We start from the raw sequence: 144,179 nt of genomic DNA, 5'->3' as shown, positions 1-144,179 counted from the left end.
TTTTAGGCTCGAGTCAGTCTCCCTATTAGTTTGTTATTTCCCGGTCTCTGGTTAGGAGAAAGTTTCTCCCCTGTTAAGGGGAACTACGTTGCCCTGATCCTCATACCAGATGAGGTACGTAGGCAGGAGATCGTGCGACATCTCTCCGGGCACCCTTTTCTTTTTTTGGTGTGTGTTTGTTTGTGTGGAGTCTGACGTAAGTCCAACGATGGGCAGTCGGTTTCCTGTGGGTGTTTGTGTGCTTGGAGTCTGATGTAAGTCCAACGATTGGCATTCGGCTTCCTCGTTTGTGTTTGCTATTTGGAGTCAGACATAAGACCAGCCATTGGCAGTCTGTTTCCATTTGTGTGTTTGCTTTGATGTCTCAGCGTCTTTGTGTTGTGTTTTGTTTCGGCGTGCGTTAGCCGAACTACGGTAGCTCTGATTCTCATTCCAGATGAGATACGTAGGCATAGGATGCGATGTCCTAGCGAGCCCATTCCCCTCTTCTTCCATCTGTGTTTTATTCCAGTGTGTGTGCATTCTTTGAGCAGTTAGTCAGCAACCTTTTTCTATTCTTCTGAGCGTGGATCCCGTCGAGTACGACGGACGTGAGGGGTGCTAATACCTTCCCCTTGCGTAACCGACTCCCGATCCTTGCAATCTCCGGTCGTAAGACCATTCCCTTTCCAGGTTTACTTCGAGCGTTTCCTTTCCCTCCTTTGGGATAAATAACGCACGGTGGCGACTTTGTTTGTTTTGTTTTCCCGCCGGTTGTTTTTCGCGGATGCGACAAATACCTCTAAGAGAGTCTACCACTAAGTGAGGTTCTCGCACGATCCTACACAAGGAAAGCTCCCCGGGGACCCATACTACTCAACCTCTCCTATCTCAAGTAATCTCTCAGACTCGGGTGAAGAGTCTTTCGCACAAGGTTTTTATTACAATCATCATTGTAACCCTTATTTTCTTTCTTCGTCACAGAGCTAAGGTTTCAGACCAACAAAGAAATATATACATAAGTTAGTAACAAAAGGAAATATATACACGAAAAAAATAAATAAATGGACAAATCCCCACATACGCAAAAAGGAGAAAACAACCCAAACTAGGTTGACTTGCTTATGGAAAACCATAGATTCTGGGTTCAATCCCCAGCGGAGTCGCCAGCTGTCACAACCAGAGGTTTAACAGGAGCGAGTGAACCGAGACTTGAACTAAAGAATGCCCATACCCTAAAAAAGGGAGAGAGGAAAGGGAAAAGCAAAAGAGTCGCCATCGAATTTTATTTGAATTGCCTCTATGGTAGAGGAGAGGGGAAATAGTCAATAAAACCCTCAGAGAGAAAAGGTGCACATAGGAAGTGCAAATACGGATAAAGAATCGACCTCACAAACGAGACTTGAGTTTGGAAGTCGGTTACGTAAGGGGAAGGTATTATAACCTCTCACATCCATGGTACTCCATGGGAACCATTTGGATTGTTTACGTATGTGGGTATCTATCTTGTTTATTATTTTATTTTCTAAAGAGTGTAAAAAATGATTGGACTCTGGGAGTTTTTGTTTATTGTGCTCGCCAAGGTTTGTGGCCCTTGTGCCTACATATCACTCATCGGGTGATGAGGAGTCAAATTTTTGTAGTTCAGAGTAAAAAAATGTTTGTGTGTTGGTTGATTTTACCTTTGAGAAAAGGGTTTTCGGATGGGTGCCCTACGGAAAAAAAAATAAGGTTTGATGGATTGAATTTTTTTCACCTTGAATAAGGGTTTTATGAAAAGAATGTTTGTAATTAGATTGCTAAAGTCTATGGGCGGAGGTGAATATTCTAGAACGCAAGTCAAGCGTCTTGCATCCAAAATAATTAGAGTAAGGGTAGGAAAACTTCATCCGTACTCATTCTCCACCATTTAAGGCTCGTAGCGCACAATACTAATCGTAGTTTTTATGTATTTTGAGTTTGATTATGAAAATGTCGTTTGATGTTGGATCAACGGTTTGTTTATTTGATTATGATATCACCTTCAACTCCGGCTCGACCCCATAGATGGTCGCATGAGCCAGAGGATGAATAGGAGTGACTAAAAATAATCTGTAAGTGAAAGGTGGCAAACTACGAAGGTCTTCAAAAACTCATATCATTGGCGCCAAAAAGACTGGTCCTTGATCTCTTGGTCGGGCCGCAGTGCCCCGACTGCAACGAAAGAGGTGAAAGAACAAGACAACATGAGGTTTTCCCTTCAAGTATTCACACCAGTAGTGATAGGCCTTTATGTACTCCCAACCCGACGGATGGAGTTGTGAAAGAGTCACAATCAAGTAGTTAAATACACCAACTTCAAAGGCGGTGAAACGCGGACGAATACCCAAGGTCGAGAAGAGGTATTCATACAAAGGGATAATACATTTACCATACTCACTTCATATCCTATCATCTTCACCAGGGTTAGTGAGACACCAAAGCGATTGATAACATGAAATAATATCACATTTTTGGACTCGATTTAATTAAATTATATTATCATTTGATTTGATTTATTTCATTTTATTCGATATTACTTGGTATTTCCTTCTATTTATTTCAGGCAACATTATTTGAAGCATACGTGAAAAACAAAGAAAAGGAGGTGCAAAAAGTATGAGAAACAATTCCACTAAAGCCCAGCCCAAAATTGCCTAAACGCTGAAGCTGTGACGAGCGCCACGCATGGTGTGACGAGCGTCACGCCCTGCTACCTTGTGTTACGAGCGTAACACATGATGTGACGAACGTCACACTCCACTCCTATATTTTTGGCTTTTGACGCGCAACAGAGGCACGTTGAGCCTATTCTTCAGTTTGACTCGTTGAAGCGTGAAGGTTACTTACTGAAGGAATTTGTGGGAAACGGTTACAAATTGGAGTAATATAAATAGAGCCAAGGATCCAACCCTGCAGCTTTCTCGGTCTCTCTCAATTTTCCAGTTTTCGGCACTGCATTTATTTTACTGCCTTTTTAATTCTTTCAGCACTTTACTTTCCTAGCAATTTTTATTTCTTTTCTTTTCCAGTCAATCTTTCAAGCATTCAATTAATTTTCTCACAATAGTTTCTACACCGGAAACTATTGTGTAATTTTTTACTGGGTCTAACCTTACGTTAGATCATAGTATTTTATTCCTTCGCCTTTATTTTACTGTCTGATCGAAGATTGTGAAGAACAAATTCAACCGGCTTGTGGTGGAGTGTTCAAACATCGAAGTTAGAGAACAATCAAGATTTCTATTAATTTTACAGGTTCTTTAATTTATTTTTTTAATTTATATATGCTCTACACTGTTATTTATTTATACTGACTGTCTGATATGGCTGTATGTAAGCATAATTATTGTTTAGGCTTGTTTAGCATGTCTGGCTAAATAAACTTAGATATCGGTATGTAAAGTAAGCAGAATGAAGGAATCAAAACTAAGTTGGTTTAAATTTATTTAAAAATACAATCACTCTTTTTATGGTCTCAATTTACAGAATTGACACCAAAGTTTTTGTACGAGAGTAAAAGACATAAAGAAGTTAAAATCAATAGAACGAAAGTTTGAGCTTTTAACTAGACAGTGTAAATTGGACATTAATTTTAAATCAGGGCGAAAGCAATTTTTAGAATTAATTAAATTCTAATCATTTTCAAAAAGTATTTTTAAAGGTTAAATGTGAGGACGAGAGTTAAGCATTTAAGTTTAATTATATAATCTAAGTCAACAGAGCGAGAGTTTGAGACAAGGGTGTTTAAATGGTTAGTATTTTCTTAAAAAGAGTTTCTATAGATTCTATTGTTTTCAAAAAGTGATTTTGGACTTAACTAATTAGTGACAGCGCACGTTAATATAAAGTCATAGTCTATTCAACAGAGCGAGAGTTTGAGAAAAGGCTTTTAAATTAATAGTGTCTACTGAAAAGATTTATTTTAAAACTACGAAACCAACGAAGATTTGATTCCCTAATTACGACGAACTACATACCGATATCCGCTATATTTGATATTTAATCTAGATCTTATTTTAGTTTTACTTTTCCCCCTAATCATCAAAGTATCATCCGCCTTAGCTTTACGAAGTAACCCTAGAAAACGGTATATCGATTCATAAGTCCCTGTGGGATCGATATCTTTTATTACTACGCGATTAGACTGTGCACTTGCAGTTAATACCCCAATAGACTCATAAAGTCGCGATCAAGTTTTTGGCGCCGTTGCCGGGGACTTTTATTTAGTCAATATCGTAACTCTTCCGTTACGCTGTAGAGACTAAGGCAATTTTTATTTTTTTCTTTCGTTGATTTGTATGCCACACACTCGCTCACAAGGCGAACCGTATTACTTACGAATCAACGACGTTGAACGATATCTCTGAGTCTTACGACGAATTCGAGAGTATCGTACTGCAAACAATCTTCCTCCAATCGAAATTGTTGATCTTAAAAATATTCTTCCTTCACCGATACCCGAGATGGCAGAACCAGCTCGTGCTCTTCGAGATTACGCCGCTCCATCACAAGATGAGCCGCATTCGAGTATTGCTCCACCCGCAATCGAAGCAAGCAACTTCGAGCTTAAACCTTCGCTGTTACCAGCAGTACAATAGAATCAATTCTCTGGAAATCCTACCGAGGATCCAAACCATCATTTATCCGTATTTGTTCAATACGCTGATACTGTTAAAGCTAATGGTGTCACTTCAGAGGCAATTTGACTTCGTCTTTTTCCTTTCTCGTTAAGAGATAAAGCTAGAAGATGGCTTCAGTCTCTTCCTTCCAACTCAGTCACCACATGGAATGAGTTGAAGAAAGTCTTTCTTGCCCGATATTTTCCTCCAAGCAAAACAGTTATGCTAAGAGCCCAGATAAATGGATTTAAACAGAAAGATAACGAGTCTCTCTTCGAAGCATGGGAAAGATACAAAGACATGATGAGACTTTGTCCACACCATGGTTTAGAGGACTGGTTAGTAATTCATACCTTCTATAATGGTCTCTTGTACAACACAAGGTTGACAATAGACGCCGCCGCAGGTGGTGCGCTTATGGATAAACCTTACGCTGACGCTTATCAACTTATCGAAAGCATGGCCCAAAATCATTATCAGTGGGGAAGCGACCGAACAATGGTAGAAAAACCTCAAACGAAAACTGGCATGTACGAGATAAGTAGCCTTGATCATGTTAATGCAAAAGTGGATGCTCTTGACCAGAAAATTGAAAGTTTAAATGTATCACCTCCAGCCACCGTGGTTGCCGTAACTCAAAATTGCGAAGTCTGTGGAATCCAAGGTCACACTCCTACAGATTGTCAACTCCTAACAGGAATCCAAGCAGAGCAGGTGAACTATGCACAAGGAAATCCTTACTCGCATACCTATAACTCAAACTGGAAGAACCATCCTAATTTTTCATATAAGAGCAACAGTGCCTTATACGCACCAGGCCAAGATCCAAATCAAGCCCCAGCTATACCACCTGGATATCAAAAGCCAATCCCATTTACATCTAACAATAACGTTCCTAGGAAATCCAACTTGGAAATCATGATGTAGAACTTCATAACTTCTCAACAGCAAACCAATAAAGATTTCTTAAACCAGAATGTACACACTAACGAACAGATTAAACAACTAGCAAGTAAAGTAGATGCCCTGGCTACCCATAACAAAATGCTGGAAACACAAATCTCACAAGTAGCTCAACAACAAGCGCCTACCGCTGCCCCAACTGGTACATTTCCTGGACAGCCCCAACCTAACCCGAAAAGCCACGCTCATGCAATTATATTAAGAAGTGGAACAGAGGTAGAAGGACCATCTGATCCAAGAATTGAAAACCAAAACTCTAAAAAGCCAACTGAGGAAGAAAGTAAACCTAAGGAAAAGGAAGAGAGTAATAAGGAAACCGTAGAAGAGAAAGAACCTTATGTACCTCCACCTCCTTACAAACCACCTATCCCTTATCCTCAGAGGCTAATTAAAACCAAAGACGCGGGCCAATTTAAAAAATTTGTTGACCTACTGAAACAATTAAACGTCACCATTCCTTTTACAGAAGCTATTACACAGATGCCCTCATATGCTAAGTTCTTAAAAGAAATTCTTTCTAATAAAAGGAAACTTGAAGATAGCGAAACCGTTACACTCACTGCTGAGTGCAGCGCGATAATCCAAAATATGCCTCCTAAACTTAAAGATCCTGGTAGTTTCTCTATACCATGTCACATAGGAAAATTTGTCATAGACAAAGCTTTATGCGATTTAGGAGCCGGTATCAGTGTTATGCCCTTGTCCATATGCAAGAGACTTGAAATGGGAGAATTAAGACCAACTAAAATGTTTGTGCAATTAGCAGATCGTTCCGTTAGATATCCCGTAGGAATTCTTGAAAACGTTCCCGTGCGCATAGGTCAATTCTACATCCCAACCGATTTTATAATTATGGACATAAGAGAAGATGAAGTTACACCCATTATATTGGGAAGACCTTTCTTAGCAACCGCCGGTGCTATCATAGACGTAAAACGAGGACGACTCACTTTCGAAGTAGGAGAAGAGAAAATTAAGTTCATTCTTTCCAAAATTTTGAAAGCACCTGCAATAGATGACACATGTTACTTCATGGATATCATCGATGAATGCATAAAAGAAACAAAATTAGAAAATGACAAATCATCTGACTATCGTGTAGAAGACAGACTGAACCATTGTTTAGCAATAACACCGGATCCTACGCAATGCCTTAAGAAACCAACCCTCGATCTGAAAACACTTCCTAAAAACCTAAGATATGAATTCCTAGACTCAGAACTTGAACGACCAGTGATAGTTAATGCAGACCTAGGAAAACTCGAAACCGAAAAACTCCTACATATCTTAAGAAAATATCCAACCGCACTAGGATACAACATCACCGATCTTAAAGGGATAAGTCCTTCTATTTGTATGCATCGCATCATGCTAGAAGAAGACTGTAAAACTTCTAGGGAACATCAGAGGAGACTAAACCCGATCCTGAGTGAGGTAGTGAAGAAGGAAGTAACGAAGTTATTAGAGGCAGGTATCATATATCCTATATCTGATAGCAAATGGGTTAGTCCTGTACACGTAGTACCAAAGAAAGGAGGTATAACAGTTATCGAAAATGAAAAAGGAGAAACTATAACCAAACGAATCGAATCGGGATGGAGAATGTGCATTGATTATAGAAAGCTAAACAAAGCAACCCGAAAAGATCATTTTCCTTTACCATTCATAGACCAGATGTTAGAACGATTAACAAAGCATTCTCATTTCTGCTATCTAGACGGTTACTCAAGTTTCTTCCAAATACCAATTCATCCTGATGACCAAGAAAAGACAACGTTCACATGTCCTTTTGGTACCTTCGCTTATTGACGAATGCCATTTGGCTTGTGCAATGCTCCTGCAACCTTCCAAAGGTGCATGATGGCAATATTCGCCGATTTTCTCGAAAACATCATGGAAGTATTTATGGATGATTTTTCCGTATGCGGATAAAGTTTTGAAGAATGCCTTGAGAACCTAGAAAGAGTTCTAGAACGATGTGCAAAAGTAAACCTAGTACTTAATTGGGAAAAATGTCACTTTATGGTACAAGAAGGAATTATTTTGGGACACATTATATCAAATAGGGGAATTGAAGTAGACAAAGCTAAAATAGAAGTAATCGAAAACCTTCAACCTCCGAAAACTGTGAGAGAAGTACGAAGCTTCTTAGGACATGCCGGTTTTTATCGACGATTTATTAAAGATTTCTCTAAAATAACTAAGCCTCTAACCGGATTATTAATGAAAGATGTTGAATTCATCTTCGACAATAAATGTTTAGAAGCTTTTCAAACGCTTAAACAAGCATTAATCTCCGCGCCCATAATGCAGACTCCGGATTGGAATGAATCATTCGAAATAATGTGTGACGCAAGTGAATACGCCGTAGGCGCTGTTTTAGGACAACGAAAGGATAAAAAACTTCACGTCATATATTATGCAAGTAGAACTCTAGATGAAGCACAAATGAATTACGCCACGACCGAGAAAGAACTTCTAGCAGTAGTATTTGCACTAGATAAATTTCGTTCTTACTTGGTCGGAGTTAAAATAATCGTTTACACTGACCATGCTACCATTAAGTACCTCCTAACAAAAAAGGACGCTAAACCTAGACTCCTAAGGTGGATCTTGTTGTTACAAGAATTTGATTTGGAAATCAAAGATAAAAAAGGAACTGAAAACGTAGTGGCAGATCACCTTTCTAGACTAGAAAATCTGGAACCGGAAAGAACATCGATCAACGATGACTTCTCGTACGATAAACTTATAGCTAATTTGGAAGAAAATAGAGCTGATGAACAAGTAGAGACCACCTTGGCTGTATGCGTTACACCATGGTACGCCGACTTTGTCAATTATTTAGCCGCCAGAATAGTTCCACTTGATTTATCCTACCAACAAAAGAAACGATTCTTCCATGACATAAAGCATTATTATTGGGACGACCCTTTACTTTTCAAAAGAGGCCCCGATGGTATTTTCCGTCGGTGTATACCTGAAGAAGAGATAGAAAGTATAATCCAACATTGTCATTCCGCTCCCTATGGTGGACACGCAAATACATCCAAGACCTGCTCTAAAATCCTTCAAGCCGGTCTTTATTGGCCAAACATATGGAAGGATGTGCATGCTGCTGTCAAGAAATGTGATAGATGCCAACGCACGGGAAACATATCTAGACGTGACGAGATGCCACAAAAGGGAATTTTGGAAGTAGAGATTTTCGACGTGTGGGGAATAGATTCCATGGGACCTTTTCCACCTTCTTTCGGTAACAAGTACATACTCGTAGCGGTTGACTACATATCAAAATGAATTGAAGTTATAGCTTCTGCAACAAACGACACACGAGTAGTAACTAGACTCTTTAAGAATATAATCTTTCCAAGATTTGGTGTCCCAAGAATAGTCGTCAGTGATGGTGGATCGCATTTCATTGTAGAAGCAAGCTTCAATCCAAGAAGTATTTTGATGAAGACAACATGCATCAATGCAAAAAGAGAAGAGCTACAAAGTTATTTCAAGCATCATGTATTCAAAGCCGCATATGCATTTTGATCAAGCTTCATTTTCAAGTCAACCATTTGCAAGATTGTTGATTCACTTCTTAGGTATATCTAACTCACTCTTAGATTAGTATACAAGTGTTCAACAATCATGATCTGCATTTGCATATTTTAACATAACCATTTGTTAACACCTTGAAATGCAAGACACATTTATTTTTAAGTATTTTTCTGCATTTCAACAGTGTTAACCGGTTAACCATATGGGTTAACCGGTTAACAACCCAGTTTTTTCAGATTCTCTGTTAACGTTTGTATGCGTTAACCGGTTAACCCATATGGTTAACCGGTTAACATTGTTCGTTGCAGCAGAAATGTTTTTGAAAAATTATTTCTTTTCATCAAAGTTCATGAGAGAAATGATACCTCTTTGAAAAGGTATTTTGGCAATATAAATTATTAAATTTTCAAAATGAATTTTCACCTCCAAGAATTTTCATACAATCTTCAAATAATCACTCTCTCATATTCTTTTCTTAAATAATTTTTGAAAGTGTTCATAACAAAAATTGTCATCTTATTCTATTGTTGAACACTTGCATATTATCTTTTGAGTGACTTATTTGTCTAAGGAGAAGATCAATCAAGAGAAGATTGATACTATTACATCTTTGTTAAAATCATTCATAGAAATTATTTCTGTTTGACTTGTGATCCAGGATTGTTGGACACAAGGGTTGGTGTTGAAGAGGATTGTTCTTCATACACTTGTTTGTCTATAGGTTAGATAGTAGGCATCACCATTTGTGTGAATAGGCTGTACCATTTCTAACTATAGTGAAATCTCTTTCGTGTGAAAGGGGAGTGGATGTACCTTCGGATTGTGAAGGGAACCACTATAATTTCCGGTGTCTTTTACTTTCCGCATTTTATTTTTCCGCACTTAAACACAAATAACCAAAAACCGGAAACTAGATCGAAGAATTTTTTATCACCTAATTCACCCCCCCCCCCCCCTCTTAGGCGCTTTTACAACTTACATTTGGCATCAGAGCAAGTTATAGGTAACTTGTTCCTAGAGATCCAGCATGGCTTCCGCAAGCATAAATCCGGTTTTCAAAGACGGTGGAAGTAGCAACAAGCCCCCACTCTTCTCCGGAGAATATTTCGACTTTTGGAAAATCAGAATGAAGGCACATCTCGAGGCCCAAGGGGAAGGTATATGGGTAGCAGTTGAAGAAGGTCCACACAAACCGGTGAATGTGGTGAATGGAGTTGGTACCCCAAAGTTGAAAAACACTTATGACAAAGATGATAAGAAAAGGATTCTGAATGAGAAGAAGGCAATCAACATACTCCAAAGCGCTCTCAGTATGGACGAGTTCTTCCGTATATCTCAATGTAAATCGGCAAAGGAGATTTGGGACACCTTGGTTGAAACACATGAAGGAACCACCGAAGTGAAGAGAGCAAGGCTAAACACCCTAAGTCAAGAATATGAGATGTTCCGCATGCAGCCCGGTGAATCTATAGTTGCCTTACAAAAGAGATTCGTCCATCTAACAAATCACTTGATCGCTCTGGGTAAAACTTTCACTAATGATGATCTCAACCTGAAAGTCCTAAGGTCTTTGACAAGAGAATGGCAACCGAAAGTGACCGCTATTTCGGAAAAGAAGAGTCTCTCAACGATGACATCCGCGTCTCTATTTGGAAAACTTCAAGAACACGAATTGGAACTTGGAAGGCTCGAGAAGCACGAAAGTCAAGAAAAGAAGTCCAAGGGAATTGCCTTGAAGGTTGATTCAAAAAGGGACAAAGATGATGAGACATCCGAAGATGAGAACTTTATGCTTCTTGTAAAGAAGCTTGGTAAGTTTTTTAATAAAAATAAAAATTCCTCTTATCCTAAAAAGAATAACCATTTCAGGAAAAAGGAAGCATCCACATCAATGCAAGACGTTACGTGTTATGAATGTGGACAGCAAGGTCACATAAAGCCGGACTGCCCAAAACTTGCAAAGAAAGGAGGATTCAAAGGCAAGAAGGAATTCAAAAACAAAAAGGCTTACGTCGCTTGGGACGATAATGAGATCAGTTCATCTTCGGAATCGGAAAGCGATGAATGTGCGAACATGGCTCTTATGGCTTCACATCACTCCGATGAAGAAATCGATGAGGTTAGTAGCAATTTTTCAGTTTATGACAATGACGCACAAGATGTTATAAATGAACTCTTAAAAGAATGCAAGACATTGTATAAAAGTATTTCATCCCAAAAGAAACAAATTTCATCCTTAGAAGAAAAAAATACTGCTTTGGAAAAATATATTGAAAGTGGAAAACAAAAGTTGATGGATGAAAAACAAAGTCTTGCATGTAAGAATTGTGAATCTTTATCTTTTCAAATTGTTCAACTTAAAAGAGTTTTAGAAAGATATGAAAAAGGTCAAATTGGGTTGGAAGAAATTCTTAAACACCAAAGGTATTCTAATGACAAAAGTGGATTAGGATATTCTAAGTTTTCTAAACCAAGCACAAATAAGACCATTTTTGTTAAAGCAAGTGAACAAGTTGCAAAAGAGAAAGTAAACAATTCTAAAATTATGCATCAAAGTCATAAAAAGAAAATGATTGCTAAGAAGAAGAATTATGTTCCTAGATATAGAAGTGATTTTCAACCTACTTGCTTTTATTGTGGAATCAAAGGACACACACCTAATGCCTGTTATGTGCGAAACTTTAGCGTTCCAAAAGGGCATTATGTGTGGGTTAAAAAGGGTACTAACTACCAAGGACCCAAAGAAATTTGGGTACCTAACAAAACTTGATTTTGTTTTGTAGGTATGCTTGAAGACAACCTCTAATCAATGGTATCTTGATAGCGGTTGTTCAAAGCATATGACGGGCGACATCGATAAATTTTCACATCTATCTTTAAAGGCCAAAGGATATGTTACATACGGTGATGACACCAAAGGGAAGATCCTTGGAGTAGGAACCATTGGAGCACCTCCTTTTACCATCATCGAAGATGTCCTTTATGTTGAAGGCCTAAAGCACAATTTACTTAGTATAAGTCAATTGTGTGACAAAGGGTTCCGAATCAATTTCACAAAAGATGAATGTGTGATAGAGCATGAAGTCACCCATGACATCTTGCTAAAAGGTAAAAGGGTTAATAATATTTTTATGACTTCTTTTGATGATTCTTCCTTGAAGGTAAAATGCCTAATGACGAACAACAACGAGGCTTGGCTATGGCATAAAAGATTCGCTCATATACACATGGAGCACATGAACAAATTAATAAAGCATGATCTTGTCTTTGGTCTTCCAAAGATTAAGTTCATCAAGGATAAACTATGTGACGCATGCCAAAAGGGAAAGCAAACCAAGACAACTTTCAAATCCAAGAATGTTGTATCCTCGTCGAGGCCACTTCAACTCTTGCACATGGATCTCGGTCCATCAAGAACGAAAAGTTTCGGAGGTAATGTTTACAGTTTGGTAATTGTTGATGATTTCTCTAGATATACGTGGACTTTGTTTCTTGTGCAGAAAAGCGATGCTTTCAAGGCTTTCAAAAAATATGCAAAACAAATTCAGAATGAGAAGTCTCTTTCAATAACCTCCATTAGAAGTGACCACGGGGGAGAATTTCAGAACACATTCTTTGAAGAATTTTGCGAAAAGCACGGAATTTCCCACAACTTCTCCGCATCACGAACACCACAACAAAACGGTGTCGTAGAGAGAAAGAATAGATCCTTGGTGGAACTCGCAAGAACAATGCTCAGTGACTCCAACCTTCCTAAATATTTTTGGGCGGACGCAGTCAGCATAGCATGTTTTGTTAGCAACCGTGTCAACATTCGGCCGATTCTCAAAAAGACTCCGTATGAACTTTTCAAAGGAAGGAAGCCTAATATATCTTTCTTTCACATCTTTGGGTGCAAATGTTTTGTCCTCAACAATGGAAAGGACAACCTTGGTAAGTTTGATGAGAAATCCGACGAAGGTATCTTCCTTGGCTACTCCCTATCTAGTAAGGCTTTTAGAATTTTCAATAAAAGAACTCTTACTATTGAAGAATCAACGCATGTATGTTTTGATGAAACTAACCCCTCGAAAGAGGATAACCTTGTTGTTGATGACGATGATGATATAATAGATGTATCACAAAAGGAACTTTCAAATGTTCAATCAATTCCACAAGGAGATGGCTCACCAATCATTGAAGAACATCATGATCTACCGAAAGAATGGAAGACTCATAGAGATCACCCCATCGATAAAGTTATTGGTGATATTAGCCAAGGCGTTGCAACACGACTAAATCTCAAAGATGCTTGTCTCAACATGGCTTTTGTGTCTCAAATAGAACCAACCAAAGTCGATGAAGCCTTAGGCGACGATCAATGGATAGTAGCAATGCAAGAAGAACTCAACCAATTCGAAAGAAATCAAGTTTGGAGTCTTGTACCAAGACCAGACAACAAGCACATCATTGGAACAAGATGGGTCTTCAAGAACAAACTTGATGAGAATGGGATCATAGTTCGTAACAAAGCAAGATTGGTCGCACAAGGATACAACCAACAAGAAGGAATTGATTTTGATGAGACGTTCGCTCCGGTAGCAAGGTTAGAAGCAATTCGATTATTACTTGCTTTTGCTTGTTCTATGAACTTTCAATTGTTTCAGATGGATGTCAAAAGCGCTTTCCTAAATGGCTACATCAATGAAGAAGTCTACGTCAAACAACCTCCGGGTTTTGAAGACTTCAAGAACCCTTCACATGTTTACAAGTTGAAGAAAGCACTATATGGTTTAAAGCAAGCACCGAGAGCGTGGTATGACCGCCTCAGCAACTTTCTATGTGAAAATGGATTTGTAAAAGGAAAGGTTGACAAGACTTTATTCATAAAGAAGATCAAGGGTAACACCTTATTGGCTCAAGTCTATGTCGACGACATCATCTTCGGTTCAACAAATAAAGATCTTTGCGAAGAGTTTTCAACCATGATGCAAGGAGAATTCGAGATGTCCATGATGGGAAAATTGAACTATTTTCTTGGACTACAAATCAAGCAAACCAAGGATGGCATCTTCATCAACCAATCCAAGTATTGCAAGGAATTATTGAAAAGATTTGATATGGATAGCTGCAAAGTGATGTCCACTCCTATGGGATCCGGAACGTACGTTGATCAAGATGAATCCGGAATGTCAATATATATTACAAAATATCGAGGTATGATTGGTTCATTACTATATTTGACGGCAAGCCGTCCTGACATTATGTTTAGTGTATGTTTGTGTGCACGCTTTCAAGCAAACCCGAAGGAATCGCATCTCACCGCCGTGAAGAGGATTATGAAATATCTCAAAGGAACAACGAACGTCGGACTATGGTATCCAAAAGGTAGTATATGTTCCTTGATTGGTTATTCTGACGCTGACTATGCAGGCTGTAAGACCGATAGAAAAAGCACAAGTGGTACCTGTCACATTCTCGGGAATGCACTAGTGTCGTGGGCATGCAAGAAGCAAGCATGTGTCGCACTTAGCACGGCCGAAGCAGAGTACATTGCAGCAGGCAGTTGTTGTGCACAAATTTTATGGCTCAAGCAACAACTTCTGGATTTTGGTATAGACCTCGGCTGCATTCCTCTTCGATGCGATAACACAAGTGCCATCAACATCACAAAGAACCCGGTCATGCATTCAAGGACGAAGCACATAGATATCCGACATCATTTCCTTCGAGATCACGTGCTTAACGGAGATGTAGATGTTACGTTCGTGGATACACATAACCAACTCGCTGACATATTCACAAAACCATTGGCTAAAGAGCAATTCTTCAAGATTCGGCGAGAACTCGGTATTCTCAATGAAGGTGACATCTAACCTTGTCTTCAAATTACTTGTTATGTGGTATAGTTGCTAAAAATGTGTTTACTTTCAGTTTTTATGTTATGCATGCTAGCACTCCTTTTTCGCCGTTTTCCATTTTTCTTACTTTCGCATGTCCAAATATCATCCGTTTTAAAATATTTTTAAATCGAAAGTTGCGTATTGATAAGTGCTAATACTTTGTGCAAAATTTTTGTAAAAATCTTTTCCCGGTTCTTCAAAACGGAGCTGCTGTTTTTTCTTTTATTTTTGAAAAATTCAGTCCGTTAACCGGTTAACTGTATAGGTTAACCGGTTAACACCTCCCAACAGCAACTCTGTTTTCGCTTCTAAAATACAGAACTTTTAAATTAATTGTTTTATTTTTTTACGTGGGTTTATGTTCATTGCATGTGCTTTACTCTTTCACCTACTCCTCATAACTCTCTCCTCCCTCATTACTCACCATAAACCCTTCATCTCTTTACATTCATCTTTCATAACTCTCAAACCCTTTTCCGAAAATCCATCTCTAAACCCTAGAATCTTCATCTTCTTCATGGCCCCACCAAGAATGGGAAAGGCTCCTGTATCATCATCTAGCAGTGAAAAGGAAGAGTTGAAAATGGAAACCGCCAAGAAAAGGAGAATGGATTTCAAAGTCAGGGTTAGACATCTGCTTAAGGGTAAGTATGTGAATCTCAAATCCTTCACTACTTTCTCTTTCCCTGAGTTGTTGAGATATCAAGGATTGCATGCGTTCATCACTGATAATGGGAAAATTTACACTGATTTGGTAAAATCTTTTCTGAACCATTTTACTTTAAATCTGAATGATGATGAACAACATATGCTGTCTGCAACTGTAAGGGACTGTGAAATTGTTACAGACCTAAGGACGTTGGCTGCGTCTCTTAAGATTCCATATTCAGGTTTTTTTCTTCGGAAAGGTGTTAATCATGATGAAGGACAATGGGCTCAGTATGATAAGATGGAATACTACTACTCTATCTGTAGATTTCCCAGGGAGGTTATTGTGTCGGGACAGCGCACTTCTCGCATACTCTGTTATGCTAAGAACCTGTCGGTTGATGATCGTATGCTGCATTATGTTATCTGCCATGTCTTGCTGCCCAAGGATTCAAACCTGTCTCAAATCAATGATTTGGAAATGCAAGTCTTATTTGCGGTGAAGAACAAAATCCGAGTTAATTGGCTGCCCACTATGATGTATCATCTGAGACAGCAACTTTCTCTCAAAACAAGGCTGCCATACGGTCGCCTTATCTCAAGGATTTTGGAACTCACAGACATGGAAATCGGAAGAGAACCGTTTTTGGGTATGACCACTACCGCCAATGAAATCAACGGCGTTACCATCATGAAAAATACCGGAATTATTTAAAGCAATGACGGCTCCTACAAGTATGATGATGGGTCCTCCTCTTCAAATTTCCCTATTCCGGAAGGTGGCATTACAAATGAGTTTCTCTATACCACCATGATGAGCCACCACCGTGAAACCTCTCGCGCTATCAAGAGTCTTCGGAACCTTGTGTTGAGTTCCCGCAACCTTCCCGTAGAAGATGATGAAGGTGAAGACGGTAGTGAAGCGGATGGCGAGGAGGATGAGGCCGGTTCGGAAGAAGAATAAAGCACTATGTTTTTTTTTCTATGTTTCTGTTATATGTTGTTCTATTGTTTTTGCTGTTAAACTATGTTTATGCTATTTATGTTTACCAAACACTTAACTTTTAATCCAGTTTCTTTCTGTCATAATATGTGATTCAATGTTTATCTGATATGTGTGTATGCTTGTATGTTTTTCCTTTTTCATCAGTCTCTTCCTTTTTGCTAATGACAAAGGGGGAGAAGACTTGTTTCTCTAATGATTTCTCTATGCAGAATTATTGTATACCTCTCATTTAGGGGGAGTTCTTAAACTTAGGGGGAGAATCAACTTAAAGAAACTTCACTTTCTGCATCTATCTCAAAGTGGTTGTCATCATCAAAAAGGGGGAGATTGTAGAAGCAAGCTTCAATCCAAGAAGTATTTTGATGAAGACAACATGCATCAATGCAAAAAGAGAAGAGCTACAAAGTTATTTCAAGCATCATGTATTCAAAGCCGCATATGCATTTTGATCAAGCTTCATTTTCAAGTCAACCATTTGCAAGATTGTTGATTCACTTCTTAGGTATATCTAACTCACTCTTAGATTAGTATACAAGTGTTCAACAATCATGATCTGCATTTGCATCTTTTAACATAACCATTTGTTAACACCTTGAAATGCAAGACACATTTATTTTTAAGTATTTTTCTGCATTTCAACAGTGTTAACCGGTTAACCATATGGGTTAACCGGTTAACAGCCCAGTTTTTCAAATTCTCTGTTAACGTTTGTATGCGTTAACCGGTTAACCCATATGGTTAACCAGTTAACATTGTTCGTTGCAGCAGAAATGTTTTTGAAAAATTATTTCTTTTCATCAAAGTTCATGAGAGAAATGATACCTCTTTGAAAAGGTATTTTGGCAATATAAATTATTAAATTTTCAAAATGAATTTTCACCTCCAAGAATTTTCATACAAACTTCAAATAATCACTCTCTCATATTCTTTTCTTAAATAATTTTTGAAAGTGTTCATAACAAAAATTGTCATCTTATTCTATTGTTGAACACTTGCATATTATCTTTTGAGTGACTTATTTGTCTAAGGAGAAGATCAATCAAGAGAAGATTGATACTATTACATCTTTGTTAAAATCATTCATAGAAATTATTTCTGTTTGACTTGTGATCCAGGATTGTTGGACACAAGGGTTGGTGTTGAAGAGGATTGTTCTTCATACACTTGTTTGTCTATAGGTTAGATAGTAGGCATCACCATTTGTGTGAATAGGCTGTACCATTTCTAACTATAGTGAAATCTCTTTCGTGTGAAAGGGGAGTGGATGTACCTTCGGATTGTGAAGGGAACCACTATAATTTCCGGTGTCTTTTACTTTCCGCATTTTATTTTTCCGCACTTAAACACAAATAACCAAAAACCGGAAACTAGATCGAAGAATTTTTTATCACCTAATTCACCCCCCCCCCCCTATTAGGCGCTTTTACAACTTACATTCATATCTAAGATACTCGAAAAACTATTGTTTAAGTATGGTGTAAAACATCGAGTAGCGACACCTTACCATCCTCAAACCAGTGGACAAGTGGAAGTGTCTAACAGAGAAATTAAGCAGATATTGGAAAAAACAGTCGCCACGTCAAGAAAAGACTGGTCATCAAAATTACCCGAAGCTTTATGGGCATATCGAACCGCTTACAAAACTCCCATAGGAACAACCCCATTTAAGCTTATTTATGGTAAATCTTGCCACCTCCCGGTAGAATTAGAACATAAGGCCTATTGGGCTATTAAAAATTTAAATTTAAACTATAAGACCGCCGGTGAAAAGCGAATCCTTGATATAAACGAATTAGAAGAACTTAGACTAGACGCATACGAAAATGCCAGGATCTACAAGGAAAGAACGAAAAAATGGCATGATAAGCGCATATCAAGGAAAACTTTCAAACAAGGCGATGTAGTCCTTTTGTTCAACTATAGACTTAAGTTATTCCCAGGAAAACTACGCTCTAGATGGTCAGGCCCTTTCCAAGTTACTAATGTTTTCCCTAGTGGAGCTGTGGAAATTAAAGGCAAATCTATGGAAGCATTTATCGTAAACGGGCAGCGTCTGAAACATTATCACTATGATGAAAACAATGAAGACTCGCAAGTCCTGCACTTAGACGTATTGTCTCCTAAACCTATAGGTTAACATTTAGTAGTTTTATGTCGAGCTTGCGACATTAAACAAAGCGCTTCGTGGGAGACAACCCACAAATTTTTACTATCTTTTCTTTGATTAGTCTTTTGATTTTATTTAGTATTCATTCTTCATTTATTTTATTTTATAAAACTTTTCTTCTTTTCTTCTTTCGGCATCCGGCCAGAGATCCTGCAAGTGGCTAGAAGTTTTTAATTAATTAGTTTTAGTTAAGGTTATTTATAGTTTTGTTTCACATTATTTTAATCTTAGTATTTGTTTTTTCGCATATTTGCCTTTATCTTCCAATGTTACATTATGGTTATTTTATGAAGCTATTGCATTATTGGTTTATTTTATTTTATTTTGTTCTATGCAATATCTACAATTATCCATAATGATATTTACTGTATGCTACTTACATAGCCTATTAGAGAAAAATATATTTACACTATGGTGTAATAGAGTAGCATGCATGGTATTTCTAAAATATATCAATAGCAAAATAAACTAAACATAAACAAAACAAAATAAAAACAATAAAATAATAAAAACATATTATGAAGCACCCACGTAAGTGACCGTTGCAAGCTGACTGGTGTGACGAGCGTCACACAAGCCATCACGGTCGTCACGCAAGTGCATGTGACGCCCGTAACACCTTCCGTCACGAGCGTGACAGCTCCAAAATAGGTGAACGTTAGTGACCGTTGGGGGACACGACCGTTACACCTCACTTTTTATTTTCCCCATTCATTCACCTTTACTCCATCCCAATCACATTCACCCACATTTATTTTCCTTTCACCCACTCATCTTCCAACTTCCAAAAAATTTTCCCTATAAATACCTACACTCCATTTCTCCCTAAACCACACCTTTCCAACAAACCACTCTATACAAATACATTTTCACCCTCTTTCATTCTTTCACCCACCTATCGATATGGCGGAAAACCAACAATTCGGAAATATCATCTTCCGATTCGAAGACGATAACTTCCAACGCGAGCAGTTCGAACGATTTCAACAACGAGGTGTCGTCTCTACCAGGTACCCTGATTTAAATTGTTTACAAGAATTAGGATTACTTCAAGGTGTACAATGGATGCTTAGGCTTGCTGATTTAACCTTTCTTTGCACACACAATCAACCTACCTACCCATCACTCACCTTAGAATTTTTAAGTTCTTATTCTTACAATACTCCAACCGGTGAAGACGAGTACTTAACCGGTACCGCAACTTTCCGCATGTTCAACACCGAGTACTCACTATCCCAGGATCAGTTGAGTGCCATGCTACAATTCCCTGTAGGAGACCAAGTCCACCCAAGAATCCCCCCGAACTCACATTGGCCCATAAACGCCTTCGACCTCTTTAGAAAAATATCCGGTGTGGAAACCGATAATTGGGATGTACTACTTGCTTCCCACATACACCACCCAACCATCCGGTATTTTATCCACATTCTGCAAAACACCATTTCCGGTCGACCCAACAACAGCAAAGTCAATGCCAAGGAATTATTCTTCCTCCACTGCGTCTTTGCAATGGATATAAAGGTAAACGCCGCTTCTTTCTTATTTCACCATATCCGCACCCTATGTGCTAGAGGCCGCCAACCTTTCGTGATTGGAGGATTAATAACCTCCATAGCACTTGGTTTGAATCTAGGGGACCGACTTCAAAATTTACAAGCTCTCCCACCCCTATTTATGGATATAAGTTATTGTCGCTCCAGCCGCTTAATCAAAAATAGGATAGGCGGAAGGTATTATCTTATGGTGAATAACCAAGAAGTCCCAAGCGTTGTTTTACCCAACATTGCCCTCACAGATGTCACCAACCCCGACCGATTCATCTACGACCTTAATGCTCCCGAAGCTACCGAGCCTACACAAGCAAACCCGGCCCCGAACGAGTTTGAAGAAATGGAGCAAGGTGATCAAGGTCTTGAACAACAGTCATCCCCGCTTAACCCTTCTGATAATGCAACTGGTCCATCCTCTCGACGTCGTTGAAGAAGAAGGCCAGCAACTAATGATGACATCATGGATGCTATTGATGCCATGCATGCACAGAATACCGAAGTGATGCAACTGATGCGTCAGATGCAACAACAACAGGAAGCGAGGAATGCAATAACCGACCAGCGGTTCACCGATTTGCTCAGCAGGTTTGATGACTTAGAGGTTCGTCAACGATCACCGGGGCCGAGAACAAGAGGACGTCGGCAAAATTAAGCATATTTATCTTTTTATTTCCTTTCTTTTCGCTTTTCTCTAAAAACATTGGGGACAATGTTTCATTTAAGTGTGGGGGGAAAAACGTTGTTTCAGCTATCTCTCTTTCAACGTTCATCTTTCAAGTATGTATTTCCCTTTTCATTGTTATTTCCCTTTCTGTTATCAATATTTAATAAAAAAAAATTATAATATATATTATAAGTTGAGTCCCTAGTGTGAAATTTTTTTATTATCTATTCCCCTCAACTTTCTTGAGCCATAACAAAAATTCAACACACTCAATAAGTACAAAGGTTGCTTATTTTATCAAATTTAAGAAAAATTTAGACAAAAATCATTACCGCCCCAACACTCTAAAAACCTCAACATGTTAGATCAGGCTAAGTACCTATTATACCAATCCCTTGAACTTTTAGTTTTATAGTAACCCCGAGTAGTTTATACGAGAAGTCGGCACCATCTTAATAGCAAACTACGTGGAGAGCCGATGAATATAAGTGAATGATTCCCAAAAGAATATAAAAGAAATCAGGAAATGCACTAATTAAGTTAGGTGATCCTTACCCGATCATTTAATCCAAAGGTTGCGAATCCTACAAAAACATTGTATGAACGATCCATTGTGAGTTGGTTCAGCGGTTTCTGGTGCTGAACTTGGTAGGGCGGACTACGGTCCGATCCCCCGCAATCTGCGATGGACTAAATGACGAAGTTATCCAACTTATGTACCAGAACTTCGAGCTAAAAAGGGGATCAGAATCACTAACCGGTTACTCCACTATGTGCGCGAAAACATAAAGGGCTTAATGTGATTTCGCTAGAATGAAAACGGGTGAAATAAGAGTAAAAGAACTAGGCTGGCTATAATAGTCTGACTCGATCTGGTTTGCATAAGGTGAGGTTGTCTGAGGTTGTAACGGTAGTTGTTGATGTTAAGATTAAGCTCAGGTTATTTCTAAACGAGATTTACTTGCAACCTATTACGACTTGATGTGTGTTTGGAAATTTCATCTGGCTAATACTTTAAACTGATTTCTATACTGTATATTGCTTGAGGACAAGCAAAGATCTAAGTATGGGGGAGTTTGATAACATCAAATAATATCACATTTTTGGACTCGATTTAATTAAATTATATTATTATTTGATTCGATTTATTTCATTTTATTCGATATTACTTGGTATTTTCCTTCTATTTATTTCAGGCAACATTATTTGAAGCATGCGTGAAAAACAAAGAAAAGGAGGTGCAAAAAGTATGAGAAACAATTCCACTAAAGCCCAGCCCAAAATTGCCTAAGCGCTGAAGCTGTGACGAGCGCCACGCATGGTGTGACGAGCGTCACGCCCTGCTACCTTGTGTTACGAGCGTAACACATGGTGTGACGAACGTCACACTCCACTCCTATATTTTTGGCTTTTGACGCGCAACAGAGGCACGTTGAGCCTATTCTTCCGTTTGACTCGTTGAAGCGTGAAGGTTACTTACTGAAGGAATTTGTGGGAAACGGTTACAAATTGGAGTAATATAAATAGAGCCAAGGATCCAACCCTGCAGCTCTCTCGGTCTCTCTCAATTTTCCAGTTTTCGGCAATGCATTTATTTTACTGCCTTTTTAATTCTTTCAGCACTTTACTTTCCTAGTAATTTTTATTTCTTTTCTTTTTCAGTCAATCTTTCAAGCATTCAATTAATTTTCTCACAATAGTTTCTACACCGGAAACTATTGTGTAATTTTTTACTGGGTCTAACCTTACGTTAGATCATAGTATTTTATTCCTTCGCCTTTATTTTACTGTCTGATCGAAGATTGTGAAGAACAAATCCAACCGGCTTGTGGTGGAGTGTTCAAACATCGAAGTTAGAGAACAATCAAGATTTCTATTAATTTTACAGGTTCTTTAATTTATTTTTTTAATTTATATATGCTCTTAACTGTTATTTATTTATACTGTCTGTCTGATATGGCTGTATGTAAGCATAATTATTGTTTAGGCTTGTTTAGCATGTCTGGCTAAATAAACTTAGATATCGGTATGTAAAGTAAGCGGAATGAAGGAATCAAAACTAAGTTGGTTTAAATTTATTTAAAAATACAATCACTCTTTTTATGGTCTCAATTTACAGAATTAACACCAAAGTTTTTGTACGAGAGTAAAAGACATAAAGAAATTAAAATCAATAGAACGAAAGTTTGAGCTTTTAACTGGACAGTGTAAATTGGACATTAATTTTAAATCAGGGCGAAAGCATTTTTTAGAATTAATTAAATTCTAATCATTTTCAAAAAGTATTTTTAAAGGTTAAATGTGAGGACGAGAGTTAAGCATTTAAGTTTAATTATATAATCTAAGTCAACAGAGCGAGAGTTTGAGACAAGGGTGTTTAAATGGTTAGTATTTTCTTAAAAAGAGTTTCTATAGATTCTATTGTTTTCAAAAAGTGATTTTGGACTTAACTAATTAGTGACAGCGCACGTTAATATAAAGTCATAGTCTAATCAACAGAGCGAGAGTTTGAGAAAAGGCTTTTAAATTAATAGTGTCTACTGAAAAGATTTATTTTAAAACTACGAAACCAACGAAGATTTGATTCCCTAATTACGATGAACTACATACTGATATCCGCTATATTTGATATTTAATCTAGATCTTATTTTAGTTTTACTTTTCCCCCTAATCATCAAAGTATCATCCGCCTTAGCTTTACGAAGTAACCCTAGAAAACGGTATATCGATTCATAAGTCCCTGTGGGATCGATATCTTTTATTACTACGCGATTAGACTGTGCACTTGCAGTTAATACCCCAATAGACTCATAAAGTCGCGATCAGCGACGATTCTCCCACTTTAGAGAAATCCTTATTCAGACTCCCCTCTTTGGTAAAAACAGAACAATCAAAGAAAATATGGAACCTTCTCATAGAGAACAATGGGTTCACCAGTTTGCTCCTCACATTCCTCAGCGATTTTTTAGCCATGGCGCGTTAATAATTTCAAAGAACGAGAAGGTGAAGTTTCAGAGAAGAAAAGAAATAACTGCTAAAAATGAAGAGGAAATGGGAGCTAAAAGGAAAATGGATCTAGTTCTTCCTATATTTGTGCATTGACAACATAAAAATAAATGTTTCCTATCAACGATCACGTTTCTCGCACATAACACTCAAGTGTTTCAGTTTCCAAGAAAGTAGAAGCTTGAAGAAGGGTAGTTTTCAGTCGATGATGAAATTATCCAAACCCTCACCTTGATATTCAAACACGAGGGCCTGAGGGGAAACACTCTGGAACAAAAGACATCAACTGACTACTCATTCACACTTTTAGAGTTTTCTCTTGACCATTGGACTAACATGTACCTCACTGCAGAAGTTCTATATCTCAAGCACATTCAGCGGTCCTCCGAATTCCGCATCTAAAAGATAGTAAGATCGTTATTCCTCTCCCTTATATATAGGAATGACACTATTTCAGGTAACAAGCTTCAAACATAATTTGAATACCTTATAGTCTTTCACATACTAACTTGAGTGTCTGAGTGATAACCTTGCAGGTACACCTTTGTCCCGCCGTATCAGAACTCTACTTTGTCGTAGCTTCCGTATCTCACTTTATTTATGGTTCTAGAAAGGAACATATTCTAATAAAGCAGCTGTAACATGTAATAAAAGTATAAAACCGAGGGTTTCGTCATGATTTAGGTTAAACATGAAAACAAAGAAATCCAACTTGGAAATTATCAGATAAAAGATGATTATGTCTTATTTCGAATCCCATGAATATCACTGTTGATGAAGGTGTCTATTGGTCCTAAATTAAATTCTCATAAATTTCGATGATTTGAAAAAGTTGTTATATTTAATTCCTTGGTGTATACCTTACTATTTTACACTATATCTCCCTAATCTTTTAAGTCAGTTCGAAGTTAAAACAACATATTTGGTACGTTAAACCTAAAATCATAACTTATAATCGTTTATTCCTAAATCAATTACTAATTTGAATAATTAATTTGATTCACGTTCATAAAGTTAAGGTAAGTAATCCCTACAAACTTAGGTTTGATCTATGAGTTCGCGAATGCATAAAAATATTTAAGTAAAAGATCAACTGAATAAAATATTGAAATATCAATTCATGCAAATAATACAAAAATCAAACATCTGCCCCAACAGACCCATACAGGTTCATCTATAAAGACCTAATCTGAAAGAAACTTAGCTATTCATGTTAAAGAAATTCATAACAATACATTTATAGGAATAGTACATGAAATTCTAGATTAAATTTAATCTTCGATGGTAAATACCTTCGTTCTAGAGCTCCCTTGCACCATTCATTCGTAAGAAATCTTATCCAAAACCGCCAACTCTTGTCACATCAGCCCTGCTGCCCTTTAAACACATCATAAATATGAAGAAATCGTGCCACGACACATTTTCATCGTGCCACAAAATTTTGTTTTAATGCTTGATCGTGCCACAAAACATTTCCATTGTGGCACAATATTTTGTTTTGTGTATGGTCGTGGCAAGAATCTACGCACGAACTTTTTAGGAGCTAATTTAAGTTGTTTTTCACAAGTTTTTCACAAAAGTTCCTCTTTTCCATATTTCTTCAACTTAATAATATTCTTTCATTTTCGTCATAAAACTAAGATATACTACTTGAAAATAACTCAAAATGCATGCGAATGCTCAATAAAATTATATGATGACAGTCAGACATCAGTGACATGCACTTCGATAATCATCCTCATGCCATGAGTTAGGTAAAAGAGCATAGGCCAAAATTCAAGTTTCTTTCTAGCAGGATTAAGGTGGAGTTGGAGAGCTAGAAACTTTATGTGCACTGTTAAGGAGATTTTCAATTTGAATAAAGTAATCATCAGTATCAGAAACTTTTATGATAATTTGCTAAATGTTTTTTCTAGCAGGATTATGGGATTTATAAGCTTCATGGGACCTGCCAATATTATAAATGTTGAACTGACGTGTCAATTTCTCGATTCGAAGATGGTGAATGGTATTGGTACCTACAAGATTATTCGCTACTCTGATTCTAAAACTGATATTGACACATTTCATAAACTTAGAGTTATCACACTGTGATGCTCCCTTTATTACTAACGTTCAAGATGATCGAGTTGGATTGGAATGTCTTAATCAAACATTCTTATCGCGAGGGAAACACGTGTGCAAGCTATCTCGTGAAGTATGAAGCAACTAAGGTTAGGGGTGTTCAAAACCAAACCAACCCAATACAAAACCGCAAACCAAACCAAACCAAACCGAAACCGCAAAAAACCGCATTTGGTTCGGATTCGTTTGGGTCATTTTTTAATAAAACCGCACGGTTTGGTTTGGTTTGCGGTTTGTATTTTGTAAACCGAACTAAACCAAACCAAACCGCATTATGTTACAACCCAAAGTTCACTTATTCCACATCCAACCCAAACCTCAAACCTAGTATGCCTTAACCTTACAATTACAAACGATTTTCTCTTAATCGCACTTAGGGTTTCAATTTCAACCTTCTTAAATCTCTCATAGTAGTATCACACATTCTTCTCATCTTCTTTTCCACGTAGGTCTCACCTATTCTACTCTAATAACTCCTCTATTATGTTCTTTCTTTTTTATCTTTTATGTTACTATTTTCTCTTCCAATTACGTTTTTATTGCACTTTTCTTCTCAATCTCGCATCTCTTATGTTCTTTTTTTCATCTTCTCTCATCTCTCATCTCATATGTTTTTTTTATGCTTTATTATAATGTCTTTGTTATTATTTTATGCTACTATTTATATTTGTCTTTTATTCCACTTTTGTCTAATTTGGTTTTTTTTGTATATTGAATGAAACGTTTTTGTCTAAATATGATGAATTTTGATGTTACTTAGTAATATAGGAATAACTAAACACAAAGTTATATCGTTATTTATAGGAGTATATATGGCTCAATAAAAATATTATAAAAAACCGAACCAACCGAACCAACCCAAACCGCATTGATTTGGTTTGGTTTGGTTTGGTTTTATTTCTAAAGGTCAACCGAACCAAACCGAACCGCATGCTTTTTTCTCTTGCGGTTCGGATGATTTTTATCGCAAAAACCGCCCAAACCGCACCGCGAACACCCCTAACTAAGGTTGATCAGATTAAAATGTGTTTGGATCCTCCCATTGAAATTCATGATTTTGACAAATAAAAAGAGGAGTGTGGTTGCTCGGGCATAAGTTTTTGTAATCTTTTGTTTTGTTTTTCTTACCTTTCAAATCATTTCGTCCTATTCAAAAAAGTATTGTTTAAGATTTTTTACACAAATTAAAAAATACAATAAAATAGCAAAGTTTTTTAATAGAGAGAGTGGCAATTGGTATTTCACTCTTAACTTTTCAACTATTGACAAGACTAATTGAGTTGTCCACTTAATGACTTCAACATTTTAATGATAATTGTCGGACTTATGTGTATTCCTATTAGGTAAATATCTTTTTCATTATGATAATCAATAATCATAATATTTAAAAATGAGTGAATCAATATTTTTGTCGTCTAAATTGTATTGATCCATCAATTTAGGCCATTAGGATTATTATCATGATTAATGGTCCTCTCTATTTTGATATTTCCATTGAACCATGGCTTAATATGCTAATGGAGCTAAAAGAACGATTGTGACACCGGTGGTGGATCATGAAACTCATGATGTTAAAATGAAATATACGTATGCGCACCAATGCTTATGCTTGGATTGGAATATTCTGATTTGTTTTTTTGACAACTGATCTTGAGATAACTTTTAGCTAAGAGCTTTGTCTTCTGTGTCATAGTTAATATAGTAAAAAGAAAATTGGCATAAAATATATTCACTTAATGTTCAAAATGGGACATATATTCTCAACTAGAAACACCAAAAGAGTTGATAAGACAAAACAAAAGAGTTGTGGAGAAGATAAATGATAGTAGTAAGTTGAAACTTTGGTATTAATAGTGTCTTCCATTTCTTCAAGCATAATGGATGAAAAAGTGAAACAGTCAATATCATAAAAAGACAAACCTTTGCTATATGTACATTTTCAAAATTAATAATTCTCTGTAATATATCTAAAATTAAGGTATAGTTGGGTTTGTGACCCATAGAAAATATCAACTGGGATTTAAAAACAATAAATTATTGCTAAATAATGAATAATGTGTAGTTTGCTTGTCCTTTATCATGGTTTGAAGAAATTAGCATTTAACCCTTTGTCAGCCAAAGTCCTTATAGCAGCAGCCACCAAAACAACGCTAAGAACCATCCCTAAGCAACCAAGTACGAGGTTGAACCACCATACTATACCCTTTGTACGAGGTTTCTTAATAGCTAGCCACATGAAACAAGGGTATGCATATGTGAGGGGCACAAGGGTCATTCCACCTATCAGAGCTGCAAGGCTTGGCAAGAAAGGGAATGTTACTGCTATAGAAAATGTGAACCCTCCAAAGAATAACCGAAAGCATGTTCTCAACCATCGTGGACATTTCTGATTCTTTAAGGATGTGTATCTTAGCTCCAAGTTATCAAAAACAGGCATGGCGTAGACTTGGAAGCTACTCAAACAATGCAGTATCACTAGAACATAGATTGCACCAATTGAGAATTTTGTTACTTGTTGTTTGTGGAATTGTGGGAATGCTGTTAATAATCCTCTATCAGAAGGTATCTGAGAAATAATATAGATACAGAAAATTAAATATTAATTATCCATAAGAACGTACATTAATATTTAGTTAATTAACAAATATCGAAATATTGTTTTGTTTGAAGATCTTTTACCTTGTTTCCATATGCCCAAAATCCAGCAATTGAGAGAGGAAAGACACACATGGCAATGAGTATATATGAAATGGTGACTCCTCTGCGCATTGGTTCTTTTGATGTTTCTTTCAAATTAGAAGGTAGAGTTCCCTGAATTTCTAGTACAAGATTGTGACCTCGAAAAGCTAGCACAATGATTCCAATAGCATTCAAAATGTCACTAATCTTCACCAAGGTTGATTCTTGTGGAACCAACGTAGTTTTGTAGGAAACACCCATTGGCCTGCCTTTCTTAACAGAAAGTGACCAAAAGATTGTGCAGTAACTGATAGAGGCAACAGCTCCCACCAAAGAGACAGCAGCCATTGAGTTGAGATTAGGCAACTGAGCAATCAGTATGGCCAAACAAGTAAACACTAAGAACCACTCCACCCCGTTCGGTGAGTGCGCACCGCATGTTGTCCCATTATCGTTTTCGCAGAGAATCTTGAATAGTAGCTTCATTGTTCCACCACCAGTGATTATAAACATTACACAACTACCTCCTGATAGGTACATTACTGGAAATAGTGCTGCTACTTTTCCTAATCTTTCACCTAAATATACAAAAAGTATTTATATAAGCATCTCTTATGTAAAAAAGTGCTAATTTAATGTAAAGTGTTTCTGAAAATGTGGTTACCAAATGCAGACATTGCAAGGAAGAGATATCTACTGTGACGTTTTCCAGAGACAGATTCATGAAGCTCAATTAGAAGAAAAATTGTATAAAGTTGCCAAATGAATGCTATTGACAAACACACACTACCCCAGATCCTGCATGTTGTAAGTAATTCATGTCAATATGGTTTGATAATTCAACAAATAGTTGAATGAAAAGTTATGTGAAATTTCTTGGAAGCTTTTTAAATATTTTTATATAAAAAAAAAAAGTGTTGAATTGTTGACCGTTTGAAAGCATGAACAGTATGACTCTACGTTTGAATAAATAATGTTAGGTAAGAATAGATACGTACCAACCAAGAGTGGAAAAGGCAAGAGGAAGCATGAGAGCTTGAAAACCAATGTTGGAATTTAGAATATGAAAAGCTGCATAATATGCATTTCCATTTCTTGATTCAGTTAGTGGAAGCCATTCATCTTTTGGATGTTGTTGTTCATTCTGCTGCTCCGTTGATGAGGGCTCAGGTTCAGAGTCAAAACTGGTTTGATCATCATCATCATGAATGTGTATGAACAAAGGAGATAATGGAGATTTGAAATTAGCATCAGAGAAGTGTAACAGTGCTACTTCTGATCTCATATATTCAGATTCATCAACCACTTTCCCCATATTATGTATATAGGATATTGGTAGGAAAGTATATATATAGATAGAACTATATTAATTAATAATATTAATATATACTGAGAAGAACTTATTTAAAGAAATTGAAGCTGCTTTAAACTTGTGACGATGAAATTCAATTGCAGAGTCTTTGGTTATATATAGTACTAATTATATAGAACTTAATGATTACGTGTTGAAAAACATTCACTTAACTCCTAAAGTCTTAACGTGTGGGTTCCACTCAAGGAATTACGTCATGTTGCTGATATCACTGCATTCTAGGTTAACACCAAACAATCTATATTATACTCTTTTATTTTTCTTTATATTCTAGGAACTAAAAGACCCATATTATTAAGGCTAGGATGACCCTAATGTTGATGTGTAATATCTTGATAAGCAATAGAAGCACGTGTCATTGATGCAGATAGATTATATAATCCTTCTAACTCACTCCCTACTTCAATTGTCTTTCGTGTATGTCGATTTTGGATGCAAAAAAAAATTATCCATAAAAAGAAATGAACAATCAAAAGTACCAGTGAATTTGTTTACGAATATTAGATTAAAAGGACAATCAGGAATATAGAGAACAAAATCTAAAGACAAGTATGGAAGTTGGTGTGTCTGACCAAGGCCTTGAACTTTGATTTTGAATCAATCCGTCACAGTGACAAAAGGAAAAGAATTTGAATAAGACAAGTGAGATAAAAGAGATTTATTACCGGTCATACGATTAGAGGCACCAAAGTCAAGTACCCAAGGTCCAAGGGAGGATGTAGAGACAATGGTTACAGGATTACTAGACTGAGCAACAATGGCAGAAGATGATGGTTGATGAGATGCTTTGAATTAAAGGAACTCATTGTAATCAGCAATCAAAATAACATCTTTGGTGAATGTTATAGAACTAGTGGCAGAGTGATCTCCCATGAGAGTTGATGGTTGAAAAAACATGCAAACGCACTGAAATAGGGGTTGTTTGAACCGGAGCACAATTTTATGTGAGTGGAAAATAAAATCTGAGGATGAATTTGGAACGAGGGAATGAAGAGAACGTCGACTATGGAAGCGGCGACTAAAATGGCCTCCAGGCTCACTGTCATGCGTGGCTGGAGAAGTGGCGCGTGAGATCCACGTGGGGTAAGTCATGCGATACATGAGGGCGCGTGTGAAGGCGGGTGATAGTGAGCTTTTTGGGAATGACTGATCTGGATGAGGCATTTTTATTGTGATTGATCAAGCTTCATCAATGGTGAAGCATAACATTACCATGTTACAGACTGTTACAAAAATAACAGAAGAAGAAGAAAGAAGAAGAAAGAAGATGAGATGTAAAATACTGTTATATTGGATATATTCAATTTCATGTGGCAATGTATTTCTTTATATACATCAACCTTATCACATAACTACCAATCACAATAGAGTAAACTTAACAAACTAATAACCAATTGCATTAGCTCAAACTATAGTGATTAGCATGATTAATCTCAACAGCCCCTCTCAAGCTAAGCATGGTGAATGTTGATCATGCCAAGCTTGGAAATAAAATTGTTGAAGGTTGAAGTTAGCAATGCCTTGGTTAAAAAATCAGCAAGCTGCTCATGAGTAGAGATAGGTAGGAGTCGAAGTAATCCTTGTTGAAGCTTCTCACGAACCAAATGACAATCAATTTCGAGATGTTTAGTTCGTTCATGGAATACCGGATTGGACGGAATATGCATTACGCTTTGACATCGCAATAAAGGACAGGAAGTTTGGTACACTTGATGTGCAGTTCCTTCATGAGAACTATCAACCAAAGCAGTTCACATGTGGCGAATGACAATGCTCGAAACTCTGCCTCTGATGATGATCTGGAAATGGTGTCCTGCTTCTTTGTACGCCACGATATAAGAGAAGTGCCAAGAAAGAAACATTATCCTGAAATGGATCTCCTTGAATCAATGCAGCCTGCCCAGTCAGAATCTGAGAAACCAAGTAGTTGCAGTTCAGCATTTCTTCGAAATATTATTCCTCTGTCAGGGCTGTTTTTCAGGTATTGAATAACTTTGCAGGCAGCATGATAATGAGCCATTGTTAGATTGTGCAAAAATTGACTAAGTTGTCGCGTGGCATAAGTGATGTCTGGGCGTGTCGTGTTAAGATACAGCAGACGTCCTATCAACCATCTGTATGCTCCAATGTCTTCAAAAGCCTTGCCACTATCAGCATGTAATTTAACAGATGGATCAGTAGGTGTGGGAGCTGGTTTGGATCCAAGCATGCCTGATTCCTGCAAAAGATCAAGACAGTATTTTCTTTGTGACAGTGAAATCCCTGCTTGTGAATGGGCAACTTTGAGGCCAAGGAAATACTTGAGTATGCCCAAGTTTTTAATGCTGAAATTTTCATCCAGGATGAGCTTAATGCGATCAAATTCAGGCATGGATGTTCCAGCTAGAATTATGTCATCAACCTAAACTAGAATGGCTGTAAAATGATCATTAGTTTTCAAAGTGAAGAGAGAGTAATTAGAAGCAGACTGAGTGTAACCTTGCTGCAGTAGTAAGGCTATCAATATTTCATACCATTTGCGACTGGCTTGTTTCAGACCATATAAACTCTTTTGGAGTTTGCATACTTGGTTAGGCTTGTGACATGTCACACCCTCAGGTATGGTCATGTACACATCTTCCTGCAATTCCCCATGTAGAAAAGCATTGTTAACATCCAGTTGATGTAAAGACCAATTGTTGATGGCAGCAGTTGCAAGAAGGGTTCTGACAGTGGTAAGCTTTGCTACAGGTTAAAATGTGTCAAAAAAATCAAGCCCTTCAATTTGATTGTACCCCTTTGCAACCAATCTGGCTTTATACCTTTCTATTGTGCCATCTGCTCTATGTTTCACTTTGAAAACCCATCTGTTACCAATAGGTTTGACATGTAGTGGCAGATCAACTATGTTCCAAGTCCTATTCTTGTCTAGTGCATCTAATTCAGACTTCATGGCCTTGATCCAATGTTCAAACAAACATGCTTCTTTGTAGTTCTTTGGTTCATGTGTAGAAGTGATATTGGATGCAAAAACACGATGAGATGCAGATAGAAAATGCAGGGAATCATAATTTGAAATAGGATAATTAGTTTTGGTTGTACCTGATGATGACTTGACTACATATACATCAGATGTGTTGCACACATAATCTGAGAGATAAAGAGGTGTATGTTTAGCTCTAACAGGCCTGGATTGGATGCTTTCAATTTCTGGTGTATCAGGAACAGGTTGAGTGTCATGTTTTTCATCAGTATTATCTAAAGGTTCAGGGTGCAGTGTGTCAATGGTTGTTTTAGGATAAGGCTCATGTTCCTCAGTTGTGGATTCAATGTTTTATGATGGAACATGTATGGTAGGTTCATTTTGTGGTGAGTCATTAGGATCTTTGTATGGGTGGTAAGTCCAGTTAGTGGAATTCACATTTGAATAAGGGAAAATATGTTCATGGTGTATAACATTTCTAGAGACAATAATTGTATGACTGTTAATATCATAGAGTATCACACCCTTCATACCATTCTTGTATCCTAAGAAAACACATTTTCGACCTCTTGGCTCTAATTTGGTTCTGTGCATATGCAGTGTGGATGCAAAAGCAAGAGAACCAAACACTTTAAGACTATGCATATCTGAATGTGTATTGTGCAGTATGAAGTGAGGAGAAAGGTTGTTTAAAACTTGTGTAAGGAGTTTGTTTATAATGAATGTGGCATGTAGGATAGCATATGACCATAATTCTTTTGGAAGTTTTGATTGAAAAAGGAGGGCTCTCCCAACATTTAGTAAATGTTGGTGTTTCCTCTCCACACGACCATTTTGTTATGGAGATTCAACACAGCTGGTTTGATGGATGATTCCCTTAGATGAAAAGAATTCAGGGATTTTAAACTCAGGGCCATTATCTGTTCTGATGATTTTGACATGAAGACTATGTTGGTTTTCTGTGAGATTGACAAAATTAATAACATGTTGTCTAGCTTCAGATTTGGTTTTCATTAATGTTATCCATGTATATCTGCTGCAATCATCAACAACAGTTAAAAAATAGGAATGGCCATGTAAAGATTGGACTGCAAGAGGTCCCCAAATATCAAAATGAACCAAATCATAAGGATGAACATCTCTATTATTACTAACAGTATAAGGGAGTTTTCTTTGTCTAGCATAGCTACAAACATCACAAACATCTTTATGATTAACTTTGATAAAAGAGAATTGAGAATATAGGTACAATAATATGTTTTGAGATAAGTGTCCTAATCTAAAGTGCCATAAGGCTTTATCAGGTAAAATAACATTGGCTGCTAAAGCAGAGGTTAAAACAGATGTGTGTGTGGCATGTGAATCATTATCTCTCAGTGTTAGATAGTACAATCCATCTTTCTGCTCAGCAAAACCAGTCATCTTCAGGGTTAGTTTGTCCTGTATGACACATTGTGATTTAAGGAAATTGACAGTGTAATTAGAGGATTCACACAACTTTGAAACAGATAATAAATTTAAAGAAAATTCAGGGAGTAAAAGCACATTATGCACAATGAAATCAGGAGAAAATTGAACTGTGCCAGAGTGATTACCAACAAGACATTGTCTATTTGGTAATCTAACATTAATAGGAATAATTTTCTTATGTGAATGAAACCATTTGGCAGAGCTACATATGTGATCAGTAGCTCCTGAATCAATGATCCAAGAGCCATTACTACTACTATGCATGCAATGATATGTGTTACCTGTTGATGGATGACCAACAACAACTTGGTTGGAAGAAGCATGTTCTGAAGATTGTCCAAGACTAGATTTCTGAAGTAGATCCATTAGGGCACTGAATTGGCCTTGGGTCATAGGTGAATTGTCACTTTGAATGTCAACATTATGAGATGAAGATCCATCATTATTTCCATCTGTTGCCACATTGTTAGCTGAAGTTTGAAACTGTTTCTGCATATGAGGTGGAACACCATGTTTCTTGAAGCAGTTTTCAACAGTATGGTTAGTCTTGCCACAAAATGTGCAAATGCGAACACCATGTTTGAAAGCATTGTTTCTTGTTCCAAACCTCTTGGAATCAGCAGCATTGATCAATGTTTGAGCTTCATCATATGGAATAGGGAGTTGGAGTTGGCGCTCATGTTGAATCACCATGGAAAATATCTTGTTCATAGTTGGTAATGGATCCATTAACAAGATTTGGGACTTCACTACAGCAAACTGTTCATTTAAACCAGTCAAAAATCTGATGATCTGCAATAGCTGATGATGGGATCTTGCATTGCGCATAGCCTCACATGTACACTTTATGCGACAGGTACAGGTTGGTAAAGGTAGATATATATCCTGTTCTTCCCAAAGGATTTTTAGATCAGAGAAAAAATCAGTAACTGATTTGGTTTCTTGCTTCAAGTTGTAAATTTCTTGTTGCAGCTCAGAGATTCGTATGAGATCGCCCTGGGAAAACCTTTCTTTCAAGTCGTTCCACACATCAAGCGTATTTTCCATGAAAACGATGGACTGTGAGATTGAATCTGAAATAGAATTCATGATCTAAGAATGTACAAGCATGTTGCAGCGGTTCCAAGCACACAGAGATGGATCAAAAGAATCTGATGGAACAGCGAGAGATCCATCAATAAATTTAATCTTCATTTTTCCACCAAGAGCTCTCTTCATGCTTCGAGCCCATGAGTGATAATTGGAACCGGTGAGTTTGGGAAGAACCGTTACAGAACCAGGGCCATCGTTCGGATGAACGAAATAAGGCGAGGTTTGATCCAAAGCAGGGTCATTAATCAATTCTTAAGAGTCTAAAATGATAAACCCATAATATATAATAATCTGCATGCATTCCCATATTATTATTGTAGTAATTGTATACTTCTACTTCATGATCTTCATGATTGACACGTTTAAATTTTTTTAAAGATATTTCAATTTTTTCATCTTAGTGTTGACACTCTTAAATTGATGTCCAATATCTATATGAAATTCATATATTACATATCAAACAAATCAAATATTTCAAAAAAAAATTTAAGAGCTTTGACACCTTATACATTTTTTAAAATCATTTACAAGAACTAAAGGCATTTAACTCTTTTTGTTGTGATCTTTAACACCTCACATTCCCGTATCCATACAGTGAAATGGTATTCGACTACAAGAATTTCAATTTCTCTGGTGCCAAATGCAAATGCTCTAGAATTTGAACCCACACATATGGAATGACTTGTGAGGTTACTTAATTGAGAATCTCGACATAGGCATGACGTAGGTATGAAATCGTCGACACTTGTAACATTTATTGACAAAGTTTGAGTAGTCTGTTAGCAGGGATGACCAATAGAATACAACCCTTAATAGTTTGTTATCCAATTCCCCTAGTTTTATGCGGCTTCCATATACGCCTTCGTACACCTCCATTTATACCAATGTCATTTCTTTCTCGCCAAGACACCTCAACATTGGCGTGTATCTTCCTATCTTGTATAATTTTCCTTCTACCAAGGTGTATTTTGGAGACAACATTTTGATTTTTCTTGTCCCTTTTTTATTTGAAGAAAAATGTTTGCACTTGAAGTAATGGATTATAGGTGTCATCCAACCCATGTCGTCGTCTTCTTTGTCGATGACATTACGGTTGGGGAAGATAATTTTCAAGTGTATTGTCTTGTTATCCTTTGGTTTATTTGTGCTGATGAGCTTAGATAGGAGATGTGCTTGAGAGTTCTATTTTCTGGGAACATATGTTATTTCAAAAAAAATCAAAATTCCTAGCCAAATCCTAAAACTTATGCCATTATTTTACCATATGTGTTTCTTTTGTTTAGTAATTGCCAGTTGGATGCATCCATCTCTTTTGTTAATATCATTCTTGTTATAAGAGCTTTGCATTCTTCTTGTTCATTGATCGAAGTGAATTTGAATTGCAAATTGTTTAATCAATATATCTCTAGGGCCTTCCAATACTACCTTAACTTCATTCCCTTTTAGATTTGACGTTTCTTCTAAGGAAAAGATTCCCATCTAAAGAGTTTCTTACCAATGGGAAAATTGAATTCCACCAAAAATTCGGCTAGGAATAGAGACAATGTTCCCATGTGGGAAGAAGTTGATGTCGTACTTGGATAGCTCTACTAACCAAGGGATTATTTGACCTTCTAAGGCTAGCTTCTTTAGTACTTGAAGAATTTAGTAGTCTGCTCATATGATTATATGACGATCTGGGAAATGTGACTCCACCTTCCTCACTGTCTTGACTACTTCTAAGAGTAATCTTTTAATCTTTTGGTATCTCAACTCGATTACCTTAAAGACCTTGCTTATAAAGTATACTGGTATTTTAGAGACATCCATCTCTTGGATCGAGACAAAACTCATCGTGTTGTTAGTTATTGAGAGGTACAAATCCAAAAACACACATTTTTTCAGGTTAATTAGGAAATGGGTAATTCCAATAAGGTCTTCAACTTTACAAAGGACTCCTCACATTCTCACATCCATTAAAACTTCTCCCTTTTCTTCAATATAGAGAAGAAATGGAAGGTCTTGTCGTTTGCAGATGATAGTAAGAAAGATATGGCAATTAATTTCCATGTTAGTTATTGAAATTCTTTGATCGTCGTTGAGCTTCGCATGTTGATTATAGTTTGGCCCTTGTCTTGATTCACTTCAATTACTCTTCTATTTAACATGAAACCTAATAATTTCCCTTCTTGGACTCCAAAGGAGTAATTAGCCAATTTTAGGTTCATCTTGTACTTCTTACAGATCGGAGGATTGCTTCTAAGTTATCACAATGGTTCTTCTTGCCAGTCATCTTCACCACTATATTATCCACTACTACGGAAAACCTCTTTAACCAAGTTGTAAAAGGTATATCATCACGTGTGACCAACCGCGATGAAGTATGATATGGTTGTAAGTTTTCTATTTAACACCACGGGCGTCTGACCGTTGTGATATACTAGGTAGCGTGCTACCTATCACCATGGTTATTCTAAATAACTGTTGTTAAATAGTTATAGGTCATGGATTTAATTCCCATCATTGTTATGGTATATTATATTTGGCGCATTACATATCACCACGGTCCTCTGAATCAACCATGGTGAAATAATTTATTTATTTTAAATTCTTTTTTATATTTTTTCATATATACCCCTTATTTTTTGTACCTAAATATTATTTAAATCAAAAGTCAAAAATATCATTTACATCAAATCTAGAAAATATTATTTACATTAATCTCAAAAATATATCAAATGTATATTACAAAATCATGTTTTATCACCCTTTGGCTTAAGAGAATTAAAGAAAAATGGCAAATGTTTACGAAGGTTTTTAAAGTCGTCGGTGGGAAATAGCGTAGTGTCGGTAAACGTCTACATAAAAAAAGTGCAGAAAATTGAATATCACATGATTTGAAATAATGAAAACTTAAACATTAATATGTTATTGTAAACATTTCATGACATATATAATATATACATGTTCCCAAGAATCAACAATGTCGGCAGAGAGAATGTTTAATATGTGTTTCATGATGTAATGCGCGCACTCGTATCCGTTTGGTTGCCTCCTCGTCTACAAATTTAAACATTTCATGAATATATATAACCATAAATACATGTAACTATATATATAAATGAATGTCACAAGTAATACACTTACCTTAGCAGTGATAAATGCCAACTTTTTTCTAATATTATTCAAGTAATAGTCTCGTTGCACAACCCCGAAAATGATTTAAACATATTACGCGCTAAAATAATTACAAAGTCAAAGACAATATTACTAAAATTCTCATAAACATAAACTTACCTAGAAATAATCAGTTTCATGTCAGGTTCAAGTGGGCAATGTAAGGAACACCGTGTGGGTACCATATTCGTCTTAAGAGATATAATGATCAATTGCCAACGACCACAAAACAAACATGAGCATATATAATTAGTATTTTCTAAAACATGAAAACTAACTATAATAGATAAACTGTAATTTCAAAATTACTCACGAATTGATAAATGGTGTTAAGTAACATTGCTGACATGTAATATTCAATATTTTTGGATAATTCTTTGTCCATGGAATACTAAATGGATCAAAGATGCCATAAATATTCAATTTATTTAATTCTATAATAACACGGTGAATGTACCTAAATGGTTAAACAAAATTTAAAAAATAAGTGAGGAAATACAAAAACTATAATTGTGTCATAATGACATATTAAATATATTATATACTTACATACACCAAACTTGTAATATCCCTACGTCTAGCCATCCATTTCCAAAGAGAAAAAACTTTATATCTTTAGGATCAGAATAAAAGACCTTTGTCTGTGGACAATGTTCTAGATGAATAGGAATTGGGTCTACAACATCCAAGAGTTCTTCGGTCAATGTCCTGACTTTATTTACGGAAAGAGAAAATATGTCATTATGTATATCTGAAGGGGGGCTACTAAACAACTTCCTTTTGTGTTAGAACTACGTACAATAATTCTTTCAAGCAATTGATCATAATTGTCTTCATTTGTACATCATTAGATGGTTCCACTGATTCTCTGCATCATAATAATAACAGGAACATAAAACAGAATCAACACAATATATATCATACATTTCAGATAAAACACTATTCCCACATACCGCATACAACTCTTCTAACTTTTCATCAAATATTTTCCTTTGTTCTTCTAACATCTTCTCAAAATGGTCAATCTTTTTGTTTTGCTTTTGTTCGGTGCTTTTTCTAGATGAACCATGGCATAATCTCAAGTCAATGCCTTCTCCAACAACACGAACAAACCCATCATGCTCATTTGTTCCGATTTCTTCTATCAGTATATCATGTCGTGGTTCTGGAACAAAGGAACCTTCACAGGCCGCCACAACCAACAGATCTTACACAACATGATATATATATATATATATATATATATATATATATATATATATATATATATTGTTACTAAAGCAATTAAAATAACACATAACATTTTCTCAGCAACTGCTCTTGAGGCAACTGAGGTGTACTCTCCATGTGGTCTTAGTTAAGCCCTCTTTCACTTCTCATGTCGTGACGGTGGAGTTGGGTTGCGATCACGACTAATGAAGTCTTCATCTCCCATTTTTTGTTTTTTTTTTTCATTAATCATATTTTTTCAAGTTTCCTGTAACCCCCATTAAACAATCTATGGGGGTATATGTTTTTTTGCCTTATTTTGTTTTCCTGCTCCACTTTTAGCATGTTATAAACATAGTGAAAATATGATTAGTATCTATAAATGATAAGTATAAAATTATCAGAAAAATAAGATTAGTACTAACCATGGATTTGTCAGAACGACAAGACTTCACAATTTTTTTCTAAACCTTCTTCGAAATAAAACTATATCTCACTCATGGACGCGCAAGACCAGGCTTAGGCTTCATAATGTAGTCATGTGTGAACCGTGACTTAAAGCCCCTCCAACACGTATAAACATAACTGATCCACCTTTTTTTCAACTTCGAATCATCGGTAAACTTAAAAGTCAACTACATTTACATCAATAATTATGTATTACAAATTATAGAAAGTGATATCGAATAGATGAAAATTAAAAGTAATACCATGACGCATGTACATGTGCTATCTTTGACATCTGTTGGTGCTTCTTTCCAATCATCTATCAATATATTGACTTTTCTACGTCTAAGGAACTCAACATTACTCTTAAAAAGCGAAGAATAATCACTATCAGCTACTCTATAAAACACATCAAACGCAATCGAAAATTTGCGACCAAAGTTGTGGAGTTTTGTTAGTCGAGACATCGTTGTGGAATCTCTTTGCTTTCTTTTCTTTTCGTCTTGAGAATCATTTGTATGAGTTTCTTCTATATAAGTTACATCGCTACTAGAAGAAGAAGAAGACATATATATGTTCAAAAACAACAATAAAAGATTAAACTAATCTTAACCGGACAAATGTGATCATACACATTCAACAACAACAAAACAACACACAACAACAACAACAATAACAACTATAAAAAAAGATTTTAAAAAAAAGTATCTAATACACATTCAACAAATAAAACAACAACAACAATAACAAAATATCAACAAAATGTGATCATACACATTCAACAACAACAAAATAACACACAACAACAACAACAAAAGATTAAACAAGTGTCTCTAATACAAATTCAACAAATAACAATAATAATAAGAAAAAAATATTAATCAAATATGATCATACATATTCAACAACAATAAGACAATAACCTTAAACATTCAACATCAACAACATAAACATAAACATCAACAACAATGACAACTGAAGTTACTGTAGATGCATGGGGGGAAAGTACGTATCGAAAACGTGATGAATAAGTAAAAGATATTATGTTGTGAGATTATTCGTGATGAATAAGTAAACGTGATGACATTTCTTGAGCAAAAACTATGGTGTTGTCTTCCTCCTCGACGGTTTGTGAGAAAAATGGCAATGACGAATATGAAGATGGTTGATTTGTTCGGTTGAAATCAGAATGAACGATGAATGATGAATGTTAGGGTTGAAATCGTGTGTCGTTTTGTTAATGATCGATCAATGATGAAAGATGAATGCTAGAGTTGAAATCGTCTCGTTTCGTTTCTTAGTGGGAAAAATGGCAACTGAAAAGACAAGCTAGTTAGTTGTGTTACTTGAAAATAAATAAGGGATACCATCACGGTCACTTATCACAACTGTGATGATATATAATTTACTTAATGAAATTTTATAAAGAAGCGCCAGTTTTTAACCTTTAAAAATTTTAAAACAAAATGAAAAATATATCACAACAGGTTGATATAAACAACCGTAATTACATCACATTTATTTTTTAATTAAAAATAAATCAAAAAGAAAGGTGTGACTAAATGTTAAAGAAATAAATTATTGGTTGGCGCTGAGATTCAAACCTATGAAAGGTTGATTATATCACCACGGTTGGACTAAATAACTATGGTAATACGTTAATAATTTTTAATTAAAAAATAAAAGAAAATGTTGGTGGCTGAGTTTAGAGATGTCACAACGGTCCTTCAAAGGACCGTGGTAAGATGGACGTTGTTGTATATACTTTTTGTAGTAGTGACATATGTGTACTTCCAAGTTTTACCTTATATTCTTCACAAATACCGCTTGCATTAAAATTGGTAGGTAGCCCTAGTGTTCTTGAATTTGAAAGACATCACTTTATAATAGTAATTGCAAGTGTTGGCCATGAAGGCAATTTTGGGTGTATCCAAAGGGTTCATCTTGATTTAGTTGTATCTTGAGTATGCGTCCATGAAACAAGGAATTCTATAACCCAAAGCTCCGTCGATAAATCTATCTATGTTGAGAAATGGTTAAGGGTCCTTGGGACACGCCAAATTGAGGTCATTGAAATCTATGTGCATCTTATAGTTGCCTGAGGACTTTTTCAGCATCACGACATTGGCCAACCATGTGGCATACTTAATCTCACTTATAAATTGTGCCTCATTCAACTTCTTCACTTTCTCATCAACGAGTATTCTCCTCTCCCATTTTTTTGTTTCTTTTTTTGATTGGCTCGATGGTGAGTAAGTGCACATTATTTTGAAGTAGGATAACTAGTTCTACCTCCACGTGCTCCGTTAAGGAGATGCCTTTTTTTTTTAAACTATAAGGGTCCAATTTGGACTTCCTTAAGATCTTCCGTGGAAATGAGGTTGTCCTCCATGAATTCTTCCCTCAGACATAAGTCCACAAAATTGACATTGTCGGTGTTTGGTATTCTTGGTGGATTTCCAGTCCTTACCGCCTTCTTTATTTTGAGGCTATCTGGTATTGCTTTCTATCTATCTCTTGACCTCCTTTCATGACCTCTACCTTACCGTTATCCAAATTGTACTTCATGGTGAGGTACAACATGGACACAACTACTTCTAAGTCTTGAATGATGGGTGTGCAATATATTATGTTGCATGATAAATAGGCATTTATCACAAAGTGTCTAACTTAGATGGTCTTCTATTTATTCTCCCATTCCAAAAGGTTTCCCGAAGGAAATCTAAAATGTGTTCCCCTGAGAAGTTTTCTAGGGAGCCCTTGAAGGGCTGTAGTTATTTAGGATGTAACTATAATTGTTCAAAGGCTCTGTAATAAAGAACTTCTGTAATAAAGAACTTTAGTGGAACTTCCAAAGTCTTTGACGACTCCTTTTATGTTCCACTTGAAATTTTGTATATTGATGAATATAGGGTCATCCTCATGATGTAGGATTCAGGTGATGTCTATATGCGAGAAAGTGATGCCTGGAGCAAAATATGAGTGAGGTTTTACGCGTGAGTCATTGATGTGCACAATTTGGCAAGCATATATATTGCATGAGGAGCTCAACTTGACTCCTCATATGAATCCTCGTGATATCGTGTTAAGGGTGTGGTGAACAAGTTCCCCTTCATTTATTCTTTCTACTTATTTATCTTTCCTTGGCTAGGGGCTTCTGTGCCTCTCACGGCCAAAGGATCAAGTTGTCATCTGGGAGCTAGCTGGTGTGCCCTAAACGTATCTCCTGAGATACCTTTCATGGAGGAGGTGTTATATCTCCTTTTTAGTTAATAGAAGACATTTATATGGGGGTAATTTCCCCATTGTAGTACTTACATAATTTTTTGGGTTTGTTTCCCATAACCTCCCGTCTTAGGGAAGGGAGTTCGATAATGGCTCTCACGTAGTAAACATCTTGCCCTATATTCTCTCGTCTTGTATTCAAACTTGTGTAATTTTACTCATGCCTTTTGGATGGTTGTTCAAAGGTTGTTATGTCTCAGATTGGTTAAGGGTGATTATTTTTGCATTTATTGGAGGAGTTTGATTTACTGTTGTTTCTTTCCTTCACATTTAAGGCTCTTTTCTCTGCATTTCTCTCTTTGCCCTTCATATAGCACTATGCCCTCACCATTATGTATTTCATTGAGTCTATAGGAGTCTGGGTGAGAGACTCGTTGAAGTGTCTGACTTTCAACCCATTCTAGAAGGCTTATAAGAACATCTCATGGTTGGGATTTACCACCATGTTGTTGGCTTTGATGAAACATGTTAAGTGACCACACAAGGGCTCAAAGTGGCTATTGTGCACATTAAAGAGTCTAATGGTGGACACCTTATGATGTTTATTGGTCCAAACTAGTGAATTAGTTTCCTGGATAGGTCTTGGTAGATAATCTTAAAAAATCTAGGAAAATTCATATAACAATGCAAGGAAGCCTCCTGTAAGGTTTTGGAGAAGAGCTTGTGTTTGAGTGTGCGTGTTATGCATATGATCTCCATCTTCGTGTTGAAGGTGATGACGTGTTCCCAAGGGTCGCTTTTCCCATAAAATAGCACCATATAGGGTAGTTTAAAAATCTTTGGGACTAAGGCGTCCCATATTTCAGCATAAATGAGATTGAGGATTTTCAGCCTCTTTTTCCCTCCTGATGTACATCGCCTTGTCGTTGTTATTACTGGATTGTCTTGACGGTTTCATGTAGGGTTTGATTATGGCTCCACAATTCATCCATAGTGGTATGCATCCCCGATAAGGCTTTCTGATTACAAGAACTGTATATAAAGCATGTGACCACTATTGTAAATGGTGGCATATTAAACAAAACACTTCTTCAAAATGTGTTGTACAATAGTAGTGACTTTGTCAGTGATATGTCATACAAGAGGTCTTTAGCTAGTGGTTTGTAAAGATTGTGATGGTTCGACCTAACCCTATAGGTAGGTATATATAGCTCTCTTTGACCTAGTGAAACATGCACAATTTTAAGGATATCTCTTTGGATTTTGTCAGTTAAGCCACACTCCATCTAAAATCATGGCATTTAACTCTTTTTCAAGGAAGCCTCGTTATGTGGTCACGTCGCCTATGCGCGAAACACGTGATCTAACTCGTCGAGTCTCATTTAATACCACTTATGCATCCCATATCACACCAACAAAGTGAGTTGAAATCATTGATAATATATTGGCTTGAGCGACAATATTTATGTGAGTCAACCTAGCCAAAAACATTATTCTTGAAGAGTTTAATCTTGATGTTAAACTTCACATAACTTTTAAAGAATATGTACTTTTAGTAAGATTTAAATCTCGTTTGAATTTAACTTTTAGACTATCATTAGTTTAATTTTACTTGAATAAAAATCTAAAATAGTAAAAACTAGTACTCCTACTACTTTTTCTTGTATCGTTTTCTTCTTTTATTTATGATAAAAGTTATAATGTGAGAAGCATGTGTGAGCATTGAATTGAGTTGCCCAAAAACTTCTAAGTTTTCAGCGCTGAATTTCATTTTCCAAAAAGGCTCCTCCTAGCCATTAAAGTTAAAGTATGAAACAAATTTTATGACATCGTGATTGACAAGACTGTTTCCAAAAGTGTGTAAATCGATCTACTCTCTCCGTTTTAAAATAACGTTAGTTTAAAGTTTTTTGCATTAAGCAGTGTACTCTATTGTTGATATGATTAATTTTTGATTAAATAAGACTCTAGTAAAAAAATTTAAGACTTAATTAAAATTAACTTTAAAAATTTAAGACTTAATTAAAATTAACTTAAATTTTTAACACGTAATCTCTTAGACTTTGTTAATATTTTATTATAACAAAATTACTGTGTAAATATTTAAAGATAAATTAACTTTATTTTTTGACAAGAAAGAAATTATTATTTTAAATTATGAAAAGTAATAATAATTAGGTAAAATGTCACCCCTGTTTAGGTTGATGTTGAAATAGATTTTTATTTAAGAATATATAAATAGATCTTTAAATTAAAAAAATTGTAATTAAATTTTTGACCTACTTTAATTTTATAATTAGATTATTATGTTAAAAGAGTATTATTTATAAATTAATCAACTGTGATATATTACATCAAATAGATTTTTGATTTCAATTTTAATTTTTAAATATGTTTTTAAATTAATTTAATATATAAAACTTTAAAATAAGTACAATTATGTTTTATAGCATGCAAACATCATAGAAAATAAACATTATATATGAAACAACCATCCTTTATATTATTAATGCTAAGTTTTGAGCAAACAGTTGTTTATTTGATAGGAATAACAATTATTAAATGTAATTCAAATTTAAGTTGTTTACATTCAGTTTCATTTGATTTGTATTTGAGTTTGGATTAGTATATAAACTGAAAGTTAGTTACAATTAAAAAATATAGAAAGAGAAATTAAGTTTGTTGAGATTGAAAAATCATATTACTGTTAGTTACGTGAAGAACAATGAAAAGGTGTTTGATTACATCTCAATAGTGATTGTGGTCACGAATGAGATGAAATCTTATGGAGAAACGCTCTATGAACAAGTAATCATTGAAAAGGTACTAAGATCACTTACTCCTCCATTTGGTTACATAGTTGTAGTCATAGAACATGCGAGAGACACCAGCACCATGAGAATTGAAAGTTGCAGAGTAGTTTAGAGGCACAAGAATTGCGTCTGACTGAAGAAACTCTAAAAGAGAAACAAAATAGGCTCTGAAAACTTCTTTTGTCAAGAAGAACAAAAAACAAGCATGGCTAGAGAACAAAAAAAAAAGAATGGTGGTGTTGCTCAAAAGTCAAAACTCTCCAATCAAGATGAGAAGAAATATAAGAATATTCATAAGGGAAAAGAGAAGTTTGAAAAGAGAAAGGTTCAATGCTACAACTTTAACATGTTTGGCCATTTTGATGTTGATTGTTGGTCAAACAAAGAAAGTAAAGGTGAAGAAGACAACATAGTATAGGAGATTTTAAGGATGAACTTGTTCTATTGATGACATCATGAAGGTGAAAAAATGATGGATTTGTGGTATATGGACACCGATTACTCAAATCACCTAACTGGAATTAAACAATGGCTGGTTGATTTTGACTCTCATAGAAAGATCAAGATCAAATATACTAATGATGAGTATTTGAATGCTGAAGGAATAAAAAATGGCAAAGTAAAATTAAAGAATAAAAAAAGTGTACTGATTAAGAATGTACTATGTTCCTAGCATAAAAACTATATTATATAGAGTAAAAGATAAAAATAAATTTTCTCTAGCATATCTGTTGGAATTTTTCTACACATATTATACTAATATTATAGATTTTTTTTTTAAATAACCATTTTAAAAAAAAAAATCGAAAATAACCAATAATTCAAAAAAATTACCAAAATAACCAAGTTTTGAAGAGGATGCGCCAGATGAATTGGCGCATCCCCAATGCATTAAGAGGAGGCGCCAATAGCATTCGCGCATGCATTGGGCTCCTCATAAGGAGGCGCCAATGCTAGTGGCGCATGCATTGACCCTCCTATGAGGAGGCGCTAATGCTCTTGGTGCCTAGATGCATTTGGTTGGTGGGCGCCAATTCTTATGGCGCCTGCATGTTCTTTCATGTGGGCGTCAATCCCTCAGGCACCCACATGTTATGTACAATTGATGTTCCGTCTCTATAAATACCACGCCTTGGATGCAAAAATTTCCACTCAAACTCATCTCCTAATACCATAATTTGTCTAGTTCAACCACCATCAATTTCAATTTTCTCTGTTTCAACAATGTCTGCATACATTCAGAAACGAAATGCTGATGTAATATTTTCCGCCGTTGCAGCTCCGATACAGATTCGTCTTTGGAATACAGATACGTTTGGACGTCTTAATCGGACGTTGTACAGTTGGTTAGAGGGAGAAATTGGAGAGGGTGAACGGATTAGAAGAATACAATGGCTTGTGTCCACGTTCAACCAAAATGGAGAAGTGTGCGACTGAGTAGATATTAAGACCGACCAAGATGCTTGTAGGATGATGCATTACATGTTCAAAATTGTTTTGATGGTTGTAATTGCACAGTTCTTGTATTTTATTTGTTATAATTATTTGTGTTACTGTTTATGTAATGGTACTTTCGTCACAGACGTCTAATATGAAATAAATTTAGTTTTTCATATATTGCAATAGAGGTGCATGTAAATTTATCTGGTTGTGCTCGTTCTAACACTAGGACAGTTTTTACGATTGTGACATGGATGACGGCATGAACTATATAGTCTAATTTTTTTGGTCGCCGTATCCATTTCGGTTCGAATCCGGGTGCTGTTTGGGCGATCTTTTTTCTTCCTTCGCATAACTTCGTTGTGCCAGATGATGTCCCCTTAATATTCTAGCGAATAATCCTCTTTTGCCACTACAGAAAAACTAGTTTTATAAACATTTGAAAGGCTGGCGACTTTGTAAACTTCAAATAGCAAGTAGGATGGATCTCTTCGAGCCTTTGAGCATGCCGCAATTACATGGGAGTAGGGGGTACGAAAGGCTTGGAGCTTTCCGTAGTCGTACCAACCTCTATCTAGTTTGACTTTATATTGTCTCATCGGCATGCCCTCATTTTGATCCATGGACTCGGCAACACTATACCAACCTTTAGTTCGGTCAAAGACCGTAACCAAATGTGTGTTTGCTTTGGCGGCTTCATGTCTGATGAATTTCATTGAAGCATCACTGAACAACTGTCCAGATTGCAGCACTGAACTCCATTTTGAGCATCTGGTTTCAAACAACGTCCATAGCCTGAAATATGTTGCCTGCACCAAAGCGGTTATTGGTAGGTCATGGATGCCTTTGAAGACAGAGTTTATTGATTCCACAAGATTTTTTGTCATGTGGCCCCAACGCTGGCCGTTGTCGTATGCTGTAGTCCACTTCTCCAATGGAATACTATGGATCCACCATACTGCATCTTCGTTTGACAATCTTATTTCCTCGCGGTAGTGTTTGAAAGAAGGTTCTGATAATGCGTAACCTGCATTGACAACCTTCTTCCGCAACGTCTTATCTTTGATTTCCCGCATGAAATTCTGAGCAATATGTCTAATACAAAACACATGCGTTGAAGGAGGATTTTGCCATCCGTTATCAATGTTATTATATACACTAATGATTGAAGGGTGTATGTCAGAGATCAAACATAAGTTAGGCTGAGGTGCAACGTGAAATCAGAGATTTCTTAGGAAAAAACTCCATCCCTCAGCAGTCTCCCCTTCAACTAGGGCAAAGGCGATTGGAAAAATATTGTTGTTCCCATCTTGTGTCACTTCCATCAGTAACGTTCCTTTGTATTTTCCGTACAACCATGTACCATCAATTTGTATAATTGGTTTACAGAAAGAAAAACCTATGATACATGGTTGATACTGTCGCATCTCGAAAAATACAATCCCTCGCGATGGTCGCGGAAAAAATTAGTTCGAACTGAGTCGCCACTGAACTTTATTTATTCCAATGAAGGAATAGGAAAATATCGATAAAACCTTTGAAAAATAGAATGATGGTTGTTGCAACCATATTCGGGTTCGGGAGTCGATTACGCAAGGGGGATGTATTAGCACCCCTCACGTCCGTTGTACTCAACGGGAACCTTTTAGTCTAATTTACGATTTGAATGTTAGTTAATGTTATTTTTTTTTCTTCGAGTGATAAAAATATTGAAAAAAGATGGATGGAAACCTCAGAAAGGGGGAAAATGGAGGTTTTTTATTAGTGTGTTCGCCAAGATCTCGTAATCTCGTGCCTGCGTATCCTTATGGTGCAATAAGGAAATCAGAGCATTTGTAGTTTGGGAACTAGGGTTGGTTGGCGTCTTTTAATAAGCGATTGTTTAGATCACGTTCTAAAGGATAAACGTTGGCTTGTCTACTCTCGGCGGAGGCTTAAGCACTAGTTTGTTGTGTGTGTCAGAAAGGATTAAATAGTGTTCTTTTTTTAAAAGAGTTTCGATCGCACGGGGGCGATGAAAGAAGTTGGATAAGTTGGATGTGTTTTAATGAACAGGTGCTTAGATCGCGTCCTAGCGGTTAAACGCTGGCTTGTCTACTCTCGGTGGAGGCTTAAGCACTAGTTTGTGTACGCACTAGAAAGGATTAAGCAATGTTCTTTCCGAAAAGAATTGAGTTGTCGATCGCACGGGGCGAGGAGTTAAGTTTAATATGTTGGATATTTTTAGAAGAGCGACGAAAGATTGAGAAATGTGGTGCACACCAATCGTTCAAATCATTCAAGGAATAACAAGGCGAGTGCCTCCTATTTCCTTTTTTGTTCAAATTATTATTGAAAGTTTGTTTGCGGAAATCGAATATGCGCGGTAGTGAGGCGTGCGCCTCCCACTTGCTTATTCAAGGAATAATGAGGCGTGTGCCACCTATTCCTTTATCCAAATTTATTTAGAGTGTTTAAATCGGAAGTCGATAAGTTGAGTAATATGGCGAACACCAATCGTTCAGTTATCCAAGAGATGGTGAGGCGAACGCCTCCCATTCTTTTTCATCCAAAGTTTAGATTACAGAAATAAAGTCTTTATAAATTATAGTTGATTTGGAAAAGTAATTTGAATTTGTGTGATTTGAAGCTTTAATCAGGCGACAATTTTAGCAATATGGCGAGCGCCAATCGTTCAATTATTCGAGAGATGGTGAGGCGAACGCCTCCCATTCTTCTTCATCCGAAGTTCAAATTATAAAAATAAAGTCTTTAAAAATTATATTTGATTTGAAAAAGTAATTTGAATTCGTATGATTAAAGCTTTAATCGGGTGACAAGAATTCGAACGATATGGCGAACGCCAATTATTCGAATACTTGAGAAATAGTGAAGCGAACGATTCCTATATTCTTTTCACTCCTATTTTAAATTATAAAAGAAAGTTATTTTTTTAGAAATTATATTGACTTAGAAGAAATGGTTTGAATTTGCATTTACGGAATTAATCGATTTTTAAAAAAAAAAGAGTTACTTGACGTTGGGCCAAGGTTTGGTCACATTAATGAAAAATTATTTGATTTTGTTTGAAGTTGTTTAGAAGTTGAAATTGATGGTTGCAACAAAAGATTATTGAAATGATATTGACATGAGTCTATCAGTTTTTAAATAGCTTAATTTATACATAATGAAGATCAAACATCAATAATATAGATTTATTATCAATTATACGGGTACCATTAGTTAACAAAAGTGCACCAAATATGTACAGACAAAATGGACCTATGTTCTCAACATTCCAAAATGACCCAAATCCAAATTTTTTAACACCTCCATGTTATCAAAAGAATAATAATAATAACTCTAAGTGATAATAATTTTTGCTCTAAAATTTAATAAAGGAACATATTTGCATGGCCAATGAAATCTTGAAAACGCAGCAATGAAAACAAAGGGAGAAAAATTTGTCATTTTGAACACTTCTCTTACTCAATCAAATGAAATACACAACTCCAAATATCTCTTCTCTTGATTTGACAAAAATAATCCAACAAATCGAAGAAAAAAAAAAGAAGAATAGTATCAGATGGATTACGATGTCTCCAAAACTGTATCAACATTTAATTTAAAAAAAACAAACAAATAACACGCAACATCGGCACACAGAACTTAGCAAGAAGTCGAGTTACGTCGTTACTGTAATGTTGAATTAAGTCCAGTACATCGCTTCAACGTTAACAGCATTCTCACATCTGCCGCTGTAAAAGCAAACAGAAAGATGGAACCAAAGCACATAAAGAATAAAGAAGGTGCGTCTCAATATTGTCTGAGGGAGCAATAAAATGGTGATACTTGGAGAGTCACTATTATGAAGGGTGGAGTACGGTTCGTCTTGTGTTGTTGATGGGTTTGTCGGCGTGTGGTGGAAGGTTGAAGAAGATCTCGCCGAAGGTGGGGTGTGTGGCGCGGCCGATGAATGGGGATGTAGTGGAGATTTCCGGCGGAGGATGAGGTCGAAGGGTTTGGCGAGAAGAAGATGTTGAAGTGAAGGGCGCGCAGTGGATTGTGTGGGTAGAATGGTGAAGTTGACGCAAAGGTGGTCGGAAAGGTGTCGAGGATGACGTCCCGTCAAAACAAGCAGATAGGGGGAGTGGGCTGGTGAAGGTGAAATGTCTGTTTCATGGCGGAGGTTGGAAGAACGGCGGTGAAGGTGGACGGTGGTTGTTAGGTGATGGTTTTAGAGTGGAAACCGGCAAAGGAGAGAGTGACAGAAGGGATCGTTTGAAGAAGAGGAAAAGTCCTTTTTTTTTCATTTTCTCTCCTTTCTTGCAACGTTTTTTCTTTATTTTTGTCAGAGAAAAAAGAGTTTTATTTTTGGATTCTTTTGGAGTTTTCACTCAGAGAGAGAGAGAGAGAGAGAGAGAGAGAGAGAGTAATGATGGGAGTTTTCGTGTGAGGGATCCATTCCCTCTTTACAAGAATTTTTTTTTATTGTTTTTTATTTTTTTACTTTATTCTTTTTGTTTGTACCGCTAGCTATCACCACTCACTCTATTGAGAGAGACGTTTTGTCTTTTTATTGGAGAAAAAGATTTGTTGGCAGTGGTCCTCATATGTGCACGTGGCACCTTCTCATTGGAAATGAGAAGATATTCTTTATTTTTCTTATTTTCCTAATTGCTTATTATTTGATTTTTTCCTAATTTTGATTGGATGAAATAGAATTGTCAAGGATTGCTAATGAGGACCGTTGATAAATTTGAACCGATGATCTTGATTGACTCAAAGAAGCACAAATAATTTAAAATGGCAAAGTTGCCCCTTCTAGATGATTTAATTGATTTAAATGGGATTAAATCGATTAATTCAAATAAAATTCACAACTTTTTAAATAAACATGATAAAATTAAAATAAGAACATGGAAAATTCTATTTATTTAATCTGAATATTTTGACAAAAGCATAAAATTAAAATGACTAAGAATGAATAAAAGTCGGGCAAAAATTTGCTCGAAAAATTAAATTGGATGCACTAAAATGATCAGCACGAAATATATTTATTGAAAAAATACAGCGTTTCTTTTAATTTTGATATAAATTTTCACCGGTTAAAAGGCTAAGACAGATTAAAATGCAGCTGAAGAAGTCGTCAAAAAATATAACAAGCATGCCAGATTAAGCTACGCGGATTGTAGGCTAATAAAACTGATGTTTGCAAGTTAAATTTCGAAGCTTTTTACCCACTGATTTTGCACGTACTTGAGAAATGATTTAACCAATTGGTCTGTATTTTCAGGAATTTATTCGGACTGATATTTTAGATATTATTTATGAAGAAATGCATATGATTGATGCAAACTAAAATTAAAATCGAATTTATAGAAATTTAAGATGCCGAGACAAAATTGGGGTATGACAGCTGCCCCTATTTAATTGCCTTGAACCAGGAGGTAAGAATGACAACAGTCCTTGTACATTCATGGTGGAGGATAATTAAATACGAAAAGACCCAAATTTTGTCCTTTGAAATGCAAGGAAGAAATGTAGAAAGAAAATGCAGTGAGAAATACAGTAAAAAAAGTTATTAGAAGGTAAAATGAAATGGTCAAGACTCTCTGGGAATCATCATAACAGTATCTCGGATGTCATAATCGAGATATTCCAATAATGGAATGATATCTCAACTATATCTTAAGACTTTCTGAAAATTAGCAGAACAGTGTCTTGATTCGAACGCATGAGATTCTATGAGTATCAACGAAGCAGTACCCCATATGATATAATCGAGATATTCTGACAAGGGAATGATACCTTAATCGTATTTAAGATTCTCCGAGGATACCTAGAGCAATATCTCTAAAAATTAAATGAGACTCTTCCTATTGATGAAGCAGCATCTCAAACAGCAAAATGAGATTCTCTATATCGAATCGAAGCAGCATCTTATATGATAGAATTAAGATATTCCAGACAAAAGGAATGATACCTTAATTGAATCTAAGACTCTTCACGGATACTAGAGCAGTATCTCTAAAGATTTAATGAGACTCTTCATATTGACGAAGCAGCATCTCAAACAGCAAAATGAGATTCTCTGTATCATATCAAAGTAGCATCTTATATGATATAATTAAGATATTCCAAATGAAGGGAATGATATCTTAATTGAATCTAAGACTCTTCGAGGATACAAGAGCAGTATCTCTAAAACACAAAATGAGACCCTTCATATTGATGAAGCAGCATCTCAAACATAGAAATGAGATTCTTCAGATAAAGGAAGCAGTATCTCAAATGTTCGTCTGTTGGGGAAATATTTTAGAAAAGATTCCTTTGGGAGGAAATTTATTGGCAAAGCTCTGCAGTGGAGAAGCTCATAAGAGACTTTTTAGGGTAACCTCTGCTTGGGGAGCAATGATAGCAAAGATGTTGGGGAATATCGTTATTAACCACAAAATTTGAAGAATGACTTGCTGGGAAATAAATTCACGAGCACATGCAGGGCAATAACTCCATTGAATCAAATGAGGAAAGCCCAGGATACATATGAGTGGCCCTGGATCCTGATATTTTATGTTTGATGTTTTGTATGACATGGGTGGAGTACCATATATGGAATGATGCATGAGATGTATGCAGTATGCAATTGCTGGGGATATTTATGTAGAAATGCGAATGATTTTTTTATTTTGTTGAAATTCCCATTTTGTGGGAGTACTATGCATGGGTATGCTGATAATTGATAAGATTATGTTTGATGAATATTCCTATTTGGCAGGAAAATTATGCATGAACTGATGCATGTGATGTACGTGGGAATGAAACTGGATACTTGGATTTTTTTGTAGGGTTTTTATTTTTTTGAGGTTATTGGGGAATACCATCATCAAAGGGTTGATGGAAGAGATTTTCATCATCAGAGGGTTGATGGAAAAGAAATTGCCATCGATCAAAGGGTTGACGGAAAGAAACTTCACTATGGAGTGGCATCTTCAAAGGGTTGATGGAAAAGAAATTATATATGTAATATCATCGTCAAAGGGTTGACGGAATATAATCGTCATCATCAGAGGGTTGATGGAAAAGAGTTTGTCATCGTGAAAGGGTTGACAGAAAGAAACTTCACTAGGGAGTGGCATAATCAAAGGGTTGATGGAAAAGAGACCTCACTATGGAGTGGCATCACCAAAGGGTTGGTGGAAAAGAGACCTCACTATGGAGTGACATCACCAAAGGGTTGGTGGGAAAGGACGGTCATCATCAGAGGGCTGATGGAAAAGAGACCTCGCTATGGAGTGGTATCACCAAAGGGTTGGTGGAAAAGAGACCTCACTTTGGAGTGGCATCAACAAAGGGTTGGTGGAAAAGGACGGTCATCATTAGAGGGCTGATGGAAAAGAGACCTCACTATGGAATGGCATCACCAAAGGGTTGGTGGAGAAAGATATTATATATGTCGTCATCAGAGGGCTGATGGAAAAGAAAGGTTAGGTTACATTCTCATCAAAGGGTTGATGGGAAGGAAATATGATGCTGTCACGAAAGGGTTGGTGGAAAAGGAAATATATATGTAATGTCATCGTCAAAGGGTTGACGGAAAAGAAAAATCAGGTTATGTCCTCATTAAAAGGTTGACGGGAAGGATTTATTATGTTATGTATACATATGGTGCATGAAATTTTCTCATTTTTATGAGAAAGCTTTTGGGTATGCAACTTCCTGATTTGGCAGGAGAGTTATGTGTGTTTATTGTATGTTGTGCATGTGGTAATACAAGAGGATTATTGGTTGTTTTTTTGGATTGATCTCCCTCTTTGAAGGTGAGACTTTTTTGGTACCAATGTTGATTGGATTTGAGTTTATGAAGATGCTAGTGGACTTTTAATGGTTGCCAATATGGATTGAACTTCGGTTTTTTGGAGATGCCAATAGGGATTGGACTTTGATATTATGAGGATGCCAACAAAGTGGACTTTTATTTCTGGTAGTTGCCAATATGGATTAGGCTTTCGGTTTTGGAGATGCCAATAGGGATTGGACTTTGGTTGGTGAAAGGCTTTGACTTCCCGACATTCGGTATTTTGACTATGTGATGATTGTAAGATAAACATGGATGCTCTCGGTGCCCCAAGTTTGATCCTTAGTCGATAGACTGTATGCTTGAGAGAATCTCATCTTCTTTGCCTGATATGCCTTGATGGCTTGAAATGATTTAATGAGCGTAGCGACGTAATCAATGCATGATGATTGTGCTCTTGCTCTTCTCTAGGGCTCCTTGCAACTTGTTTGCCCCAGATTGAGATTTTGAAAAGCGTGCCTCAAATGGACTGGATATTTTGAATTTTTTTGCCCCCTTGATCCACCGATACTTGGAGTTTGTCTTTTGACTGAACAATTCATATCATTGGATACCATTCCCCTTATCCATAGGGTTGGGAAGTAGTCTTGATTTGGGTTAGCATTGACGAATGTTGAAGTTCCTCTAATTACTTCTTTGAAGTTCCTTGATGTTAAGTACTTACTTGCGATTAAGATTGTTTATTTAATCAATGGTAATTTTAATGCGATGTTTATGCAAGGTTTTGAAAAAATCATTTATTGGAATGATGTGATAGTGTGTGACGAGTGAACCATTAGTTTAAATGTAGTGCTGGTTGAGCTAGTGTGTGAAAGATACAACAAGAATATGATGTCAATACAGGTGATTAGCAAATATTTAGGAGTCAGTTTACGTAACCTTGTTGTAGTATGCTTTCAAAATAAACCCTGCTTCAATTAGGTCTTTTATGGGTTATAATGTGGCTTGGTTCATGGTTATTGAAACAGAGGATGTAAGGCTCAAATTTTGTTTTAACCCACCCCTTATTCATGATGATCTCCAATCCTACGCTCAGTTAATTTAACATACACATTCATCCTTTTGAAGGTGCAAGGATAAAGATGGTGATTCAAGGACTCTTGAAATGGCAGCCACCAAATTTCATTTTTGGATGTCGGTGATCCCTTTGATTTTGGTATGGTGGTCACTGAATATTGTTTTGCTTTTGTTGAGGCTTTTCGTGACCTTTTTTTATTTTTGTCTTGATCCCTAACTTTTTCTTGGACCACTTTTTGAAGCTTTTAGTCCATCGGGATTGCCCTAGTTTTTTTTTGCCTAAGTTACCCTATCGGGTGTTCGACTTAGTAGGCTCTTTTTTTGAAAAATTGTGACTGCCAAGTCATTGGTCATTGAAGAACAACCATTATAAACTTTGGATTTTGTATGGTTATTTCACCACTTCAGGATGTGTGCGAAGAACATCATGTGGTTGATCCTCAGACGGGATGTTTCATCTTATAATTTGAATGCGTAGTCAGATTAATTGAACACTACCCTGCCCTAGGTTAAATGTAAGGGTTTGTAGATCCGAAAGAAACTCCTACTTTTAGGCTCGAAGTGGTTGACAATGGATTAACTCCTTATCTCTCCAGTGTTTGAGAATTTGAAACAATGCATGTACATCATCAGCAGGATTTTATCCGAAAGCATACAGTCAGCAATTATGGGTATTTTATTTTCGTCATCCTCCCTTCAGTATTTTCTAAAATAACAATTTGGTAAATGAATGGGAGAAATATTTTTGTTTTTTTATAAATATGAGTGAATAGGAAAGGATTTGTTCAAAACATGCATGATCATTTCATTAATATTACCATTAAAGGAAATCAACAATACTTGAAAACAGAAAAGTACTTAACATGCAAAGAAAAATACAAATGAAATGCTAGAAATAGATAAATGGTTACCAGTGCAGAGGAAGCTCTCTCGTGCCTGTTTCACTGATGGGCTAGCCTTCTCCAGAGTAGTGGTAGTTATGCTCATCGAGACCAATATGATAATCATCTTCAGACATACTCTTGGAAATTTCTTCCATAACATGGACTGATGGACCAACACAACTAGGTGAAGGAGTATTACTGGTTTGCAAGCTTCGAGGCGCAAATGAGAACATCTTGAAATCAAACAGGGTTTGTACTTTGCTCTTGAGCACCTTACAGTCTTCAGTTGAATGCCCATATGCCCTAGCATGGAAGTCACATTAAGCATTGTCGCAAAGCCTTATGGATATGGAGGACTTACTGGTTTTAGCTCCTTTGGCACTATCAGTCCTTTTTCAATCAAATATGGAAGTACTTGACTGTATGGCATTGGAAGTTGATCGATATGCCTCTCTGGATTTCTTGGCCTTTGTCGGACGTGATGACGCTGCTGATGTGGAAAATCCTGCTGTTTGTATGGCTGCTGAGGTGGACTCTGTCATTGATACTGAAGAGATCCTTGATTTGTAGGATACTGACCATGTGGAGAGAATGGTGTCTGATGTGAAGCTTGTGAAGCTTCCTAGACTGCATTTATTTCAGCCTCTTCTTCCTTTTGGGAACTTGGAATAGATTCAGTCTCAATGCTCTGGCTATTTGAGGCGCATTGGATTTTTCCACTTTTGAGGCCATACTCGATGCGTTCTCCAATTGACACCAAGTGAGCGAAGTTTGATGATGCACTGCTAATCATCCTTTCGAAGTAAGGACTTTGCAAGGTATCCCTGAATAATTTTGTCACCTCTTTGTCTAAGAGTGGTGATTCAACGCGGGCTGCTAACTCTCTCCATCTTTGAGCATACCCTCTGAAGGATTCGTTGTTCTCCTGAGATAAGGCTTTTAGCTGCATGCGATCGGGAGCCATATCTAAATTGTACTTGTACTGCTTCAAAAAGGCATTAGCTAGGTCCATCCATGACTAAATATGATTCCTTTCTAACTTCATGTACCAGCTCAACGATGCCCCAATCAAACTGTCCTGAAAACAGTGAATCATCAGCTTGTCATTGTGAGCATAAGAGGTCATTTTTCGACAAAACATAACCAAATGGTTCTTTGGACAATTATCCCCTTTATACTTCTCAAATGATGGTACTTTGAATTTTGCGGGTATAACCAGGCCAGGTACCAAACACATGTTTAAGGCATTCAGTTCAAGAGTATCTTGTCCTTTTATGGCCTTGAGTCTTTTATCTAGCACGAAACATCTTTCAACAATCTCATCATCTTGTGGTCGTTCAGTATTAACCATCAGGAATGTCCCATGGGAATCTTGCGCAAAGAATGCAAAACTGTGATACTCCACAGCATCATGATATGAGGAACCCCCATCTCGAACAATATGACGTTCTTGTACAACAGAGCTATCAACTGGGGTTTGCACAAGCTGAGGTTGTGTAAGATCATTTACTATAGGTGGAATGACATTCTCAATAACTGCAGTCCGCTGAATGTTGTCCTCCCTCTTTTCCAAAGCTATCATAGCCTCCACAAGTTGGTCTATTTGGTTTTTCATCGAGTCAACATCTCCTCTCAAAGTAATGTGGCTTTGCTCCAATGGGTCCATAATCTTTCCAGAGCTACTTCAAGTCTGATACGAGTGTCGGGAATTCAAATTCAGGTTATGGACAAAGGATGGGATGAGTTTTTTTTATGAAAATGATATGCAATTCATGCTGATGAAATGTGAATGCATGAAATTTTGTACTTAGGTACGCAAAGAAAATGTAATTCAGGTATAGTTAGGATCTAGGATATCATGAGTGTCATATGGTACGCCCTATACGGAGGTTTTATGTTCTCTACCCCACACACAAAGGGTGGATCCTAAGGTTGTTACTTTTCAAGACAGAACTTAGAGTCACAGATTGTATTCAGTATCCAATCGCAATAATGGGCTAGCCACATCGGGATGAAAGTTCTGAATCAATCTACTCTAAGTGGGATCTTCGTATCGTTCGAACAGGGTGTAGACCCCTCGGTTCAATACTACACAATTTCCAATCATGAAGATGGACTTCGGTTTAAGGCGAGGTTCCTAGAGTCACGAACCATGTTCAAAGTTTCCTCGCAATAATGGGCTAGCCATATTGTGACGAAAATTCCGAACAGATCTACTCTAGGTGGAGTCTTCGTATTGTCCAAACGAGGTGTATACCCCTCGGTTTAATACTACACAACTTCAGGTTCTAAGTTTTTCTCGAAGCTCGGGTACAGAGCTTATCTCACAACATGTATCGAGCACCATAGACCACCCAATATAATAGCAGAATAAATCATACAGCAAGATATAAATAAGCAATAAGGAAGAAGACAATATCTTAACATTCATAGCAGTTTGAACTAAATTAGGCTTGACTCTCTCTAGCTTTGAGCTATTTCCCCAGCAGAGCCGTCATCTGTCGCCATCTGTCGTGGAAAAAATTTATTCGAATAGAGTCACCACCGAACTTTATTTATTCCAATGAAGGAATAGGAAAATATCGATAAAACCTTTAAAAAATAGAATGATGGTCATTGCAACCATATTCGGGTTCGAGAGTCGATTACGCAAGGGGAAGGTATTAGCACCCCTCACGTCCGTTGTACTCAACGAGAACCTTTTAGTCTAATTTGAAATTTGAATGTTAGTTAATGTTATTTGTTTTCTTCGAGTGATAAAAATATTGAAAAGAGATGGACGGAAACCTCAAAAGGGGGAAAAGGGAGGTTTTTTATTAGTGTGCTCGCCAAGATCTCGCAATCTCGTGCCTACATATCCTTATGGTGCAATAAGGAAATCAGAGCATTCGTAGTTCGGGAACTACGGTTGGTTGGCGTATTTTAATGAAGACTGTTTAGATTGCGTTCTAAAGGCTAAACGTTGGCTTGTCTACTCTCGGCGGAGGCTTAAGCACTAGTTTGTTGTGTGCGTTAGAAAGGATTAAAGAATGTTCTTCTTTTAAAAGAGTTTCGATCGCACGGGGGCGATGAAAGAAGTTTGATAATTTGGATGTGTTTTAATGAACAAGTTCTTAGATCGCGTCCTAGTGGTTAAACGTTGGCTTGTCTACTCTCGGCGGAGGCTTAAGCACTAGTTTATGTAAGCACTAGAAAGGATTAAGCAATGTTCTTTCCGAAAAGAATTGAGTTGTCAATCGCATGGGGCGAGGAATTAAGTTTAATATGTTGGATATTTTTAGAAGAGCGGAGAAATATTGAGCAATGTAGTGCATACCAATCGTTCAACTCATTCGAGGAATAACAAGGCGAGCGCCTCCTATTTCCTTTTTCGTTCAAATTATTATTGAAAATTTGTTTGCAAAAATCGAATATGCGTTGTAGTGAGTCGTGCGCCTCCCACTTTCTTATTCAAGGAATAATGAGGCGGGCGCCACCTACTCCCTTATCCAAATTTATTTAGAGTGTTTTAATTGGAAGTCGATAAGTTGAGCAATATGGCGAACGCCAATCGTTCAGTTATCCAAGAGATGGTGAGGCGAACGCCTCCCATTCTTTTTCATCCAAAATTTAGATTACAAAAATAAACTTTTTAGAAATTATAGTTGATTTGGAAAAGTAATTTGAATTTGTGTGATTTGAAGTTTTAATCAGGCGGTAATTTAAGCAATATGGTGAACGCCAATCGTTCAATTATTCGAGAGATGGTGAGGCGAACGTCTCCCATTCTTCTTCATCCGAAGTTCAAATTATAAAATAAAGTCTTTAAAAATTATATTTGATTTGAAAAAGTAATTTGAATTCGTATGATTAAAGCTTTAATCGGGTGACAAGAATTCGAACGATATGGCGAACGCCAATTATTCGAATACTTGAGAAATAGTGAAGCGAACGATTCCTATATTCTTTTCACTCCTATTTTAAATTATAAAAGAAAGTTTTTTTTAGAAATTATATTGACTTAGAAGAAATGGTTTGAATTTGCATTTACGAAATTAATCGAATTTTTTTAAAAAAAGAGAGTTACTTGGCGTTGGGCCAAGGTTTGGTCACATTAATGAAAAATTATTTGATTTGGTTTGAAGTTGTTTAGAAGTTGAAATTGATGGTTGCAACAAAAGATTATTGAAATGATATTGACACGAGTCTATCAGTTTTTAAATAGCTTAATTTATACATAATGAAGATCAAACATCAATAATATAGATTTATTATCAATTATACGGGTACCATTAGTTAACAAAAGTGCACCAAATATGTACAGACAAAATGGGCCTATGTTCTCAACATTCCAAAATGACCCAAATCCAAATTTTTTAACACCTCCATGTTATCAAAAGAATAATAATAATAACTCTAAGTGATAATAATTTTTGCTCTAAAATTTAATAAAGGAACATATTTGCATGGCCAATGAAATCTTGAAAACGCAGCAATGAAAACAAAGGGGGAAAATTTTGCCATTTTGAACACTTATCTTACTCAATCAAATGAAATACACAACTCCAAATATCTCTTCTCTTGATTTGACAAAAATAATCCAACAAATCGAAGAAAAAAAAAGAAGAATAGTATCAGATGGATTACGATGTCTCCAAAACTGTATCAACATTTAATTTAAAAAAAACAAACAAATAACACGCAACATCGGCACACAGAACTTAGCAAGAAGTCGAGTTACGTCGTTACCGTAATGTTGAATTAAGTCCAGTACATCGCTTCAACATTAACAACATTCTCACATTTGCCGTTGTAAAACCAAACAGAAAGATAGAACCAAAGCACATAAAGAGTAAAGAAGGTGTGTCTCAATATTGTCGTTCCTTCTTTAAAAGAATTTTTATTTTATTTTTTATTTTATTGTTTTATATTTTTTTACTCTATTCTTTTTGTTTGTACCGCTAGCTGTCACCACCCACTCTTTTGAAAGAGACGTTTTGTCTTTTTATTGGAGAAAAAGATCCGTTGGGAGTGGTCCTCATATGGGCATGTGGCACCTTCTCATTGGAAATGAGAAGATATTCTTTTATTTTTCTTATTTTCTTGATTGCTTCTTATTTGAATTTTTTCCTAATTTTGATTGGATGAAATAGAATTGTCAAGGATTGCTAATGAGGACCATTGATAAATTTGAACCGACGATCTTGATTGACTCAAAGAAGCACAAACAATTTAAAATGGCAAAGTCACCCCTTCTAGATGATTTAATTGATTTAAATGGGATTAAATCGATTAATTTAAATAAATTTCACAACTTTTTAAATAAACATGATAAAATTAAAATAAGAACATGGAAAATTCTATTTATTTAATCTGAATATTTTGACGAAAGTATAAAATTAAAACGACTAAAAATGAATAAAAGTCGGGCAAAAATTTGCTCGAAAAATTAAATCGGATCCACTAAAATGATCAGCACGAAATATACTTATTGAAAAAATGCAGCGTTTCTTTTAATTTTGAAATAAATCGTCACCGGTTAAAAGGCTCAGACAGATTAAAATGCGGCTGAAGAAGTCGTCAAAAAATATAACAAGCATACCAGATTAAGTTACGCGGACTATAGGATAATAAAACTGATGTCTGTAAGGTTAATTTTGAAGCTTTTTACCCGCTGAATTTGCACGTACTTGAGAAATGATTTAACCAATTGGTATGTATTTTCAAGAATTTATTCCGACTGATATTTCAGATATTATTTATGAAGAAATGCATATGAATGATGCAAACAAAAATTAAAATCGAATTTATGGAAATTTAAGATGCCCAAACAAAATTGGGGTATGACAGATACGCCCAGAAGAGACGGTGAAATATTCTATTTCCAACAGCACATGTACCATCTGGTGTATACGCGGGCAATGTTTCCAACTTGACAATTGTTCCGGGAGCATATTGTTTTAGAGCCAACATGTATTTTGGAAGTTGTTTGTATGACTCCTCCCAATTTCCAAACACTTTTTCAACATCCTTTGTCCTAGCTATCCATGTCTTCCTATATGATGGAGTGTACTCGTACTCTTCCCTAATATGCGAGATTATTGTACTCACCTTTAACGATGAATTGTCGCCAATGACAGAAAATTTCTCATCGTATATTAGCTTAGAGCTTAATTTACGATAATCCTGCATTGGGTTTGTCAGCATGCATGTGTGATCTGGACCCATTGATCAAATCTCCCAAGACTCGCTCCTCTTCCGGTACGAAGCTGACAACCTAAAAATGTAGTGCTCATTCGGATAATAAACTTTATACCTCGATGCGCCAGTTCTGTCAATTCTGAAATCAGCTGATAGTTGCATGTGGAATTTCTTAGTGGCTTTTACACATTCCTCTTTTGTGCGAAATGTGTCACCTTGTTTCAAAGATCCTTACATCTGCATGTAAGGATTGTACCATACATATGCTGAAGGTTCATCTGAAACCAAATTCAACCTTGTCATGTGTTGGGGTGGGCAGTATACATGACTTGCTGGTATTGGCTCCTCTTCCTCATCAGCGTTCACCATTGAATCAACCATGATCTCGGCTTCTTCTTCTTTGTCATCTGGAACATTCACCTCAGCTTGTTTGTCATCAGTCTCATAAAACACTTGTGACTGATCAATGACCTGAGACACCTATTGTTGATGTGGTAATATATACAACTCTATATCGTTGTAACCGGATTGTTCGTGACTGACAAACATATGTTGAACATCGTCATCATCTCGAATCTTCTTCTGATAAAATTTTACCTGGTTTTTTACAAACCAAACCGGATTTTTATAGATGATTTGGCCCACATTACTGCAATGCAATTTCTTTTCTATTCTTTGTTTCAGATGTGAAAAATTTAATCGTCGATTTATTGTAAACCGAGTTACCTCTGTGTTTCGAAAACAAAAACCGAATAACTGATGATCAAATATTTCACCTTCGACATGGGCACTGATCATGTAATATTGTGTGGAAGACATTTTGTTCAAATATTAAATATGTAAATTTCTTTACTGGAATTGAATGCATTGGTAAGTTGTTCATCTGCACAGCATAAATAGTGTTGCATTGATCACTTGGTCATTGTCTGTACAGACTTAACCATGCATGCAGTAAAAAGAATCTAACATACAGTGACAAGAGTGACAAGAACACACATGCGCCCAGGGAATCCAAGAATCTCTGAACCAAGGAATCCATGTGCCCTAATATTCCCAATAGGCGCCCATTCCCTAGGCGCCATAAAGTAACTTGGGCGCCAAGAGGAAGGGCACCCCTTCACAAAAATTGTACCAAGGCGCCACTGGGAAGGGCGCCCCTTCCCATTGCCCTACACTAAGGCGCCAAGAGGAATGACTCCTCTTCCTTGCATGTGAAGAATCACATGCAGGTGCCAAGAGGAAGGACACCTCTTCCTTTGTATGTGGATTCTTCACATGCGCCTAGAACAAAGATTCTTCACATGGTTTCTGCATTTTGTCATTCAATTGTCTTCTTTTGCCATTACATGTAACCAATCTCATTCTTCTTAGGTTGCAAACCTACTCACTCATTCATCTATAAATAGCCTCTCATATCAACAATATCAAATCATCTTCATCAATACTCAATTATATTCTTCTTTGTCACACTAATCCTCTACCACACTCAAGCTCTGCAAAATCAAATCATGTCTTTGTTGACTATGGGCGATGAACACAGAGGCACACTCGAGAATTTCTCGACATTTGTATGTTATCTCTCTCTTTTTACTTTTTCTGTTTTTAGTCTTATACCTTTATTATCTATGTTTTTCTTACTTCTTATAAAGTTGTGTTTGTTGATTGTGTATTTCTTCTTCTTATTATATTTTCTTACTGTCATACCCCGATTTTAGATCCATCTGCATTCATCCACTATGCATCATGCATTCATTTTAATATAAATCCTAATTCACGTCTGAGGTTAATCGTTGACTTTCTGGTCAATTAGTTGACCAAAGTCAACCGTCCATTCCAAAATCCATATTGTCTCGATTTTGATAAACATTGGTCATTATCTAGGCCTTTTCGATCATGGTGCTTTTAATTACAAAATAAATTCTAATTTAAGTTATTGGACTTTTTAATTTTCAATTTGATTTTAATTTCAAATTAAGTCTAATTTCAAATTTCAATTTAATCTTAATTGTTTTTTTTTACTAATGATTCAAACTCTAATTGATTTTAATTATCAAATAAATGTTAGAATTGATATCAAATTAATTTTAACAAATTGTAGATTAATTTGATTTTAATTGGTTTTATTGGTTTTTGATTTTAAATTGACATTTAGAATAGTTTTGGATTATTTCTAAAATCCATATCCATTTTTATAACCAAATATCCATTTATCCATTAACCAAATATTTCTAGACTTTAAGTCAATGTATGACATTCAAAATCTTAACTTTTAATCAATCCACATTCATGTTTAAATTCATATTTAACAATAATGTCCAATAATTTTTCAATCACAGTTATTTCCCAATTTTGATTCATACCAGTAATTCCAATCATAATGCAAATCTCAATAGAAATTTTCCATAACTATTCAATTTCAACTTCATTCAAATTCCATTCAATACAATTCAATAGACTTACATACAAGTCCAATTCAATAAACATTCATTACATAATCGCATTCATTCAATTAACTTTCAATACACAATCTAAACAATTCAATATGTTTCCAACCCAATCCCATGAGTATTTCAAAATAGCCTACCAAATACAAGTGCAACCTACTGACCAAGTCGAACCTATCAAACATGTATATTAGTGATTCTAATAGGCCTTTGCATACACAAGTAAAGTCAATAAAATGACCCTGCAAAAAAAAACTCAAAGCCATGGCCCTGCAAGTTGCGACACACCAAGGCAGAAGCTTCGCCTTCAAACAACCCTTCAACCCGCTTCTAGCTCCATCCTGCGACCTCCTTCGAACCACATCTAACAGGAATAGAAACAAAGATGTTAAGGAGAAGCAAGAATAATGAAGAACAATCACACGCAAGGAATTGATGAAGAAGAAATCTTTAACAAGAACATCAAAAAACAGAATTGGGAAGAGAGAAACTCACGATTTGGGATAGGCTTCGTCTTCATCAAGATTCATCGGAGACCTTTCATAAACCAACAACCAATTTCCCAAACCTAATCCTAATTCCCCCCATGGGTCATGATTTATCTTCCAAAATGCATGTTATCTCGCTTCCATCATGATTTCTTCATCTACAAGTAACATTGTCCATGTCATGTTCATTTCCACAAACCTACAAACACACCCAAGTTAATACATAGACCTGCTGGTGCTACTTATGTGTTCCAAGCAATGGTCATGCCCATTCATGTACATATCAACATTGTTGGCCTGCATATGAGAGATTTTAATCTGTTAATGAAGGACAATATACCTTACCTCTAAAATAACCAGGACAATGTTTTCTTAGTTTGAGTGCAAGCTAAGCTATATATAATTAGTACTAACCTCAAGGATTGGTAGGAGGTGTGTTAAGAGCTCTTTGGTGTCGCCATGGTGCCCTATGCTTGCTACAGGATGATGTCCCACAACAATCTTCCACTTGGCAGTAGAATCCCTTAATGTTGTTTCCAGATCCTTTGTTTGGAATTAAACCTATAAAAAAGGATTATTAGATCACCTTTTATCTTCACAATTTCTGTGATGAGGAGACTTACCTTCAAGAGGTTTGATAAATACTTATTCCTTGGAAGTACACCTCTCCAATCATACTTGTGATCCTTTGGCTTCAAAAAGTACTTGTCCACAAAGGGAGTTGTATCAACGAAGAAGAACTCGGCGATTTCTAGCAAGTTTTAAGATTTGAAGAACTGTTAGTTAACGATTATGCAGAGGTTGGTTCATATATTGAATTGACATGTCAGATGAAAGAATTACTACCAGTGTGAACAATAAAAGATCTTTGGCAAAACCATCTGTGATCAATATTCTGAAGAATTGGATTTAATTGAGCTTCAACATCCCCCCTGTAGTCATGGTTGCCTAAGACCATATAGCAAACAGATCATGCAGATGGATAACATTAGATTGCCTGACATAAGAGTGAATGAATATATGTATGTATTGGTTGCTGGCAGAGTCAGAAGTTACTCACTGACCATTATACCATTGCTTTTGAAGGTTGTTGGTGGTGTAGATATCTGAGAAGGAATATTGAAATGCAGGGTCATTTATCCCGGTCAATCCATCATCATAGAAGTTATCTCCAGTTGATACCACAAAGTCAATGTTTAACTCGTCAACAACTCTTCCCATCTAAATAATAAAAATGGTTGTAAGTAACTTGTCAAGAGTGGAATGCATAAAACAAAGGAGAAAGAGACCTAAAAAGAAACTTGAGATTGGTTGTAAGTTCCTTTCCTTCCCCAGTCTCCAATGACGAGGAAGCTAAGTGAGACATCTGCTTTAACAGAAGGGTGGTCAAAGCGTTGGAGCTCAGCTGATGCTACACTTACAGCAACAATAACAGCGATGAAAGCAGGATTCCTTCCTAACTAACATACAATCTGCAACAAATTCATAGTGAAAGTCGCACCATCAAGGCCATTTGAAAACCGAAGCTACTCATGTTTTTAACCAATCTTCACTGCAGTAAAAACACAAGTAATTAGCAAGGCGTTAGAATTTCAAAAAAATGTCCCAAAAGAGAATTAAGACAAATTAGATGAAGAAAGCTAGGTTCATATTACCGTTTCCGATTTAACAACCAAATAGGGCGACCAAAATCTGACAACCCTAAAGGGATTTCGCAGAAACCCCTTTTGATATCCATAGGCCAATATGAAGCCCTAAGGTAGTGAGTATAAAAGAGGCGAGTAGAGGAGGAGAAAAACCCTAAATCTTGGCGGCCACGAAGAAAAACCTTAATTTTCCAAACCAAAAAACCCTAGAGCAAAAGAGGAAAAGCGGAACAGTGTGAAGAACCTAGCAAAGAGAGGAAGATCAAGCTCACCATCACCCCCGAAGGTGAGCCATCCTATTCGATTTTCTTTTGGAAACCATGGTTTTTTTGTTTAGGTTGAGAAATTGAGAGGTGACGAGAGGTGGAGGTTTAGATTTAGAGCGATTGAGAGAGAATGAGCGATTGGGAGATGACGAGTGAGGTTGAGGGAGAAGGGCATTTTTTTCGTGAGGTAGATGATGATTTCTGGGTTTCTGTTACCGTTTCTCTCACACTCTTTTCTTTTATTTACTTAAAAAAAAAACATTAAAATCATTTAAAAGCTTAATACGTTTTGTGTTCCCCATTAATTTACTAGTCATTAATCTCTTTTTATTAAATAGGGTATGTTAATATATTGTTTTTTGTGTTCCCCATTAATTTACCACCCATTAATATCCTTTTTTGCAAACCCAACAGCCAGGCGGCTAGGGTCACGTTTGGGATTCTTCCATTGTTCCAATTAATTGTCCATTAACAGACCACCTCATTTGGATTTTTTATATTTTAATTTATATTTTAATCTATTCTGGTTTATATATTCAAGTTGTTACCAAATTAATAAATGATCATAAGTGGCCTAGTGGAGAGAGGGCAATTTCATTTTCTTTAGTGGGATGGGTTTGATACTTGGGAGTTGCATATCTCCATATTTTTATTTTTATGCTTACTATATCATTTAAATTTTTATAGTATCTTGCTACTTATTTTACTTTTATATTTTTATTAATTTAATTTAATCGTTATTTAGTTATTTATATTTTTAACTGTTTTTCTTTTAGATTTAATTAATGGTTGAATTTTCGATTTGGTTTTTTATTCGATTAATCGATTTTTTGTTTGTGTTAGTTAATTTAGTTAGGTTATTGGTACCCATGTTCATACCTTTACACATGTAAATAATCACATTCAAATTCACTAATTTTTTTTCAATTTAAATTTCACTAACTTTCCATAGTTTCGACATTTAACTTCATTTCCTCCCATTAGAATCTAGCATTCTGGTGGGAACTCGATTATATATAGAAAATTAATTTGATATACATATAAAATCATAAAATTAATTTTATCCCTATAATGTATTTTTATTTTTAAACTATCATTACGACCCGATTAATTTCCTTTTTTAAAACACGAAAGAAGAGGACCATTCGAATCTTGCATTCCGGTGGGAACCCTCGAATAATACGGAGCCTCGCGTTTTGAGTTAACTGCTCATTCTTTTCTTTTATTTCTTAAAACATTTAAATCAAATTATTCTTTTGTTATTTATTTTACAAATAAAAATAAATAAATAAATACATAGAAATCATAATAGTAAAATCACAAAAAGAATTTTCCATTTTTCCTTGTATTTTAGATTATATTATAACTTTTTTTTAAAAGGTTAATTTAGTTATTTTCATTATTATTATTAGATTATGTCATAAATTTCAAAAAAAATTAAGTTCAATATTTATTTTATTTTTATTTTATATTATGTCATAAAAATCAAAAAGTAAGTTTACCATTTATTTTTAATTTTAGATCATGTCATAAAATATTCTAAAAAATTTAGTTTACCATTTATTTCTAGATCATGTCATAAAAATTCATAAAAAATAAGTTTAGCATTTATTTTCTTTAAATTCTAGATCATGTCATGAAATATTCCAAAAAAAATTAAGTTTGCCATTTATTTACTTTTAATTTTAAATCATGTCATGAAATATTCCAAAAAATCAAGTTTGCCATTTATTTACTTTTAAGTTTAAATCATGTCATGAAATATTCCAAAAAATCAAGTTTGCCATTTATTTACTTTTAATTTTAAATCATGCCATAAAATATTCCAAAAAAAAAGCTTACCATTTATTTTCTTTTAATTCTAGATCATGTCATGAAAATATTCCAAAAAAAGGAGTTTATCATTTATTTAATTTAATTCTAGATCATGTTATAAAAATTCAAAAAAAATAACTTTACCTTTTATTTTATTTTAATTTAGATTATGTTATAAAAATTATAAAAAAAATTAATTTAGTTATTTTCATCATTAGTTTTAGATCATGTTATAAAAATTATTAAAAAGATTAATCTAGTCGTTTTCATCATTATTTTTAGATTGTTATAAGAAATATTAAATCAGGATTAATTTAGTTAGTTTGGTTATTATTCTTAGATTCTGTTATAAGAATTTTTTTTTTTAAATATTTAATTTAGTTATTTTCATCATTATTTTAAATTATGTTATAAAAATATAAAAAAAGGTTAATTTAAATATGTTTATTATTATCATTAGATTATGTTAGAAAAATAAAAAGGTTATGTTTAATTTATTTTTTGTTGTTGTTATAAAAAGTATTTAATTGTTTTATTTTCAGATTTTCTTTATAAATAATATGCATATGTCTAATATTAAATTGGTCTTATTCTCTCATTTTATTTTACTAGACATAAAAGAATATAATTGTATTTTTCTTCAACTTAATTTCTTGCTATTTTCCCTAAATGTTTGAATAACTATAAAATTATTATTTTCATATAATATCATTTTCTTTGTAGTTTTATTTATTATTGTTAGAATATTACGAATAAATAATTAAATAAATATCTAGTATTGATGTTGACTAATTAATAGAATAAAATACTTATGACTACTTTCTTAAACTTTGATTCTACCCCAAATTATACATTTTAATCTGATTAATTTGTTTCTTATCCCAATTAAAACGCTTTACTATTTAAGTTAAAATATTAAAACATTTTTTTGAATAACTCAAAAGAAGTGGACTATTGGAATCTAGCATTCCGGTAAGAACCCTTGAATGATCGGTCTTGAACCACGCGTTTTGGAGTAATTGTTCATTTTTTCTAAAAAACACATTAATTAACTAGGACAAATAAGGGCCGTTGGGATCTCGTATTCTGATGTAACTCTTTGAGCAATCGATTCTTATCAAGCGTTCGTTGTCCATCAAACAAATTTCTCAACTAATTCGAATGAAAAGGACCATTGGAATCTAGCATTCCAGTGGAACCCTGAATTTTTGATCTTAGGGCTCGTATCTCGTTCTCATCAAATATTCGTCTTCCAAACTCAAAATATATACTTAACTCCTATCTTAACCTTTTTCAATAAGGATGGAAATGGAACATGGTGTATACCGTGCACTCCTGAGATTAAGATTCAAGGTGGATGCCTTGCCTATCTTAGCTCTCGCCATCGTCTAAAAATTGTCAATGCGGTTTCTTCAAACCCTTTTCTCAATCAAACCTGAAAATACTTAATCTTTATTAAACACTTTTGTCAATAAAGATGGAAATGGAACATGGTGTATACCATGCACTCCTGAGACTAGGATTCGAGATGGATATCTCGCTCATCCAAGTTCTCGACGTTACTCAAAATAAATCCAACCAATCAAACTCTTTTCTCGCCGTCGTGCGACTAATTAAAAACCTTTTTCATAAACGAAAGATATATTGTCTTAAAGTGATGCAAAACAATGTTTCGGCCACGATTGTTGAGTCGAGATAAGTGACGCTTTTCCGAATGTAGATTTATGAAATCGTTCGATGTGTGGTATGCGTCCGCTCCTCATCTGTTTTGGGTAAAACAATGTTTTTCGTCGATTAATACAAAATAGCTTTCGCTAAAATCGACCAACAAACAAAAAAATTTCTACCCAGAACTACGTAAGCCTTGACTTCTCTATTTGAGATACGTAGGAGCAGGATTTGTAAATCTTGTCAGGCCCACTAATAAAAAACTTAGGTTTTAGTCCTTCGTAAAAAATCCAAAAACATTTCTTCTCTCTTCTATTCTTTCTCTCCCTCATAATAACTTAAGAAGACTAACATAAGCTAACATTCAAAATGAAACTAACTAAACGGTTCCCGTTGAATACAACGGACGTGAGGGGTGCTAATACCTTCCCCTTGCGTAACCGACTCCCGAACCCTGATATTGGTTGCGAAGACCATAATCATTGTCGTTCTTTCTTGGGTTTTATCGATATTTCCCCTTTCCTTTTTAGGAATAAATAAAGTTCGGTGGCGACTCTATTCAGTCCATCATTACGAGCGTGCGATCGCGCTTCGCTTAAAGTCGTATCCCCATTTTTCGAGGTGCGATAGATGGCGACTCTGCTGAGGACAGGAACATCCCTATGTGAGTCAACCCTAGTTTAGTTAGGTTTTTTGTATGTGTGTTAGCTTTGTTTGTTTCTTTTTTCCTTTGTTATATGATTTCTCTATCTCTATTTTATCGCATTTTTATATCTGTATATATATCTATGTGTGGGTGTTGGGATTTTGATATCATGAATAAAGCTCTACACCCGAGCTTTGGAAAAAGAAGAGAGAACACATAAATTAGAATTGGAAGTTGTGTAGTGTTAGTCCCCAAGGGCCACTCCTTGCGTGCCTAGCATGAAGACTCCCCTAGAGTAGACCTGTTTGTAGATCTCGTTATAATACAGCTAGCCTGTTGCATAACGTTGATTCATGAAGGGTCCATGACTCTAGGAGCCCATCTTAGAAGCAGTTACTGCTTTGGTGGTTGCGTAGTGTTGGACTCCAAGGGCCTCTCCTTGTTGCACCCAACATGAAAACCCCGCTCAGAAGAGACCTTTCGTCACTCTTGTCATAAAGCGGCTAGCCTGTTGCATGATGTTGATACGATTATGGTCCATGACTCTGGGAACCTTATCAAAAACGTAGAAACTATCCTGTGAGTGGGTTTATGGGTAACCAACTTAGAACTATCTATTAAGAAGCCTACCAAATAGGGTGTTTTGAGTTACCATATCCCAAAACCAAAAACCATGCATTCATGATAATTTTCATAACATCATGACACTCATACAAAATTTTGTTTTCAGGGAATTTTCGAACACGCAGTTGTTAGCACAAAAAGTTTGTAATGGGTTCAGAAAGAAGGAAAGCATTACCATTCAAAGCCAAAATGCCAGATACTGCCAACATATCAAGACTTCTGAATGAACTTCCCGCCTGCTTCAGGGTTACTTTGCAAGGAAAGTTTGGCCATATTTTGGATCTTCTCTTAGTGGATGTTCAAACACCAACCATCACCGCTTTAGCTCAGTTCTATGATCCTCTGCTTCGAAGTTTCTTATTCCAAGACTTTCAGTTGACTCCAACCTTGGAGAAATTCGACCGACTCTTGGGATTCTCTATGAAAGGAAGGACAGCGTATAATAGGATTGGTCAGGTACCTGAGGTAGAGATGCTAGCCCTTGCACTCCACATCCCCATATCTGATGCATTGGCTAATTGGAAGAAAAGGGAGAATCTCTTTGGTTTTTGGAGGGCTTACCTAGAAGAAGAAGCAGAAAGGTTGTTTGAGATACATCATTGGGACGCATTGGCAAATATGTTAGCTCTTCTCATATATGGGCTAGTATTGTTCCCAACCCACGAAGGTTTTATAGATTCAGCTGCCATAAGTATCTTTTGGGCCGTTTGGAAGGATAAACAAAGTTTGGTTCCTCCACTACTAGCTGACACTTTCCATACTTTGCATACTCGACATCAAAGGAAGAATGGAATGCTGATATGTTGCCTTCCATTGCTCTATAATTGGCTTATCTCATATGTGTTCAAACCAGATGCTCACATCAGTGAAATATCCAATGGGGAGTGGGCAAGAACCCTGGTGTCTTTGTCTAGTAAGGATATCATTTGGTACCGACACAAGCTGAATGTTGAAGAAATCATTATCAGTTGTGGTAGTTTCCCAAATGTACCACTAATAGGATCTAAAGGGTGCATCAGCTACAAGCCCATGTTAGCTTTGCGACAGTTTGGATATCCTATGCGTGGGAAGCCCGATGATAAAGAGATAGAAGAGATGGTTTTGAATGATATGGGAACCAATGATCCTTTTCTCCTCCGTAAGATCATTCGATCTTGGGAAAAGGTGCATACCAAAGGAACAGAAATAGTAAAGAAGAATGATGCAGCAAGGGTTCCTTATTAGCAATAGCTCTCGGAGAGGATCAAAGTTGTGAAGCTCCCCTTTTCTATGGAGATTCCTCTAAGGTCTACTTCACCAGAACCGGACCCTGTTTCTCTTGAAGAGGTTGAAGAACTTCAAGCCATGGTAGCTAAACTTGGAAAGGAGAAAGATGATCTGCAATCTGAACTCTACAAATAAATTGGGAAAAATATGATTCTCAAAAGGAAGAGTAACCAAAGGAAGGAACTTTTGGAGGAGAGTCGTAAGAAGAACAAAATTGAGCAAGATCTCAAGGAAAGAGTCTTGGAGTGCCTAGATCAGGCTGATAGTGGATTAGGTTCACTCCGTGATGAGTTAGCTAAGGCTAAAAGAGATGGATAAGAGTGGAAGCGTTGGTGGGACCTAGCCACTAAGCAAAAGAAGGAGGTAAGGGAGGAGCTTGAAGCCCAAATACAAGAACTGAAGGAGCAACTTCAAAGCTCTGAAGCTGAAGTGGTACGTGAAAGACGTCTTAAGGAACAAGTCCAAAGAACCTCTCAAATATGTCCTAAAGCCTGGGAAGAGAAGTGTGATGAGGTGAATACTAACAAGGAGCTAGCTAGTTATTGGAAGGAACAATATGAGTCTCTGAAGAGCCAAAGCATGGGTTGGCTAAATCATAGGAAGCATTTGAATGAGATATTGGATGAGTATGAATGCACCATCAACCTTCTGCAGCCAAGTCTTGATGCATACCGCACGAAGTTGGCTAACCTCATAGAGTTTTGTATTTGGCTTAATGTTTTGTACCCACCTTGACTATGTACTTCGTACTCTTTGGCTTCATTGAATGAATGGGTATTGAATTTTTGAATCAGCTTCTGACTATTATTTTCTGTTTCTGTTCACATTACTTCAAAGTGCGTGCTCAACAAATGCAAAGTTCATAAGAATCCCTAAAAATAAATAAACATAAAATGCATTCATCCATACATTCATGCATTCTCCATATAAATAAATAAAAAACTCATTCTGTTTTCCCTATCAGTTGTTACACACTGAGTCCTCAACACCACTACAACACCAGAGCCAGCGCTCGTCGGAGAATGGCTGAACAAGAACAAGAAAGCGCCCGAGTTAGAGCTGAACTAGATGAAATCAAAGGAGGCATGTCCCAGATGCGAGAGATGCTTCAAGCTTTAACCTTCAGGTTTGAGATTCCGCAAGCGACCGTGATTTCAGAGACTACGGGCCCAGCAGTGGAAGCCCAACCTCAGAGGATGTTACCCTCAACCCTTCCTCCATATAGGCTACCCTATGACTTCGTCCCTCGAGCGAAGGTGGTGCACGACATGGGGCAATCTGTCCAACAAGCCGTGCCATTACCGGTTTACACTAACGCATGTCCAGTCATCCATATTGTGGTTCCGCCAGCTGCCTATGTTAGGCATATTCCTCACTATGAAGATCAAAACCACATGTATCAGACTGTTGACTCAACCGTTGCTGGTGACGAAGTAAGGTTTGAGGATTTCAGAGAAGTAAAGGAGAATATGCAGCTCCTTGAGAAGAAGTTCCGAGATTTAGAGAGAGACCACGTCTTTGGATCTGCTGCCAAAGAAATGTGCCTTGTATCCGGGTTGGTGATTCCAGCAAAATTCAAAACTCCGGACTTTGACAAATACAAGGGGCATACTTGTCCAAAAAGCCATCTCATCATGTATTACCGAAAAATGGCTGCACACGTGGAAGACGGCAAGCTGATGATCCATTGCTTTCAGGACAACTTGAGTGGGGCTCCTTCCAAATGGTATCTAAGTCTGGATCAGAATAGGATCAAGTGTTTCCAAGACCTGTTGGACGCGTTCATAAAACATTACAAATACAATATGGACATGGCGCCTGACAGAAGACAGTTGCAGAGCATGTTTTAGCATGATAAGGAGTCCTTCAAGGAGTATGCTCAAAGATGGAGGGAGATGGCTTCTCAAGTCGAACCACCTCTTGCTGAAAAGGAATTGGCTGAGCTGTTTATCGACACGGTCCAACCCCAATTCTACGAGAAGATGGTTGGAAGTGCTTCTTTGGGATTCTCCTAGCTTGTTGCTATAGGAGCTCGCGTGGAATATGGTGTAAGGAATGGCAAACTGGCGGCCGTAGCTGGAACTTCAAATGCCAATCAAAAGAAGTTCTCTGGAGGGTTTCCCAGAAAGAAGGAAGGGGAAACAAATGTTGTGACTGTTGGTCAAGGAAGAGCTCCTCCAAGAAGGAGACCACAATAATATCCACCTCAGTAGTATGTTCAATAACCAATTCCCTATCAATAGCCCATGTATCCCATCCAATATGCTCCGCAACCGTACGTGGATGTTGTGACGCCTGCGTTCAATCAATAGCCTGCTCAAGCTTATCAAGCGCCTCCAGTCTATCGACCAGCTCTAGTTCAACAACGTACTGCGGCTCCGCCAGCTTATCAACAAGCACCAGCAGCTCCTGTTTATCAACAGCCGAGAGCTCAAGCGCCAAGGCAAAATGCTCAAAACCAGAATAGGAGGCAATGGGAGAGGGTGACCTTCAATCCAATCCCAATGATGTACACTGAGTTGTATCCCTCCCTATTGCAAAAGGGGTTGGTGGTTCCTAGGCCTATGGGACCTCCACCTGATCGTCTTCCCCCATGGTACAACCCTAATGCACACTGTCCTTTTCATGAAGGTGCCCCCGGGCATGACCTAGAGGGTTGTTACGCTCTGAAGCATAAGGTTCTTGAACTGATTGAGAGCAAGATCTTGTCTTTTAAGGACATGGGACCGAATGTGAAGAACAATCCTCTTCCTCCCCATGGAAATCTTGCAGTAAATGCCATTGAGGACGCTTCTATTGGTGTTATGGTTGATATGGTGGATGATGTAAAGACTCCTTTGGCAGCATTCCATGTCCGATTGGTGGAAGCTGGCATGATTAATGTTAATCATGAAAATTATGAAGAGTGTGCCACATACCCAAAAGGATGTCAGGTGGTACAAGACAACATTCAAGATTTGATGGATAAAGGAGTACTTCAAATATCCAGTGTTGTGAAGAACGAAGATGTGTTGGTAATTGAACCTTGTTTTAATTTACCCGAACCAGTGGAAATTCCTTACTATAGCAAAAAGGTGGCGCCTGAGAATAGTCATCCGTCGCCTGTGGAAATATGTATGCCCACGCCTTTTCCCTACGAGAGCACCAAGGTTGTGCCTTGGAAATATGAGATTACTGTTGTGGATAAAGTTGTTGAAGGAAGTGCAAACGCTGAAGTGATAGAAGTTGTATGTGAAGACGTCACCAATATTGCAGGGATGAGCAGAATGACCCGTAGTGGTCAAATCTATACGCCTGAATTCAATGTGACTCCTCCAGGGCCGACCAAGGAATCAACAGTTGTAACTCCTGCTAAAGAACCCGAAGTGGTCCAATCCGAAGATGCTGTGGAATTCTTGAAGTTAATCAAGAGAAGTGACTACAAGGTTGTGGACCAGTTGCATCAGACACCATCTAAAATCTCTATTCTATCTCTGTTATTGAACTCCCAAGCCCATAGGGAAGCTTTGTTGAAGGTGGTTGCTCAAGCTCATGTAATATAAAGCATAACAGTTGACCAATTTGATGGAGTAGTTGCAAATATCACAGCTTGCAATACTTTGAGCTTCAGTGGAGAGGAATTACTTAAGGATGGACAAAATCATAATCGTGCCCTCCATATCTCGGTAAAGTGAAAAGATGATGCTTTGGCAAGAGTTTTGGTTGATACCGGATCTTCTCTGAATGTTATGCCAAAGAGAACACTCGCCAAGTTATCTTATCAAGGACCAGCTATGAAGCCTAGTGCCTTGGTAGTAAAAGCTTTTGATGGTTCCAGGAGAATCGTGATTGGAGAGGTGGAACTGCCCATATTGATTGGCCCTCATGTATTCCCGATTAATTTCCAAGTCATGGATATTAATCCAGCGTATAGTTGCTTACTGGGACGTCCTTGGATTCATGCTGCAGGGGCAGTTACCTCCACGTTACATCAGAAAATGAAGTTTGTAGTGGACAATCAATTAATCATTATTTCTGGAGAAGAAGACTTTGTGGTCAGTCACCTTTCATCCTTCAGATATATCGAGGCTGATGAGGACGCTTTGGAAACTTCTTTCCAAGCTCTTGAAATAGCCAATGCCACTTTTGTGGAGATGAAGGACCCTGTTGGGAAAGCTTGTTCATCTTTTGCTTCTCTGAAGAGCGCAAGGTCTACTATTGAAGGAGGAAGCCCTGAAGGTTGGGGTCAATTTATTAATATTCGTGAGAAGCATGATCGCTTTGGTCTGGGATATGTGCCTTCCGCTGCGAAAGGAGCCCGAGTCCCTGCAAAGGACAACACCCGAAGCATCCAGGAAGTATTCCTTAGCACAAGATTCATCCATGGAGATCAGGTCAATGCAGTTGAAGATAGCACCGAAAATGAAGATGAGCCATGTTTGGTTTACCGGTGTGAGACAGCTTTGAACAACTGGAAGGCGGTTGAGATCCCCGAAATTTTTCCTTTGTCAAAGTAATAATTGTTGTATTTTTTCCTTACAAATCTTTAGCTCTGCCCAAGGCTAATGGATCATGTTGTATGGGCCCCTTTTTCATTTTCAAATAATCATTATCAATGAATGAAAGACGTTTTGTTAAATTCTTTTTCATTTATCTTGCTTTCTCTTAAGAAAATGGCAATCTTTTCAAAAACAAAAAACTTTTCATTTATGCATCTTTTATTTTTACTTTTCTAAAAGAAATCAATCATTCAAACATGCAGAATAAATGATAACCCCGTTGAATCCAATGACTTTACTACCTCTCATAACTTTGACTCCCCTATCTACCAAGCGGAAGAAGAGGGTGAAGAAGATTGTTACATCCCCGGCGAATTGGCAAGGTTGCTCGAGCACGAGTCCAAAGCCCTTCAGCCACATGAAGAACCGGTGGAAACGATCAACCTTGGCACAGAGGAAGAGAAAAAAGAAGTCAAAATCGGCACCACGCTTGAAGCGAGCATCAAAGAGAGATTGGTTAAGCTGCTACAAGAATATATGGATGTATTTGCATGGTCATACCAGGATATGCCAGGTCTAGACACCGACATCGTTGAGCACAAGCTTCCGCTTCAGCTAGAATGCCAACCAGTAAAACAGAAACTCCGAAGAATAAGACCAGATATGGCTCTGAAGATTCATGAAGAAGTCAAACGACAATTTGATGCTGGTTTTCTCACAGTGGCGAAGTACCCACAATGGGTAGCTAACATTGTACCTGTGCCTAAAAAGGATGGCAAGGTGAGGATGTGTGTTGACTATAGGGATCTGAACAGAGCTAGCCCAAAGGACGATTTCCCTCTACCACACATTGATACTCTGGTAGACAATACTGTAAGTTTTGCTGTATTCTCCTTTATGGATGGTTTTTCTGGATACAATCAAATCAAGATGGCTCCAGATGACATGGAGAAGACCACTTTTATTACCCCTTGGGGCATTTTTTGCTATAAGGTAATGCCTTTCGGTCTCAAAAATGCTAGGGCAACTTACCAAAGAGCTATGGTCACTCTTTTCCATGATATGATGCACAAGGAGATAGAGGTCTATGTTGACGACATGATCGCTAAGTCTCAAGATGAAGAAGATCATATGAACCATCTGAAGAAGTTGTTTGAACGCCTCAGAAAGTTTAGATTACGATTAAACCCTGCAAAATGCACATTTGGTGTCCGTTCAGGGAAGTTGCTTGGTTTCATTGTTAGTCAACAAGGAATTGAGGTAGACCCTGACAAAGTCTGATCTATACAAGAAATGCCTGCTCCACGCACCGAGCGAGAAGTCAGAGGTTTCCTTGGATGTTTAAATTACATCTCAAGGTTTATCTCACATATGACGGCCACGTGTGAGCCTATCTTCAAATTGCTTCGAAAAGATCAAGTTGTTGAATGGAATTATGATTGTCAAAGTGCTTTTGAGAAGATTCGTCAATACTTGCAAGAGCCTCCTATTTTGATTCCACCTGTCCCAGGAAAGCCATTAATAATGTATATGATTGTGCTTGAAGGGTCAATGGGATGCGTGATGGGGCAACACGACGAAACTAGTCGGAAATAACATGTTATTTACTATCTGAGTAAAAAGTTTACCGATTGTGAAAGTCGATATTCGCTTTTGGAGAAAACTTGTTACGCGCTAGCATGGGCCGCTCGCCGTTTGAGGCAGTACATGATTTGCCATACTACTTTGTTGATCTCAAAAATGGATCCAATAAAGTATATCTTTGAGAAACCTACCTTGACTGGAAGACTTGCCCGTTGGCAGATGCTTTTGTCAGAGTACGACATCCAGTACGTAACCCAGAAGGCAATCAAGGGAAGTGTTTTAGCAGAGTATCTTGTTCATCAACCAGTTGAAGACTATCAGGCGTTGAAGTTTGATTTCCCCGATGAGGATATCATGGTGATAAAGGATTGTGAGATCCCAGGCCCAGATGAAGGACCAGAACCAGGATCTCGATGGAAGCTCGCGTTCGATGGTTCCTCCAATTATAGTGGTCATGGTGTGGGAGCTGTTTTGATGAATCCAAATGGTGGCTTTACCCCTTTCACAGCAAGGTTGTGCTTTGATTGTACGAATAATGTCGCTGAATATGAAGCTTCTATCTTTGGTCTTGAAGCTGCAATTGATCTCCGAATCAAGATCCTTGAGGTGTATGGAGATTCAGCCTTAGTGATCTATCAAGCCAAAGGAGAATGGAAAACTCGCGATGCGAAGTTGATCCCGTATCACGCTCATATTGTGAAGATGATAGAATACTTCGACGATATCACTTTCCATCACATCCCAAGAGTAGAAAATCAAGTGGTTGACGCTTTGACAACATTAGCATCAATGTATCAAGTCAGATTCCATAATGAAGCTCCACTTATTCGAATCGAGCGAAGAGATGAACCTGCCTACTGTCAGCTGATTGAAGAAGAAACTGATGGTAAACCATGGTTTCATGACATCAAGCGATATCTTTTAAGTCAAGAGTATCCAGAAGATGCTACATTGTTGGATAAGAAAACTCTAAGGAGGTTATCGTCCAAATTCTTTTTGAGCAATGATGTGCTTTACAAGAGAAACCACGACATGGTTCTGCTCAGATGCTTGGATAGACATGAAGCATACATGGTTCATGAAGGATCCTTTGGAACCCATGCCAATGGACATGCCATGCCCAAGAAGATTTTGAGAGCTGGTTATTATTGGTTGACCATGGAGTCCGATTGTTTCAGCTATGCAAGAAAATGTCATAAATGCCAAATTTATGCTGATAAGGTGCATGTACCGCCAACACTACTGAATGTTTTGACATCACCTTGGCCTTTCTCAATGTGGGGCATCGACATGATCGGTGCTATAGAGCCTAAAGCTTCCAATGGTCATCGCTTCATCCTGGTTGCCATCAATTACTTTACTAAATGGGTAGAGGCTGTTTCCTACACCAATGTAACGAGACATGTGGTTGCTCGCTTTATCAAGAAGGAGATTATCTATCGTTATGGAATCCCAAGCAAGATCATCACCGACAACGGTTCAAACTTGAACAATAAGACAATGACAGAATTATGTGAGAGTTTCAAGATTGACCACCATAATTCTTCCCCATATCGTCCAAAGATGAACGATGCTGTTGAAGCTGGCAACAAAAATATCAAGAAGATCCTACAAAAGATGGTGAAAACTTATAAGGATTGGCACGAGATGCTACCCTTTGCGTTGCATGGATACCGGACCTCAGTCCGCACTTCAACAGGTGCAACCCCATTCTCCTTAGTGTATGGGATGAACGCAGTTCTCCCAGTCGAAGTAGAGATACCTTCAACGAGAATATTGATGGAAGCCAAGTTGGATGAAGCTGAATGGATCCAAAACAATTATGATCAACTTAATCTCATTGATGAGAAGCGTATGACCGCTCTGTGCCATGGACAATTGTACCAGCAACGAATCAAGAAGGTGTAACACCTCAAAATTTGCCCTCCTCTCTTGGGACTAGCTTAACATATTACATATCATTTTAGGTCATTAGGCATTGCATATTGCATATCATGTGGTTACATGGTGCAAGTCATTCTCTCAAGTCTTGGTCAGAAGGTGAGGGAGTCAAAGTGCAAGCTCGGGTTTCATTGGACTGGTCATTAATCATCTGAGGATGTGGAGGTCCAAATTAGGGTTTTGTGGTTCTCAAGGAGATTGGTCCTCATCTTGTTTGAAATGATTCATCCTCATCATCATGGTTTGTCATCATCAAGTGTGGGAGCATATTCCTTGAGATTAGGGTTTTGACCACTGGTCAACCCTAATCAGTTGCATTGGGCCAATCAGGGCATGATCAGGAGATGGGGTCTATGATGTATATGGGGATCATCCCATGGCTTTATTGAGCTTATTGAGGCTAGGGTTTCATCCTTGGGCCATTTCATCAGAAGATTGGAGCTCAGTTTGATCTATGCATTGCCAAATTCATCTATTAGTTGAAAAAGTCAACGGTGGTCAACTGTGCATGATTTAATGGATTTGGAGGTGGAAATGAGTTGGATACACTTCATTCATGTTGGAACAAGTGTTATTTGACATTGCAAAGCTCAAGAATGAAGAAAATAAAGTCAGGACAAAAATTGCCAAAAATAGAAAGTGACTTGTAATGGAAGTTTCCAAAAATGGAAAGTTTTTGACCACAAATTTACATGTCCAAGGAAGCTTCAAATGAAAATTTGTTCAACATGAAAGTTGTAGATCTTGGTCTCACCTTTCCAAAAAGTCCAAGAACTTGGAATTCCCATGTATGGTTGGCAAGTTATGGTCCATTCAATTTCAAAAATGACCCATAATCAAAGTGGCATAACTTCCACATGGAGTGTCCAAATTGAGTGATCTTTTTATGAGCAAACTCCATTTGACATGTACTTTCATGGTGCATAATTGGAATTCATCAAAAATGGTCAATGCAAAAGGTCAATTTTCAAGTGCACAATTAAAAAGTCAAGGGCAAAATGGTCCAAGTTGAGAAATAATTGGAATTTTGGCATGGGAGTTTTTGCAACACCTCACAAATGCAAATTAGAAATTGTTTCAACTGTCACAAGTGCTCAAAGTTCAATATTTGGCCAAGTCATTTTTAAACTTCACTTGAAAATGCAAGATGTGGCATAACATAGTGAAAATGAGTTACACAAAGCCAATTGCCATGAGACAAGTGCCAACATATCACAACTGGTATTTGGAGAGTGTGTGAGCTGTCATACAGCTGTCACAAGCCCCAGGGTGAAATGTCCATTTTGCCCTTGCTTTGTAAAATTGCATTTTTGCTAATTACATCATTTTTGGTTAATTTGTGATTAGAGATGGATTAAGTGGAGGTATATAACATTAATCATAACTGAATATTGATCAGAATCACAAATCACAAGAAACTCTAACAACTTTTCCCTCCAATTTTCCAAATTCATCAAGAAGCTTCAAAAACAAAAATTCATTGAATCTTCCTCAATTCTTCACCAATTCACGAAATTCTTCTTGCTTCATCTTCCTTGGATCAAGAACTTCAACTGTTTCATCAATTCATTGCCTTAACCTTGCAAATCCGCGACTGTTCAAGTGGTGATCAACAATGGCAAATTGAAATTTCTTCCAATAGGAGCAACTTCGAGCCAAGCTAAGCATTGCAATTACCTTCCTGAAGCATCTCCTTCATCTGTTTTGGATTGTTGCGCGCCAAGGCTCAAAGAATCACCACTGTCTTCAATTTAAGGTGTGAATTCGAATGTCACTATTCTTTCAATTTCCATATGCGTTCTATAGTGCTTTCCATGTAGATGATCATGATGTAGGTAGTTTTTGATTTAGTGAACTATAGAGTGAGAAATGTTGATTTGAATGTTTGATGTCATTTAGTTTTTTGATCGATCCGTGAGCTATGTTAGGAGTTAGGATAAAATAGTTACATGTTCATGTTCCTTGTTGAGAGACGGTTCTTTGGACTATGAGTTTGTTAATTTTGGTTGTGGTTTGAGGATTTTCGTTTTCTGCATTTTCTGGTGTTGAAAGCTCAAGAACAGCGATGAACTTCATGAATTCTGGAAAATAATTGGCGTTTGATCCATTTGCTTCAGCGCATTTTTTGAACTTTTGTTTCCCTCCGAGCGCAGCCAATGGAAGCGTGACAACGCATTAATGCCATGCGACGCCGTTTTGGCCTGGGGAGCGATAATTGCAAAATTGCCATTGGACTTAATAATTCATTTTAAATCATTTTAATTCATTCAATAATTATTCAATAATTCAATACAACTTTAAAAAACCATAACTCATTCATAAATCATCCAAATTGAGTGCAATTTTTTGCATTATTCTCATGAGAATGTGTAGAATTTAATGGTATTTTTTGTGGATTTTTTGCATGTGTAGAAAAATAAAATGCTTAGGGATTGTTTGATGTGTCACATTTTTGTACACTTTGCCATTTTCATCATGAGATGCTCATACATTTAAAGAAATGATTGAATTTTTTTGTGATCATTCTGGACACATTGATAGTGATTTCCATATAGAGTTTGTAATTTTTGGATACTTGGCTGATTAGATATGAATTTTTGGACTAAGGTGTGACAATTTGTGTCACACCAAGCTAGGTCAACTTTCTGATTTTATTTGCATGGCCTAGGATTGTTTGATTGAGCTAATTTTTTGCATGAATGATCATTGGTGTGTCAAGATAACATGTGATTTTTGCTGGAATTTTTGATGGAGTTTTCTAATTGATTGATAATTTTCTTCACTGTTGGTTCATTTTGAAAGCTTGTGTGACACATGTTGGTATATCTTTTGTGAAATTCTCATATGGTATTGGATGAATGTGAAATTTGGTATGCTGATTATAGACACATTGTAGGACATCATGCTTTTGGTCTCATTCATTTCTTAATTGTTTTCACTGTTTTATGAATTATTGAAGTGAATGCATGTGTTGATGCCTTGAATTGGCTTGAATAATTGTGTCTGGATTTCTTGATTTTCATTGACCTAGTTCCTTTTGTCCAATTGAACTGAAAATTGACATGCTATACCTTGAATGTGTCCTGTTTAGGTGTGAATTATTTGAGGATTTTTGGAATTGTTTTGGTATGCTTTTGATTAAAGTCATTCTGTTTGGATATTTGGTGTTGCATTTGACCTAATTTGACTTGTTTTGGTCATGAAATGATATTGGTAAATGGTATGAGCATGGGACCAATTGCATTTGCTTTCTATTTGTTTGAATTTGATTTTAGTTGAGAATCACTTGCTGTTTAGAATTTTTTCTCACTTTTGGACCCTAGGCTTGGCCTAGTGGTCTAGTTTCTCACATTTGGTTTGACTTTTCAGGATGAAATGCACAATGCTTAAGGAGATTGCTTCAAGTCATTTAAGTTGAGATTGTTTGATGTTGAGAACTAATTTGACTTTGTTTTGTAGGTTGTGAAGCTTGAGCTTGAGCTTATAGCTTGCATTTGTGTGCATTAACTTGTGTTGTCTGTATAGATTGACATTTGCTGTTTATTGTTGGTTTGTCTGAGTACTGATGATACTTGATTGATTTCAGGTACATTTAGTTGCTTACAGTTCTTTAAGAACTTGCTTGCTGCTGCTTGGTTTTTAAACCACTTGAGGTAGGACTTCTATTCTTCATGTAGTCTGGAAGACCTGGCCTGTTACTTGGCCAGGCAAATTGTCTGAAGTCCTCCTTAAGAGGCGATGTTTGTGATTGATTAATATTGTGCCCAAGCAGGTAAAGCCCTCGATTAAGGCAATTGGTGGAAGCCAAGGGATATGCAATCTATCCCCCACTATTCTGTTGAGTCGTCCCTCTGCTCACACGGCTGTGTGTTGATGCATTGGGGCACAAACCCAAGATCTTGTACTTTGTACAGTTGTGTCAGAGTCTTGAGCGTAGAAGGGTCCCTCCATTCTGGACCCACGCTCCTTTGTCTGAAGCTCTCCCTGGTCAGGGATAAGAGCTGTGAAGTCTAATCTTCACTCACCTTTCATCTGCTTCACCTTAGCCCCGCAATGGCAAGGTTAAGAGCGAGCAATACCCATGTACAGATGACTTGCTTCGGCAGTCAAACCCATTGTTTGAGGCTCACTTGACTGGTTATAGTGTGTGCTTTGTGAATATTTGTTTGCTTGTATGCTTGTATGCTTGCTTTCTTCCTGGATAGGATTAGCTTGCAGTTGTGCAAGTAGGTAGAAACCTCAACGTAGGGCAATGATGCATGACAACACTAGGCTCGAGTACAGCTCCCTGGTAGTATGTCTTCCCTTGGTTTCTGGCTAGATTTTCTCTCCCTTTAGGGGGAACTACATCGCCCTGATCCTTGTTCCAGACGAGGTATGTAGGCAGGAGACCGTGCGAGGTCTCTCCGGGCACTTTTTTCCTTTTTGTGTGTGTTTGCTTGTTAAGCTTGTGTGTCAGGATATGGATGTAAGCCCAGCGATTGGCTGTCCGTATCCTGATGGTGTTTGATTGTGCTTGTTGTGTGCTTGGAAGCCGGTGTAAGTCCATCGAGTGGCATCTGGGTTCCAGTGTGCGTGTGTTTTGGTTCAGATGCTGATGTAAGCCCAGTGATTGGCATTCAGGCTCCACGTTTGCCTGTTTGGGTGCGTGAGTTGTTTGGCGTGCGTGAGCCGAACTACAGCAGCTCTGATTCTCGTTCCAGACGAGATATGTAGGCATAGGACGCGATGTCCTATCGAGCTCCCTTCTCTTAACCCCACCTGCGTTCCCTGTGTGTGTGTGTGATGTTTAGCAACCTTTTCTTTCTTTTAGGACGTGGATCCCGTCGAGTACGACGGACGTGAGGGGTGCTAATACCTTTCCCTTGCGTAACCGACTCCCTTACCCTTTCTCTTTGGTCGCGAGACCATGCTTTTTCCAGGTTTCTCTGAGCGTTTCCTTTCCCTATTTTGGGATAAATAACGCGCAGTGGCGGCTCTGTTTGTTTGTTTTGTTTAGCCCGCCGGTTGTTTTTTCGCGGATGCGACAGCTGGCGACTCTGCTGGGGACCTGATAGATGTAGACCTGTGCTGGTCCATCTTCCCTAAGCGAGTCCTTCCTAGCGTGTTAGGATAGTTTAGGTTGCTTGTTTTGCTTTATTTATTGCATTTATTATTCTAACCAGTGTATATATTTGCATAAATATTTGCATGCATCATACTATCATGTTGCTATCCTCTATGCAGGTGGTTCCTCTGTTTGGGGTGGGTGTTCTGAGTGGGGCTAAAACCCAGGCCCGAGTATACACCTAGGATTAGCGTGGTCTCGCGTCGCTCACATGCCGGTTGGGCACATTGTTGCGACGTGACATACCACAAGCCGGACGAGGTTCGTCTGAGAAGTGCTCTTCCAGTGGGGTTTTCCACTTTGGTTGGGTTATCTCTTTTGAGCTATTGACTCTGGTGACTGGTCATTTCCCGGATCTTTGGTTTAGACGGTCTTAAGGGAGCTACAATGGCACACCCGAAAGGGCAAACCCATTGAGTATCTCTGCCCGATTGTCGAGACTATTATCCGCCTTAGGGTGACCTGATTAGAATTTACCTGTGAGGGGAGGGTGATTCTTACAGATGCATGTCCAGATGGTGATTTTTTTGTTCCGTGGATCAGAGTCCTATTTATAAGTCGGATTTATGGTCATTTATTGCTGAGACGCCGGGGTGCTGTCCGTGATTTATCAGTAGGGATCCGTTTATTTCAGGATTCCCTGGGCCGATTTTATCAGTGGGGATCCGTTTATTTCGGGATTCCCCGGGCCGATTCAGAGGTTATGGGTATCTGCTCAGAGACCGATGATGATGATGATGTATCTTTCTTCTGTTTATTTCGGAACCTGTGGGTCGGATTTGTGGTTACTTGTTCCCTCAGATGATTATGATCAGTTCAGAGACCAGGTTTCAGTGCAGATGATCAGATGGCTTGGAGGATGGCAACGCATTGCATTCATTCATCAGCATCATTACATCTTGCATTTATTTGCATCTAACATGTTTACCCATATGCAGGGACCCTTTTGATCGAGATCCTGGTTGAGAGACTTTCTGCCCAGATATGAGAAGACCCGGTTTGAAGGATGATGTTGCCTACAGTTTCTTCGACTCAGAGATCAGTGTGCTGAAGGATATGATTGCATTGATCGCACCCGACCATGTGGGGTTGTTTCGTGAGACGTATGGGGGGATTCTGAAGATGGTTTTCAGACTCACTGACAGAGACAGGAGTGCCATTCATACTCTTCTCCAGTTCTATGATCCTGAGCTGAGGTGTTTTGTTTTCCCAGACTACTTACTTGGGCCGTTGATGGAGGATTATGCTGATATTTTGGGCCTTCAGATCAGAGATCAGGTTCCTTTCTATGCTACCAAGGAGGAACCTGATATTGGAGGAATTGCCCATGCTCTTTATTTGAGTCCGGAGATGGTGAGGGGTAATCTGAAAGAGAAGGGGAAATTGCCTGGTTTTCATCTCAGTTTCCTAGAGGCTAAGGCTAAGGAGCAGGCAGAATTGAGTAATTGGAAAGCTGTTTGTGCTTTGATTGCTGCGAGCATTTATGGGGTCGTTCTGTTTCCTAACCAGAAGAACTTCGTGGATATTAATGCCATTCGCTTGTTTGTTCGAGGAAATCCTATTCCCACTTTGATTGGAGATGTATATTACTCGGTCCATAATCGGAACGAGAAGAGGCGTGGGGGTTTGATTCGATGCTGTGCTCAGTTGCTATACAAGTGGTTTATGGGTTATTTGCCGTCTAAGGGTGCCTTTGTTCTTCTTGGTCAGAATGTTAATTGGGCGACCAAGCTGATGGGTTTGAGGGCCAAAGACATAGATTGGACTCACAGTAGCGGGGTTGGACAAGATTTTATCTGCAGCTGCAGGGGTTTTCCCAATGTACCGCTTATAGGAGTTCAGGGTTGCATTAATTATAACCCGACACTTCTTAAGAGGCAGATGGGATTTGCTATGGAGCTTCCTCCGTACAAGAGTGAGGTTCAGGAATCTGTGTACTTCCCAGTTGAGGGCAATCAGGCCAAGGTGAAGCAGGTAGCTGAGGCGTGGCGCAGCATTCAAAGGAAAGGCAAGGTTTCCTGGGGTAGAGCTAATAACAGATCTTTTCCTCCGTTCGATGACTGGCTTAGTAAGAGAGTGGAGCTTACTTGTCTACCATTTCCTATGGTCGATCCTTGGTATCCGTTGGTTGAAGAGACTCCTTCTACTGTTAGTATGGACGAATTCCTTGAGATGAAGAGGGCCAGAGATCAGTTGCTTGCAGAGAAAGCGGAATTGGAGATGGCGGTTGCTCGAATTCAGAGGGCTAATCAGGAGATCAGAGTGAAGATGGAAGATCAAGACAAGCGACAGGCCCTAGAAGCGAAGCGCTTTGAGATGGATACTGCTTACTATGGGAAGGTCAGTCAGGCCTTGGCATCTTCAACAAAGAAGCATGACGTCACCAAAGAAAGATTGGCTAGAGCTTCACAGATCATTGAGGATCAGAAGAGGAGGCAAATCTTGGTGAAGGATCAGAGGGATGATAGGGCCAGAATCCTCGCTGCAGAGTGGGAAGCAGAGAAAGCGAAGATCATCGTCGAGAGGGATCATTACATTGCTGAGAGAGATCACTACTTCAGGCAGATGAAGATTCACCAGAAAGAAGTGGGGAGATTGCAGCAGGAGAACACCGAGCTCAGGTTCGCCGTAGAGTTCGCGAAGATGGAAGATGAGATAGGGCCATCTGTGGGACCCTCATCCAGCTAGATCTTTCATTTGTGTGGATTACCGTCAGGCTTGTTGACGGAATTCATTTTGCTTGTATTTCTTTCCTGATTCTGGAGGATTGTATCTGAATTTTATCTGATTCCGATGTATGACTATGGCACTGTCTGTGCATTTTGCTATGTGATGGTATTTTTCATTCAGTGATTGATCTTCAAGCTTTATTTGCTTTACTGTATGCACTCACACAAGCACACACATGGTTGGGGGTATCATGCTAAATCATATCTCTCCGATCTGCACGATAAAATCAAATGCTGATTATCAAAATATTGATGCCGGATTATTATTTGTCTCGATGATGCCAGGATCGAGAGATAAAGTGTTCCTCATATGGATAAACACTGCATTCATGCATTGATCATAATAACTTGTGTTTTGTTTTGCAGGTATCTGTTGCTAACGTGCTTGATTGTTTCAGGAATCATTGCTCGTGCTCGAAGAACTGTACCTTTGCATTCAACTCGTCCTCACAGATACTACACCAGACGTAATACTCCCAGACTCATGGATCTTCCCAATACAGACATCCTCGAGCTGAAGGATAAAATGAATGAGCTGATCAACATCATGCAAGGCTTTGCAGTTGGTCAGAAGGCGTTGGCAGACAAAGTTGAAAAGCTCGAGCGGGCTTCTGCAGCAAACAGCGGGGTTAACCTGGATGGAGTCTCCAACCAGGGGCTGGGGTCTCGAGATGGCGGCAAGAGGACAACTGTTGGTGTTGTAAATAATGCCGGTGGTTTCGGTGGTGCTGCTGGTCAACCTGGGCCGAGTCAGAATATGAAGGATGGTCTGTTGCCTCCATTTTACGGGTTTGATGAAGACCGGGAGGAAGATAGGGAGGCTGATCAGTTTTCAATGCATAATGAACCGTTTGTTCCTTATAGTGCTCCGCCTCAGAGCAAGGAGATTCAGCTGCTGGCTGAAAAGATTAAAGTGTTGGAAAGTTATGCCACTCCTGGGGTGGTGAATATGTCAAATATGGGGCTGGTTGAGGGGATTGTGATCCCACAGAAGTTTAAAGCGCCCACATTTGACAGATATAATGGAAGTTCTTGCCCTGAGACGCACCTTCAGGCCTTCGTCCGCAAGATCTCGGCGTATACGATGGATCAGAAATTGTGGATGTACTTTTTCCAGGACAGCCTGTCCGGAGGTTCCCTGGAATGGTATACCAAGTTGAAATCCTCGGATATTAAAAACTGGCAGGATCTTGGGGACGCGTTCTTCAAGCAATATTAGTTCAATGCTGACATGGCTCCGAGCCGTACCCAGCTGCAGGGTATGTCTCAGAAGAACAATGAAGGGTTTAAGGAGTATGCTCAGCGGTGGAGGGAATTGGCTGCAAGAGTGCAACCTCCTCTTGTTGATAGGGAAATGTCGGATCTGTTCATGGGGACCCTGCAGGGGGCCTTTGCTGAGAGGATGGTCGGATGCCCTGTTACGAATTTCGCTGACATTGTGGTGGCCGGTGAACGGATAGAAAGTTGGCTGAAATTGGGGAAAATTCAGGGTACTGCTTCTGCTTCTTCTTCAGGGTCAAAGAAACCATTCGGTAATGGTGGGCAGAGGAAGAAAGAAGGGGATACCAGTGTTGTGTACTCACAACGAGGACCCAGTAGGGACCGTTACTTCCAGCACAATGCTGCAGTAACCATTCCTGCTGAGTCTCAGCCTGCACAATCGCAACAGCAGCAACAACCACAACAAAGACAACCTTTTCAACAGAGGCCACAGAGGGCCGGGTACCAAGTCAGGGGCCGGATGAATGATAGGCAGTTTGACAGGCCTCCGGTGACCTATTCTTTTCTGCTGAAGAAATTGCAAGACCTTGGGCTGGTACAGTTGAGGACGCTGGCACCTTTGAGACCTGATCAAAGGCCAGCTAGTTATAATGAGAACGCAAAATGCGAATTCCATTCGGGTGCTCCCGGACACAACGTAGAGGACTGCAAAGCTTTTAAGCACGTAGTCCAAGACCTGGTGGATTCGAAAGCGATCAACTTTGCACCATCTCCCAATGTTAATGCCAATCCCATGCCCGCGCATGGTCAAGGGGGAGTGAATGCCATTTCTGCAGAGAGTAGGTTTGGGCTGTCTACTGTGGGTCAGTTGAAGACTCCGTTGGCTGAGGTTAAACAGCAGTTATTGTTGAATGGGGTCTATCCGGGCTGTGGCCATGAGTGTGCTGAGTGCACTGTCTCTGTCAATGGGTGTGAGCTTCTGAGGAAGAATGTCCAGGGCCTGATGGACGAGGGGAGTATCTTGATTGAGAGAGCTGATAACGAAAAAGAGGAGGTCTCCACCATAACAATCTATTTCGATCTGGTGGATTTGTCGAACCTTGCTGAAGCGGCTCCAATTACCATCACGGTACCTGGACCAATTCCCTACGATAAAGATGATGCTGTGCCGTGGCATTATGGTGGAGAGGTGTACTATAACGGTGAGAAGGTAGTGGAGGAACAATCTGCAAGTGAAACCACTGTGCTAAAGGTGGATAATGCCGGTCCCAGCGGTTTCACTCGCAGTGGAAGACTGTTTGCTCCTGATGCATTGAGGAGAGGAGAAGAAGAAAAAGATAAAAAAGAAAAGGCCGAGGCTTTAGCCAGGGCGAAAGGGAAGGCTGTGGTTGATAATAGTACTCCTGTGGTGACACCGGCGCCTGTGGGGTCGGAAAACAAACTTGATGATGATGCTGAAGAATTTCTGAGAATCATCAAGAAATCCGAGTACAAATTGGTGGACCATCTGCAGCAGACCCCTTCCAAAATCTCGATTCTATAATTGCTGTTGAGCTCTGAGGGGCATAGGGAAGCTTTGTTGAAAATTCTGAAGAAGGCTTATGTTCCTCAGGAGATCACTATTAATCAGCTGGAGACGGTCGTGTCCAATGTGCATGCTAGCCATGGACTGGGCTTTACAGACATGGACCTGACAGTGGATGGAAGGAATCATAACAGGGCGCTACACATTGCTATGGAATGCAAAGGGGCCGTGCTTTCGCATGTGCTGGTTGATACCGGCTCCTCCATAAATGTGTTGCCGAAGAAAGCTCTGGCGAAGCTTAATTGTGATGGGCTGATTCTGACCCCTACTGATTTGATAGTACGGGCTTTTGATGGGTCAAAGCGGGCCGTATTCGGGGAGGTTGAGTTGCCAGTGAAGATTGGACCTGAGGTGTTCAAGTCGACATTCTATGTCATGGATATTCAACCGGCATACAGTTGCTTGTTGGGTAGGCCATGGATCCATGTTGCGGGAGCAGTTACCTCGACTTTGCACCAGAAGCTAAAGTATATCTGGGAGGGCCAAGTCGTCACTGTGTGTGGAGAGGAGGACATCTTTGTCAGCCACCTGTCCTCGTTTAAATATGTGGAGATGGATGGTGAGATTTGGGAGACACCCAGTCAGGCATTCGAAACCATCAAGGTGGAGAATGCTCTGTTCGCGAAGGAAGAGGAGAAACCGTCCATTTCATCATACAAACAGGTTGCTGAGGTGGTAAAAAGTGGAGAGGCTCCTGGTTGGGGCAGAATGATGGAGGTCCCCGCGAAGAAGGATAGATTCGGGGTTGGATATCAGCCGGGCCGAGGCTCAGGGCAAGGAAGAGGACGTCGTACGTCGGTAACCTTTACAAGTGCCGGAATGCTGGATCCGGATCACATTTGCATGATGGGTGAAGATGCTGATAGCGACTGTGATATGGACCGATGGATAAAGCTGTGTGCACCAGGGATGGGAATCCAGAACTGGAGGGTTGAAGAGATCATTCGGGTCACTCTCCTTGAAGAGTAATATTTTTCCTGTTTTTGATCTTATATGCATGCAAACCATACGTGTTGCCCGACACGTAATGGTTCATTGTAAGGGCCACCTCATGTTTAAATTTGCAAGATTTTGCATCATTAATAAAAGGATGTTTTTCAATTAAAAGCGGTATTCCCTGTTTTTCATTTATTTTTGCAGTTTAAAAATAAAAAACAGAATAAAAATGGCAATGCTTTCATTTTTCTTTTTCAATTTGTCACACCGGTTCTAAAGCAATGCATGAATCAACATTCATGCAGATGCGATTCCTCCCCGGATCTCATTGATAACAATCCTGTTACACCCTTGTATGACTTCGACAATCCGATCTATCTTGCTGAGGAAGAAGACGAAGAAGATTGTGAATTGCCGGAGGAATTAGCCAGGTTGTTGAAACAAGAGGAGAAGGTGATTCAGCCGCATGAAGAGCCGATTGAGGTTGTGAATCTGGGTACCGACGAGATGAAGAAGGAAGTGAAAATCGGGGCTGCTTTAGAGGAAAGTGTCAAGAGCAGATTGGTAGTGTTGTTGAAAGATTATGTCGACATCTTTGCCTGGTCTTATCAAGATATGCCAGGGTTGGATACCGATATCGTTGTGCACAAGCTACCGTTGAGAGCAGATTGTCCTCCAGTGAAGCAGAAGTTGCGCAGAACTAGACCTGATATGGCGATGAAAATCAAGGAAGAAGTGCAGAAGCAGTGGGATGCTGGTTTCCTAGCTGTCACTAATTATCCGCCATGGGTTGCGAACATTGTGCCAGTCCCGAAGAAAGATGGTAAAGTGAGAATGTGTGTGGACTACCGAGATCTGAACAGAGCTAGTCCGAAAGATGATTTTCCACTACCTCACATTGATGTGTTGGTAGACAATACAGCTCAATTCTCGGTGTTTTCCTTCATGGATGGCTTTTCTGGCTATAATCAAATTAAAATGTCGCCAGATGATATGGAGAAAACCACGTTCATTACACTGTGGGGTACCTTTTGTTATAAGGTGATGCCATTCGGTCTCAAGAACGCCGGTGCTACTTATCAGAGGGCCATGGTGACTTTGTTTCATGATATGATTCATCATGAGATTGAATGCTATGTTGATGACATGATAGCAAAGTCCCAGACAGAAGAGGGGCATTTGGTAGATCTGGCCAAGTTGTTCGACCGGCTGAGACAGTTCAGACTAAGGTTGAATCCGAACAAGTGCACTTTCGGAGTGCGGTCCGGTAAATTGCTGGGGTTTATCGTGAGCGAGAAGGGAATCGAGGTTGATCCTGCAAAAGTAAAAGCTATAAGAGAAATGCCTGAACCGAGAACTGAGAAGGAGGTTCGTGGTTTCTTAGGTAGATTGAACTACATTTCACGGTTCATATCTCACCTAACAGCCACGTGTGAACCGATATTCAAATTGTTAAGAAAAGATCAAACGGTCAGGTGGAATAATGATTGCCAAGCGGCATTTGAAAAGATAAAAGAATATTTGCAGGAGCCTCCGATTCTGATGCCTCCTATGGAGGGAAGACCGTTAATTCTGTACCTGACGGTCCTCGAGGGGTCTATGGGGTGTGTATTGGGGCAGCATGACGAGTCTGGTCGAAAAGAGCATGCCATATATTACCTTAGCAAAAAGTTTACCGACTGTGAAACAAGATATTCACTGCTCGAGAAAACTTGTTGTGCTTTGGTTTGGGCTGCTCGCCGACTAAGGCAGTATATGCTGGTTCATACCACTTTATTGATTTCCAAGATGGATCCAATCAAGTACATTTTTGAGAAGCCAGCATTGACCGGACGGGTTGCGAGGTGGCAAATGATTTTGACAGAGTATGATATACAGTATACCTCTCAGAAAGCAATCAAGGGGAGTGTATTGTCTGATTACCTTGCCCAGCAACCTATTGATGATTATCAACCGATGAAGTTTGAATTTCCAGATGAGGACATCATGTTTCTCAAATCGAAAGATCGTGAGGAACCAATCCCGGAGGAGGGGTCTGACCCTGAATCCGAATGGATTCTGATGTTTGATGGGGCCGTTAACGTAAATGGAAGCGGTGTTGGTGCTGTTTTGGTTACGCCGAAAGGATCTCACATTCCTTTTGCTGCCCGGCTAACATTTGAGTGTACCAACAACGTAGCTGAATATGAAGCTTGCATATTGGGGATTGAAGAGGCGATTGATTTGAGGATCAAGAACCTTGTCATATATGGAGATTCAGCTCTGGTGATAAATCAGGTTAACGGGAAATGGTATACGCATCAATCTCATTTGGTTCCGTATCGAGATTATACGAGGAGATTGTTGACGTTTTTCACCAAGGTGAAGATGCATCATGTGCCCAGAGAGGAGAATCCTTTGGCAGATGCTTTGGCTACTCTGGCCGCCTTGATTAAGGTGCAGTGGTGGAATCAGTTCCCCAGTGTGGAAGTAGGTCGTCTGGATAGACCGGCTTATGTGTTTGCTGTTGATACAGCGCCTGATGATGAGAAGCCGTGGTATTATGATATCAAGCGCTATCTTGAGACGCAAGAGTATCCTGAGGGAGCATCGAAGAAGGACCGAAAGACTCTGCGGAGGTTGGCCATGGTGTTTTATCTGAATAAGGATGGGGTTTTGTACAAGCGGAATTTTGATTGGGTCTTGCTCAGGTGTGTTGATGATAGGGAAGCAAGCCAATTGATGAAAGAGGTTCATGAGGGATCGTTCGGTACCCATGCCAGTGGGAATGCTATGGTAAAGAAGCTGCTGAGGGCAGGTTATTATTGGATGACAATGGAGGCCCAATGTTTCAATTTCGTGCGGAAGTGTCATAAATGCCAGATTTATGCTGACAAGGTGCACGTGCCTCCAAATCCATTGAGTTTGATGTCGTCTCCATGGCCGTTTGCTATGTGGGGCATTGATATGATCGGAAAGATTGAGCCTACGGCTTCGAATGGGCACAGGTTCATATTAGTGGCTATCGACTACTTCACCAAGTGGGTAGAAGCAGCCTCTTATACGAATGTAACGAAGCAGGTCGTTGCCAGGTTTCTCAAGAGAGACATCATTTGCAGATATGGGGTTCCCGAGAGAATCATTACTGATAATGGTTCTAATTTGAACAATAAGATGATGGCAGAGCTGTGCCGGGAATTCAAGATTGAGCATCACAATTCTTCTCCTTATCGTCCGAAGATGAATGGGGCAGTTGAGGCAGCTAATAAGAATATAAAGAAGATTGTGCAGAAAATGGTGGTAACCTATAAAGACTGGCATGAGATGTTGCCGTTTGCATTGCATGGGTATCGAACGTCGGTACGCACATCTACTGGAGCAACTCCTTTCTCATTGGTATATGGGATGGAAGCTGTATTACCTGTTGAAGTTCAGATTCCCTCTTTGAGAGTCCTGATGGACGTGAAGTTGCAAGAGGCTGAATGGGTAAGGACCAGGTACGAAGAGTTGAGCCTGATTGAGGAAAAGAGGCTAGCAGCCATCTGTCATGGGCAGTTATACCAGCAAAGGATGAAGCGTGCTTTTGACAAGAAGGTGCGACCTCGGGTATATCACGTGGGTGATATGGTGCTGAAAAGGATCCTTCCTCCTCAAAACGATCGAAGGGGCAAATGGACACCCAATTATGAAGGTCCATTCGTGGTCAAGAAGGTTTTCTCTGGTGGAGCCTTGTTGTTAACGACCATGGATGGCGAGGATTTTCCATCCCCTGTGAATGCGGACGCAGTTAAAAAATACTTCGTGTAAAGAGACCCGCTGGACGAAAAGAATAAAATAGTCCAGGCAAAAATGGGCATCCCGGCGAACCAAAAAACAGAAAGAAAGGTTCGGGCAAAAATTAGGGATAAAATGAAAAATGTACACCCGGCAAGTCGAAAACCCCACAAGGGCGACTTGGGCAAAAAGGGGTATCCCGGTGGACTGAAAACCCGAGAGGGCGGTCCAGGCAAAAGAGGGATTAAAACGAACAACTGCGTCCAGCATGATCGTTCGCGCTTTGGTTAAAGCATCATGGATAATACCCGACAGGGATCAATCAGAATCGTCTTGTTCAGAAGGCAGAAAGCACGGAGAGTCTGAGGACATATGGGGTGTAACCGAGTTGGAACTCGATGAGATCACGGGTTTCACATTGCCATTAGGATAGATTTTTCCTTTTGAGTGCAATTACCTCTTTTCAGGAATTGCTTCCTTTTGTATTGCTCATTTGAGCCACACTTTTTCAATCAATAAGATGCATATTCAGTCAAATAATTTTGTTTTTGTTTTTCATTACCGCTTTGATTGCAAAAACATCCGATTATTTTGATATAGAATCTTTGCATTTTAAGATATACAGGTCCCTTCCGATGCATGTTTATAAGATTGAAAGCTTGAAATCTTATTTGGAAGGTTGAGTGACCTAAGTGTTGAAATCTTGACATGCCCGGGGCACGGTTTTATCTAACGATCTGTTTTGCAGGAACTGTTAGGTATTTTTTCACTCACTTGCAGGTTGTGATGTGGAAGCTGTTGATGAAACAGATCCCCAGAGAGTCCGATCAGGGACGAATGTATGAAGGGATGACGAAGACGTTGAGACGTACGACGATCCTTGATGGTAATCAAGAAGACTCTTCAAAGTCGGAAGACTTGAAAGTATGTAATTCCCCGCGGAGTCCGATCAGGGACGAGTGCATGAAGAAAGGACGGAGAGACGACGAGACGTCCGACGACCCTTGAAATTAATCAAGAAGACTCTTCAAAGTCGGAAAATTGAAATTTCTATATAATCCCCAGGAGTACGTCTCGTCGAGCGTGGAGCGATTGGGAATACAAGATGATGGAGCAGAAAAGGTCCAGACGAGTCTGGGAGTTCTCAAAAGTGGAAAGCTGATACGAGATTGGGAGGTGGATACCGTGGTTCGACGAGTCGATGGGTGTTGTACCAACTTTTCTCATTTCCCCAGCGAGAATATTTGTGAGGGTTCCCGAAGCAGAGGTGGACGTACATCCCCAGCAAGTCAAAGACTGTTGTATCCCCATAGGGTGCAATGGTGGTTTTTCTTCCCCAGCAATATCCTCAAGCGGATCGGGTGCAAAGGAGGTTTTTTCCCCAGAAAGGGTTGCATTTTCCCAGCAGCAGTGCTATTCCCCAGCAGGGTGGAATCGGAAGCAATGATGAGTTCCTCAGCAGAGTGTCTCGTGCTCCCCAGAAGAGTCCCCTGAGGGGGATGCTTTTTTATACATGCATCATGTAAATAAGCATGGCATATTGCATAGAGAAATAAATAATCGCGTAGCATTTCCATACTTATGGGGCATTACGCAGAAAAATCAGTCATGCATCATATTACAAGCACAAGCTAGTCTCAAGCTGTGGTTACCGCTTGAGAGGTGATGTTGCATCAAAGTTTCTGTCGAGCGAAGATGGGAACGATAATCCAAAAATTTTCCGGTGTTCAGACCGAAGTGGCATTCAGGCCAGTTTTCCGGTGTTCAGACCGAAGTGGTATTCAGGCCAGTTTTCCGGTATTCAGACCGAGGCGGTATCCAGACCGAAGTGGTGTTCAGGCCAGTTTTTCGGTATCCAGACCGAAGTGGCATTCAGGCCAGTTTTCCGGTGTTCAGACCGAAGTGGTATTCAGGCCAGTTTTCCGGTGTTCAGACCGAAGTGGTATTCAGGCCAGTTTTCCGGTGTTCAGACCGAAGTGGTGTTCAGGCCAGTTTTTCGGTATCCAGACCGAAGTGGCATTCAGGCCAATTTCCGATCTTCAGATCGAAGAAGTTTCCGACGATCAGGTCGATGTACTTATGGTATTCAGGCCAGTTTTTCGGTATTCAAACCGAAGTGGCGATCAGGCCAAGTTTCCGGTATTCAGACCGAGGCGGTATTCAGACCGAAGTGGTTTTCAGACCAAGGAAAGAAAATTCTGGGGTTCAAGAAAAGAAAAAGAAATGATAATCCCCAGCGGATGTGGTGATCAGGCCATGGTTATCCCTGTGTTGCCATTTATTTTGGTATCCGGGTCGACTGTTTCGGTATTCAGGCCGGCTTTCTCCGTACCAGACGGATTTCTTGTTCAGAGGTTGTTTCTTCGCCGATTCTGACAGGTGTTGTTAATTATTTTCCTATCAGAGTGCAAATTGTTCGTCTGTTCTTGGTATTCAATCACTCTTCATCCTGATCATCTGAAAGCCGAGGCTATTCATATCGACAGGTTCACAGTGGATTGAATAGGGGCAGCTGTAACACCTCAAAATTTGCCCTCCTCTCTTGGGACTAGCTTAACATATTACATATCATTTTAGGTCATTAGGCATTGCATATTGCATATCATGTGGTTACATGGTGCAAGTCATTCTCTCAAGTCTTGGTCAGAAGGTGAGGGAGTCAAAGTGCAAGCTCGGGTTTCATTGGACTGGTCATTAATCATCTGAGGATGTGGAGGTCCAAATTAGGGTTTTGTGGTTCTCAAGGAGATTGGTCCTCATCTTGTTTGAAATGATTCATCCTCATCATCATGGTTTGTCATCATCAAGTGTGGGAGCATATTCCTTGAGATTAGGGTTTTGACCACTGGTCAACCCTAATCAGTTGCATTGGGCCAATCAGGGCATGATCAGGAGATGGGGTCTATGATGTATATGGGGATCATCCCATGGCTTTATTGAGCTTATTGAGGCTAGGGTTTCATCCTTGGGCCATTTCATCAGAAGATTGGAGCTCAGTTTGATCTATGCATTGCCAAATTCATCTATTAGTTGAAAAAGTCAACGGTGGTCAACTGTGCATGATTTAATGGATTTGGAGGTGGAAATGAGTTGGATACACTTCATTCATGTTGGAACAAGTGTTATTTGACATTGCAAAGCTCAAGAATGAAGAAAATAAAGTCAGGACAAAAATTGCCAAAAATAGAAAGTGACTTGTAATGGAAGTTTCCAAAAATGGAAAGTTTTTGACCACAAATTTACATGTCCAAGGAAGCTTCAAATGAAAATTTGTTCAACATGAAAGTTGTAGATCTTGGTCTCACCTTTCCAAAAAGTCCAAGAACTTGGAATTCCCATGTATGGTTGGCAAGTTATGGTCCATTCAATTTCAAAAATGACCCATAATCAAAGTGGCATAACTTCCACATGGAGTGTCCAAATTGAGTGATCTTTTTATGAGCAAACTCCATTTGACATGTACTTTCATGGTGCATAATTGGAATTCATCAAAAATGGTCAATGCAAAAGGTCAATTTTCAAGTGCACAATTAAAAAGTCAAGGGCAAAATGGTCCAAGTTGAGAAATAATTGGAATTTTGGCATGGGAGTTTTTGCAACACCTCACAAATGCAAATTAGAAATTGTTTCAACTGTCACAAGTGCTCAAAGTTCAATATTTGGCCAAGTCATTTTTAAACTTCACTTGAAAATGCAAGATGTGGCATAACATAGTGAAAATGAGTTACACAAAGCCAATTGCCATGAGACAAGTGCCAACATATCACAACTGGTATTTGGAGAGTGTGTGAGCTGTCATACAGCTGTCACAAGCCCCAGGGTGAAATGTCCATTTTGCCCTTGCTTTGTAAAATTGCATTTTTGCTAATTACATCATTTTTGGTTAATTTGTGATTAGAGATGGATTAAGTGGAGGTATATAACATTAATCATAACTGAATATTGATCAGAATCACAAATCACAAGAAACTCTAACAACTTTTCCCTCCAATTTTCCAAATTCATCAAGAAGCTTCAAAAACAAAAATTCATTGAATCTTCCTCAATTCTTCACCAATTCACGAAATTCTTCTTGCTTCATCTTCCTTGGATCAAGAACTTCAACTGTTTCATCAATTCATTGCCTTAACCTTGCAAATCCGCGACTGTTCAAGTGGTGATCAACAATGGCAAATTGAAATTTCTTCCAATAGGAGCAACTTCGAGCCAAGCTAAGCATTGCAATTACCTTCCTGAAGCATCTCCTTCATCTGTTTTGGATTGTTGCGCGCCAAGGCTCAAAGAATCACCACTGTCTTCAATTTAAGGTGTGAATTCGAATGTCACTATTCTTTCAATTTCCATATGCGTTCTATAGTGCTTTCCATGTAGATGATCATGATGTAGGTAGTTTTTGATTTAGTGAACTATAGAGTGAGAAATGTTGATTTGAATGTTTGATGTCATTTAGTTTTTTGATCGATCTGTGAGCTATGTTAGGAGTTAGGATAAAATAGTTACATGTTCATGTTCCTTGTTGAGAGACGGTTCTTTGGACTATGAGTTTGTTAATTTTGGTTGTGGTTTGAGGATTTTCGTTTTCTGCATTTTCTGGTGTTGAAAGCTCAAGAACAGCGATGAACTTCATGAATTCTGGAAAATAATTGGCGTTTGATCCATTTGCTTCAGCGCATTTTTTGAACTTTTGTTTCCCTCCGAGCGCAGCCAATGGAAGCGTGACAACGCATTAATGCCATGCGACGCCGTTTTGGCCTGGGGAGCGATAATTGCAAAATTGCCATTGGACTTAATAATTCATTTTAAATCATTTTAATTCATTCAATAATTATTCAATAATTCAATAAAACTTTAAAAAACCATAACTCATTCATAAATCATCCAAATTGAGTGCAATTTTTTGCATTATTCTCATGAGAATGTGTAGAATTTAATGGTATTTTTTGTGGATTTTTTGCATGTGTAGAAAAATAAAATGCTTAGGGATTGTTTGATGTGTCACATTTTTGTACACTTTGCCATTTTCATCATGAGATGCTCATACATTTAAAGAAATGATTGAATTTTTTTGTGATCATTCTGGACACATTGATGGTGATTTCCATATAGAGTTTGTAATTTTTGGATACTTGGCTGATTAGATATGAATTTTTGGACTAAGGTGTGACAATTTGTGTCACACCAAGCTAGGTCAACTTTCTGATTTTATTTGCATGGCCTAGGATTGTTTGATTGAGCTAATTTTTTGCATGAATGATCATTGGTGTGTCAAGATAACATGTGATTTTTGCTGGAATTTTTGATGGAGTTTTCTAATTGATTGATAATTTTCTTCACTGTTGGTTCATTTTGAAAGCTTGTGTGACACATGTTGGTATATCTTTTGTGAAATTCTCATATGGTATTGGATGAATGTGAAATTTGGTATGCTGATTATAGACACATTGTAGGACATCATGCTTTTGGTCTCATTCATTTCTTAATTGTTTTCACTGTTTTATGAATTATTGAAGTGAATGCATGTGTTGATGCCTTGAATTGGCTTGAATAATTGTGTCTGGATTTCTTGATTTTCATTGACCTAGTTCCTTTTGTCCAATTGAACTGAAAATTGACATGCTATACCTTGAATGTGTCCTGTTTAGGTGTGAATTATTTGAGGATTTTTGGAATTGTTTTGGTATGCTTTTGATTGAAGTCATTCTGTTTGGATATTTGGTGTTGCATTTGACCTAATTTGACTTGTTTTGGTCATGAAATGATATTGGTAAATGGTATGAGCATGGGACCAATTGCATTTGCTTTCTATTTGTTTGAATTTGATTTTAGTTGAGAATCACTTGCTGTTTAGAATTTTTTCTCACTTTTGGACCCTAGGCTTGGCCTAGTGGTCTAGTTTCTCACATTTGGTTTGACTTTTCAGGATGAAATGCACAATGCTTAAGGAGATTGCTTCAAGTCATTTAAGTTGAGATTGTTTGATGTTGAGAACTAATTTGACTTTGTTTTGTAGGTTGTGAAGCTTGAGCTTGAGCTTATAGCTTGCATTTGTGTGCATTAACTTGTGTTGTCTGTATAGATTGACATTTGCTGTTTATTGTTGGTTTGTCTGAGTACTGATGATACTTGATTGATTTCAGGTACATTTAGTTGCTTACAGTTCTTTAAGAACTTGCTTGCTGCTGCTTGGTTTTTAAACCACTTGAGGTAGGACTTCTATTCTTCATGTAGTCTGGAAGACCTGGCCTGTTACTTGGCCAGGAAAATTGTCTGAAGTCCTCCTTAAGAGGCGATGTTTGTGATTGATTAATATTGTGCCCAAGCAGGTAAAGCCCTTGATTAAGGCAATTGGTGGAAGCCAAGGGATATGCAATCTATCCCCCACTATTCTGTTGAGTCGTCCCTCTGCTCACACGGCTGTGTGTTGATGCATTGGGGCACAAACCCAAGATCTTGTACTTTGTACAGTTGTGTCAGAGTCTTGAGCGTAGAAGGGTCCCTCCATTCTGGACCCACGCTCCTTTGTCTGAAGCTCTCCCTGGTCAGGGATAAGAGCTGTGAAGTCTAATCTTCACTCACCTTTCATCTGCTTCACCTTAGCCCCGCAATGGCAAGGTTAAGAGCGAGCAATACCCATGTACAGATGACTTGCTTCGGCAGTCAAACCCATTGTTTGAGCCTCACTTGACTGGTTATAGTGTGTGCTTTGTGAATATTTGTTTGCTTGTATGCTTGTATGCTTGCTTTCTTCCTGGATAGGATTAGCTTGCAGTTGTGCAAGTAGGTAGAAACCTCAACGTAGGGCAATGATGCATGACAACACTAGGCTCGAGTACAGCTCCCTGGTAGTGTGTCTTCTCTTGGTTTCTGGCTAGATTTTCTCTCCCTTTAGGGGGAACTACATCGCCCTGATCCTTGTTCCAGACGAGGTATGTAGGCAGGAGACCGTGCGAGGTCTCTCCGGGCACTTTTTTTCCTTTTTGTGTGTGTTTGCTTGTTAAGCTTGTGTGTCAGGATATGGATGTAAGCCCAACGATTGGCTGTCCGTATCCTGATGGTGTTTGATTGTGCTTGTTGTGTGCTTGGAAGCCGGTGTAAGCCCATCGAGTGGCATCTGGGTTCCAGTGTGCGTGTGTTTTGGTTCGGATGCTGATGTAAGCCCAGTGATTGGCATTCAGGCTCCACGTTTGCCTGTTTGGGTGCGTGAGTTGTTTGGCGTGCGTGAGCCGAACTACAGCAGCTCTGATTCTCGTTCCAGACGAGATATGTAGGCATAGGACGCGATGTCCTATCGAGCTCCCTTCTCTTAACCCCACCTGCGTTCCCTGTGTGTGTGTGATGTTTAGCAACCTTTTCTTTCTTTTAGGACGTGGATCCCGTCGAGTACGACGGACGTGAGGGGTGCTAATACCTTCCCCTTGCGTAACCGACTCCCTTACCCTTTCTCTTTGGTCGCGAGACCATGCTTTTTCCAGGTTTCTCTGAGCGTTTCCTTTCCCTATTTTGGGATAAATAACGCGCAGTGGCGGCTCTGTTTGTTTGTTTTGTTTAGCCCGCCGGTTGTTTTTTCGCGGATGCGACAGAAGGCATTTGACAAAAAGGTCTATCCTCGAGAGTTCAAGGAAGGGGATCTCGTGCTCAAGAAGATCTTGCCAATACATAAAGATTCACGAGGGAAGTGGACTCCCAACTATGAAGGCCCATACATTGTAAAGAGAGCATACTCTGGAGGTGCTCTATTTCTCACAACTATGTGTAACACCTCAAAATTTGCCCTCCTCTCTTGGGACTAGCATTAACATATTGCATACATTTTTAGGTCATTAGGCATTTCATATTGCATATCATGTGGTTACACTGTGCAAGCCATTCTCCCAAGTCTTGATCAGAAGATGGAGAAGTCTAAGTGCAAGCCTAGGGTTTATTGACTGATCATGGGTCATCTGAGGATTGGGCTGTGAGTTAGGGTTTCATGATTCTCCAATGGATGTTGGTCTTCATCTTGATTGCAATGATACATCATCATCATCATGGTTGGATGTCATCAGGAGATTGAAGAAGATTCCTTGAGATTAGGGTTTCGACCACTGGCCAACCCTAATCAGCTGTATTGGGCCAATCAGGGTTTAATCAGGAGATGGGGTTCATGTTGGTTATGAGGTTCATTTTGTGATTATATTGTGCTTATTGAGGCTAGGGTTTCACCCTTGAATCATTTCAGTTGGAGATTGGGGCTTGATTTGATCTATGCATTGCCAAATTCATCTGTCAGATGAAAAGTCAACTGTGGTCAACTGTACATGATCTGGTGAATTTGGAGGTGGAAAGGAGTTGGATACACTTCATTCATGTTGGGACAAGTGTTATATGACATCTCAAGGCTTAAGAATGAAGAAAATCAAGTCAGGACAAAAACTGCCAAAAATAGAAAGTGACTTGTAATTGAAGTTTCCAAAAATGGAAAGTTTTGGACCTCAAGGCCACGTGTCCAAGGAAGCTTCAAATGAAAATTTGTTCAACATGAAAGTTGTAGATCTTGTTCTCACCTTTCCAAAAAGTCCAAGAACTTGAAAATCCCATGTATGGTTGGGAAATTATGGCTCAGTGAAATTCAAAAATGACCCATAATCAGGAGGCCATAATTTCCACATGGTTTGTCCAAATTGCAAGTTCTTTATATGCACAAACTCCATTTGACATGTACTTTCATGGTGCATAATTGGATTTTTCCAAAAGTGGTCAATGCAAAAGGTCAATTTTCAACTGGACAGTTAAATTGGACCAAGGGCAAAATTGTCCAACTTTCAAAATAATTGGAATTTTTGAGTGGGGATTTTTGCTACACCTCATGAATGGCATTTAAAATTTGTTGGAATCATCATTTCATGCATAGGCCTTGTAAATCGAGATTTGGCTTGAAAAGTGCAATGGCTAAAATTGGATATTTTGCTACCACATAGTGAAATTGAGAAATAAGCATCCAATAAGAGTGAGGCAAGTGGCAATGGATTACACATGATGTTTAGAGTTTGCATGAGCTGTCAACAGGTGTCATTGAGCTGGCATAGTGAAATTCCATTTTTGCCCTTTCTTGCAAATAACCATTTTCACTTACAATGCCAATTTGGTTAACAAGATGATTAATCATGGATTAAGAGCAGCATATATAAACTTAATCTCCTGCTAAACATAAGAGAATTTCACATTTACCAAGATTGGATCAAAAACTCTTCATTCTCTCAAGAACCTCTCAAGAACACATTGGACTCAAACTCACCAAACTTCTTCATTCCTCAACGAATTCTCGGATTTCTTTTTGCATCCAACTCCTCTTATCATCATCTGAATCTGTTTGTGGAAATTGGAGTGAGAAGAGTGGCAAATCGCAGCTGTCCAAAAGTGCATCATCAATGGTGAAACTCGGATTCAAGCACTAGAAGCAACCTGGACTTGAAGCAAGCGCATCAAACATCTTCCTTATCATCCGTGTTCATCTGTTTGTGGAAATAGAGCTTCAAGAACAACAAATCCAGCGCTGCAATTTCCAGGTTGGTGAAATTCAAAACTCACGAAATGTTTAATGTTCATATGCGTTGGAAAGAGCATGTTATGTAGATTATAGTGATGCTTGTGGTTTTGTAAATGGATGACTGTAGCTCACGAAATCTGGATTTGAATTTTTGTGTCTAAACCCTAGATCGATCGATTCGCATGATATAGGAATTGTTAGGTTACAATAGGTTGATATTTGGATTGTAGAGGTTGAGACGGTTCGAACGGATATATGCATGCTCATTTTGGTGAACTTTCATTGATCTTCATGTTCTTGGTATTTCTGGTGAAATCTGGGTGAGAACGAAGCATGGCAGTGCGTTTGATCCAGGAAACTGTTTGAAAATTTGAAAACGGTGTTTACCGCTCCCGCCTTTAGCATATTACAAATCTGCCATTGGTTAAATTATTTAATTAATATTAATTCTAAAAAATTCATAAAAAATCATTAACACATGAAATAATTCATAAAAAATTGTAGAAAATTCAGAAAAATATGAGGATTGTTTCTTTGACTTCCTTGTTGACTGTAGATGATTTTTGACCTATTGGTCAAAGTTGTGCATGGTAGAATTGTATTTGACCTAGGGTTCTTTAACATGTGCTATGTTTGATACCTTGTGCCATTTTGTTCATGAAATTCTCATATCCTAAAATAAATGCTTGAAAATTTTTGTGATAATTGTGGACTGGTTGATGCTTATTTACATGTAAATTTCATGAATTTTTGATACCTGGTCATTGAGATGTGAATTTTTGAACTTAGGTGTGACAATGTGTGTCACACCTCATTATGTCAACTTGCTGGATTTTTTTTAGTGACTTATACTTGTTGGAATAATATGAAATTTTGCATGATGTTTCATTAACATGTTAAGATGCTATGTGAATTTTTGTGGAATTTTACACTGCATTTTCAAATTGATTGTGATTTTTCATTTCTGTTGGTCAAATATGCAAGTCCATGTGGTACATGTTTGTAATTTTGATGTGAAATGCTCATATGGTATTGAATAATCATGAAATTTGATATGCTTGTAATAGACACATAATGTGACATCCCTGTTTTGGTCTCATCCATTTCTTTTTTGTTTTCATTGAGTTATGAATTTTTGAAGTGGAAGCATGTATTGATGATGTGATTTGGAGCCTATAATTGTGTCTGTTTTTGTTGATTTTCATTGACATGGTTCCATTTTCCCAATTAAGCTCAAATTTGGTGTGCCATACCTGGATTAGCCCCTGTTTAGGTGTAATTTATTTGAGAATTTTTGGAAGTGTTTTGGTGTGGATTTGAATGCAATAGTTCTGTTTGTATGTTTGGTGCTTCACTTGAACTAGTTTGCCTTGTTTTGTGCATAGCATGAGCATGATGAACGATATAAACATGAGACCAATGATGTTTGCTCTTGTTTGACTTTAATTTGAGTTTGGTTGGTGGATACCTTGCTGTTTAGGAATTTTTATTGCCTTTGGACCCTAGGCTTAGCCTAGTGGTCTAGTTGCTAATGTTTGCTTGATTTTTCAGGATCAAAGGCATAATGCACATGGAGAATGAATCAAGTTAAATGCAATTGATGTTGTTTGATGTTTGTACACTAACATAACTTGGTTTTGTAGGTGGTGAAGCTTGGGCTTAAGCTTTGAGCTTGCTTGTTGTGCATTGCTTTGTATTAGTCTGACTGATTGAACTTTTGCTGTTTAGTTTTGTCTATCTGAGTACTAACTGTGTTTGATTGTTTCCAGGTACCTTTAGTTGCTCAGTTCCTTGTGAACTTTTGCTTTGCTTTGCTTAAGCAACTTGCATAGAGGTATAACTTTCTAACTTCATGTAGTCTGGAGACCCGGCTGTTACCGGGCCGGGCAAATAAATGTCTGAAGTCCTCCTTAAGAGGCAATGATTGTGATTGTTTAATTTCGTGCCAAGCAGGTGAAAGTCCTTTAAATAAGGCAATTGGTGGAAGGTAGGGATAAGCAATCTATCCCCCACTATTCAGTTGAGTCTTCTCCTTGCTCCCATTACATGGTTGTAGCATGGAGATCCAAGCCCAAGATCCTGTGCAGTGCACATTGTGTCAGAGTCATCGAGTATAGAAGGATCCCCCCATTCTGGACCCATGCTCATTTGTCAGAAGCTCTCCCTGGTTAGGGATAAGAGCTGTGAGGTCTGATCCTCACTTCACCTATCATCTGCTTCACCTTAGCCTCGTAATGGCAAGGTTAAGAGCAAACACAGCCCGTACAGACGACTTGCTGAGGCAGTCAAACCTATTGTGTGAGCCCCTTGTTTGGCTATAGTGCGTGCTATGTGGATATCTGATTGACATGATTGTTCTCATTTGATATATGATTGTATGCTTGTGTGCTAGCTTCTTTCCTGGTTAGGATAGTTTGCTTATGCAAGTAGGATAGAAAACTGAACTTAGGGTAAACGATGCATGACAACATTAGGCTCGAGTCTCAGCTCCCTAGTCGTGTGTCTTTTCCCGGTTTCTGGTTAGCAATTTAGTCCCTTTCAGGGGAACTACATCGCCCTGATCCTTGTTCCAGACGAGGTATGTAGGCAGGTGGTCGTGCGAGACCACTCCGGGCAACCTTTTTCTTTTTTACGTGTGTTTGTTTGTTATCTGTGTGCTTTGGTTCGGATGCCGACGTAAGCCCAGTGATTGGCTGTCGGGCTCCACGTTTACCCTTTTGAGTGTGTTCTGGTTTGGATGCCGACGTAATTCCATCCAGTGGTTGTCGGGCTCCATGTTTGCCACTCTTGCTTGTTTGTGTTGTTTTGTGTTGTTTGGTGTGCGTAAGCCGAACTACAGTGGCTCTGATTCTTGTTCCAGACAAGATATGTAGGCATAAGGTGCGATACCTTATCGAGCTCCCTTCTTCTAACCCCACCTGCGTTCCCCGTGTGTGTGTGTGATGTTTAGCAACCTATTCTTTATTCTAGGACGTGGATCCCGTCGAGTACGACGGACGTGAGGGGTGCTAATACCTTCCCCTTGCGTAACCGACTCCCTTACCCTTTCTCTCTGGTCGCGAGACCATGTTCTTTCCAGGTTTCTCTGAGCGTTTCCTTTCCCTATCTTGGGATAAATAACGCGCAGTGGCGGCTCTGTGTGTGTTTTTCTTTGAGTCTCGCCGGTTGATTTTTCGCAGGATGCGACAGCTGGCGACTCTGCTGGGGAATAATGATGTAGACCTGTGCTGGTCCATCTTCCCTAAGCGAGTCTCTCCTAGCGTTCTAGGATAGTTTAGGTTGCTTGTTTTGCTTTACTTATTGCGTTTATTATTCTAACCAGTGTATATATTTGCATCAATGTCTGCATGCATCATACTATCATGTTGTTGCCGTCCTCTGTACAGGTGGTTCCTCTGTTTTGGGGTGGGAGTTACTCGAGGTAAAAGGCCCAATACCCAGGCTATGAGTGCAATCTAGGAAACCTAGGAATAGAGTGATTCATGGGAAGCGGGTGGTATGCGCCACTTAGCGGAACATTGACATCACGAGCAGTTCAGACCCTGGTGGGATATTATCGTTACATACTTCGGGTGTGTATATGATGGTATTCTGTGAAAGGTTATTTATGCTGCGTTTCTCTAGACCTTACCCTGGCCTAGATGACACCCGTGAGTGGGGAGGGAATGATCTTTATTTCAGGTACAGATGGTGACTCAGGTGGTGACTAATGGTTCTGTGGATCAGAGTCCTATTTATCAGTCAGATTTATGGTCATTTATTGCCGAGACGCCGGAGTGCTGTCCGTGGTATTTATCAGTGGGGATCCGTTTATTTCAGGATTCCCCGGGCCGAGTTATTTATCAGTGGGGATCCGTTTATTTCAGGATTCCCCGGGCCGATTCAGATGGTTGTGAGTGTCTGCACAGAGACTGATGATGATGATGATGTATCTGTCTTCCGTTTATTTCGGAACCCTTGAGTTGGATTTGTGGTTGCATGTTTTCCTTCAGATGGTTGTGATCAGTCCAGAGATCCGAGCTGTAGTTCAGAGCAACAGATGATCAGATGACTTGGAGGATGGCACAGTGCATTACATCTGCATCATTCTCATTTTGCATTCATCTGCACCAAACCTACGTCTAGCCATATGGGGAGTGTTATTGATTGAGAATCTGGTTGAGAGACATCTGGATGTCAAAATGTTATTGTTAAAATGTTATCTGTCTCGATGAAACCAGAATCAAAAGACAGAAGCTTCCTCATATGGATAGACGTTGCATTCATGCATATTAACCTGTTTGCTGTTTTGCAGGAATCATTGCTCGTGCTCGTAGAGTTGTACCTTTGCACTCAACCCGTCCTCACAGATACTTCACCAGACGCAACACTCCTAGGCTGATGGATCTTCCGAGTACTGATCTCCTTGAGCTGAAGGATAAGATGACTGAGCTGATCAACATCATGCAGGGTTTTGCAGTTGATCAGAAAGCTTTGGCTGACAAAGTTGAAAAGCTCGAGCGGGCTTCAGCTGCTAACAGTGGGGTTAACCTGGATGGAGTCTCCAACCAGGGGCTGGGTGGTTCTCGTGACGGTGGAAAGAGGACAACCATTGGTGTGGTGAATAATGCTGGTACTGGTGGCCAACCGGGGCAGAATCTGAAGGATAATCTGTTCCCGCCTTTCTTTGGGGTGGATGATGACAGAGAGGAGGACCGAGAAGCTGATCAATTCTCCATGCACAATGAGCCAGTCGGTCAGTACAATGTTCAGCCACAAAGCAAAGAAATTCAGTTGTTGGCAGAGAAGGTAAAGGCTCTGGAAAGCCATGCTACTCCGGGGTTTGTCAACATGTCCAACATGGGGCTGGTTGAGGGGATTGTGATCCCACAGAAATTCAAAGCGCCTGCATTTGACAAATACAATGGGAGTTCCTGTCCGGAAACTCACCTTCAGGCTTTCGTTCGCAAGATCTCTGCATACACTACAGAACAAAAGCTTTGGATGTACTTCTTTCAGGACAGTCTGTCTGGAGGATCCTTGGAGTGGTACACCAAGTTGAAATCTGCTGATATCAAGAGTTGGCAAGATCTGGGAGATGCATTCTTTAAACAATATCAGTTCAACGCTGATATGGCTCCGAGTCGTACCCAGCTGCAGGGTATGTCTTAGAAGAACAACGAGGGGTTTAAAGAATATGCCCAAAGATGGAGGGAGTTGGCTGCCAGAGTGCAACCTCCTCTAGTGGACAGAGAGATGTCTGATCTCTTCATGGGTACCCTGCAAGGGGTTTTTGCTGAAAGGATGGTTGGTTGTCCGGTTACCAACTTTGCAGACATTGTGGTGGCTGGAGAAAGAATCGAAAGCTGGCTGAAGATGGGGAACATGCAAGGAAACGCTTCGTCGTCTGGACCGAAGAAATCTTTTGGTAATGACCAGCACAAGGATGAGGGTGAATCGAGTGCTGTGTACGCCCAGAGAGGACACGGTAGGGGTCGTTACTACCAGCACACCGCTGCGGTAACTATTCCTGCTGACAATCAGCCTGCACAACAGCAACAGCAGCGTCAGCCATTTCAGCGGAGGTCTCCGAGGGTAGGATATCCAGTCAGGAGGAGGATGAGTGATCGGCATTTTGACAGGCCGCCTGTGACATATTCTTTCCTATTGAAAAAGCTGAAAGATATGGGGCTGGTACAGTTGAGGACTTTGGCACCTATGGGACCTGATCAAAGGCCAGCCAATTTTGATGAAAATGTCAAATGTGAATTCCATTCGGGTGCTCCCGGGCACAGTGTAGAGGACTGCAAAGCTTTTAAGCACGTAGTCCAAGACCTGGTGGATTCCAAGGCCCTCAATTTTACATTGTCATTGAATGCTGATGCCAATCCCATGCCGGCGCATGGACAGGCGATGGTGGGTGCAATTGCTGAAAATTCAGATCGCGCCTGTGCGGTAGGTGGAGAGACTGATGGTAACTGCAAGTTCAGTGGTTGGATAAAGCCGTGCGTACCAGGAAGCTGAAAGGCCTGAAAAGATCTGCACTGTCACTCATCCCGAAGAGTAATATTTCTTGTTTTCAGTTTTATCTGCATGAAAGCCATATGTGTTTCCCGACACGTAATGGTCCATTGTAAGGGCCACCTCATGTTTAAATTTGCATTTCTGCATCATAAATAAATGGATGTTTTTCAGTCAAAAAAGCGGTGTTCCCTGTTTTTCATTTATTTTTGCAGTTTTAAAAAACAAATAAAAATGGCAATGTTTGTTTTCATTTCCTTTTTTTGATTTGTCTCGTTCCGAATTCAAAAATAATTCTCCGGATCTCGTTGATAACAATTTGGTTACACCTCATATGACTTCGACAATCCGAGCAATCATGCCGAAGAAGAAGACGAAGAAGATTGTGATCTGCTGGGATTAGCCAGGTTGTTGAAACAAGAGGAGAAGGTGATTCAGCCGCATGAGGAGCAATTGAGATCGTGAATTGGGGCACCGCCGAGGTCAGGAAGGAAGTGAAATTAGGGCCGCTTCAGAGGCGAGTTGAGAGCAGAGTGGTAGCCTTGTTGAAAGAGCATGTGGATGCCTTCACCTGGTCATGTCAGGATATGCCAGGGTCGGATACCGACATCGTTGTGTACAAGCTACCATGAAGAGGAGACTGTCCTCTAGAGAAGCAAAACGCCGGTGCTACTTATCAGAGAGCCATGGTGACTTTGTTTCATGATATGATTCATCATGGAATTGAATCAAATGCTATGACATGATAGCAAAGTCCCAAGCAGAAGAGGGGCATCTGGTGGATCTGACCAAGCTGAGTAAACTGGTGGAGACAATTCAAACTGAGGTTGAATTCAGATAAGCGCACTATCAGAGTGCGATCCGGTAAGCTGTGGGGTTTGTTGTAAGGGAGGAATCGAGGTTCATCCTGCAAAAAAAAAAAAAAAAAAAAAAGAACAATAAGAGAAACGCCTGAACCGAGAAAAAGTAAAGAAAGAGGTTCGTGGTTTCTTAGAAAGATTGAACTACCTGTCATGGTTCACATCTCATCTAACAGCCACGTGTGAACCTATGTTCAAGATGTTGAAAAAAAAAAAATCAAACGGTCAGGTGAAATAATGATTGCCAAGGGGCATTGAAAAAATAAAAGAATAAGTTGCAGGAACCTCCGATTCCGATGCCTCCCTATGGAAAACAATTGTCAATTCTGTACTTGACGGCCTTCGAGGGGTCTACGAGGTGTATTGGGTCAGCATGACGCGTCTTGTCAAAAAGAGCATGCAATTTACCTTAGCAAAAAGTTTACCGACTGTGAAACAATACATTCACTGATCGGGGAACTTGATGTACTTTGGCATAGGCTGCTCGCCGACTGAGACAGTTTATGCTGGTTCATACCACTTTGTGGATTTCCGAGATGGGTCCGATCGAGTATGTGTTCGTGAAGCCAACATTGACCGGACGGGTTGCGAGAGGAGCAAAATAATGTTTACTGATTTGTGATACTCTCAGAAAGCAATCAAGGGAGGAGTGTATTGTCTGATTACATCGCCCCGCAACCCGTTGAGGATTATCAACCGATGAAGTTTGAGTTCCCTGATGAGGACATCTCGAGTTACTCAAATCGAAAGATTGAGAGTGACCGATCCCGGAGGAGGGGCCTGACCCCAAATCCGAACGGATTCTGATGTCTGATGGGGAGGTTAAGGAGAATAAGATTTTGTTGCCCGGATAACGTTTGAATGCACCGACGGTGCGATTGTGCAGAAAATGGTGGTAACCTACAAAGACTGGCACGAGATGTTGCCGTTTGCATTGCATGGGTATCGCACATTGGTGCGTACATCTACTGGGGCAACTCCTTTCTCATTGGTGTATGGGATGGAGGCTGTGTTACCTGTTGAGGTTCAGATTCCCTCTTTGAGAGTCCTGATGGACGTGAAGTTGCAAGAGGCTGAATGGGTAAGGACCCGGTATGAAGAGTTGAGCCTGATAGAGGAAAAGAGGCTAGCAGCCATCTGTCATGGGCAGTTATACCAGCAACGGATGAAGCGTGCTTTTGACAGAAAGGTGCGACCTCGGGTATATCACGTAGGTGATATGGTGCTGAAAAGGATCCTTCCTCCTCAAGACGATCGAAGGGGCAAACGGACACTCAGTCATGAATCCCCAGCATGGTCAAGAAGGTTTTCTCTGGTGGAGCCTTGTTGTTAACGGCCATGGATGGCGAGGATTTTCCATCCCCTGTGAATGCGGACGCAGTTAAAAAATACTTCGTATAAATTGACCCGCTGGACGAGAAGAACAAAATAGTCCAGGCAAAAAAGGGCATCCCGGCGAACCAAAAACAGAAAAAAGGTTCGGGCAAAAATTAGGGATAAGATGAAAAAACTGTACACCCGGCAAGTCGAGAACCTGAGAAGGCGACTTGGGCAAAAAAGGGTATCCCGGTGGACTGAAAACCCGAAAGGGCGGTCCAGGCAAAAGAGGGATTGAAACGAACAACTGCGTCTAGCATGATCGTTTGCGCTTTGGTTAAAGCATCATGGATAATACCCGGTAAGGATCAGTCAGAAACGTCTTGTTCAGAAGGCAGAATGCATGGAGAGTCTGAGGACATATGGGGTGTAACCGAGTTGGAAATCGATGAGATCACGGGTTTCACGTTGCCATTAGGATAGATTTTTCCTTTTGAGCGCAATTACCTCTTTTCAGGAATTGCTTCTTTGTGTATTGCTCATTTGAGCCACACTTTTCCAATCAATAAAATGCATGTTCAGTCAAATAATTTTGTTTTTGTCTTTCATTACCGCTTTGATTGCAAAAACATCCAGATATTTTTGATAAAGAATCTTTGCATTTTAGTACATACAGGTTCCTTCCAATGCATGTTTATAAGATTGAAGGCTTGAAATCTTATTTGGAAGGTTGAGTGACCCAAGTGTTGAAATCTTGACACGCCTGGGGCACGGTTTTATCTGACGGTCTGTTTTGCAGGTACTGTTAGATATTCTTCACTCACTTGCAGGTTGTGAGGCGGAAGCTTTGTAATAGATCCCCAGAGAGTTCGATCAGGAACGAGTGTATGGGAAAGGATGACGAGACGTACGACGATCCTTGATTTTAATCAAGAAGACTCTTCAAAATCTGAGGATTTGAAAGTTTGTGAAAATTCCCCGCAGAGTCTGACCAGGGACGAGTGCATGAAGGACGGTAGGAAGAGACGACGTTGAGACGTCCGACGACCTTTGAAATTAACCAAGAAGACTCTTCAAAGTCGGAAAATCGAATTTCTGTATAATCCCAGGAGTACGTTCTCGTCGAGCGCGGAGCGATTCGGAATACAAGATGATGGAGCAGAAAAGGTCCAGACGAGTCTGGAAATTCCCCAAAAGTGGAAAGCTGATACGAGATTGGGAGGTGGATACCATGGTTCGACGAGTCGACAGGTGTTTTGTACCAACTTTTCTCATTTCCCGGCTAGGTTCCCCAAGCAGAATCGTAGGACTAGCTCCCCAGCAGATCCAAGGTCTGTGACTTCCCCAGCCGAGTCAGGGTGGTTGTCCCCGGCGGGTTTACAACGGTGTTTCCTCAGCAGCCAAGCCAGAAGGTTGCTATTCCCCGAGTGGAGCGGGTTTCAAAGAAATATATCTCCAGCAGTTCCCCGAGTGGAGCGGGTTTCAAAGAAATATATCTCCAGCAGTTCCCCGAGTGGAGCGGGTTTCAAAGAAATATATCTCCAGCAGTGTTCATCCTACCAGTGGATTGGACAAGTTCCCGTAGCGGACGGATGGATTTTTGCATCCCCAGCTGAGCGGATTCTGCCTATGGGTTGCGTGGGTTGTTCCCAGCGGAGTGGCATTTGTTTCCCTAGCATGGTCAGGATAGTCATCCCCAGCGGGTTTCAGATCGATGCTTTCCCCAGTTGAGCCTGGAGGTTGCTATTTCCCTAGCGGAGTATCTGTGAGTATTCCCCAGTGAAGTCAGCAGGTATCTGTGAGGGTTTTCCCGAAGCGGAGTCAGGATTGATATCCCTAGCAAGTCAAAAACTGTTGTATCCCCACAGAGTGTTGGTGGTTCTTATCCCCAGCATTTCCTCGAGCGGATTGGGTGCAAAGGAGGTTTCCCCAGCAAGGGTTGCCTATTTCCCAGCAGCAGTGCTTATTCCCCAGCAGGGTGGAATCGGAGAATTGACGAGTTCCTCAACGGAGTGTCTCGTGCTCCCCAGCAGAACCCCTTGAGGGGGACGTTTTTATGCATTCATCATGTAAATAAGCATAGCATATTGCATAGAAAAAATAATAAATCGCGTAGCATTTCTATAATTATGGAGCATTACGCAGAAAAAGATCATGCATCATTGTTGCAAGCATAGAGCTAGTCTCAAGCCGTGGTTACCGTTTGAGAAGTGGTTGTGTCAGACAGTGAAGGTGTTACTCCGAAGAGTTTAGCCTCATGATTGGATCAGAGATGTACCCCAGTAGTGCGATACTGGAGGAAGCTTTTCCGTCGGGCCGAGATGGGAATGAAGATTGGAGAATGTTACGCGATCAGCGCGATTCGAGCCGTGGTTACCGCTTGAGGATTGGTTTTGCTGGACAGTGAAGACGATACTCCGAGGAGTTCAACATTGTGAGCAACAGTATTTCCCAGTCATCAGTAAGTGTCTGGTCGAGCTTTCTTTGGTGTCAGTAAACATCATCATTCGATGTCCAGTAAACGTCGAGTTATTTCCCAGTCATTATTTAATGTCTGGTCGGTCCTTGTTTGATGTCCTGTCAACATCCTTGTTTGATGTCCTGTCAACATCCTTGTTTGATGTCCTGTCAACATCATTGTTTGATGTCCTGTCAACATCATTGTTCGGTGTCCTGTAAACATCATTGTTCGATGTCCTGTCAACATCATTGTTCGGTGTCCTGTAAACATCATTGTTCGATGTCCTGTCAACATCATTGTTTGATGTCCTGTCAACATCATTGTTTGATGTCCTGTCAACATCATTGTTCGATGTCCTGTCAACATCATTGTTCGATGTCCTGTCAACATCATTGTTCGATGTCCTGTCAACATCATTGTTCGATGTCCTGTCAACATCATTGTTCGATGTCCAGTAAACGTCGAATTTTCTCCCAGTCATCAGTCAGTGTCTGGTTGAAAGTGTTACTCTGAGGAGTGTGGTACCATGACGTCAGATCAGCAGTGTTCCCCAGTAGTGCGATATTGGAGGAAATGTTTCCGTCGGACAGAGATGGAAATGGTATCAGAAGACGTTACGCGATCAGCGCGATTCCGGGGTTCAAATGGAGAAAAGGAGATGTTGCGACATTTTCTGGAGATCGGGGTTCAATCAGAGAAGAGTATATGCTGAGGCATTTTCCGGGGTTCAAATGGAGAAAAGGAGATACTGAGGTATTTTCTGGGGTTCAAATGAAGATTGGAGTTGGAGATTATATCCAGGATGAGGTCCGCAGGATTATCTTCTGTTCATGTGTCACCTAAGACTTTGGCGGATGCCAATGGAGGTCGTTATAGGTGTCTTCTGAGGAAGAGATACACATGCTACCTTCCTTTTGTGAAGGTATACCCTCTGACATGTCGCTCTCAGAGTGGTTTGGTGTTATTTCCGGCGTTGCCAGCGGAATTATCACGAGAGATTGGAGAACGGGGTTCAAATGGAGAAAAGGAAATGTGGAGACATTTTCTGGAGATGGGGTTCAAATGGAGAAAGGGAGATGTTGCGGCATTTTCTGGAGAACGGGGTTCATATTGGCGATCGCGGGTTATCGTCAGGCGACTGGGGTCCAAATCGGAGAATGGGGTCCATTTATTTTGGCAAACAGGAGAATGGGGTTCAAATGCAGAGATCCGAGGGTCGTTTGCGCAGAGAAAATTTCGGGGTTCAAGAAAATGAAAAAAAGCGCAGAGAAATTTTCGGGGTTCAAGAAAATGAAAAATAGAGAAAATTTCGGGGTTCAAGAAAAGAATAAAAAAACAGAGGCAGAGTTGATAATCCCGCGTGGATGTGTGGTGTTCAGACCATGGTTATCCCTGAGTTACCATTTATTTTGGTACCCAGGTCGACGTTTCAAGAGTTGGTTGCTTCGCCGATGCTGACAGGCGTTGTTAATTTTCCCATCAGAGTGCAAATTGTTCGTCTGTTCTTGGTATTCAATCACTCTTCATCCTGATCATCCGAACGCCGAGGCTATTCGTATCGACAGGTTCACAGTGGATTGAATAGGGGCAGCTGTAACACCTCAAAATTTGCCCTCCTCTCTTGGGACTAGCATTAACATATTGCATACATTTTTAGGTCATTAGGCATTTCATATTGCATATCATGTGGTTACACTGTGCAAGCCATTCTCCCAAGTCTTGATCAGAAGATGGAGAAGTCTAAGTGCAAGCCTAGGGTTTATTGACTGATCATGGGTCATCTGAGGATTGGGCTGTGAGTTAGGGTTTCATGATTCTCCAATGGATGTTGGTCTTCATCTTGATTGCAATGATACATCATCATCATCATGGTTGGATGTCATCAGGAGATTGAAGAAGATTCCTTGAGATTAGGGTTTCGACCACTGGCCAACCCTAATCAGCTGTATTGGGCCAATCAGGGTTTAATCAGGAGATGGGGTTCATGTTGGTTATGAGGTTCATTTTGTGATTATATTGTGCTTATTGAGGCTAGGGTTTCACCCTTGAGTCATTTCAGTTGGAGATTGGGGCTTGATTTGATCTATGCATTGCCAAATTCATCTGTCAGATGAAAAGTCAACTGTGGTCAACTGTACATGATCTGGTGAATTTGGAGGTGGAAAGGAGTTGGATACACTTCATTCATGTTGGGACAAGTGTTATATGACATCTCAAGGCTTAAGAATGAAGAAAATCAAGTCAGGACAAAAACTGCCAAAAATAGAAAGTGACTTGTAATTGAAGTTTCCAAAAATGGAAAGTTTTGGACCTCAAGGCCACGTGTCCAAGGAAGCTTCAAATGAAAATTTGTTCAACATGAAAGTTGTAGATCTTGTTCTCACCTTTCCAAAAAGTCCAAGAACTTGAAAATCCCATGTATGGTTGGGAAATTATGGCTCAGTGAAATTCAAAAATGACCCATAATCAGGAGGCCATAATTTCCACATGGTTTGTCCAAATTGCAAGTTCTTTATATGCACAAACTCCATTTGACATGTACTTTCATGGTGCATAATTGGATTTTTCCAAAAGTGGTCAATGCAAAAGGTCAATTTTCAACTGGACAGTTAAATTGGACCAAGGGCAAAATTGTCCAACTTTCAAAATAATTGGAATTTTTGAGTGGGGATTTTTGCTACACCTCATGAATGGCATTTAAAATTTGTTGGAATCATCATTTCATGCATAGGCCTTGTAAATCGAGATTTGGCTTGAAAAGTGCAATGGCTAAAATTGGATATTTTGCTACCACATAGTGAAATTGAGAAATAAGCATCCAATAAGAGTGAGGCAAGTGGCAATGGATTACACATGATGTTTAGAGTTTGCATGAGCTGTCAACAGGTGTCATTGAGCTGGCATAGTGAAATTCCATTTTTGCCCTTTCTTGCAAATAACCATTTTCACTTACAATGCCAATTTGGTTAACAAGATGATTAATCATGGATTAAGAGCAGCATATATAAACTTAATCTCCTGCTAAACATAAGAGAATTTCACATTTACCAAGATTGGATCAAAAACTCTTCATTCTCTCAAGAACCTCTCAAGAACACATTGGACTCAAACTCACCAAACTTCTTCATTCCTCAACGAATTCTCGGATTTCTTTTTGCATCCAACTCCTCTTATCATCATCTGAATCTGTTTGTGGAAATTGGAGTGAGAAGAGTGGCAAATCGCAGCTGTCCAAAAGTGCATCATCAATGGTGAAACTCGGATTCAAGCACTAGAAGCAACCTGGACTTGAAGCAAGCGCATCAAACATCTTCCTTATCATCCGTGTTCATCTGTTTGTGGAAATAGAGCTTCAAGAACAACAAATCCAGCGCTGCAATTTCCAGGTTGGTGAAATTCAAAACTCACGAAATGTTTAATGTTCATATGCGTTGGAAAGAGCATGTTATGTAGATTATAGTGATGCTTGTGGTTTTGTAAATGGATGACTGTAGCTCACGAAATCTGGATTTGAATTTTTGTGTCTAAACCCTAGATCGATCGATTCGCATGATATAGGAATTGTTAGGTTACAATAGGTTGATATTTGGATTGTAGAGGTTGAGACGGTTCGAACGGATATATGCATGCTCATTTTGGTGAACTTTCATTGATCTTCATGTTCTTGGTATTTCTGGTGAAATCTGGGTGAGAACGAAGCATGGCAGTGCGTTTGATCCAGGAAACTGTTTGAAAATTTGAAAACGGTGTTTACCGCTCCCGCCTTTAGCATATTACAAATCTGCCATTGGTTAAATTATTTAATTAATATTAATTCTAAAAAATTCATAAAAAATCATTAACACATGAAATAATTCATAAAAAATTGTAGAAAATTCAGAAAAATATGAGGATTGTTTCTTTGACTTCCTTGTTGACTGTAGATGATTTTTGACCTATTGGTCAAAGTTGTGCATGGTAGAATTGTATTTGACCTAGGGTTCTTTAACATGTGCTATGTTTGATACCTTGTGCCATTTTGTTCATGAAATTCTCATATCCTAAAATAAATGCTTGAAAATTTTTGTGATAATTGTGGACTGGTTGATGCTTATTTACATGTAAATTTCATGAATTTTTGATACCTGGTCATTGAGATGTGAATTTTTGAACTTAGGTGTGACAATGTGTGTCACACCTCATTATGTCAACTTGCTGGATTTTTTTTAGTGACTTATACTTGTTGGAATAATATGAAATTTTGCATGATGTTTCATTAACATGTTAAGATGCTATGTGAATTTTTGTGGAATTTTACACTGCATTTTCAAATTGATTGTGATTTTTCATTTCTGTTGGTCAAATATGCAAGTCCATGTGGTACATGTTTGTAATTTTGATGTGAAATGCTCATATGGTATTGAATAATCATGAAATTTGATATGCTTGTAATAGACACATAATGTGACATCCCTGTTTTGGTCTCATCCATTTCTTTTTTGTTTTCATTGAGTTATGAATTTTTGAAGTGGAAGCATGTATTGATGATGTGATTTGGAGCCTATAATTGTGTCTGTTTTTGTTGATTTTCATTGACATGGTTCCATTTGCCCAATTAAGCTCAAATTTGGTGTGCCATACCTGGATTAGCCCCTGTTTAGGTGTAATTTATTTGAGAATTTTTGGAAGTGTTTTGGTGTGGATTTGAATGCAATAGTTCTGTTTGCATGTTTGGTGCTTCACTTGAACTAGTTTGCCTTGTTTTGTGCATAGCATGAGCATGATGAACGATATAAACATGAGACCAATGATGTTTGCTCTTGTTTGACTTTAATTTGAGTTTGGTTGGTGGATACCTTGCTGTTTAGGAATTTTTATTGCCTTTGGACCCTAGGCTTAGCCTAGTGGTCTAGTTGCTAATGTTTGCTTGATTTTTCAGGATCAAAGGCATAATGCACATGGAGAATGAATCAAGTTAAATGCAATTGATGTTGTTTGATGTTTGTACACTAACATAACTTGGTTTTGTAGGTGGTGAAGCTTGGGCTTAAGCTTTGAGCTTGCTTGTTGTGCATTGCTTTGTATTAGTCTGACTGATTGAACTTTTGCTGTTTAGTTTTGTCTATCTGAGTACTAACTGTGTTTGATTGTTTCCAGGTACCTTTAGTTGCTCAGTTCCTTGTGAACTTTTGCTTTGCTTTGCTTAAGCAACTTGCATAGAGGTATAACTTTCTAACTTCATGTAGTCTGGAGACCCGACTGTTACCGGGCCGGGCAAATAAATGTCTGAAGTCCTCCTTAAGAGGCAATGATTGTGATTGTTTAATTTCGTGCCAAGCAGGTGAAAGTCCTTTAAATAAGGCAATTGGTGGAAGGTAGGGATAAGCAATCTATCCCCCACTATTCAGTTGAGTCTTCTCCTTGCTCCCATTACATGGTTGTAGCATGGAGATCCAAGCCCAAGATCCTGTGCAGTGCACATTGTGTCAGAGTCATCGAGTATAGAAGGGTCCCCCCATTCTGGACCCATGCTCATTTGTCAGAAGCTCTCCCTGGTTAGGGATAAGAGCTGTGAGGTCTGATCCTCACTTCACCTATCATCTGCTTCACCTTAGCCTCGTAATGGCAAGGTTAAGAGCAAACACAGCCCGTACAGACGACTTGCTGAGGCAGTCAAACCTATTGTGTGAGCCCCTTGTTTGGCTATAGTGCGTGCTATGTGGATATCTGATTGACATGATTGTTCTCATTTGATATATGATTGTATGCTTGTGTGCTAGCTTCTTTCCTGGTTAGGATAGTTTGCTTATGCAAGTAGGATAGAAAACTGAACTTAGGGTAAACGATGCATGACAACATTAGGCTCGAGTCTCAGCTCCCTAGTCGTGTGTCTTTTCCCGGTTTCTGGTTAGCAATTTAGTCCCTTTCAGGGGAACTACATCGCCCTGATCCTTGTTCCAGACGAGGTATGTAGGCAGGTGGTCGTGCGAGACCACTCCGGGCAACCTTTTTCTTTTTTGCGTGTGTTTGTTTGTTATCTGTGTGCTTTGGTTCAGATGCCGACGTAAGCCCAGTGATTGGCTGTCGGGCTCCACGTTTACCCTTTTGAGTGTGTTCTGGTTCGGATGCCGACGTAATTCCATCCAGTGGTTGTCGGGCTCCATGTTTGCCACTCTTGCTTGTTTGTGTTGTTTTGTGTTGTTTGGTGTGCGTAAGCCGAACTACAGTGGCTCTGATTCTTGTTCCAGACAAGATATGTAGGCATAAGGTGCGATACCTTATCGAGCTCCCTTCTTCTAACCCCACCTGCGTTCCCCGTGTGTGTGTGTGATGTTTAGCAACCTATTCTTTATTCTAGGACGTGGATCCCGTCGAGTACGACGGACGTGAGGGGTGCTAATACCTTCCCCTTGCGTAACCGACTCCCTTACCCTTTCTCTCTGGTCGCGAGACCATGTTCTTTCCAGGTTTCTCTGAGCGTTTCCTTTCCCTATCTTGGGATAAATAACGCGCAGTGGCGGCTCTGTGTGTGTTTTTCTTTGAGTCTCGCCGGTTGATTTTTCGCAGGATGCGACACTATGGATGGCGAAGAGCTCATTCACCCTGTGAACTCTGATGCAGTCAAAAGATACTATGCCTAACAAATCCCGGTGGATTGAAAACCCGAAAGGGCGGTCCAGGCAAAAGTTAGGGACACAAAAATGGTAGCTCGCTAAGTCGAAAACCTGAAAGGGCGACTTAGGCAAAAAGGAGCGTCCCGGTGGATTGAAAACCCGAAAGGGCGATCCAGGCAAAAATTAGGGACAAAAGGCATAGACTGCATCGGTTCGTCACTAATCAACACAGAAGAGCTAGAAATGGAAGATCAATCTAGTTACCCCCTTCATAAGCGAGGTCTCGTGGAGTCATTGTTATTAGGGACAATAGTAGTTATTGCGATTCAATGTAAACCTTTCCCTATTGCCATTTTCAAATTTGTAACATTCCATGGAGCTATGCCATTTGTATGCTACCATTCTTGAATAAATACAAGTTTGCCTATCCAATCCTATCATTTGCTATTTTTCTCTGGTTTTCTTTGTTATACAAAATGTCATTTATTTGTTAATAATGAATTTTGAACTCAAAAAGAATTTTTCAACATATTGAGAAACACAATTTTGCTTTGACATGTGGAAATATTAAAAGGAAATCTTTCGTCTTTCCCCGCAAGTCTCAAGTTGTAAGACTCCCCTTGGATGATCAACATCTATCTCTAGAGAGTACAAATTTATCATTCTCTAGAAGGATTATTGGGCCAGTTGTAACTGTTCAGCTTGACAAATCCTCCTTTGATGCATTTACTCTTTCCTTCGGTTGAGTTATTGGTGTTGAGGAAGAACTCAACGATTTCTAGCAAGTTTTAAGATTTGAAGAACTGTTAGTTAACGATTATGCAGAGGTTGGTTCATATATTGAATTGACATGTCAGATGAAAGAATTACTACCAGTGTGAACAATAAAAGATTTTGGCAAAACCATCTGTGATCAATATTCTGAAGAATTGGATTTAATTGAGCTTCAACATCCCCCTATAGTCATGGTTGCCTAAGACCATATAGCAAACAGATCATGCAGATGGATAACATTAGATTGCCTGACATAAGAGTGAATGAATATATGTATGTATTGGTTGCTGGCAAAGTCAGAAGTTACTCACTGACCATTATACCATTGCTTTTGAAGGTTTTTGGTGGTGTAGATATCTGAGAAGGAATATTGAAATGCAGGGTCATTTATCCCGGTCAATCCATCATCATAGAAGTTATCTCCGGTTGATACCACAAAGTCAATGTTTAACTCGTCAACAACTCTTCCCATCTAAATAATAAAAATGGTTGTAAGTAACTTGTCAAGAGTGGAATGCATAAAACAAAGGAGAAAGAGACCTGAAAAGAAACTTGAGATTGATTGTAAGTTCCTTTCCTTCCCCAGTCTCCAATGACGAGGAAGCTAAGTGAGACATCTGCTTTAACAGAAGGGTGGTCAAAGCGTTGGAGCTCAGCTGATGCTACACTTACAGCAACAATAACAGCGATGAAAGCAAGATTCCTTCCTAACTAACATACAATCTGCAACAAATTCATAGTGAAAGTCGCACCATCAAGGCCATTTGAAAACCGAAGCTACTCATGTTTTTAACCAATCTTCATTGCAGTAAATACACAAGTAATTAGCAAGGCGTTAGAATTTCAAAAAAATGTCCCAAAAGAGAATTAAGACAAATTAGAGGAAGAAAGCTAGGTTCATATTACCGTTTCCGATTTAACAACCAAATAGGGCGACCAAAATCTGACAACCCTAAAGGGATTTCGCAGAAACCCCTTTTGATATCCATAGGCCAATATGAAGCCCTAAGGTAGTGAGTATAAAAGAGGCGAGTAGAGGAGGAGAAAAACCCTAAATCTTGGCGGCCACGAAGAAAAACCTTAATTTTCCAAACCAAAAAACCCTAGAGCAAAAGAGGAAAAGCGGAACAGTGTGAAGAACCTAGCAAAGAGAGGAAGATCAAGCTCACCATCACCGCCGAAGGTGAGCCATCCTATTCGATTTTCTTTTGGAAACCATGGTTTTTTTTCGTTTAGGTTGAGAGATTGAGAGGTGACGAGAGGTGGAGGTTTAGATTTAGAGCGATTGAGAGAGAATGAGCGATTGGGAGATGACGAGTGAGGTTGAGGGAGAAGGACATTTTTTTCGTGAGGTAGATGATGATTTCTGGGTTTCTGTTACCGTTTCTCTCACACTCTTTTCTTTTATTTACTTTTATTTAAAAAAACAAACATTAAAATCATTTAAAAACTTAATACGTTTTGCGTTCCCCATTAATTTACTAGTCATTAATCTCTTTTTATTAAATAGGGTATGTTAATATATTGTTTTTTGTGTTCCCCATTAATTTACCACCCATTAATATCCTTTTTTGCAAACCCAACAGCTAGGCGACTAGGGTCACGTTTGGGATTCTTCCATTGTTCCAATTAATTGTCCATTAACAGATCACCTCATTTGAATTTTTTATATTTTAATTTGTATTTTAATCTATTCTGGTTTATATATCCAAGTTGTTATTGAATTAATAAATGACCATAAGTGGCCTAGTGGAAAGAGGGCAATTTCATTTTCTTTAATGGGATGGGTTCAATACTTGGGAGTTGTGTATCTCCATATTTTTATTTTTATGCTTACTATATCATTTAAATTTTTATAGTATCTTGCTACTTATTTTACTTTTGTATTTTTATTAATTTAATTTAATCATTATTTAGTTATTTATATTTTTAACTGTTTACCTTTTAGATTTAATTAATGGTTGAATTTTCGATTTGGTTTTTTATTCGATTAGTCGATTTTTTGTTTGTGTTAGTTAATTTAGTTAGGTTATTGGTACCCATGTTCATACCTTTACACATGTAAATAATCACATTCAAATTCACTAATTTTTTTTCAATTTAAATTTCATTAACTTTCCATAGTTTCGACATTTAACTTCATTTCCTCCCATTAGAATCTAGCATTCTGGTGGGAACTCGATTATATATAGAAAATTAATTCGATATACATATAAAATCATAAAATTATTTTTATCCCTATAATGTATTTTTATTTTTAAACTATCATTACAACCCGATTAATTTCCTTTTTTAAAACACGAAAGAAAAGGACCATTCGAATCTTGCATTCCGGTGGGAACCCTCGAATAATTCGTCCTGAGCCTCGCGTTTTGAGTTAACTGCTCATCCTTTTCTTTTATTTCTTAAAACATTTAAATATAATTATTCTTTTGTTATTTATTTTACAAATAAAAATAAATAAATAAATACATAGAAATCATAATAGTAAAATCACAAAAAGAATTTTCCATTTTTGCTTGTATTTTAGATTATGTTATAACTTTTTTTTTTTAAAGTTAATTTAGTTATTTTCATTATTATTATTAGATTATGTCATAAATTTCAAAAAAAATTAAGTTCAATATTTATTTTATTTTTATTTTATATTATGTCATAAAAATCAAAAAGTAAGTTTACCATTTATTTTTAATTTTAGATCATGTCATAAAATATTCCAGAAAATTAAGTTTACCATTTATTTCTAGATCATGTCATAAAAATTCATAAAAAATAAGTTTAACATTTATTTTCTTTAAATTCTAGATCATGTCATGAAATATTCCAAAAAAATTAAGTGTGCCATTTATTTACTTTTAATTTTAAATCAGGTCATGAAATATTCCAAAAAATCAAGTTTGCCATTTATTTACTTTTAATTTTAAATCATGTCATGAAATATTCCAAAAAATCAAGTTTGCCATTTATTTACTTTTAATTTTAAATCATGCTATAAAATATTCCAAAAAAAGAGCTTACCATTTATTTTCTTTTAATTCTAGATTATGTCATGAAAATATTCCAAAAAAAAGGAGTTTATCATTTATTTAATTTAATTCTAGATCATGTTATAAAAATTAAAAAAAAATAACTTTACCTTTTATTTTATTTTAATTTAGATTATGTTATAAAAATTATAAAAAAAATTAATTTAGTTATTTTCATCATTAGTTTTAGGTACTGTTATAAAAATTATTAAAAAGATTAATCTAGTCGTTTTCATCATTAGTTTTAGATGATGTTATAAGAAATATTAAATAAGGATTAATTTAGTTAGTTTGGTTATTATTCTTAGATTCTGTTATAAGAATTTTTTTATAAAAAAATATTTAATTTAGTTATTTTCATCATTATTTTAAATTACGTTATAAAAATATAAAAAAAACTTAATTTAAATATATTTATTATTATCATTAGATTATGTTAGAAAAATAAAAAGGTTATGTTTAATTTATTTTTTGTTGTTGTTATAAAAAGTATTTAATTGTTTTATTTTCATATTTTTTTTATAAATAATATGCATATGTCTAATATTAAATTTGTCTTATTCTCTCACTTTATTTTACTAGACATAAAAGAATATAATTGTATTTTTCTTCAACTTAATTTCTTGTTATTTTCTCTAAATGTTTAAATAACTATAGAATTATTATTTTCATATAATATCATTTTCTTTGTAGTTTTATTTATTATTGTTAGAATATTACGAATAAATAATTAAATAAATATCTAGTATTGATGTTGACTAATTAATAGAATAAAATACTTATGACTACTTTCTTAAACTTTGATCCTACCCCAAATTATACATTTTAATCTGATTAATTTGTTTCTTATCCCAATTAAAACGCTTTACTATTTAAGTTAAAATATTAAAATATTTTTTTGAATAACTCAAAAGAAGTGGACTATTGGAATCTAGCATTCCGGTAAGAACCCTTGAATGATCGGTCTTGAGCCACGCGTTTTGGAGTAATTGTTCATTTTTTCTAAAAAACAAATTAATCAACTAGGACAAATAAGGGCCGTTGGGATCTCGCATTCTGATGTAACTCTTTGAGCAATTGATTCTTACCAAGCGTTCATTGTCCATCAAACAAATTTCTCAACTAATTCGAATGAAAATGACCATTGGAATCTAGCATTCCAGTGGAACCCTGAATTTTTGATCTTAGGGCTCGTATCTCGTTCTCATCAAATATTCGTCTTCCAAACTCAAAATATATACTTAACTCTTATCTTAACCTTTTTCAATAAGGATGGAAATGGAACATGGTGTATACCGTGCACTCCTGAGATTAAGATTCAAGGTGGACGCCTTGCCTATCTTAGCTTTCGCCATCGTCTAAAAATTGTCAATGCGGTTTCTTCAAACTCATTTCTCAATCAAACCTGAAAATACTTAATCTTTATTAAACATTTTTGTCAATAAATATGGAAATGGAACATGGTGTATACCACGCACTCCTGAGACTAGGATTCGAGATGGATATCTCGCTCATCCAAGTTCTCGCCGTTACTCAAAATAAATCCAACCAATCAAACTCTTTTCTCGCCGCCGTGCGACTAATCAAAAACCTTTTTCATAAACGAAAGATATATTGTCTTAAAGTGATGCAAAACAATGTTTCGGCCACGATTGTTGAGTCGAGATAAGTGACGCTTTTCCGAATGTAGATTTATGAATCCGTTCGATGTGTGGTATGCGTCCGCTCCTCATCTGTTTTGGGTAAAACAATGTTTTTCGTCGATTAATACAAACTAGATTTCGCTAAAATCGACCAACAAACAAAAAAATTTCTACCCAAAACTACGTAAGCCTTGACTTCTCTATTTGAGATACGTAGGAGCAGGATTTGTAAATCTTGTCAGGCCCACTAATAAAAAACTTAGGTTTTAGTCCTTCATCAAAAATCCAAAAACATTTCTTCTGTCTTCTATTCTTTCTCTCCCTTATAATAACTTAAGAAGACTAACATAAGCTAAGATTCAAAACGAAACTAACTAAACGGTTCCCGTTGAATACAACGGACGTGAGGGGTGCTAATACATTTCCCTTGCGTAACCGACTCCCGAATCCTGATATTGGTTGCGACGACCATAATCATTGTCGTTCTTTCTTGGGTTTTATCGATATTTCTCCTTTCCCTTTTAGGAATAAGTAAAGTTCGGTGGCGACTCTGTTCAGTCCATCATTGCGAGCGTGCGATCGCGCTTCGCTTAAAGTCGTATCCCCATTTTTCGAGGTGCGACACTTACTTTTTTGTTATTAGGATCCGAAGCGTTTTAGATGCCGTGTACATGAATATGTACCCCATGATCCTTTAATAGAACCATATATTAGAGAATGTGGATTTGGAAATCTACTAAACATTGTTTCGTACTCGATGGACTACAAGTTCATTCTGGCTTTGTTGGAGAGGTGGAGACCCGAGAACCACACATTTAACCTGCCGATTGGTGAGTGTACCGTCACACTTGAGGACATGTACATGTTGTTGGGTCTCCGTATAGATGGAAAGGCCGTGAATGGTAGAGTTAACCAAGACAACAATATTTGCAATGAATTATTGGGTGCCCCTTTGTTAGACGACGAAACTGAGGGAGACACATCCGATCAAGCAAGGGGGAAAGGTATAAATTTAAAATACCTTAAACAATATTATGCAAGTATAGTATTGTCCAAAGATTCAACCGAGTATGAGAAAATAATAAAAGCTCGGTGTTATATTATGATTTTATTTGGTAATTTTTTGTTTCCAGAAAGTGTAGGTAATTCTGTAAATATAATGTATTTACCTTTATTGCGCAATATTAATAAGATAAACACTTATAGTTGGGGTTCAACTGTGTTGGCCCATCTATAAAGTGCAATGTGTAAAACTGCAAAAATGAATACCTGTACTTTTTTTTCATGTGCGTATTTGCTTCAAGCTTGGGGTTGGTCAAGAATGTCGTCGCTCGCCCCGATAAATGAGGGTCCATTCATGTTCCCGTTTGCAACCAAGTAAGTCTAACACTTTACCATTTACCATTTAGTTAATTATATTTTATATTATAATTAGTAAATAATATTTTTCACTTCTTTTTTATCTAAGGTGGTCAGTAAGGGGGATGAACTACAATCGGTGTCTGAAACACGCTATTGTAGTCTATCGCAATCTATTGGACCACATTGGACATGACGATGTAATAATCCTACCCAACTATATTTTAATTTAAAAATACTTCTCAAATTATTTTCCATCTAATCGTTTCGTATTGTTTTATAGTTTATCTAGAGGCCATATCTGGGTCTGGATCATGATGTGAACCATGATGATGCTGCAGTTTGGACAGCGAAGACACCGATTATCTGATTCACTACGGTGGAAATGCACCAGAGTGACCGGGTCAAACTGCAGTTCGGAATGCTACAACAGATTCCAAAATCTCCCACGTGTTTGGGGAATTGGCATCAAAAAAGGGTTGATGCACTATGAGATTATTCTGACTGGAGAGACTTTGCAAAAGAGATGTGTCATCAATGGAGGAATCGACAACAACGCATCTTAAACGAACCAGTCATCCATGGTGCAAGACCAACTCAACAATATATGACATGGTTTAGGTCGGTAACAACTCGGCAATTTGTATCTGAGCCGCGGTATTTGATGGATCCACGCCAACTTGCTTCGTCATCGTACGCCCCACAACAATTCCCCACCCAACACCAATGTGAACCCACCCAAACCCAACAACCAACCACACAACATCAACTTATCACATACACACAACAACCAAACACCCAACCTCGCAACCCGTTCATGCCAACCACCCAACAACCAACCATCCAACGACGGAATCCATTCATACCACCCGCCCAAACATAAAACCAAGAATCAAACCCCGCAACCACAACCGTTTATAACCCAGATGATTCATATGGGTCACTTCATCGTAGCCCCCCATCAATGACCACCCAAACATCCCATCAACATAACACCCAACCATTGTTTAACTATAGTATGCCCCAGGAACCATTGCTTCGTTTCCAAAACGACTCAATGACCCAATTTGGCCAACTATACCGTCCCTAATTCACCCAACCCCAACGACCTAACTACGATGACATGGGCATCGAATTCCATTACGGAAACGCTGTTGGCCAGAGCCCCTCTAGATATTAGGATCAAATGATGGCACATCTGTCAAATACCGCTGGAACATCCGCCGAACCTTCCCACCAGTCATTGCTCGATCAGGTCAGCACACAAAGACCTCAAACACCTCAAGAAAGTCATGGGAGACCTCAGAGACAAACTAACGCACTTGAATGTGGAACAGGGGGACATTATAATCGGGTCGGTCATTAGTTTATTGTCAGTCCAATGTAACCAATTATTACATCATCAATAAATTTATTTTTTTCCATTACTATTTCTTATTTATTAAATAATGAAAATTAATAATTAATAATTAATAATTAAAAAAATTTAAAAAACAAAAAAATTTATTTAAAAAAATACAAGGGTGTATGCGCCAGATGAATTGGCGCATACACCAACCAAATACACCTAGGCACCACTAGCATTGGCGACTCCTCTTGAGGGTCAATGCATGGGCCACTAGTATTGACGCCTCCTCATGAGGAATCCAATGCATGTGTCAATGCTATCGGCACCTCCTCTTAATGCATTGGGGATGCACCAACATCTGGCGCACCCTCTTCAAAATCTGATTATTTTGATAATTTTTTTAAATTATTGATTATTGTTGATTTTTTTTAAAAAAATGATTATTTTAAAAGAAATCAATATTATACTAGTGTCATATATTGAGCTGTGTGCGTTGCGAAAGACCTAATGTTAGGGGCGGGTCTCACATTCATAAAAGTTAAATTATCGTACATATTGGTACGTAACCCATGAGATCAAAAAGCGAAAATATACTATTACTACTACTACAATAATAATAATAATAATAATAATAATAATAATAATAATAATAATAATAATAATAATAATAATAATAATAATAATAATAATAATGATGATGTTTGGTGTTTAACCTAAGCAGTGAGATCAGCAACATGACGTAATTGCTTGAGTGGAATCCACTCGTTTCCAACATGTATTAGTAGTACTATATATATAACCAAACACTCTACAGCTGAATTTCATCATCACTAGTCCAAAGCAGCTTCAATTTCTTTTAACTAGGTGTTTTTGACAGTATTAATATTACACACGTATCAATATCCGGTATACATAATATGGGAAAAGTGGGTGATGAATCTGAATATTTGAGATCAGAATTAGCACTGTTACAATTCTCTGATGCTAATTCCAAATCTCCAATATCTCCTTTGTTCATACACATTCATGATAATGATGACCAAACCAGTTTTGACTCTGAATCTAAGCCCTCATCACAAGAGCAGCAGAATGAACAACAACATCCAAAAGATGAATGGCTTCCACTAACTGAATCAAGAAATGGAAATGCATATTATGCAGCTTTTCATATTCTAAATTCCAACATTGGATTTCAAGCTCTCATGCTTCCTCTTGCCTTTTCCACTCTTGGTTGGTACGTATCTATTCTTACCTAACACTATTTATTCAATCACTATAGTCATAGTGATAGTCATGGTTTTAAATTGCAGTCCGCAACCGCAATTGCGACAGCAATATTGCTGATACGGTAGTCTCCGCATCCGCATCAGACCGCAATTGCGGTGTGATTTGAAATCACGCGTTCAACCACATTAGAATTCGCATCGAACAACTTCACCCATCTTTTTTCACATATTTTCATTCAAAGTTTGAGAATCTAAAACCTCAATTTACATCTCAAATATAAAAATTAATATCAAGAGTTTTTCAATGGCCGCAATACGCATCGCAGCAATCGCAATGGCCGCAATCGCAACCCACGGCAACCGCAATTAGTGTTCATGCTTCCGAGAAATTTCACCTAACTTTCACATGGCTTTTCATTCAACTATTTGTATGACACTCATTCTCCGAATAATCAAATGAATGTTTGAAAAGTCAAACTAGTGTCAAAAAAAAAATTTGTTTCTTTGCTTTGAACCTCTTTGAATTGGTGTCCGACAAAGATATTGACATGAATTACTTACAACTTGCAGGATCTGGGGTAGTGTGTGTTTGTCAATAGCATTCATTTGGCAACTTTATACAATTTTTCTTCTAATTGAGCTTCATGAATCTGTCTCTGGAAAACGTCACAGTAGATATCTCTTCCTTGCAATGTCTGCATTTGGTAACCACATTTTCAGAAACACTTTACATTAAATTAGCACTTTTTTGCATAAGACATGCTTATATAAATACTTTCTGTATATTTAGGTGAAAGATTAGGAAAAGTAGCAGCACTATTTCCAGTAATGTACCTATCAGGAGGTAGTTGTGTAATGTTTATAATCACTGGTGGTGGGACAATGAAGCTACTATTCAAGATTCTCTGCGAAAACGATAATGGGACAACATGCGGTGCGCACTCACCGAACGGGGTGGAGTGGTTCTTAGTGTTTACTTGTTTGGCCATACTCATTGCTCAGTTGCCTAATCTCAACTCAATGGCTGCTGTCTCTTTGGTGGGAGCTGTTGCCTCTATCAGTTACTGCACACTCTTTTGGTCACTTTCTGTTAAGAAAGGCAGGCCAATGGGTGTTTCCTACAAAACAACGTTGGTTCCACAAGAATCAACCTTGGTGAAGATTAGTGACATTTTGAATGCTATTGGAATCATTGTGCTAGCTTTCAGAGGTCACAATCTTGTACTAGAAATTCAGGGAACTCTACCTTCTAATTCGAAAGAAACATCAAAAGAACCAATGCGCAGAGGAGTCACCATTTCATATATACTCATTGCCATGTGTGTCTTTCCTCTCTCAATTGCTGGATTTTGGGCATATGGAAACAAGGTAAAAGATCTTCAAACAAAACAATATTTCGATATTTGTTAATTAACTAAATATTAATGTACGTTCTTATGGATAATTAATATTTAATTTTCTGTATCTATATTATTTCTCAGATACCTTCTGATAGAGGATTATTAACAGCATTCCCACAATTCCACAAACAACAAGTAACAAAATTCTCAATGGGTGCAATCTATGTTCTAGTGATACTGCATTGTTTGAGTAGCTTCCAAGTCTACGCCATGCCTGTTTTTGATAACTTGGAGCTAAGATACACATCCTTAAAGAATCAGAAATGTCCACGATGGTTGAGAACATGCTTTCGGTTATTCTTTGGAGGGTTCACATTTTTTATAGCAGTAACATTCCCTTTCTTGCCAAGCCTTGCAGCTCTGATAGGTGGAATGACCCTTGTGCCCCTCACATATGCATACCCTTGTTTCATGTGGCTAGCTATTGGGAAACCTCGTACAAAGGGTATAGTATGGTGGTTCAACCTCGTACTTGGTTGCTTAGGGATGGTTCTTAGTGTTGTTTTGGTGGCCGCTGCTATAAGGACTTTGGCTGACAAAGGGTTAAATGCTAATTTCTTCAAACCATGATAAAGGACAAGCAAACTACACATTATTCATTATTTAGCAATAATTTATTGTTTTAATGTCCCAATTGATATTTTCAATGGCTCACCAACCCCGCTATTAAGATGAGTCCCCCTTAACTTTAGATATATTACAGAGAATTATTAATTTTGAAAATGTACATATAGAGCAAAGGTTTGTCTTGTTATGATATTGGCTGTGTCACTTTTTCATCCATTATGCTTGAAGAAATGGAAGACACTATTAATACCAAAGTTTCAACTTACTACTATCATTTATCTTCTCCACGACTCTTTTGTTTTGTCTTATCAACTCTTTTGGTGTTTCTAGTTGAGAATATATGTCCGATTTTGAACATTACGTGAATATATTTTATGACATAGAAGACAAAGCTCTTACCTAAAAGTTATCTCAAGATCAGTTGCAAAAAAACAAATCAGAATATTCTAATCCAAGCAGTAGCATTGGTGCGCATACGTATATTTCATTTTGACATCATGAGTTTCATGATCCACCACCTGTGTCACAATCCTTCTTTTCTTTCTCAATCTTCCCCCAGCTATACAAATGCACACCATGTCATGTCATGCCACTTTTGTTGGTTCATGACCTCATTTGTTCTTAGCTCCATTAGCATATTATGCCATGGCTCAATGGAAATATCCAAATAGAGAGGACCATTAATCATGATAATATTCCTAATGGCCTAAATTGACTGATCAATACAATTTTGAACACAAAAATATTGATTCCCTTATTTTTAAATGTTATTTGATTATCATAATTGAAAGGATATTTACCTAATAGTGATACGCATAAGTCCGACAATTATCATTAAAATGTTGAAGTCATTAAGTGGACAACTCAACTAGTCTTGTCAATAGTCGAAAAGTTTAGAATAAGATACTAATTAGTGAAATACTAATGGCTACTCTCTCTCTCTCTGTTAAAAGTAATTTTTTATTTTATTATATTTTTTAATTTGTGTAAAAAATCTTAAACAATACTTATTTGAATAGGACAAAATGATTTGAAATACTAGGAAAAAAACAAAAGATTACAAAAATTTATGCCCGGACAACCAAACTCCTCTTTTTATCTGTCAAAATCTTGAATTTCATAGGAAGGATCCAAACACATTTTAATCTGATCAACATTAGTTGTTCCACACTTCACGAGATAGCTTGCACATGTGTTTCCCTCGTGATAAGAATGTTTGATTGAGACATCCCAATCCAACCCGATCATATCTTGAACATTAGCAATAAAGGGAGCATCGTAGTGTGATAACTCTAGGTTTATGAAATGTGTCAATAGTAGTTTTAGAATCAGATTAGAGAATAATCTTGTAGGCACCAATATCATTCACCATCTTTGAATCGAGAAATTGGCACCTCAGTTCAGCATTTATAATTTTGGCAGGTCCTAGGAAGATGCTAAATCCCATAATCCTATTAGAAAAAACATTTTGCAAATCATCATAAAAGTTTCTAATATTAATGATTACTTTGATTCAAATTGAAAATCTCCTTAACAATGCACATAAAGTTTCTAGCTCTCCATCTCCACCATAATCATGCTAGAAAGAAACTTGCATTATGGCCTATGCTCTTTGACCTAACTCATGGCATGAGGATGATTATTGAAGTGTGTGTCATTGATGACCGACTGTCATCATATAATTTTATTGAGCATTCACATGCATTTTGAGTTATTTTTAAGTAATATATCTTAGTTTTATTACGAAAATGGAAGAATATTTTTAAGTTGAAGAAATTTGGCAAAAAGGAACTTCTGTGAAAAACTTGTGAAGGAGAAACTCAAATTAGCTCCTAAAAAGTTTGCGCACATATTCTTGCCACGACCATGCGCAAAAAAAAATGTGCCACAATGGAAAGGTTTTGTGGCAAGATCAATCATTAAAACAAAATTTTGTGGCACGATGGAAAGGTGTCGTGGCACAATTTCTTCATATTTATGATGTGTTTAAAGGACAGCAGGGCTGATGTGACAAGAGTTGGCAGTTTTAGATAAGATTTCTTACGAAGGAATGGTACAAGGGAGTTCTAAAATGAAACTTTCTACCATCGAAGATTAAATTTAATCTAGAATTTCATGTATTATTCCTGTAAATTTATTGTTATGAATTTCTTTGACATGAGTAGCTAAGTTTCTTTCAGATTAGTTCTTTATAGATGAACCTGTATGGATCTGTTGGGACAGATGTTTGATTTTTGTATTATTTGCATGAATTGATATTGTGGTATTTTATTCAGTTAATCTTTTATTTGAATCTTTTTATGCATTCGCGAACTCATAGATCGAACGTAAGTTTGTATGGATTACTTACCTTAACTCTGTGAACATGAATCAGATTAATTATTCAAATTAGTAATTGATTTAGGAATAAACGATTATAAGTTATGATTTTAGGTTTAACGTAACGAATTTGTTTGTTTTAACTTTGAAAATTGACTTAAAAGATTAGGGAGTTATAGTGTAAAATAGTAAGGTATACACCAAGGAATTAAGTATAACGGCTTTTTCAAATCATCGAAATTTATGAGAATTTAATTTATGACCAATAGACACCTTCATCAACAGTGACATATAAGGGATTCGAAATAAGACCTAATCATCTTTTATCTGATAATTTCCAAGTTGGATTTTTTTATTTTCTTGTTTAACCAAAATCATGACGAAACCCTCGGTTTTATACTTTTATTACATATTACAACTGTTTTATTAGAATATGTTCCGTTCTAGAACCAGAGATAAAGTGAGATGTGAAAGCTACAGCAGAGTAGGATTATGATACGGCAAAATAGAGGTGTACCTGCAAGGTTACTCTCTGACACTCAAGTTAGTATTTGAAAGAGTATAGGATATTCAAATTGTGTTTGAAACTTGTTACCTGAAATAGCGTCATTCCCTATATATAAGAGAGAGGAATAACGACCTTGCTATCTTTTAGGCGTAAAATTCGGAGGATCGCTGGATGTGCTTGAGGTATAGATCTTCTGCAGTGAGGTATGTGTTAGTCCAGTGGTCAAGAGAAGACTCTAGAAGTGTGAATGAGTAGTCGGTTGATGTCTTTTGTTCCAGAGTGTTATATCTCAAGGTGGTCAAATAGAGAAAGGTATGGTCGGCCAGAAAGAGTTTCCCCTCAAGCCCTCGTGTTTGAATATCAAGGTAAGGGTTTGGATACTTTCGTCCTCGGATGACGACCGCCCTTCTCCAAACTTCTACTTTCTTGGGAACTTAAACACTTGAGTGTTATGTGCGAGAAACGTAATCGTTGATAGGACATATTTCTTTTTATGTTGTCAATGCATAAATATAGGAAGAACTAGAGTCATTTTCCTTTTAGATCCCATTTTCCTCTTCATTTTTAGCAGTTATTTCTTTTCTCCTCTAAAACTTCGCCTTCTCGTTCTTTGAGATTATTAACGCGCCATGGCAAAAAAATCGTAGAGGAATGTGAGGAGGAAACTGGTGAACCCATTGTTCTCCGTGAGAAGGTTCCATATTTTTTTTATTGTTTCTATTTTTACCAAACAGGGGAGCATGAATAAGGCTTTCTATAAAGTGGGGGAATCGTCGCTTTGGTGTCTCACTAACTCTAGTGAAGATGATAGGATGTGAATTGAGTATGGTAAATGTAGTATCCCTTTATATGAATACCTCTTCTCGACCTTGGGTATTCGTCTGTGTTTCACCGCCTTTGAGGTTGGTGTATTTAACTACTTGATTATGGCTCCTTCACAACTCCATCACCCAGGTTGGGCGTACGTAAAGGCCTATCACTACTGGTGTGCATACTTGAAGGGAAATTTTGGCGCTAATGATACGAGTTTTTGAAGACCTTCATAGCATGCTACCCTTAACTAACAGATTCTTTTTGGTCACTCTTATTCATCCTCTGGCTCATTCGACCATCTGTGGGGTCGAGCCGGAGCTGAAGGAGATATCAAACCTCTATATTTTAATTGCTGGTCGGTGAAACATTTTTCTCTTGGAGAACGACATATAAGTTTACAGATAATGAGATTTTTCTATTGGGGATTCTTTTAGAAAGAAGAACCTATTATACTTTGTCAACTTCCTAGGTTGTCTCGGAGGTGCAGCTCCTTCGTGTGAGAACGATAAAAATTGTTTGAAGTGTCTGATAGACGTCTCCTTGTTGAGATTATTTGGGTTTTCATTAACTGGAAGAGCAAAAGATTTGTTACAATGTCAACCTAGGGGACTATTCAATATGGACTAAGTTGGAAGACAAGTTCCTAGAGAGGTTTTTCACCAACACTTAGCTTATCGAAAGAATGGCTGAAATCTCAAATTTTGAACAATGTGACTCATAATCACTTTATGAATCTTGGGAAAGATTCAATATTTTACTTAGAAGCTGCCTGAATCACAACATGGATAACATGGAGAAAATTCAACATTTCACTAGAGGTATAAAAGTTCTAACAAGAATGTTTCTTGGTGCCTCAGTTGGAGGTATAACAAAAATGAATAACGAAGATGGAGTTAAAGAGTTAATCAAAAGGATGTGTTCTAATGAGTACCGCTCCCAAAGTAAAAGGGGTGTGAATAAATAAGAGAAAAAGAAATTTGTGCTAGAATTGGATACCAGCGTTGCTTTGTTAGCTCAAGTGGATGTTCTTACAAATAAATTAGTTAGAGCTATAATTGTTCCTGCAAATGTGAGACAAGTTCAAGCATTAAGATATGATTTTTGTGGTCAGGGACATGCTAATGGAAACCGAGTACCAAAAGGAATAACAAAATAGGCCCAATATGCAAATAACTGTACAATAGGTAACCCTTATTCTAACAATTATAACATAGGTTGGAAGGATCATCTTAACTTCAAATGGTGCAACAACCAGAGTTTGAATGCAAGCCAAGAAGTTCCTTAAGTTCCTTAAATGAAACAACCAAGAAAGCCTCACCATTAGAAGAAACCATGGCTTAGTTTATAAAGATGGCTTAGAGAAATTTTGAGTTAATGATCAAGAATCAAGAGACTACGAGCAAAAACCATGAAGCATCCATCAAGAATCTAGAAATGCAAGTTGAGCAATTATCGAAAAAGTTGGCATCACAAACAAGTAGAGGTTAAATGGTAATACCTTATATGATCCTAAAATACATATTTGTAAGGCTATTGAGTTAAGAAACATGTATGTACCTTTAATTTCTAACACCATTGGGGATAAACACAAGGTGAGTGAAAACGAGGAGAAATAAAAAAATGAGGAAGGAGTTGAAAAAGAAAGGATGTAGTAGTTAAGGGAGTGGTTGAAATATATTTTAAAAATAGAGGGATAAAAAAGTGAGGAAGTGAGTGAAGAACATATTAGTGGGGATACACTTGACAAGCTAATCGATAGTAATTCACTCATGAGGAGAAGAAAGAAGAAAATTATGAATGAACCAAATCCCAAACACCCATATTATGTCAAGCCTCCTTACCCAATTTTGAAGAAGAAGTCTAAGAAATAGATGGAAATGGGGCAATTAAAAAAGTTAATAGAAATGTTTAAAAAGATCTAAGTCAGTATTCCATTTTGTGAAGATTTAGAGAAAAATGTTAGTGTATGCTAAATTCGAGAAGGACCTACTAACTAGAAACTGTAAGCTGGAGCATGATGAGAGCATAACTATGACGAAAGAGTATATTGCAATCATCCAAAGAAAGCTTCCACCCAAGCTCAAAGATCTAAGGCTATTCAACATCCCATGCACCATTAGAAAGTTAAAAATTGGGAATGCACTTTGTGATTTAGGTGCAAGTATCAACCTGATGCCTATATCTACAATGAAGAAACTTGATTGTGGTGAACCAAAACCTACTCATATGACTTTTACTCTAACAGATAGATATATTAATTATCCATATAAAGTTTTAGAAGATATGTTTGTCTGAAGAAACCATTGAGGAAGAATCTAAAATCAAGTCACCATTAGAGAGTTTTATTGTGAATTACATTGATAAAATTGAAGAAGATCAAGATCAAGAAGTGGTGGAGTGTGTGATGCAGTTGGATGCATCCCAAGAAAAGAAAACATCTAGAAAATTTGAAGAATTAGGGAGAACCAAGAAAAAAGAGTGTGAAACAAGATGACATAAAGAAGTTTAACTCTTTTAAACTGAAAGAGCTTCTATAACATTTGAAGTATGTTTTCTTAGGAGAATAACTAACACAACCAGTTATCTAGTAGATGTTGGTGTAAGCCCTAGAGGCCAATACTTTTGGTACATGTATCGAATTATTTATTAATAATAAAAGGCTTTTTCTTTATTATGTTTGTTTAATAAAGTCCCTAAAATAGTTAGTCCGTTTAATGTATCAAGTGTGACTTAATCATGAGATCCCATTAAACATAAGGACATTATTCTTAAAGTATTCGTAGTCGAGCTTTGTTCTAAAGTGGGATAACATTAAAGCATTAAGATTATTGTGTATATAGACTGATGATCACATCTCATGGATCATGGTAAGGAGTTATCAAGTCTTAAACATAGGTATGAATATTAAGAGTAACATTTATACTGGATTGACCCGCTATGAGAATACTATATAGAATGTTATGCAAAGTGTCATAAGTTATTATCATAGTGATAGTGGTGTATACCACCCTTCGACCTGAAACCACTATGGACCTTAGATGTAAAGTCGAGTGCCTTATTGTTGATCAAAAGTTGTCTGTAATTGGATAACCATAAAGAATGTTGATGGGTACTCCACGAAGCATGTCTACGGGCCCAATATTGAATTGGACAAGGATGACACGGTCTATGCCTTGTGTTCAATATAGACATAGGGGAAAAGGGGTAATTGTACACATAAGTATCATCACAAAAGGATTTGTCAGATCACATGACATTTTCGTGTCTTGGATAGCAGTGATGTGTTTCTAGATATCGCTCATTGTTTATCATGTTAAATACATGATTTAACATAATTGCTAATGTCGCGAAAACCTATCGGGTCACACACAAAAGGACGGATTGATGAAAGATAGAGTAACTAAGGAACACCGTAAGGTATGATGCACTTAAGTGAATTATAGAATATCGTAAGGTATGGTGTACTTAAGTAGAATACGAAATATGGTAAGGTACCACATGCTTACGTGATTTTGGCATATCATAAGATATGGGCCACATACACTTAAGTGGGCTTTTTAGCTTGCAGCCCACACAAGTGGTTATATAACTAGAACCCTTGTATAGAAGCATTTGTGCAGTTGTAATTTTGTTTCTCTCTCTGTCTCTCTCTCTCTCACTCAAAGCCTTTATTCGTAGCAGTTAGCACTGAGATTGAAGGAATCCATTCATGTGGACTGAGTAGAGGCGTTGTCACCATTCAACGTTCGTGATCGCTCCGTAGATCTGCATCAAAGGTTTCAATCGCCACAAGAGGTAACGATTCTATCACTGATCATGCCCATTCGTAAGGATCACTAAAGGGGAAATTTTTAAATTCCGCTGCGTTTTAGATCACTCTTCTCCTTCAGTGGTATCAGAGCCACTTACGAAACCATGCATTTGATAATTGTTTATTTTCTGTATTTTCTGTATTAATACGATTAAAAGACAGAATGAATCAAAGAATAAATGAGTAATTAAATTTGGCATCATGTGTGTATGATTTGGATGATTGATGTTGACTATGCTTCAGAATCCGACGTCAGTATGGTGAAGCAGCATTACATCGATCGCCCATAGGTTACGCAATTGAGATCGATCAAGTTATATATATATGATATAAGTAACTCTGATGCAAAATACGGTATATATGATATACTGTTTCTATTTCATTCATTCAAACACTTAATGGTTGTTTTTCTTTGAGCGATCAATGGTCATTTTCTTTTTGATCCGACATTAGTATGGTGAAGCAAT

At 38.1% G+C, this 144,179-nt stretch overlaps 5 protein-coding genes and 1 non-coding gene across 17 annotated transcripts; 2 read left to right on the top strand and 4 right to left on the bottom strand.

Moving 5' to 3' along the window:
- Window positions 1–4,841: 4,841 nt before the first annotated feature.
- Window positions 4,842–4,948, bottom strand: LOC127109784 (small nucleolar RNA R71). Its single transcript, XR_007797036.1, has one exon. It is a non-coding gene; the product is annotated as a small nucleolar RNA R71 (small nucleolar RNA).
- A 23,141-nt stretch (window positions 4,949–28,089) lies between these two features.
- On the bottom strand, window positions 28,090–30,294 carry LOC127106452 (lysine histidine transporter-like 8). Its single transcript, XM_051043746.1, has 4 exons — window positions 29,859–30,294; window positions 29,525–29,658; window positions 28,861–29,438; window positions 28,090–28,747 (listed from the first exon to the last, which is right to left on the bottom strand). Exons 1-4 carry the CDS (start codon window positions 30,173–30,175, stop codon window positions 28,259–28,261), a joined length of 1,518 nt encoding a protein of 505 aa, XP_050899703.1. The 5' UTR covers window positions 30,176–30,294; the 3' UTR covers window positions 28,090–28,258.
- A 28,508-nt stretch (window positions 30,295–58,802) lies between these two features.
- Window positions 58,803–59,450, bottom strand: LOC127103415 (uncharacterized). The gene has a single exon (XM_051040677.1). The coding sequence runs from the start codon at window positions 59,448–59,450 to the stop codon at window positions 58,803–58,805; it is 648 nt and encodes a 215-aa protein (XP_050896634.1).
- A 6,910-nt stretch (window positions 59,451–66,360) lies between these two features.
- LOC127108298 (purple acid phosphatase 3) lies at window positions 66,361–127,111 on the bottom strand. 12 transcript variants are annotated; one of them, XM_051045757.1, is made up of 9 exons: window positions 68,552–69,103; window positions 68,186–68,448; window positions 68,089–68,117; window positions 67,961–68,049; window positions 67,743–67,844; window positions 67,520–67,647; window positions 67,311–67,439; window positions 66,904–67,193; window positions 66,361–66,772 (listed from the first exon to the last, which is right to left on the bottom strand). In XM_051045757.1, exons 3-8 carry the CDS (start codon window positions 68,115–68,117, stop codon window positions 67,113–67,115), a joined length of 558 nt encoding a protein of 185 aa, XP_050901714.1. In that variant the 5' UTR covers window positions 68,186–68,448; window positions 68,552–69,103; the 3' UTR covers window positions 66,361–66,772; window positions 66,904–67,112. The 12 variants fall into 12 exon arrangements, 10 of the variants coding, with proteins under 10 accessions (XP_050901714.1, XP_050901717.1, XP_050901715.1 ...); XM_051045760.1 differs by having other exon boundaries at window positions 67,957–68,049; window positions 68,318–68,448; XM_051045758.1 differs by having other exon boundaries at window positions 68,318–68,448.
- Window positions 73,709–74,785, top strand: LOC127103414 (uncharacterized). Its single transcript, XM_051040676.1, has one exon. The coding sequence runs from the start codon at window positions 73,709–73,711 to the stop codon at window positions 74,783–74,785; it is 1,077 nt and encodes a 358-aa protein (XP_050896633.1).
- Window positions 127,112–133,897: 6,786 nt separating the features above from the next.
- On the top strand, window positions 133,898–136,535 carry LOC127108297 (lysine histidine transporter-like 8). Its single transcript, XM_051045750.1, has 4 exons — window positions 133,898–134,302; window positions 134,865–134,998; window positions 135,085–135,662; window positions 135,776–136,535. Exons 1-4 carry the CDS (start codon window positions 133,986–133,988, stop codon window positions 136,262–136,264), a joined length of 1,518 nt encoding a protein of 505 aa, XP_050901707.1. The 5' UTR covers window positions 133,898–133,985; the 3' UTR covers window positions 136,265–136,535.
- The last annotated feature ends 7,644 nt before the right edge of the window (window positions 136,536–144,179 follow it).

Source organism: Lathyrus oleraceus, chromosome 7 (genome assembly GCF_024323335.1).
Source record: "Lathyrus oleraceus cultivar Zhongwan6 chromosome 7, CAAS_Psat_ZW6_1.0, whole genome shotgun sequence".
In the NCBI taxonomy this organism is placed as follows: Eukaryota; Viridiplantae; Streptophyta; class Magnoliopsida; order Fabales; family Fabaceae; genus Lathyrus; species Lathyrus oleraceus.
The sequence above is the reverse complement of the archived record's forward strand: the minus strand, read 5'-3'. Positions and strand labels throughout refer to the sequence as shown.

Excerpts from the sequence above, each read along its gene's own strand:
- LOC127106452 (XM_051043746.1), bottom strand. The coding sequence starts at position 30,175 with ATGGGGAAAGTGGTTGATGAATCTGAATATATGAGATCAGAAGTAGCA. Across the intron at positions 29,659-29,858 it reads GCCTTTTCCACTCTTGGTTG|GATCTGGGGTAGTGTGTGTT; the intron begins GTACGTATCTAT and ends TACAACATGCAG. Across the intron at positions 29,439-29,524 it reads CCTTGCAATGTCTGCATTTG|GTGAAAGATTAGGAAAAGTA; the intron begins GTAACCACATTT and ends TTGTATATTTAG.
- LOC127103415 (XM_051040677.1), bottom strand. The coding sequence starts at position 59,450 with ATGGACCCATTGGAGCAAAGCCACATTACTTTGAGAGGAGATGTTGAC.
- LOC127108298 (XM_051045753.1), bottom strand. The coding sequence starts at position 68,117 with ATGGGAAGAGTTGTTGACGAGTTAAACATTGACTTTGTGGTATCAACT. Across the intron at positions 67,845-67,960 it reads TCAAAAGCAATGGTATAATG|GCAACCATGACTACAGGGGG; the intron begins GTCAGTGAGTAA and ends ATATGGTCTTAG. Across the intron at positions 67,648-67,742 it reads ATCTTTTATTGTTCACACTG|AAATCGCCGAGTTCTTCTTC; the intron begins GTAGTAATTCTT and ends AAAACTTGCTAG.
- LOC127103414 (XM_051040676.1), top strand. The coding sequence starts at position 73,709 with ATGGGTTCAGAAAGAAGGAAAGCATTACCATTCAAAGCCAAAATGCCA.
- LOC127108297 (XM_051045750.1), top strand. The coding sequence starts at position 133,986 with ATGGGAAAAGTGGGTGATGAATCTGAATATTTGAGATCAGAATTAGCA. Across the intron at positions 134,303-134,864 it reads GCCTTTTCCACTCTTGGTTG|GATCTGGGGTAGTGTGTGTT; the intron begins GTACGTATCTAT and ends TACAACTTGCAG. Across the intron at positions 135,663-135,775 it reads TTTGGGCATATGGAAACAAG|ATACCTTCTGATAGAGGATT; the intron begins GTAAAAGATCTT and ends ATTATTTCTCAG.